Source organism: Hippichthys cyanospilos, chromosome 15 (genome assembly GCF_059441005.1).
Source record: "Hippichthys cyanospilos isolate Australia breed blue-spotted pipefish chromosome 15, RoL_Hcya_1.0, whole genome shotgun sequence".
Classification (NCBI taxonomy): Eukaryota; Metazoa; Chordata; class Actinopteri; order Syngnathiformes; family Syngnathidae; genus Hippichthys; species Hippichthys cyanospilos.
Window position 1 is genome coordinate 10421230 of NC_142383.1, and position 144179 is coordinate 10565408.

Here is a 144179-nt window from a genome sequence, read left to right on the forward strand (position 1 = left end):
ACAAAGGTAAATAAATCCCTTCTATTTTTTTTATTTATGCTGTTTTCTGATTGTATACATGTATATTATATATAAGTAGCACTTACTATACTATTTTCCTTGGAAATAGGTATGTTTTAACACATGAGTTTGTTTTTAATGAGTTTGCTGATCAAAAACGATTTACTCCATAATGGCATCGTCACGATTTACAATAACATACAACACAGTAATCCAACAATGCAATAAACAGCTTTGCGGTACAAATGTACAAAGCTAGCTTCTCTATACTGTGGTGCATATTGGCATGCATAGATCATCACTTCCCTCAACTTGAAGTCTTTTGCGATTGAAAATGTTTGAGAAACTTTCTCAACATTTTCAATGGGCTGGGGAGATGAACTTCTATGAAAGCGTGAAAAGTTCTACATTTTCACTTAAGATTCCCATATTATTTGCTGCGGGTCATTTCTGAACTTCGTGTATTTTTGCTTCATTGTCCATGGGATTTGACATGATCAACATCTGAGATCATTCATTTGTTTTATCTCTTTTAATTGAGAGAACAATGGAATTTGAGACTTTCCCGTAGTTTGCCTCTGAGATAAGCAGGAAACTGTTTATACCCTGGAGCAGGTTTGTTTTTGAGGGAAAGGATAGAGGTAGAAGGGTGTGTGCTGGGGGTTGTAGACAGAGAGGAAGAGGGTTAATCACATTTGCAACAGGACAGGCTTCCCCTTGAAGTAGGAGACAGTGGTAGGAAACGTCCAGATTTATGACGCTTAGTAGTCAGCTATTGTATCCGCCTTCACCATGGCAGTTGACCAGCAGACAGACAGAGGGGGAGAGTGTGAGAAGGACTGTAAATCACATTGAGAGTGTGGCTGAGACACACACAAACACGTCCAGCCTTATGCTTGCAGTTCATGTGTGAAGGAAGGGCGGTTTACCAGCGGGATGGTGATTAGAAAGAACTGAAAGTTTGGAATTGTCATAAGTAGGTTTCTTTGTTCGACTAAGATTCGACAGCTTTATAATATGAAAAGGATAAAACAATTATTATTATTATTAGGTTTTTATCACTGAGAGACACCGTCATTTCTAACTCAAAGGTTCTAAGAGGTACCCCAGGAGGGTACATGAAGGCAGTTCAGGGGGTGAAGTAAAATATTTGCAGGGTTTCTGCAGGTATCAGCAGTGACAGGAAAAGTTCATTTTCTTTTCTAAATAAGAGCAAACCTATTGGAAAATGGGTGACTGTTATAGTTATGGTGATTGTGAAAAATGTCTCACAAAGGGTACATCATTGAAAAAAAAGGTTGAGAAACACTGCCCTAAATTGTGACTATAAATGCCAATGAACAACGAAAAAGATGAATACTAGCATAGCACTTCTGTATAGTCTCCTAAACAGAACAAATTATTCCGTTGGCAATAGATTCCGCTCATTCATACATTATTTATCCCGCCTAAAAAGAGAGAAATTTGACTTGTGCGTATTGGTCTCTTTGTGTCTCTTGGGTTAGTTTGGACTTGGATGCACTGTTATCTGAAAAGGCCTCCACTGTGAACAATGAGTAGCAAACAAATGTTTTTTTTTAATCTTTTTCTTTATCAATGCAGTCTTTGGGGTATGCAACTGTCACTCCTAGTTCTAATGTAAGAAAACCATAAAAATGTGTCATCTGACCTCTTCACTCTAATGTTCCTCTTAGTGAAAATGACTCTCTCTGTCTCTTTCAAGCACCATTAAGTCCATTTCCTTCACAGGTAATCAAGAGATCACCTAACCTGATGCCTGCTCATGTCTGCGCGAGCATGACTGCGCATATGAAAGTGGAGGTGAGCATCGTGGAAGCGCCACATCCTCTACTTCACTCATGATAAAGTGTTTGCCATATTTTATGGTTTCTCCAGATGGGGTGGTCACCTGTCACACTCGGACGGGTGCGCCCACTTGGACTCTGGCCCGGTTAGACCACGCACGCATCCTTTTTGCGGCTATGAGAGCCCCCTTGCTGAATGTGTACAGTTCCCTGTGTGTACACAAGTTCTCTGGCCTCAGTGGGGAATGTTTACCCAGCTGAAGTCCAACAGTGTTGCACACCCTCACTGATTTACTGTATGTGACAGGAAATTATGTCAGTTATAGGAGCCTACATCACATATGAAGAAGTATTAGGTGATAAATCTTGAAATAAAGTATGGCATTTACAGTTTAACTTAAGCACGTGGCAAGGGTTTGGGTTTAGTTGCTTTTTGTTGCTTGAGTACCGTCGCAACTTATTGTCACAAGATTTTAAGAAGATTTTGAAGGAAAAAAGTTTATGGAATCTTCACTATTGGTGAAGAAATGTATTTCTCATTACCCTCTTTCAGATTCTACCCATGCACTATAATGAATACAAAAGTGTGCAATATATGGTCTACCTAATTCATGGAAAGAGCTGGCAAACCACTTCAACTGTTCATCCTTGGAATTGTTCACGATTTTGCAAAAAATGAAATGTGTATTTTCAACACAAACTATTCAAAACAAATGTAATCGCTTCTCAATTTTGTGACTGGTAGTTGTTACAATTTTAGCTATCTTAGGCGACAAGTTAACAGCACTAAACAAGTCAATTCATTATCCACCATTACCCAATCCTGATGGCTGACTTTGCAGTCCCTGCCCCTGCAACTCGAGTTTACATACGGCTATTCTGATTGGTTTGGTTTGCAGTCCCACCTTGAAAAGGTGCCACCAAAAATGCTCGGATTGCTTCTTTTAGACATGACATGGCAGCAGGAACTAGTTCAAGTCTGGGTATGCCATCAACCAAAAAAATTGACTTGATGACAGGACGTCGGGACGCACTATTTGTAAAAGTGGGACATGAAATTCAAAGTGGCAAAATCCGTTACAACTCGGTACACAAAGCGCAAAACCAGGACCGTCCCAGTTAAACCGAATAAGTTCATGGTTTTAAATACATTTCTTGAGTAACCTTAGCAGACAATTAGCTTTAACATGGAAATTTTTGATGGATTTGAAATTGAGAGGACATTCCAAAGGGAACGCTTTTGTTGTTGTTTGAATTATTAAAACATTGTCTCCTTTTGTTATTTCAACTCAAATTAGTTCAATAGTGTATATTTGAAAATACTGAGATTTAGCATCTTCAAGTTCTATGTGTCGAGCTGATAATAAGATTTTCTATTACGCTTCATCCCTCATTCAACACCACGTAAAAAACGCATGTTTGACAACACTTTCAACCCTTTCAACACAAATAATTCACCATCCTAGTATGTTGGCATCAGCAATTCTATCATGATGCAATAATGCTGGACTCACTTGTAAGTAAAAATATGCTCCATTGGGATGGTGATTCTCCCCTTTGCTATAAAACCAGCTTCTGCCAAGTCCTGATCAGATTTATTACACTGTCTCTTTGAATGTAGCCAATTTCCCTTTAATATGATATTAAAGGATGATGCATGGCTATGCTTTTAGATGTTCCCATTGAGGGAGCCTCGCCTGTCAATGACGCCGCTCAAAAGCCAGCATGCGTGCCTGATACCGTTGATGTAATATTCAATATTGATAGGGACCCACAGCAACATGGGCTCTGATCATTTAGGAAAAACACAGTGCTTTAAAAAAAAATGAAGAAAATTGCCTTTCGCCTGCATTTTTTGGTTGGACCAATTTGAGGGGTAGTGATAAAACAAAGCTCTTATCGTCACCAGCAAAATCAATAACCATCAACCTGTGACGAATCAAACGAGTGAGTTGAAAATAAATCAATTATCGGTAAACAAAAAAATCGAAAAATGTTGGTTGAGGCCATTTGGTTGCTAGACGTTCACTTGTACTGGTATTGTCACAAAGAATATAAATGTTGCATTGAACTTTTTTTTCATGTTCACATGATCTTTAGGATGTGTAACAAAATACAGTTTTCAACTTTTTTGTTCTTCTATCTTTGTGGTCTGAATGTCGGGAACAAGTTTTGCTTTGATGTAGCTTTTGCTAGCTTTTATCAGAGGGGGAAATTCTAAATATTTTGTGCGACGATGTGTTAAAGTGGCTTTGGTTCATGATTGCATTGTCACATGCTGGGTTTGTGTTGTTTTTTGTTTTTTTGAGTTGGATCATTCTGGCTTGGATCACGTCTAGTAGCTGGTATCGTCCTGATCGCTTCAAATGTCGTCCTAGCTTGTAAGTGTTCCTCCCAGTGTTTAGTGTTTCGCTTTTGTTGTATTGTTTGTTATACTGAATTTTGCCATCTAGTAATTTTGTAATCTAGAAATTTGTTATTCCAACTTTCTTGTTTCCATTTGTCATTTGTTTGATTAAAAGTAATATTTCGATTCAGACCTGCACTGTCTTGCTTTCCTGCGTTTGGCTCCTTAAACCCCACGTCCTTCCAAATTTTAACAACTTATTGGGTGTATAAAATAAATTTTGCATTTTATGCCTCACAACACAGAGGAAGATGTGTACCAGTTTTTTTTATATTTTGTTTTGTTTTTTTGAGTTAGTTAAGCTCAGGGAGGCATTACTTATCTGCTTTGTAATAGACACTGCCAATAGGTTCAGAATGTTTCTCCTCCATTTGAGATAACGACTTCCTGGAATACAGGTAATATTTAATCATTGCTGAGGAACATCTAACAAGTATTCTAAATTTAAGCCATCAAGTTTTGCTTTAAACTGCAACACATGTGCTTCTGTTTGTGCCGTCATGGTGCCTCTTCCTGCCTCTGTGTGCGTCTCCAGTGTCCAGTGTGTCAGCTCTTGTTGATTTCCGCAGGGGAAGTTGCCTCAGTGCTATCCTCAGACAAAGCCCTGACCCAGGGGTTAAGGAATGTGAACCCAGCGCTGTGGTGATGAAGACTTTCCCTCGGGGTGGACAATGCTGAACACCTCAACAAACACCCTAATGATCTCACAGGCTCATATGGTCCTCATTTGACATTTTAATTCAGCACTGTAATATAGCTCACAAGACACGATTAAAATGAAATCAGGAATAAACAGTAAGTAATCTTGAAGTATCTATCAACTTTGTGAGGGACTAACAGTGAACATTTGCTCTTTAAAATCCACCTGTTTTCATCCATCTCTAGTGGCAGGCATTTTTTGTTGACTGATAATGACATGGCGTTTGCTGAGGGCTGGGTAACCACCAATCACGGCTTACCGTTTTTCTGAGTGTGTTCATTTGATGTTTACAAGGTGAAGCATGACTGGGATGCCAGGGCTGCGCAAAGATAATGACAGCCGCTATAGGCATGTCCATGTCCATTGGGCACTGGTTGCTATGAGACTAAATAGGAAGTAGCCTGGTGTCTTTGTTGGCTGGTTTGGAAGGTAAGTAGAAATGGCGCAAATCCTTGTCTTTGCTTGTAGGGGGAGATGTTCGACAAATGAAGCATGTGTGGTGATGAAGTTTTGGATATTAAGGTAACTTTTTTTTAATGCTAAAGTCGCACATTTCGAAAACCTTCAGCCACTCTGGTATATCCAACGTAGTGTACTGTCGGTCTCTGTGCATTGCTGTGGCTTCTTTCTCCATCCATAGCATATCTTTGTTTGTCCCAGCACTGAGTACACGAGAACACGGATTTTTTTTTTCCCAACATGCCAACGTCAAATGACCAAACTGAGCAACTGTGATGTCAATTTCATCCAACAGCAAGTGGCAAAATGGCCGCCGCCTGAGATGGATAAAAAGGTGTGGATTTTGCTGCTTAACTCATAGCCATGCATGCTGTATATATCAGATTGCTGTGTTTTAGACTAGTGGGAGCACATAGAACATATTATTGTAAGGAAATTATTTAACTTGACTTTTAGACCCTCTTGAACAAGGACTCAGACAAGTTCCTTTTTTGTGCATGCCGCAATGAATCTACGGCAAAAAAAGAAAAAATAATCCAATATTTGTTTGGCCTGGAAAGACTACTAAAGCGTACTCATCACTAACGAGTCCCGCTTGTTTTGATTACCTTTAATTCCATCGAGCTTGATGAAAATAGGGCAAGAATATTGAGGACGATGTTTTTGTTTTTGTGAGGGTTTGAGATGGGTGTTGTTTAATTACGTTGTCTAAATGTCTAGCATTCACAAACTAAGCCATTTGGGCATGCCCCCAATACCAGATTTTTATTATTACGACTTCCCAAAAGCAAAAACTTTAGACTGATAATCAAGACGTTAGTTGTAGCCTTTAAAGTCTCTTGTGTGTTTTGCTGTACATTCCTCCGGATTGGAAACCATTGTCATTGCCACCAAAACGGCCATAATCACTTTTACGGATGAGCGTGTCGTGAATGGTCAAAGTACAAAGGAGACCAAAAGGCCCTTGTCTCATTTATCACCCACTTTAAGAGAAGGAGAAAGAGGAGGAGGAGGCTGTCAAAGCAACCATAGCAGAGTTAACCGTAACAGTGGTGGTCTCTCATCCCCTGAGGCCCAAACCCATTGCTTTTAGTAGAGAAATAAGACAGCAAAGGAGAGGAAGAGAGGAAACAGCGCAATGAAGAAAATGTAATAAGAGTTAAATGTGGACAGGAGACCATGGTTAAAAGAGGTGCGGGCTATTGAAGAGAGCCAAAACAGCCTCCAGAGAATTTATGGATAGGGGTTAAGGGTCAGGGCACTATTAATCATCATGCATGATGAGGATTAAATAGCTCGGTCTAACAGACAGATGAGAGAACCTGCGGCCTGAGCGAGATTTGAAAAAGATTGTTCTGTCTGTCTTCTATTACGGAGTGGAAAGGCCTGAGGCTACACAGCCCCCTGAACTCAGGACAAATTCGGCTCTTGCCCACTCCCAACCTACTCTAATGAGCATTTGTGTCACTTAACATCACATTGCAAACATTGCAACACTTTTGTGATTATTCATTCTAAAGATGATTATGTTCACACAAAGCCAAGAGTCATATTAGCATCATAAAAAATACTCCCATCGTAACCTTGAATAAATGCCAGATTTAAATGTTCCTGTTTTTTATTTTGTTTTATTTTTTAATAACAACCTCCTTTTGATCTTTGATGTGCCATGTGCATTAATTATGTATCATGCCTCAGCGCAAACATGGCGAACACCTTTGAATGCTTAGCAGCAGCACGCTCGTCATAAGGAATTGGTGGATAGCTGTATCATGCAGACGTATGCCCTATATTGCTTCTGCATGCATATCACAGGCTGTTTTATAGTGGGAAGAGTGTGGATTTTCCAAATTGTGAGTAAAATAAGGGACATTTTTCTATTCTGTGAGCAGACTGGAGAGTTAAAAGGACAGGATGAGTTGGCAAGATGGATGGTGTTTGAATGAGGAAGAAAACTGTCATGGTCTGAACATATAGACCAGCCAGAACAATGAGAGTGAAGTGGTTGAGAGTTAACAGTGTCTTAATGCAGCAAGATTTATGCAAACCCAACTTGCTGCTGCTTGTTGAGGGATTAGCCGAGGGGAGAGGGGTTGTGTGCAAACTTTTTTTTTTCATTTAGAATAATTTCATAGATATTTTGCCTTGTTAGCAGATCAGTGAGTTAATGAAGCAATCATTAGTGAATGCACAGACTGGATTTCCTCAAGGTAAAAAAAAAAAAAAACCACGAATAGCCTGATTAAGTATAACCAGACCGACAATTTTGAATACTCAGAAAGGAATATTGACAAAAAAAGGCACATCACCATCATGCATGACTCCAAGCAAGACCTCATATCTCACAAGACTACACTCTACAATTCCACTATTGGATTAAAGTCTCAGAGAACCACCCACAGGACTCCCTCAGGTCCATGGCAAAACTCTTTAAAGTCTACAAAGCAGTTACAGAGCGAACCGTCCGCTCCATAATGGTTCAGCCATTCGAAAATGTTCCCAAATTCCTGATGGCAAAAACGCCGAATAGACTCTTTCTTCAGCAGTGACCATATTGAGAGGGGGAAAAAAAATAACGTAATTGATGTGCAGCTCCAAAATGGGGCATCAAATTAAACAAGCAGAGATAATACCAGAAAATTCTCAAATGTAAATCCATTAAATCTCAACCTGGATGGCCTGTTTATTTATTTATTTAATGTGCCGGTAGCTTCTCCACAGAGATAAGCTAATTGCTGAAACATCTAAACGTCCACGCAGTGAGTCCACAACTTTAGTTCAACAGATGTGACCTGGTTAAAATAACAGCAGATAGGCAGTGAGAAGAATAAGTAGCTGCTTGAGTGCTGGAAAGGGCTCTTCATTGTTTGGGAGACTTACAAGGATACTTATTTAGCCATTTTCGGCATTAAAAAATAGAGTTGTGTGATATTTTAGATTTTGGTATCAACTTACAGTTTTGTTGTACTATACCTGCTATACAATGACACCAAAGGCATTACAAGCTATACAATGACAATAATTATAGGTTAAAACAATTTTGGAATTGTAAATCATTTGTGGGCAGGTTTGTGGTGGCGCAGTGAATAGCATGTCCGCCTCACAGTTCAGGGACCTGAGTTCAAATCCACCTTGCTCCTGCCTTCCTTCCTTTGGAGTTTGCATGTTCTCCCCTAGCCTGCATGGGTTCTCTCCGGGCACTCTGGCTTCCTCTCATACTCCAAAAACATGCATGGAAGATGTATTGGAGATACCGAATCGTCCTTAGGTGTCGTTGAGTGCGTGAATGGTTGTTCGCCTTTTTGTACCCTGCAATTGGCTGGCAACCAGTTCAGGGTGTCCCCCCGTCTACTGCTCAAAATATGTAAAAATCAATAAACTGTGGTGAAAATTGTATTGAACTATACTGAAAATACAAAAAAATTGTAGTATGGCGGACCGACAGGTGTGTCCCATGTGCATGCACTAAAAATGGACTGTGTGAATAAAATAAAATCAATGCAAACGTAAAGCAATGATACTAACTCGTTGGTATTAATAGAATACTTATATTGAATTTAGCATCAATTCTATTGAAACTTGGATTGATCTGCACAGCCCTGGTAAAAAGTTATTTTTGCTACAAATCATTTAATAACGAAATTCTTTTTTATGCAAAAAAGGTGACATCACATGTAGCCAGGGCTCAGGTAACAACCAATCACAGCTCAGCTTGCGCACACCACATGACCAAACATTGTAAACTGGTTAGCCGTGATTGAGCTCATTACCTGAAGCTTGACCACGTGTGATGTTATTTTAAGTTGACAGCTAGTGCAAAAATGTTTATAACGGTATTAATTATATGCTGAAATAATTGCGTTTCATGCAAATATTCACTTTTTATTGCTGAAAACTGACAAACAATTAAGGTAACACTTTAAACTGCGATGGAATCTGTTAACTATGGAAAATAAAATGCGATTCCCCCTATACAGTCCCTCTCTCGCGTTTTCACTCTCTCTTTTCCCGGTATTGTTGATATAAGGGTTCATGCAAAGGCTTCGATGCATGGCGTCGCTGCGGTGTTATGCGGGGCTGTAGGAGTACCCCCTGCGTGGGTCCCTTTGCAGTGCAGATCCAGTAGTTGGACTTGTGTCTAGAGCACGCGAGGGAGAGGAGAGGAGTAACAGCAGCTGAGTGAGCAAGTAGAGGTAGAAAGAAACACACTGTCTTGCGAGACTAGTACACATCGATCTGTCACTTTTAACCGCTCTAAAGGCTACTCGAAGAGGACCACGGAGAACAGCAGCAGCAAGAAACACCTGGTCTGGTGTCCTCGAGCCACCAGTGAAAAACTCCCCAACGCGATCGTCTCAGCTGGCATGAGCTAACAACCTACCCCCGCCAGTCAGATATGGAAACCAAACCATTCTTGTCATTGGGTGAGTTTGTTCATTCCACATGACTGTTTTTTATTCTGCAAAATGCACGGCGGGCTCGCTTGCAGCGTCCTCGCGATCGTCCCATTTTTTTTCCTCACTGTTTTTGACAGCGAGTTGCCAAACGCTTCCACACGACTTGAACTAGAGCGTGACCGTTGTATTTTGCTTTTGGAATTGTAAATTGTGTCTTAGGTGGGTCTGAAAAGACACACGGAGTCGATCTCCAATGCTGATGATATTCCGATTTGAGTGACAGACTCTCTCCGGATAAACTGTGCGCGCTCCTCTCGTGCGCTTCTTGTTTTAAGTTGAGCCGACAACAGCTTCATATCGGCACATTTTATTAATTAAAGGGATACACTCAAGGCTTTTGCTTTTTGTTTGTTTGTTTGCTTTTTTGCTGACTACTTGGAGTCAGACGTTCAGAGTCTCAACTCAACGGAACTCAATGGAGGCGGAGTACTCTTATTTAATTTCGAGTTGTCTTACGTAACACTACACTTAGTTTGGTGCGGCACTTGTGTTAGTGTTTTTTTTTTCTTCTAATAAATCAGATCATGTAGTGCATTTGCTTGAAAGACCGGTTTAAAAATCTTTGTTAGAAACGCATGACCATTTAAACTTTATTTATTTATAGTGCGACTCCGAGATGATTCACTCGGGAGCAAAGATTGTATGTATGTTATTTGAAATTGGAAGGAAAAACAAATGGTTGTCAATAGGCCTATATATTTTCATTTTGTAATTTCAAACAAACTGGCCTCAAAAATGCTAGATTTAATCTTATAAAAGTATCCATTAAAACAGATTTCTAAATGATTTCGGCAGAGGTTTATAGTCACTAAGGACAGTGTTAAACTTTCAGAGGAAAAAATAAGCCCACTTATGAACTTGAATTTATATAAAGTATTGCTTGCGTATGCTTTAAGGATTCTTTGTTTCCACGTCAGTCACACTCACATGCATTGCACTGTAAATCATTAAAGTGTTATGCTACTGTATGCTTGTCAAAGTGACCCTTGCCCCCTGTAGAGGTGATGCAGCATAACGCTGTCTTGGGCCAGCCCTGTTATTTTGTCTGCTGCCCTTTCATGAGAGCATCATATTACACTCCGACACGTATCATCAACCGCCTGTACGCATCGTGGACATTCACGGGACTTGTGGGACTTGGGGCAGCCTTCTTCGGTTACAGTTTGCTGAAACAGGCCCCCCCCCTACTTTATTTTGCATGCAAACCTATGTTCTGTATCGTGTCCACATTGAACGGGGAAGGACTTTTAATTTATCAAAGTAGTCCATCTGTATGCCTGTCAGCATATATGAGTGCAGTATAAGGTTGATGTAAAGCTCAATGTACAGCGCAATTATTAAACCGATGGTTCTGATCTTTTCCCTCAAGATCCATCACATGCTGTATCAGCAGCTTCCTGGCGCTAATCTACCACTCCTTAATATCGCCATTTCTATTTAAACTTGGTCCATCAAGAGTCCACTTGGTGGGTCCGATTTGTTAATTGGCCACTTCAAGGACGCTTCTATCTTTTGAGTCCTTGGGAGTATTGATTCGCCACTCATTCAGTGTTATTATCTATCTCATTTTAGCGATTCTGACACGCAGCTGTTTGAAATGGCAATTTCACAAATATAGATCAGTTGTTAGCGTGACAGAAACATATCCCCAGAGCTATTTGTGCTACGCTTTTTTTATGCCAATTGTTCGCTTGATCCCGCTATCTCTCACGTGCGCTTCATAAATTTAACTTTAAGCTATAAAGCCATAATCAGCGAATGTGAACTTTGTGATGTCCTCATTTCATTTCCATATTCTGTTATTATAGTGGACCATTTATTTCAATAATATTGCACAAACATTACATCTTTAAGAAAAAAATTGTTGTGAAGTAAAACCCAAGAATTTTCTCTCATTTGTGTCATAATGCACACTCACAAATACAATTAAGTAATTAATCAACAAAACAATAGTTATTGAATAAATCGATAAATTGGGTTGGATCATTTTTTTAAAGTTAAACATAAGGTTTAACATTTTTTTCCTTTTTTCAACTTATGAGCACTTCATCAATTGTTTTTTTTTAGGCTATAAGTTTAAAAGATATTCTAGGTTTCAATTAATGGTTGGAAAGTGGAAACTAAAACATAATTTTAAAAATCTAATTCATCAATTAATAGAAAAGAGCAATGATGATCAAAACAATCATTAGTTGCAGCCCTACAATACAATATTGCATTTTAACTTTATGAGTAGCAATAATGCATTCTTACCTTACACTGTTTAGTGTTGTTTATGGAAAAATCCAACTTGATTTTTTTTAATCATTTTTTGCCATGAGATTAAAACTTCACAGAAAGAGTGAAACCTGCTTTTACTATTGTATTAGGAAAACATGGGTGAGTTTGGTATCAGGTTGATACCTCACCCTTTTCAAGATATTCATACTTGCAATGGCAGCCAATACGTATCACAATCACAAAAAAAACAGTAGAAAATTGCATTAACTCATACAGTGACAGCCATTTTCCGACCCTCCATTCCCCTAACTCGAGATTGCTTCCTAACTAGCTAGCTAGCTTGCTTGTATGATGCATTTGGGATTGAATTAATTAAATGGTTGAACATTTTGTGAAAAATACCATAAGTGGAATCAACAGGTCTTTCTTTGATATGTTCATAGTTTTTAGGGGTGGAAATTTTGTGTATCAAAGGTATGAGTAGGATTAGTGACCACTCAGGATTTGACTGCCCATACAGGTATCAGTCAGAAAAAAGTGGTATTGAAAATGCCTAATATTAGGTTCGTATTTGTGTATTTTCCCAATGCACTTGCAAGTTACTCCGTGTTGCTAACCAAAGCACGATACACAGAATTAAGTGGCTAAAAAATGCTCAAGGTCACCTCCACTGTCACTATAACTGAGTCAAGCAGCCTTGTCCTCTGTGAGTACAAAACAAAACACTTTCTGACAAAATGACAGTTGAACCAGTAGCATTGGCCTATTCCCGCTTCCCCATAAACTTCTTTTATCACCTGCTAATGACGGCTTAAGCCTGTAATCAAATTTCCTACTGCAGTATTAGTTATATGCTGCTTTTTATTTGGGATTGACGGGGTGTGTTGTACGATAGAATATTCACCCGCGTACACAAACACATCGTCAGACCCCCATGACCCCCTCCCAAAACCAATGAAGTTCATAGTCTTTGATGAGAAAGTGGGATTTGTGTATGTGTGAGAGAGAGCCACATTCCTTTTCTGGCTGTAACTCAGGAACAAAGGTAATACTGGGAGAGGGTGTCTGTCTTCCGGGAGGGGTGTGTGCACATGTTTGTGTGTGTGTGTGTACATGTGGCGCTGGAAGAGGGCTCATGGAATTACACCGCCAAAAGCATTTGGCCAAGTTTGTCTTTTATTGCCGTCCAGTTTTGTGTTCCTGATGTGATGCCTTTGCTCCCCCCCTTTTGAGAGAACAGGGCTGCAGCTGTCATTTTTATTGGGGGGAGTTTTATAGCAAGACTTAATGGCTTAAAGTGACAGCTCTCTCCCGAACCCCTGCGTCTGAATTTCACCCATGAGGCCTTCTATTCCCCTCAAAAAAAAAAAAGTCACTCTCCACTCTTTATTTAACATCTAAATGAAATATAGAAGAGAAGTTGATGAAAAGCTTTTTCAAGCATCATTTACGATCATAGCTAAAGTTGTTTTATTATTACACTTAATTGTCAGTGTGTTTGTTTTGTTTGTGGTTGCTAGCGAGTTAACCAGTGTAAAACACTGGTTAGAATTAGATGTCATAACAGCTTGGTTGCAGTGCATATTTTATCACAAAGCTCTGTCTGTACTCCTGATACCGAAATCACAGAGAGACTCAGACTCGTTAATTATTTGTGCAAAAAGCTCAAAACTCACAGGAGGTCTTTATTGATAATGGTTGCAGTGAACTTTGCACCTCAAACCTTGACCTTTGCTCCCCATCTGTTCTATCATTTCAGGAATTTGCCTTTGGCGTGTGGCTTGTTGTTTAACGTGTTTTAAGACTGTAACTTCTAGAATTTTTCTAATGTCTTTTTATTTATTTTGTTTGGATTTGTGAGCAAAGCTCAGAGCTAAACACACCATGCTGTCCCTGGTTGGCAATTAAAGATGACAATCAACCAGATGAGTCATTTATGATGTATTTATTGCTGTTTTGGGAGTTTACCCTATGATAACTTCATAAGTGAAAACTCGTGCTTGCGTGTTTTTACTCAAGTGAACTTCACGTGTTTATTCACAGTTTGTACACACGTGGACAAAATTGTTGGTACTGTTCCGTCCCCCCAAAAAAAAAAAAATCCACAATGGTCTCTGCAATAACATGAGTTTGACAAGACTGGAATTTTCCAAAACGCATACACTATATAGACAAGCCACAACGTTTCTGGGAGAAAGTCCAGATGTGACAAAACTAAAGCCTTTTGGCAAGTTGCTTTAGCTCCGTGAAGAGACACAAAAATGAAGCATAGAAAGAAAAGAACTCTGCACCAACTGGAATCCCTCCCCATCTCATGGTTCAATTCCATTAAGCTTCATTTTGCTACTTTTCTATGAATGATTTTCAATACATATTAAATCAGTTCAAAAATCTTGCTCTAAAGTATATCCAAACAAAAGGGAATACAAGTATAAATCATAGTGGGAGCGGAACTAATGTTGAAGAATTGCATTGCTGACAAACAATCCTGAAACATTGAATACATATCAATTATTAAATAATGGACAGGATGTATTCTGCATGCAGTGTGAGTAAAGAAAAGGGCTGTACCATATCAGTCCATAGTAATGCTGTTTTATTTTTCTATACACAACAAATAGTTAATGTGTCTGAGACCAAAAAAATTCATAATGTATACTGAAAAGGAGAGCAACTCTATTGCCACTGTAGCTGTTAGCATTTTAACAACTCATTATGTTTAGTTCAAGGCCAAATGTGAAATCATTCTCAAATTTGTCTTGATCTTATTACCTACATGTTGCTCTAAGTTAGTAGCAATATCATGAGTGACTGCCATATTTATGGAATTTAAAAAAAATACTGGTAATATACATGTTATATAATATGAAAACTTCAAATGATTTCAAAATACTCCATAATAAAAAAAAAGCTAACTATTGATTGCTTTCGTGCATCACCTAATTTGTTCCATACGTGATAGTTATGTTGATATTTTGTTGGTCATGTGTTGGCGTTTGAAACATGATTCTAATTTTGACCTGTTGACCACACAAAATTTTTGTCCCGCCTGAAAAATTGGTGGATATTTTGAATGTAAACTTGTCAGTCATCCAGTGAACAGGGTTTCCTGATATGAGTACAATAGAAGGCAATATTGTGATGAATCAGAAATAATTACATTATATTGGTTTACTCTAATTTGAAGATGATTTTGACCAGATTTTCCAAAGATGATTATCACATGAAAACATTCCTCTAATAAACAATTTTCCATCTGCACAAAGAGCTCCAGAACATGTCATTGGGTTTTCAAAATGATTTCTGTGTTGATCTTGTCTTATTCTGTTACATTGCTAATATTAAGTCCTCATTACATTGAGCCAATTTGGAGATGAGAGGATTCTGCTCAACATCAGTGATTTCTTCATTTGTCAGTTTTGGAAATATTAGTGACGCTTGTGGTTTTTTTTTTTTTCTTTTATGGAAGGCTACCACTAATTCCAGCTATGTGTGCATTGTGTTGTGTCAATGTTTCCTTTTCACTAGTCATCTGATCACAATGAGTTTAGGGGTTTATTTCTGGTCCTCTTAAGTGTCTGAAAGTCTCTTCTTTGCACTGTCAGTATTCAGGGTGCATACAGCCACTCTTTTGAAGTGGAAGCGTAGTCTCTGTGGGAATTTGACCAGATCACACCCGTAATTCGCATTGAGAGGAAGGTCGTCTTGCCCTGCTCTTGAGCCAGTGCTCTCCTCTCTTGTTACGCTTGTGCCATGAGCAAGATACGGAAAGATGAGCAAAACTGACAAGAGACGTAAACAACATACGTGAGGAAGAAGTGTAAAGAAGGAATGCACAACATGATATAGTTGTGTTGTGACATTCAGATACTGCCAAGAAGCTATAAAATCAGTAGCTGTCAGAGGCGGAAACCCCTCCTCTCTTCCACTCCTCCACATTCCTCATCTTGGCACATCTTCCATAATAAAAACAACTGTCTAATCGTCCTCTCTGATTGCTGTTTCTAGGCTATGTTATGTTTTGTAATCAAATTATGTGCTTATCACTTAATGCCAAATCAATTGGGTTAATATGCTATGGCTATTTTAGTAGTTCTTAGTGGTAGACCGCCCCGCACTTATACCGATGGTGATGTGTCCATTCCATGTCCCACATGCATGAGACGTGCTACGGTAATGGTCTAATAGCGCATTTCTGAATAGATTAGGATATTGAGGTGAGACAAGGAAGAAAAGAGCATTTGGTTTGTTGGATAAAGTAGCATGAATTCGAGTTAGCATCATGTCGCTAGCTTCGACTAGCATGATGCCAAATGACTTCAGAACCGTGTAATTTCATTCACTTTAAAGGAAAATTAATTTCACAGAAACACACCAAAAACAAGCACACACTAGAAACTGTACAATGCTGTACATACTGTACAGTATAACGTTGGCCTTGATTTAAAGTCATTTTAAAATTTCCTTTTAACACAAAGTACAGACTTGCTTCAATACTATGCCAACTACTTGGCTTTTTATTGGTTTGAATAGGGATAGGCTAATTACCAGTTTTTATAGAAACACACCATCAATGTCCAAGCACTGGAAAGAGTACTCTGTATAAACTCTACTGTATATCTTTGTGCTGTGGCGAGGCGAAGAAACCACACGTTGCTGTGCTAGTGGAGATCTTTACTCTTCGCATGCCATCACAAAACTGAACAAAGTCCAAAACAGCAAAGACAAAGCCAACAGGTTCAAAGCATCAAAGGATCATAGAGACATGCCTACTGGGTGAGAGACATGGTCCTAGTGTCCGCCACACAGCTCCCCCCCGAACACCCAGAAAGGCATAACGGAAAACCCCACAGGGTATTCACCAGTCTGGCACCCTGAGACTCAGTCCGGTCCTGGGCGGTGTATGTGACACCAGGGCCCCAGGTGCGACGGGAGTAAGGGTGAGACGCTCAGCGTGAAAACCATGAGGTAGCGTTGGCAAAGGGATGTTCTGAAGTTCCGCAGGAGCCGGAGTGGCAGTGCTGACCCGCATGCTGGCAGGCACAGTGGCTTCCGAGGGACGGCCGGTCACGGCTGCGTCCCAGTCTGTGCCTGGGCATGAACCTGCTGCGGCACCAACACCAGCTGACCCGCTCCGATGTATACTCGGACCATACCTGCGGGCATGGTGAATCGGAGGGGCGGCTGAACGATGGTGGCTGGAGGTCTACTGCTGAGGCCGGACGGACATCGGTAGTAGATGAGGCCGCCCAGCTGGAAGATCCCGGTCGACGGCCAGGGACTCCGAAATTGGACTGCACAGCCGTTCTCACCAGCGCCCGTACCAGCCTGTTGTTGGCTGGCTCGATCCCTGGTGCGCCAAGGGACTGGGCGACGGGCGAGGGGACCCTTGTCGGGGTGCTGGCTGGCTGACGTGGTACCAGCTTGCTGCATTACCTGACGTATAGTAGGCTGGTGGAGGAATGTCACGATGTGGGACGTCTGCGGTGATTCCTCGCTGAAACATTCTGACGTCCTGGGTCACCCATGTGGCGAGACTACATCTCCAACAGCCTGACTAAACTTTCTAACGTCTGGGATAATAATATGGCAAGATGACCCATCCGGGGTCACCCATTCTAACGTCGGGGTCACCAATGTGGCGAGGCGAAGAAACCACACGTTGCTGTGCTAGTGGAGATCTTTACTCTTCGCATGCCATCACAAAACTGAACAAAGTCCAAAACAGCAAAGACAAAGCCAACAGGTTCAAAGCATCAAAGGATCATAGAGACATGCCTACTGGGTGAGAGACATGGTCCTAGTGTCCGCCACAGTGCTTTAATTGAACTCTCTTTTGAATTTGGTTTTGATGTCAAGTACAAAACTGCTTTGATATTTATATTAAGCACTTGCCTTTTTATTGTTTTAAATTGCTATAGACTGTGATGAGGCTGGCAGATTATCAGCGCTGATATTTAGCATTTTGATAAATATCTGCCTGATGGCTGATAAATGATCATTTTTCAGTTGTGTAAATGTCTGGGAAAAATTCATTTAAATGTATCCCTGGCTTTATGGGAGATTCTGCTTACTCTGGGAACACTGTGCCTTTTATGTTTGTTTGTTTAAAATTAAAACAAAGATGTGTGGAATTTTAACATACAGTATATGCAATTTTCTAATTTTAAAGAAATGTATTTTCTGTAGAAACTACAGGGAGATAATTACTTGTTTAGGTTTTCATTTAACTTTTTAGGATGTGCCAATGACCCTGGGAAGTCACATTACAATTATTTTTATTATTATTTTTCTATTATTAAACAACAAAATTGTATGTTGTAGGTTTAGCCTTGACAAGAACAACATAACACAGCAAACTTAAAAAGCTTTTTTATAAACATATACTTAAAGACAGTTCAACAAAGTTAAGAGTTTGTTGCTAGTTAAAGTTAAGAGTTTTTTTGTTGTGAATATTTCACCGCTTACTGAAATTAATATTGGTTCCAACGGCTATCGATCTTGTGAAAAATCTCGTCTACCTGTCTTTTGGAAGCACAACATTTTTTGTTATGTTTTTATAAAGGGGTTTTTACATTCAACCTTTGCTAACACCCGCTTAAAAATAAATCAATTTCCAGCAATTAGAGCAACACCAACAGCTGAAATGGATCACATTGCTTTTGTATGTTTTGAGTGTAAATCACCTGGGTTCTTGTTTCTTATGCGGTGCTCAGTGTTGTGTTCAACAAAAAATGTTTCAAGACATCTTTCGTCATAGAGATCACATTTCCACATCAGTGCCTTTTCTGTTGTACAGACCACCGAGTATCTCATTTCAGCTAGATTTTTACTGTACGTATAGAATATGAGCCGGTTGTGAATGTTGTCGCCTGCTGTTTTCTGTGAAGTCTTTCTTGGAATTCATGGTCATTTTGTTTTGTAGGTTTCCCCTTCCCTTTGTGGCTGCCCAGTGGCAATTGGTGAAAGTTGAAGCGGTTCTCTAATGGCTTTTTTTTCCATATCCTATTATGGCTCAGATTTAATGACTTTAGTGCATTACAAAGTGTTCTTCAACTTCTCACAATAACGTGATGGGACAACACCCAAGTCTTTGGGATTATAGGCTATGACTGCAATTATGATAAACAGCAGATCCATTAGAAGGGCAACTAAACTCTGTAAAGTACTGATGAGATTGATACCCAGGGACATGGAATAAAGTACTACTGACATGCCGGTTATCACTAAAACAAAACGTATTTGTTGAAAAAGTTTATTTTACAAATTACCAAGAAAAAAAAAACTACAATATGTGAGATAAAGTTTCCTCTGTGGTCTTTTTCATTGGCAAACACTGATTAACTGTCGACGCCTGCAGGTCTAACATGTTAGCACATCCGCCCAGAGTGTGCCATTATAGACTGAACACACACCTGTATATGTACACACACATACATAGACACATACTCTAAGCAGGAGTCTGGAGGATTTGTCACCTATAGTTAGACACCTTGCCAAGGACGTCTGGTTTTAGGAATGTTCTCAACAGCAGGAAGGTGCAAGGGTGCGAAGACTGGAAGGGGAAGGGCAAGAAAAACATAACTACCATTGCAACTGGGTTTTGTGCATTAAATAGACTACAAACCTTTCATTCTAAGTGAAACCACTTTCCAGAAAAGTTCTGTTATTTTTGTTTGTTTTAATCTTTTCTCCATAGACTTGTGTGTGTGTGTGATATATATATATATATATATATATATATATATATATATATATATATATATATATAATAGGTTGGGTAAATAAACACAAATCCTAGTAACCCTGAATAACCTTATTTGAAAAGGTAATGCTTTTTGTTCATGTTTGTGCTACTCCTCCCAAAAATGAGTAAGCAGGTGCACAACAGATATGAGCTGGCACCCAAAACACTAGCAGTTGTCTTATTTCTCGGCGAATTGCATACCAAGGTGCTGACTGTCGCCCGTGCAAATGGCTCAGACAAACTCTAGTGTGACTTTTAGCATTCTTTTTCTTTATTATATTGTTAATCAATTGTAATCAAAGTAACAAGCCCAACAGACCTTTATTTATATATTTAAAGGTTTGATCTTTTACTTTATTATATATTAATCCAGTATTAAAAGGTTCACACAACAGTAATGATGCGTTTACTATGCTGGTTTTAGATCCGTTTTAATGTAAACAACACTCTCAGCTCGAGCATAACTTGCTTAAATGAAATAATTTGGTTGTTAGTAACTATTGTAAACATGTATTGTAGACTGCTCATCCAGCATTGTGCCAGTGCAAAATCTCAATTTCAAGTTGCTGCTAATTTTTAAAGCATTTATCGTATTAAAAAACAACAACATTATTAATCATATTGATTTATTGGACTAACCACAAGTAAAGATTTGTAAAGAATGATGGAATTTACAAAAAATGACTTTCGAAGTCAGAGTCTTTTGAGTAACCCGGTAGAAAATGCAAATTGGAAGTTCTATTTTTTTTAAGGATTCTTTCTTGAAACAAAAAAGAGTGGACTCTGCATACTCATGGTAGACAAAAATCAATCAGTCATTTTTCTGCCTGTTTTTAAATAGGTTTATTTCTTTCAATTTCATATATATCAATTTCATATATATATATATATCAATTTCATATATATATATATAGACACAGTAAATATGGATGCCACCTGCTTGATAAGTGCTGGAGCTTGTATGTAGTTAGGTTGTGCTTGTGTATGTGGAACAGCTGAGAATCTTGTGTGCTGTCTGGAAGAGGCAAGGTCAGGAGGTTGTGGCTGGGTCACACTCTGTGGGAGAGGAGCAACCATGACAGCAAAAAGACAAAGGAGGATTGCAAACGGAAGTCAGAAGCATGCTGCCCCCCCCCCCCCCCCCCCCTCCTCCCTCTGTGCTTAATTGTCTCACCACAAATAATATTACATCCAAGATAATCGTTAATTGCTCTAAAAGCAATATGCATAATAAACTGTACATACAAGCACACACACACACACACACGTATTATGTTGTGAATAAGAGTGGCTATTAATTAGAGGATGCTTGTGAATGCTAAGTTTCTATGGGGGCTATTAAAATCTTGAATCAAAATCCGTGAAGACTGATTTGAAAAAAAAGATTTTTTGTTGAAAGAAAAGAATGAAAGGAAACAAAGGATTTGGAAGAACAAGCAGAAGGAGTGAATAAATGGGATGCACATCTGGATTTCCTCAGCACAATATTTGTGAAGCATCTGGAACAATTCCCTGGAATTTTAAAGGTCCACTCCTTTCATTTCAGTTATGTTTTCTCCCCCCCACACCCCCACCCCACCCCACGCCCCCGTGTTCTACATCTTCAAAGTCTTGCACCTTGATTCAGCAGGCACGTAAATATTCACATTGAAATGCATGTTGAGCCAGACTTTATGGTGGCTCAAAATGGACCCATGTGACCATCTCTTCTCAGTGCAGGTCCCAGTTAATTAAGTGGCACTAGGCTGTGAATTTAGACCTTTTCCAGACCTAGGCCAAGCACAAGCCCTCATAAAAATGGAGCAGGGGGAAGTTGCAGAATTCCCCACCTTCCACAGACAGTAAACTTTAAACCATTGCATGAAAAATAAAGTCTGGGTGTAATTCCACCGAGACATGAAGAAGGAAACATTTGATGTTTTGCTAATGCTTATCAAAGAACGCAGATGTTATTTACACAACAATCAGATAAACATGAAGAAAAATGAATACCACATAAAGAGCATGGTGAAAAAAAAAAACCTTACCACACACCACCACCTCTGCAATCATTAGTAAATAGTCTCAATAAAATTTGTTGAAGTGATTTCTCTGAGTGAGAGACTACGATCTTTGTAAGGCGCTAATTGTTTGAGAAATTTAAAAGTCTTCCCCACATATGTTTGTACTTACGCTCGTCTGGTGTAATTCCAAAATCAAATCTCCTTTTATACGTATTTTTGGGTAAAAATAACTTTAAAATTATGTCAAACTGATGATTGTAATTTCAAGCTATTACAATTCTTAACTACAGTATAACCATTTTTTGCACTTTTTGGTTTTTCACTATTCGCGGCATGAAGTAGTTCCAATGACGCTGCTGGTTGTATCAGGTCTTAGATAAAACAAAAGTATGTTTAATTTTTGGTTGCTGTGTGTGAAAGTGTAGAACTGCCAATATCTTGCAAACAGTTTTGCATTTAAACGTTTTTCGAAACATGTTCGAGTGTATTGTTTTTAAATATTTTTGCAAGTTGCTTAAACATATTTGCAATTATGTTTAAACATAGTATATTGAGGCATATTTGCCAATACTTGTTTGCAATGTTTGCAAACATGTTCAAACATATTGGTAGGCTAAATGCTGAAAATGTTGCATTTTTTTCACACTATGCCATGGGGTATGGGCAAGTTGAATACTATGTGGTGATTTTCACTGGCAAATACACTAAGTTTAAACCTTCCTTTATTCCTTCCTTTAAACCTTCCCGTATTCCTTTACAAATACATTTGAATGTACTCGCAAATACTTTCAAGTATACTTCCAAATGCGCTGTAACATATTTGAACCTATTCACACACATTTGGCATGTGTGATCATAGTTGCTAATATCCGGAGATGTATTTGCCAGCAAAAATGTTGTCTCCACTTTTGCAATTCCATGCCTCCGTAGCTGTAAGTTTAAAAAAATACAACCTTCAATTCATGCGAGCCATGAAACTGTTTATCAGAGTGTTAGCAAACTTATACTTGCACATGTTTTGATCCTGGCCCTTTTTCACCATTTAGATGTTGACCAGGTTGTTTTCAAAAACGTTGAAATTCTCAGGCTCAACCGCACATTTGACATATAAACAACTATCCCCAGCGAGCCTTGAAAACATTCATTCTTTTGTTTTCTATACTGTTAAGCGTCCTGGGTGACTCTGAGCCTTTCCCGGATTTTGGTCAGACACCCTGGACTGATTGGCAGTCAGTTGCAAGGTACAGAGCAGCCATTCACACGTACATTCACACCACTGGAATGCACAGACTGTCTTAGTTGCCCTAATATTATTCTGAAGTGGTGAAGGAAACCAGAGGAAACACAGAACATGCAAAGTCTATATAGAAAGGTTTGATCTGAGATGCAACCCAACATGTGAAAATGGTGAAACAAGTGAAAATGTCAATGTAAAAATGGTCCTTTGATTTTGTGAATCATGCTCAGTTTGTATGAAAGAAAAGGGATGTGTCATGAAGGTTCTAGAGATCCTCAGTTCAGTATTAACGCCCAAGAGGAACAAAAAGGCCTTTGGACTAAATCATCACTTTATTTGACTGAGGTGATAGTGCTGCCTACTACCTCAGAGAGGCACAGAAGAGCTTGAGTCTTTTTTCAGCTGTGAGATCACAAGAGTACATCTCTCGCCTCTCGCCGCGTGCTCATTAGTGATGAAGATTTCGACAAGCTCCAAGCACCTCCTGTCTTACCTGGGTGAAGCCCCTCAGGAGCTCCTGGGGTTGCTGATGGGCAAGAAGCTTTGACTGAAAGGGAAAATAGGAGAGCGCTGAGATACATGTTAATGTTGTGAGTTTGCTGATCAAAAGGAGACGTCTCATGGTCTCCACTGATCTGACATTTACTGACGATGAGGCCCAGTGAGAGCTGCAATGCCCACTGGTAGGTAGAGGGCAATGATCACATGCAAGAGAGCGAGGGGAGGAGATAGAAATGCATAGTGGGTTTAGAGGTTTGCGGCGTACTCCAGCAGGATTAATTTCTGAAGTACTAGGAAAAAGGAATTGGACCAAACGCATTAGTCCGCTGTCCATAACCAATAAACAAAAAAATCGTACTTTTACAATCAATGCGTGACTAATTGCCACAGAATTAGCATCTCGCGTTGATGTGCTACTGCTCAGCACGGGTAAAATTGCTCGAAGAGATTCACAAAGAACGCCTGTTGCCATTACCAGACTTTTTTCTTTGGTCTGTGTTATAAACTATCAGTCTGGTAATTTAAAAAAAAGAAAAAAAAAAATATATTTATTTATTTATTTATTTTTTATGCAGTCCTGCACCAAAGTACAATACTATCCTTATGCCTTCAGTTTTATTTTGTGTGCCTCTCGCTTAGGCAAAGTGACCTCACTCATGCTCATCCACTTGACCAGCTTAGTGTATCTGATCCAAATTAGGTTTGTTGTTTTGGACCTTATATTTTGAGTGCCGTACCATGGTGGAGCTCTAAACCGATCTGACAGTTTGTCTCTCTTGGTCAGTAATTGTTATTTGAGTTAAGAGTTTCTACCCCTCCAGGCAGCCTTTGTATTTTTAGAGATGGCCTATGATGCTACAATGGCTCAGTGCTTCTTGCAACATTTGCAGGTAAATGCACACTGATGTCATCAGTGACATTTCAATGGAAGACGTCAACACAGTATGACCTCAAAAAAGGACTAACCTCTCGACCTGAGCCACCACAGTGAAATGATTGCAATGAAGTTGAATCTGATTCGAGTTTATACGGAAGCATTTTTGCTACATTACAGATGCACATTGTGTCCAATAATTGACCTACTGCATAGCTTTGCCTACTTTACTGTTTACTACTTTACTACTGTGTTCTGAATTTTATATTATTGAGCCTACTAACTGTTGTTTTTGAATGTGTAAACCTAAAATATAAATCCTACCGTTTTTTTTCCTCCATCTGTGCGGAGAGTGTGAGTCACTAGTATTTCCTCATAATAATTTGCTGGTAGGGTCTGTTTGCACACTGACTGACTGTCCTACGGCTATATATGTTTTAATATATCATTAACGCATTCAATCCTAAAAACATAATTATATGTGCTCACAGAGTCTAGACATTCAATCCCATGGATTTATTTGCAGTCTTTTATTTTCAAATATTAGGGTAAAGGAGTATCTGAAAATAGCTGGCACATTCAATCATAATGATATTGTATGTCTTTTCAGCCCAGTCATTCAATTCCATGTATTTATATACAGTTTTTTTTTCCATGTATTGGGTTAAAGAAGTGTCTGAAAATAGCTGGCACGGAATGCGTTAATTGGTGGGGAAAAAAAAAAAATCTAAATCAACAATAGTGAACAATCAAAACAATAGTCACAGTGATAATGGGTGATATGCATAGATTTTTGCATTTGATGTGTCAAGCACAGATTGTGTTGCTTGGCAACTCGTTGAACTTTCAGTTTCCACATCTCCTAAGCATTCATTAAAGCATTTATGAGCCTGGAATCCTGTTTAAATTACCTGCATTGGATTTATTAAAAAGTGAATACAAAGTGCATTATTTTAAAGTACCTGAGACGTCGTGTCAATGAACAGGTGTGTTCTTTGTTATTTCCATATATAATCTGTATAGGGGGCACTTGGTTGTAAAGTGTGCTGACTATACTTTAAGATTTGAATGAATAGACACCAAGTTCAGACATATCCTGCGGTTCTGCCAGCGGATACAGGGCCTTGTTTTAAGTACCGTGTTTTTCTCATTATAAGGATTATAAAGCACAGTCTCAATGAACAGTTCTATTATGGGTAATTTCCATATATCGATTGCACTGGGTTATAGGTGGACTGGATTACAATGTACAGCGCATTAAAGCACAGGAAATGAATCAGTTCCGCAAATGCGTCAAACTTTATTCAACTTCAATCCGACATCCGAGTTTAAGTGTGCCTTGTGTTCCCAAAAATACAGTTATATAACTTTGGGACCCAAAGTCATATTGCGTATTTTTCTAATTAAATTCCTCACATTCAAAATAATATTCTCTATGACTCATTCTCATCAATTCAACGGGAGATTAAAGAATGCCTCCTGCAGATTGCTTTCACATGCTCTTAAGGCATCTTAATATATTCTTAAATATGTGTTTGCCCCATGTTGCTTGGCTAACTACTTGTTGAAGAGTGGTTGATTAGATGTGGAGCAGAAATTAGAGTTTTACAATAATATATCAAAGATTTTGTGGAATAAAGCCATTTTAATGAATGACCCTACGTATATGAACTTTGACCGCCTGTGAATGAATCCCTGAAACATCAAATGGCATTGATTTTTTTTTTTTTTTTTTTTCCCTTTTTAACATTTCAGCATCCTCTGCCTTCACATAAAATAATGGCCAGTGTATGTTCCGGTTGTTATAGCCTGCCATTATGAGGCTGTCTCACACTGGAACTATGTTCACTCCTGTTATGATCATTTTCATGCTATCTAAGGCTTTTGCTTTGTTTCTTGTCTCAGAGGGAACGGCTCACTCGTCTTTAATACTCCGTTTTTGTGCTCAGTGAAAAGCCTCGCTTCCCACCAGAATACAGTAAAGCATCACACTCGTTATGCTGAGCCTCATCCCCCGTGGAAGAGAAATAATTTATAAAATGAAATCTACATTTGTTGTGTAAATGACCACATGCTGTAGGATATTTAATCCCGCCTGCAGTCGATCCCAGTCATGTGACTTGACCTAGTTTTGTTTGCCTCCCTCTGCCTGTCTCTCCTCTTTTTCCCTTTCATTCTCAACCTGGCCCTTTCACTTTTTCAAACTGTCTCAATGAGTTGTTTTACGCCCCTTCTCTTCTTTTTGCCTTGATGTCCAGCCTCGCGCCGTCAACTGTGCGCATGTACTTTACTGATTCAAAATGTTTTTTTCTCACCGAGTTCCAGTGCAGCACTCCATCCTTGGACTGCATACGGGTTCAAAATTCATAAATCTGTCATGCCTGGGAATGTCTCTCAAATGATAGCCATCTGACAGTACGGGATGAATTTGACTTATGTCATCATACCCACGTTTTTTTTTTTTAAATAGTCAGCCAAAAAGTCCCCCGTAAATCGGAATAATCTTTGTTTTGCATGAGGTAACTACAATTTTTTTCCATACCAAACTCCCTATACTGTGTCTAGTTTTCTGCGGAATTTCAAAACTTACACTTCTATACTATACACTATATACTATACTATACTATACTATACACTTCTACTCTTTTACTTGAAAATAATTTGGAAAAAATTACAAGTACCTAGGACTGCATGCCTGGACTCATAAATCTGTAAAATTACATGTTTGGAATTGAATGAGTTAATGTGATGAGTACATTATATCTCATGTACAATTTATACTTACTATACTTATTTGTACTTTTTACTTTTTTTCACTAAATTTGTCATTTTAAGACTAGTGTGAGACACTTTGAATAGGGAGTGTCACTGAAGAAGGTGGAAGATTTTAAAGTTTTCATTTTTGAATTTTACATTGTTTAAGTCTTTCACTGTCTGATAAAAAAAGAAAACAGTTGATTCTAAACTATAGACAGAAGGATTGTTCAAATACATTTTTCACTTTTCTAATGAAAATGACATCACATGCTAAAGGCTCAGGTAAATGATCATTCAATCACGGATTGTCCTATGAACATCACATGACCAATAAGTGAGCTGTGATTGGTTGTCAATGAGCTTTGACCACAAGAGGTGTTGTCTTGTTCAGTCGAGAGCAAATAGTGTTTTTAAAGATGCAATCCGCACATGAAAAATAATTATCAACTGAATTATACACTTTATTTAAAAAAAAAAGACGGCCACTTTAAGCAAGTTATGCACAAGTTATGAATGTTAAGTTTGTGTTTGCATTGATTATAAATCAGTATTCATTGCTTGAATCTTTTCCTCAGGATTTTTATTTTTTCAATCAAACCTTTAAATACATTTATGTTGGGTCTATGTCTTCCATAAAAAAGAAAATTGAGTTTGTTTTTCGATTTGGTTTAATTTTTTGTCATGCTCTTCCCTTGACCTACAGATCAATTCCTCAATCAACCTACCAAATAAAGTTATCGCGAATGTGGTACATTCATATGAACTTTTTCATTGGCGTAATTTAATATTCCTCATTTTGTTTGCATGAATAACAATGTACTGTACAGTAACTTAAAATGCATCTTTTTGGCCAGATTCTTTAGCAAAAGCAGCTGTGAAGCCGGTTAGTTGACGTGTTGACCCAGTGGAATGTGCGACATTATTTCATTCTTGACGCGCATGCATTTTTTTGGAGTTTTAGAATCCTACTAAAACCTTAACTGTCTTCCTTCTGAAGTCAAAACAATACATACCACATGCCAGTAACGTCGTACATTTTATGACTATAGCTCTCCAGGCTATCTTTTTGGGATTGTTGGATTTTTGTCAATTGCAGGCCACTTTTATTCTGGACGCCAAATCTCAACTAAGCAGCCAAGTTGGAGTCTAGATATATTTATTTTACTGTGACATTAAAACACCTTCATGTCTATTCATTGATCTTTAAGGTGTGACACCCTCAACAACATGATTACACAATTTTTCTCCACTGAAGCCAAGTCCCAAATGGAGCTTTACACATTTGAATCCAATGTGTCAATGTCCTATTCATAGGTAATGTGTCCATATCAAAGGCATTTGTAGCAGTAGAGCGCACTTATCTACTTTATCTAATCTGGCCGGTAATTTTACTCTGACTCAATTTTTGGGTATTAAATTGTCTTTGCTTTCAGCGCACGTTGATGCGAAACAGGTGCAGCTCCAGATGTGTTGTTTCATGCTTTAAATTATGTACCACTTCTACGACAGGTTTCTTATTCCTGTGACGTGTGTCACTTGTTTAACTATGTTGCTTTTTGCAGATGCATATAATTTGTGAAAGCAGACGGACCGGATTTTCTCATTTTTCAAATTTCAAAGTGCAAGGCAAATTTTTGCGTGTCTGCTACAAATCTTAAGTGTGAAGGAAAATGAACACGCACTTGAACAAACCAATTTGTTGCAGTCAACACTTGATTTGAATATTTCAATTAAGACTTGCAGAAAGAGGCGACGATATTGTGCGTCTTGATTTCGGCAGGCATCCAACTGGCTTGTCGAATCTGGGTCAGACTTATAGAACATATTGTTCGTAGAGAAGAATGAATAATGTGGGAAACAGCACAGGTTCTTCGTTGTGTTTTGTCCTCGGGTCTTTCGATATGTTTACATTCTCGGTGTGTTATTTTGAGATGTACTGTGCTAAAGTAGCAGCGGGGGGTTGCGATAATGACCAGAAGAATATGTTCTCCAGTAGAGACGCTAACATGGGTGTGTGGAGTTAATTTAGTGGCCTAACAGGAAGCATGCTCCTGAACCTTCTGGTGGGAGTGAGGCAGATGAGTGGGGCACAGGTCGCAAAGCAAACCCACACGGCTTTTTTTGCCTTGGAGCACCTCTACGCTGATGTGTTACATTTCACTCTGCATGCATCTCAACCCTCACTGTGAAGTGGAGCTTTATTTCAAGATTAGTTGCTGGAGGTGATTCTCTTTGATCACTCTATAACATCAGCTATGATCAAGGAAAATGAAGGCCAAAACTAATTGCGATGCATATTTAAGGGAAAAATATGACTTTTGATGCAGGTTTGAATCCCTTTGAGTACAGGGTGATTATAAAAAAATATTGGATGGATAGCTAATGGCCATCCATTAGACTAGGACTTGACAAATTTCTACCAGAAGTTTTAAGGCTGTTGATCTGCTGGTGAATTTTTAGTTAAAAATAAAAATTAAAAATTAAAAAAAAAAGAGGGGGGGGGGGGGGGGGGGGATCCAACTTAATGTCGGAAAAAGGAGCAGCTCTTATTTTTTATGTTCTAGTCTATGTCCATTCATGACTAAAAGCAGCCTCTTTGTGCTCGTGCAGCTTTTTCTGGAGTCCAATCACATAAATTTGATTAGTGTTGTTTGCCTGAGCGCTGCTGGGCTCGCAGTGTGGCCCTTGTTCCCTTATTTGCCCCCGAGAAAGGGTTTGACGTACAGAAGCAGACTTTGAACTGACCCCTTTTGTTTCTTCTCCTCTAACCTCATTTACTGCACTGTTTTAGTTTCTCTTCCGCTTATTGAAACCCATGCCACTTCTGCACCCCTGTCTGACAGTGTTTTTTTCTCTTGCCTTCATAACTTAATGTCACATTCTCATGTATTCCAATGTTGCTGCTTTATTATTTTTACACGTAAAAAATGCGCTATTAATTAGCAAAGCTTGATTCACCATCTTGTCAGATAAAATTTAGTATTTCACACAACATAGTTACTCCTTACTTGCGTTCTATAGAAATGACTGACACCAATAAAATTTGCCTCTGCTAGCTATTAGCCATTGTGATTAGCATAAGGATGCTCGCGATTATATTTAAGGCCAACAAACACTTCTATTTACTTTGCAAATACTTGTTATATGTATATGACATATGTATTAATGTCCTTAAAGTCACTTAATACTTGATTTGGAACTTCCTGTCACCTACAACGAGGTCAGTAACTTCCTGTTAGTATTGATTTTCTTCTTCTTGACAAGCAGACTTAGCACAGGCTTTTTTTTTCTTTAACGTTACAGGTAATGCTCATGATTTTCGGTAGGCATGTGCTGCTCAGGCATAACAGTCGTCTACCTGCGGTTTAATAAGCGGTGTTCGGTCATAACTTTTCCATACAAGGCTTGCTGTCACTTTCATTACTTTGTACTTTTGAATGTATAGACCCCATATTGTTGCAGAAAGGTGCACTTGTTCATTTCAAAAGTGCCTTAATAGGTGATTCAAGAAATCTCAATGATGCAGTTTAGGTTTTCATTGCCAGATCAAACCACAACAGCTATTGTGTGTGGGACATTTCGAAAAAAAATCTTCAGATAATAATGTTGGTTCTTGTGGTAAGGTATTCACTTGTTTTGTCTCAATCTGACAATTGTGTCTTCAGACCAAGGTCTGGTCATTTGCTTTTGTTATGTCTATTTTTTTTTATCTTTGAAGGGTTAAAAAATAGCAGCAATAACAACCTAGTTTAAAACAAAGAACGTTGTTTTATGTCTTAATAAAAGTTTCCAATTTGAAATATCTCAAATTCACCATCTCAAGGAAATTGACTTCAAGTTGTACACCTCTTTTCATCACAAGTCACATTCCTTCCTGTTCACACTTAAGCTTCTGTAAAACATTCACACAACTTTACACTGATGGCAACCAAAGCTTCAGTATTTAAAAGTATTACACAATACTTTTGGTCAGTTGTGTTTAGATTATTGGAACTTTATTTGCTTTCTGGGTAATGTTTGATTATTCATTTCACTCACATTACCAATTATTTTCCAAGTGACCCTGTTTTGGTTTGATTAGAGTGGCTGCAAAGAAATCCTCAATGTTTCTCATTCCAGGTAGAGAAAAATGACAAATACTCTCATTATATGTGTATAATTTCCTAGCATTTTGGTCATGATGACATATATACCAACCACAGGAGAGCTCTGAAAACAGGTCTGACTGGACCTGAGCCATGAGCTGCTGTGATGTAATTTTCAGGCAAGAGCGAGTAGGATGACCACCTTCTGAGAAGGATATTTGATTTGTCTATTTAATTTCTAATTCCTCAAGCTCAGTATTAATTGGAATGCAAAATATTATTGGAGAATATTTTTGGGTTGAAGTCGCCTAAGTCTTCGAAATCTTAAGAGTAAATTGTGTTGCTAGCAGGAGTGGTTACATCTTAAGTACAACAGAATTTTCAGTAGTCAAAATACACTCAGGTCATAAACCACTGCACAATTGCATAAAAAAACATGCCTTTTTTATGTGTGTGTGTGTGTGTGTGTGTTTTTATATATTTAAAACATTTTATTTCATTTAACTGACCTTGCTGGGATTATGCCAAAGTAAAAATATACCTATATTGGATGAGTGTAGAAGAACTCTTAAGTGAGTCTCCAGGACTTTTGTGCTGGACAAAAGAAAGGAAGGACAAGCTTGTTCTTTCACAGGTTGTCCCATCACAAAAAGGCTTTCAGGATTGCTGTGGAATTGTGCCCATGTTGAATGACATTCAAGTTGAAAACTGTGGCAATTGATGGCTCCTCTGCTGACTTGTCCTTCTGAGGCCGAACGGGATATTTTACCCTGGAGTCCTATATTGGAAAGGCTTTTTTTTTATTGCACCTCAGAGATACATTGAGGGCCCGGTGAACTTTGACCTTGGGCTTGGTCCCCCTGGCAACACAGGACAGGAACAATAATTAAGAGAGCTGGGCTGCAATGACTTAAACTCTCATAAATGTGTCAGTAAAATTCATTCACCGAAGAAGTTTGTGGAGTCTTATAAAATCTGAAAGCACTTTCACGAATGTGTTGGTAATAAACGAGTAACGACAGTTCATGTAAATGATTTTATTCTGCCGTCAAAATAACCCCTTTTTTAATTTTAATTTTGTATTTCTATACCTATTAATGATTAAAACCCTAGTCTTGCTTCCCTGAGTTCACCGATAAAAATAATGCAGATAATTGAGCTCATCCCTGGAAGACTGTCATGCAGTTTTTAACGCTAACAGGATCTTCTCGGCTTAGAAGTGAAAAGCAGAAAAAAAGATCAAGCTTTTCTGCAATCAAGGTCCTGCTGATGTGGGCAAACATACTGTATAACGATCCGGTGTTATAGAGTAGTGTTAATGATGGGACACGTACCAACCATACCAATGATGACAGCTATGTAATTTACGAACATTTACTCAACCGCTGTAGTGATACCATTGATGACAGAGCTGTGATTTAGATCAGATTTAATGCAGAGTGGTGAAGCAGCTCAACCAAAGATGACAGCAGGTGCTGAACCTGCACATACTTGTTTCAGCCAGTTAAAGTCTTTTATCATTTACTTCAAGGCTTGGAAAGTAATGCCCCGTGCTCTTGTGTGATTCACGACAACAACAGGACAGTGCATTTCTTTGTTTTCGTTTTTTTTTTTTTTTCCCCCAAGTAAATGAACTATTTAAACATATGATTGAAGGATTTGAAAGAGATTATAGGGAGAGACAAGCATAATGCCAGTTACTGGCATTTATTTCCCTCGTGATTGTTCTTGTTGATCCACCCGTGCTTTTGCTTTCCCATCAATATTAATTAAAATTATAAACACACTCACTTCCATAATACTAAATACACATTCGGAGTAACACACATTTGCAGGGCTGCTGCTATCACGTATTTTTGGTGTTCACATATAAAGAAAAATTATAATTGAGTATCAAGTATTCTCGTAAATAAATGTTTATTTTGCTTGGTGAAAACCAATGACAATCACAGAAGATCAAATAACACCTTTCCATTTAATTATGAATCAGCAACTTTTAAACATTTATGATGGTCAACAATTTTTTTTTTAACTCAAATTTAACCTGTGCTTATCTGCACTCAACCGCTGCTAGCTAGTTGCTAATTTATGATAGATACAGCTATGACTGAGTACGAGTATGTCAAAGTCAGTGTAATTAAGTCTCTTGTTATTGGATTTAATTGACGATTGAAGGTGACTTCTTAACAACATCCGTCGTTTGTATCGGGAGCAACAGTTGCAGTAGTTAATGCTGTTACCCTGCGACACGCTTCTTTTTTTTACTGGAGCCATTCAAATTAAACAGAGGACTCAATTCAGCCCTACACATTTGCAATGATTTCAAGTACTACTTTTCAGACTCTCAGGTCTTCCATCATGGGCAATAAGTTGCCTGTTTAAAATGTCACTGCAGTATTAAAAACAAAGTCATACCTCAGCATCATATTATTTTCAGTTTCGATATTTTTTTAAATAACTTTAGATTATTTTCTGGCATGCTTTGCAATTACTTTAGCGATATAATTGCTCACATACCTTCTTAATCTGTAGGGTTCAATATGACTTTGGAATACCTTTTTGCAGATATAACAGGTTCAACTCATATGGGAAAGTTTTCGGCAAGGCTAAGGAGTGTGTTTATGGGGATTTTTTTTTTTTTTTTTAAACCAGAGGCACCTTCGTAAAGTCACACACTAGTGTAGAATGAGAAGACTTGGCTGTCAGTCTCCACTTTGATTCATGCCAATGATGTTCTGTCAGGCTGAGGTCAGGACTTTGTGTAGGCCAGTAGAGTTCATCCACACCAAACTCTCTCATCCATGTCTTTATGGACCTTTCTTTGTGCACTGACCAGGTTGTAACAGGTTTGGGCCACAATAGTGCGGTATATATGTATTACAAAGCAAGCCTCCTTTGTATGTCCGAGCCAGGTGAATTTCTATTTCGTCAACAAAACTGGAAAGCTTAGGGAAAAGTTATGTAAGTTGGGGAAATTGCAACCTCAATTTTGTCATTTCAAACATCACATTTTCTCTTTTCACTTCACTGATCCGAGTAGTAGTAGGGCTCTCATATATATATATATATATATATATATATATATATATATATATATATATATATATATATATAATATATATAATTTATTTATTTTTTTATTTTATTTTTTTTTTAATTGATTATTCCAACAAGTTTGGTGAATCACTTGGTCAATCAGTGCCGTCGGGAATTTACTGCGCTCAGTTACCAACGCTGATGCGGTACTATGTCCTGTCATTTTTCTCATATTTTTTTAATCCATACTATGTTGAGCAAAAACAAGAAAGTGGTTCAATAAATAAGTACAACATGGATTCACATGTATGACGGAAAATAATGTAATAAATGCCAACAACAATTGAATTGTCACATTTAGCTGCTGTGAAAATTGAACTTAAGGGATGAATCTATCTATCCATCCACCCGCTTTCTTTATCTATTGATTCACACACAAACATCAATTTCACAGAGGGATTAGACAATGACTGTATCTTATCTGCCACATCCTTTTAGCCAATTGTTCAGATTTTAGATGGTAACAGCACTGTTGTAACTATAGCTAATTTCAATGTAGTTTCCTCATTTTTCACAATAGCACTTTGCTGATAGCAGTAGACATGAGTTCTGAGCTGAAGTTTTGCCACTGGCGATGAGGTTAGAGGCCAATTGGACAGCTTTAAATGTGAAAGGTTGATCGGGTCAAACTGGAGCATTGTGCCGGCACTATCATGATCCTCAGACAAAGGGCCCAGTAAACCACATATGGCACGCTTTTTCATGTCAGCTCACACAGAGCGCTATACTGCTTGTTGCCCTTTTCCATTCTATGCTTGCCCAGTTATTTGTAAATAAGCTTGCACTACTCTCAAATATATACATTTTCATAGTCATAATCATTCTTATAATTTGTTTCGACAGGGTTCCTGAAGCCCCAGTGCTCGATAGCTCCTCCGATGCAGCGAGGCCGCTCGAACGAAGCCTGCTCCTGTTTCAGTGGCATGTGTTCCCTCCATCAGCGTCGGCTATCCTCAGGTAATGATGTTCTATTTGTTTGCTCGTTAGTTCTAGGAGAAAAATGACAGTGAAATCATAGGTAAGTAATTAACAAACATTGTGTTTGGTTATATGAAAAAAAAATGGTTGATATTTAAGTGGTGAGCAGAACATTTGAAAGTAGAAAACAGCAGGAGCCTGCAGTCTAAAATTGCACGATAACTTTATCTTACATGAGTTTTTTTTAATATCCAAACTGAGGTTTTATGTAGTAGAAGTCATAAAATTTTTCAGGGAAATTTAACAATAGGATTGTTATGTGAAATGATCAACAAGTATCACTTTTTAAATCGGTTGTCATTTTCATACTAGTAAGGCAATAACCTCAACTTTTAAATGAATGTAGTAGATAAGTGTTGCGTGTCTCACACACAATTGACTTAAAGGGCCTTGGGGCCTTTTTGGAGACACCACCATTGGTTATATGATTTATGGTGTGTTTACATGAGGAGCCTCGATGATTGACATTGTAGCAGGGGTGCTTTGAGAATGGTCTCATCCTGAATACACTGCATTCTTCAGCACGAGCAAGCTAGGTCTGACATCATCATAACAGAATTGTCTGTTATGCATCTAATCATTGAGGACGTTCCAGCTCCGAACATTGACTAACACATTTATCACTCTATGGTGAAGGCTCACGTGTGAAGTAATGCAATGTCCTGTGACTCACCGAGAGGGTCATGTGGGGAGGGCATATGACATTGATGAATACCCCCATCGGTATAAGCAACTCAAAATGGAATTTCCATCCAACACCATATACATCACGCCTCATCTGTAGAATTTGATTCAGGATGACGTGCTCACCAGATGAAAAATGAAATGTTGAGCATACATAATAGGCAAAGTCTAATCCTGGAAGTATTGAGACATGTGTCCATATGTACCAGGATATATTTCAAATCTCGCTCCCAGAAATCCATCAAATTCATATGAATTTTTAAAGAGATTTAAATACGTCGAGTAATAATCAAGTGGTGACAGAATGGTTAGCACGTCCACCTTACAGTTCGGAAAATACATTAACTAACATTTTCAATCCAATTAAAGACCAGTTGGAGTAAAAAACGTCACTTTGAATAAAATGATAGTCTAAATCATGTTCACAGCAGTAAAAAAAAAAAAAAGTGTTTCCATTCAAAAAGTGGTGAGATTGCCCTCCTTGCGCAGTGTGAACGCAGCTATTAGAAGTCTGGTGTATGGCAAACAAACCAAGACCGCTTGAAGAGGTGGGCTTCAGCCCACTTTAGTGAACTCTAGTGCGGTTTGGTTCACTAGAGTTCAAACGTGATCTCTGCATGTACCGAACACACAGATCAGTGTTGAAAATCGCAGCACTGAGCAGAACATAAAGCACACGTGCATCATGGCACTGCATTTTCCCCACCTGTGTGGATAGATTTGTGTTGTTATAAACCATTTTTAATGCTTTCATTGACACCTCAGCTAACATAAGATGTGAAACTTTTCAACCCAGCCGACAGCTTTGCTCATTTGGAAAAAAAGTGCTTTTTGCCATGCCTTTATACAAGCTTTTTCCTGAGCAATGATGGTCCATGGTGAAAATGTAAATGTGAACCCTGAGCGAACCAGACCACACGCACACACCATATATCTTTTTTACTTTGATCTGGACCAGACTACTGAATTACAAGTGTGAACACAGCCTAAAAGACTTGGTAATATTTTACTTTGCAAAATGTCCCACCACGTCTCTTTTTCACTGGAGCTGCTGGCTACTTAACAAGTCTGAGCACGATCAGTGAGGTGTACATCTCATGGCTTGCCTTAGTCCCATTTCTGTTTTCTGTTGAACTATCTGAGTGATTGAAACTTTTTTTTCACTGCCACAGCATATAGTAAAATTTGGGATGTTTCCTGCACAATTGCAAGCATATGGATGGGAAGTACATTCACAGAAGTCAAATTGTGTTTGTATTGTGGTCATTAAAAGCTGCTCCATGTAGGAGATTGAATTTCAAATTGTTATTGCTACCTGTGGTGTGGGCAAAAAATGAAACAGCACACTGCCTTCTTCATGTGCATGCTGCTTTATTTTTAATATATGACTGAAGATTCACCACAGTGGTGGGAATCGTTCTAACCAATTAGCTATGTTTACAGAGGTTAAAAAAGGTTTTATACGATTATTTGAGAAGCTGTAGGTCTACAACGTATTTGACAAGGAGAACAAATAGGAATATTGACTTTTTAATGTAATACTGATGTGATTGGCATCATAGTATTTGCATTATACTAGCACACACTATCTAAAATTGGCTATCGTCACCACAAAAAATAAGGTGACACAAATTAAATTTCATACGATCTTGACGTTCCTTTAATGGTAAATGTTCCCACCCACTTCATGTTTAGCTTTGATTACACCCCAAAATTGGGCGAGCTTGAGGTAACTGCTAATTAAAAACAATACAACACTTTTACCATTGCCACTTTTTACTGTTGGAGTAGAAAGAAATTGATGTGCTTGTCATTTTTCAAGCCCAAGGTAGTTGTCATCGCTTGCTAACGCTCAAATGCGAAACCTATGTTTACTCTAGTTCTTGCCTGGTGTCAGTCACTATCAAGTTTCAATTTTTTTCTAGCACTTGTCATGGTTTTTCTTTTTTTAGCCGTCCGCAGAGTTATTGTGGGTGTCTAAAGCCTGCTGGACGGTGATCTCTTCTGAGCAAGTTTAGAAACCGTCACAGCAAAATTGTAGCTCTTGGTCACGACTCTGTGAGACAATGTGCTAACATGCAAACGCACATTACATCATATCCGCAAACACAGTGTTGCAAATTCTAACCCGAATCCAGCCTGAAAACTATTGGTCAGAGGCTTGCAGGAGTACCCACTGTGAACAGCTCAAATGCTAAGAGTCATAAATAATCAAAAAAAATGCTATTGTTGAGATATTTTGGGGAAAAAAAATCCTAAATGGAGCAGCTATAAGGCCAATCGTCCACAGAGTTATTATTTTTTTTTTTTTTGCAGCCTTAAACCCCAAAGCCGAAATTAGAGGTGTAAATGGTCTGATTGCAACATTTTTTTATGTATAGACATTTTAGTTGGTGATGGCCTGTTATTTGATGTGCTGGATGCTCAATGAGAAACGGAGAATGCTCGTAAAGAAACGGAGGTAACTGAATTCAAGCAAAAGGGGGTAGACAACCTCTCTGGAGTCCAAACTTTATCGACTCTGTAATAATCGCGGGTCTAATTATGGAAAGTGTTTCTATAAATCCTAGTCTGAGTGATTGTCCTCCAATCTCAACATTTCAGTGGCCCGATTTCAACCACAATGACAAGCTGCTGCGAGAGGCGTGTAGCGGTGACCGAGCAGAAGGTTTCTGGGAAGGATTGCAAGCCTCGCCCCAGGAGCGGGATTCAGCAACGATATGCTGAACTCGGTGCCGCACACTGATGTGGCCGGGCTCTGGTTTCAGAGGTTTTGCATTATGATGCCGCTTCGAAAACTAACTTACTGGAAAGGAGCCGTGAGAAACAAGACCGTTTTGGATTTTGCTTGAAACCAAATCATCTGCAAAAAAAATAAAAATAAAAAGTCATTCAATAGCTTATTGTTTTTTGGGGGGGAAGAAAAATGAATCACTTTCTTTCTGGAATTGTGTTGAATGAGGTGAGCAAGAAGGATCACGTAAAAGAGACGACAATAAAAATAGTGCTTCTTGAAAGTGCTCACAATGCAGGCCTTGTACTCTGATTTGGTCTGTCCTCATCGAGCTGAGTGGAGGAATGGAAAAGATTATCCGCAGGAATGTCTGGGGTGCCCTCAAACAGAGCGGGCCGCATGACTAGCCAATAGGAAAGAGGCCTGCAGAGCGGCAGGCTAATTTTTTCCTGATGAACTCAGCCGCCTGCTCCACAATGCAGTCTGATTGCCAGGGCTGAATTCACATATGGTCCCTGTTTGGAGGGTCCGACTGACAGAATCAATTCTGCCTGTAGAGAAAAGGGGGTGGGATGTTGGGTGTACATGATTATTACTGGCTCCCTTTTTTTGCTTTCATTAGCCTTGGATGTGAACTGTCCATGGAAATGCTTCAACACGCTCTTAACTGTCCCACTGTTTAGCACTTCTTTTTTTTATTCTTCTTCTTTGTTTTTGAGTAATTCTGCAGTGTATTCGTGTTCAGCATCTCATCTTCCCAATTAATTTGGCTCTTACATCTACTTTAATCTTTACCAAGCCAGAATCAACTTGGAGCGGCTCACAGCCAGTGTTGTATAAGCTAACTTCGTACATTCATTGCTCATTGTTTTTTTTTTGGTTGGTTTTTTTGGAATGGGGGGGTGTTGAAAACAGTGTATATCCATGTGGAGGGCCTCTGTAAGTAGGCAGCATGTGTTTGCAGACCTTGTGGTCTCACAGCAGGGTTTGAGACCAGCGTTTGGGGAAGAAGGGTGGGCTTGGGGGAAGGATTGCATGAAGTTAAAGTGGCTCCCATCTCCTCATATTTCCCATCGCGGGGTCCTGCAGAGGTGAGGCGGGTCACCGAAAGGGGCCTCGTTAGCCTCAGTGTGCTCCGTGTATCCTGTGCTCTAATTGGCTGGCCGGAGTCAATGCTCCCTGGTCACTTCCTGCTATAGGTCAGGAGCCAGAGGAGCCAGAGAATGCTTGGCTGCAGATTATGGGCTCGAGCTCCAATCATCAGTTTTAATACATAGCCTCCAACAATCATATGTTTTCCTTTTCAAAGAGTGGGAGCTTACTTCAGATGAGAGGACTGAGGTTTGTCATTACTTGAACAACAGCTGCATAATGTTTTGATTAGCAGTGTATATACTGTATTATAGTCATATTACTTAGCAGACATTTTTATGGTTTTAGTTGGTCCTCCATTTCTGTTTACATTGCTGCTTTCACATATACAGGCAAAAATATGTTTTGGAGAGATCTTTATGAAGAGCATTGTGTGCCTATATTGATGTTCATTTCTTTCTTCTTTTTTTTTTTTTTAACTGTGGCAGTTTGCAATAGTTTATAGCCATCTACTTGATTCCCAGCCTATTGATGTGAGTCTACTGTTTTGTCCATTTTGCCTCAGTAAGACAGCAAAATGTTGCATCCCACCATAACACACGGGACATCTTTGAAGGAGCCATGTCCTCTATTGAGCACAAGCTGGACCTGGTATTGTAGCTCAACTGAGTCAAATGAAAGACCAAAAACAAATAAACAACATTATGATTGTATTCTAATTTAGGTATATATATATATATATATATATATATATATATATATATATATATATATATATACTGTATATATGGCGTTTTTTGTCCCCCCACTTACGCACAAACCTTTCGGCTTACGAACATTCTGACATGCCGCCGGTAAATGTGTTCGCACAATTATTTTCGCTTTGCTGCACAAAATTAATTGTTCACGCTTGTCACAGTCACGCTGAACGCTATTGCTCTTACAATATCACAGTCACTGTCTCAGTCACGGAGATGCCGATATGCTATTGGTCGATTAAGGTCACAGTCCCGGTCTCACTCACGGAGATGCGGATATGCTATTGGCCGGCGTCACGTCAATCACAGAAATGCCGATATGCATGGCCGAACGCCTTCATCTAGCTCAGTGTCACACTTTAAAGAGAAGGAAATCGCCGGTGATATGTTCTAGTTTGAGAAAAGTTCCCGTTTAAGAAAATAAATAAATAAATTCTGCGGGTTGGTCTCTGCTCCCCTCCACCTCCACCCAGCTCAAATCACATCGCCCCAAAGGTAAATGTCATTTTTCCTTTGTATATGTTATTCAATTTAACTGTACAGAAGATTGTTACTCATTTTTAATATGTGTATAAAGTTGTGATGTTTTTACCTAAGGTTTTTGCACGCGTTGCACGCATTCACTAATTAACATAGGTTTGGATTGCCCGTCATACGAGCAGTTCGAGTTACGAGCGTAGCCGCTGAACTCTCTCTCTCTCTCTCTCTCTCTCTCTCTCTCTCTCTCTCTCTATATATATATATATATATATATATATATATATATATATATATATATATATATATATATATATATATATATAATGTGTGTGTGTGTGTGTGTGTGTGAATGTATTTTAGTTTTTTGCCCAGCCCTAATTTGAAGTAACCTTAAAATAAGTAAAAGGGAGAAAACTCATCCTCATTGGCGGTTTGCCAGCTAGTTCTATTTTATTCAATTGTTGAGTGAACTATTGCTGAAAAAGACAAAGGTCCATTGTTGCCTCATTAAATGAAAAGCTCAAAAGATGGTAGCACAGTCATCTAACAAGCCACGCATTTTTCCTGGTCCTTCCTTTGAGCTATCCAATTGGGATTGACGGAATCTTCATAACCTTTGGCGATCTTGTCTGCCAGTGAGATTTTCCCCGTTTGACGCGCGGGTCCCAGTGGCCATGACTTCCCCTGTTGTAACAGCTTGGGTGCATCGGCAGAGGTGAAGGTCTCCCTGCAAGCACAGAGTGATGGCAGTCGTCCACGGTGGGTCACCAGAAATCATAGAGACTAAGCCTTTGATAACTCCCTGAGCCTATAATCCCCCTGCAGCACCATCACAGTGAAATGCTATCTCATTGTTGCAGCTCAAATCCAGAGCAGGGTGAGGGCAGTCGACTGCTATGGACACAGGGGACAGACAGACAACTGTCTTAACACCACTTTCATGCATCCGCTTAATTTATTTTTTTTGAACTTTTTACGCAGCTGTAATTCTCTGTGCCACTTAACCTCACAAGGGTCACAGGCTTGCTGATGCCTAGCGCAGCTGACTTCGGGCAGTGGACAGCCTGAACCGGTTGCCAGCCAGTTGCAGGGCACACTGGGACCAACAACCATTCACACACCCAATCACACCTAAGGACAATTTATCGTGTCAAATACACCTGCCATGTATGTTTTTGGAGTGTGGGGGGAAGCTGGAGTGCCCGGGGAGAACACACATGGGCTTGGGGAGAACAAGCAAACTCCACACAGGAACGCTGGAGACAGCTGGAATTGAAGTCTGGTCACTAAATTGTGAGGCAGATATTCTAACCACTGCTCCACCGAGCCACCATTAAAAGAACATTTACAATGGAAATATCACAATGTCAAACCACCAAGAGTATTGTATAAGTGAACTCCTCCCTTTCATAATAAGTCTGCATCATTCTAACCCAAAACCATAATTTTGGTGTCACGCTTGTATTTAATCATATGTAGCTCATTTCTAATATATTCTCTCAGAGGCAATTTATGAAAATGAGGAGAAAATCTTGAAACAGATTCCAGCTCATCTTTAAGTTGAACCTGACCCCTTTAGAGAGTTTTACAGTGAAGCATGTGATGCTTACATCTGGAATGGGGGAGAAAGAAACTGCATTTTTTATTCACATGAATTAAAAATGAATAAGCAAGTTCTTATTCTTCAAGCCCCATGTTGCCTCTCACAGAACAATATGTTAATCACTGCGAAGTGTGTTATGCTCCTGAAATATATGAACTAATTAGGTGAAGATGCTGCTGATGTCTGGATAATGTCACTGTCACTGACAGTTGATAGAACAATTACCGTCGCATGCTGTGGTCGTAGTCTTGGTTTCATGACCGCTTAAACTTGAACGCAAGTGCCGTGTTTATATCCGTGACACTGACTAAGTGTTGAAGGGCAGAGGCCTCCTCTAACCACTGATAAACATTGGAGGATTTGTATATGAAAAAAGAACATAAGCCTATCACTGTTGGAAAAGAGCAGTTAACTTAGCTTCATTGCATTTTACTGTCAATAGTGGATAAAATAAAGTCTGCACACCCCTGTCAAGCCCAAAATATGATGCTCTCAACCACCATGCTTGACTGTTGGTATAATCTTTTATTTTCTTCATGTTAATGGCCAAACCTCGGTTTCCTCATTTGCAAAAACCCAGACTAAATCTCCCAACTGCATGGTGGAAAATGCGTCATGGTTCAGTGACAAATTTTGGGTCATAAATCCAAATTGTATGCTTGGCACAAACACGTTAGTGCTCATCACCAAAAGAACAACATACTTATACTGAAGCACGGTGATGACAGCATCATGGTTTGAAGCTGTGTTTTTTCAGCTGGACCTGGGGCCTTAGTCCAGGTGTGCAGAGAGAATCCTGAAAGGTTCCAGATAGCATTCATAGCATGCATAACCATTATTTAAAAAAGAATAATAAAAGAAAGAAAGAAAAAAAAAACTTCCAATTGTGGATTTTCTAAATACTATATATGTTTTTCTTCCAATTGTTTTTTTTTTTTTTTTATGTTTTTGTGCCTTTGTCTCAGATTATTTATGTTCTGTTATTAAAAGATATATGTTGAAAGGGGGAACAAATGTATTACAAAAAACAGGACAAAATAAATCATTCCGCAAAGCAAAAATGAAAAACATTTTGTGTATATATATTTTTTAAAGTTTCATGTTTAACAATAATGATTCTGAAAATGGAGTTGATTGTATTTATTTTTCTTTCTTAGTATTTTTAGGGCAGAAAAAAAAAATCCCCAAAACAGGGAAAATCGATCACAAATACATTTTAAAAACTTAAACAAATCTGAAATACGTACAATAAAACACTAATATCCAGTGGAAAGAAAATGCCTCAATCAAAATATATGTGGTTGTACAACCTCATGGATTAGAGTGAGGTGCAAAGAAAATTCAGCAAAATAAAATTGTGCTGTATTTTCTTCATTTTAGAAGTTGAAAACTCACGAGACATGATGCTTTGTCAAGTACAGAAGTGCTGTGTGCTAACTGCTGAGTTGTTATTAAAGTAAATTAAAAACAATACAAGGCTGACTGTCTATAATACAACATGGACTAAAGCTCTTTGGGGCAATTGAAAAAAGTTCTATGCACTGAGCAGTAGCACGACGAAGCTAGATGCTAATGCCAACTTGAACGCTAGTGTATAAGTTTCAATTCTCATCTGAGCTTTTAAAAGCTCGTAAAGGTAAGAAGTTTTGTCTCTTGTTTATGCACAGCGGACTAATGGGTTCGGTCCATTTTTTCCTAACGCTTCACAAAATCATCTCGCGGGCCGATTGAACCTGCATGTCGAATCCATCCCATGCGTTGTATGTTTAACACCCCTGCTCTAACTTTTGCCCCACTCAATATGGCTGTTGCTTCAGTAGTCATCAATATGAACCTGTTGGCATGTACAGATCACTGGACCCTATGCATCTCCCTGTCCCAGAGGAGACTGTCAAAGATGTTGGAGCGACAGAAGTGTGTGTGGGGGGGTGGTCTGTCTGTATTTTGACACTAAAGTGATCTGACATGCTTGGCCTTATAGCTGACTTGGCAGCAGGGGCAGGATGATGAAGCACAACAGAACGGTTGATCAGAATGTCACAGATGATGTTCTCAACAGGAAGTCAGGAACCTAGCAGCAGATATCCTGGCTTCCAGGGGCCACAAAAGGCCAAACAAGGAATTTGTGCATTCAAGGTTGTGCAGTGATCTTAAAATGTGTGTGTGATATATTGTTGCCAAGAGTCAGGATGACAGAGTACCAACCCTGTGTCACATGTCCCTGCTGCACAGCAACAGGCCCACCCGAGTGTGTTAATGCAGCTCAGCACGCACCATAGAAATGACTGAAGTGTTTGCATCCCCCACTTGGTTTTCCACAGAGAGCAGCTAGTGGAGGTGCACACTAGAATACAGTGGTAACGTAGCGACTAATGGAAATATCTTGTTGTAACTCTGTGGAGGAGCCTCAGGCTGGTGTAGGGACTCAAGTTAAAACCTCTGTTTCCCAAAACATGACGGAGATGCATGTAGCATTAACACCTTGATTATTATTATTATTTTTTTAATGATTGTTCTAGATTAGCTGTGGCCAGGATTACAATAATGGTGAAGCGTGCCAAGTAAACAAGCAAGGTCTCAGCAAGGCTGTGTCACTAAATAGTCGTCCATTACTTTGTTTGTGTTACTAACCAACACGCTTTTTTTAATCTGTTCTATCTAGATGTGGTGCATTGAAGCAGTGTTCAACCGTATACATTTTTGAAGTCTTGCAGTGAAACGGAATGATGTATTAACTAGGTCATACTCATTGCAAGAATACCTGAGGCACCGGTATGGGAATTGTTGCAAGGAGTTGACCTTTTAAGTAAAAGCTAAGTCAATGGGAATATGTGATGGTGTAAAGGCTGTGTAAAAAGCCGCACAGGCGCCACAGGGGCATCGCGCCATAACTCAATTACCGTCATTGACATTGAGCTAATTGACTCATGTCGTTGTACGCCAATGGTGGCATGACTTCGAAATGAGGTTAGGGATGGGATGAGTGATGGAGAAAGGGCGGGGTGAATACGATGACAAATGACTGTGAACGGGGACAAAGTCAATATTAAAAGTGATGCTTTGAATTGGCTCTGTCTTTCATCTCTATTTAACCAAAGTTAATGGTGTGGGTCAGTTCCTTCAACATTCATGTATTCACAAAAATGGCAAATATACATGTGTGTGTGTGTGTGTGTGTATGTATATATATATATATATATATATATATATATATATATATATATATATATATATATATATATATATATAGTTTGAGTTGTTTAAGTGTATTGATCACCTTTATCTTGAAGCTAGGCTCTCTACCAGGGAATAGTTAATGATTAAGAGTTGCACAAAATATTATGAAACCATATGTGGGACATTTTGTTCCCATCTAGGATGTTGGATACAGAAGCAAATAAGTCCAATTTTTGATAAATTTAAATTAAGTAGATTTTAAATATATATTAAATATATTTTCTTCTTTGTTTATTGCAAAGGAGCAAAGGGGGGGAAAAAAACACTTTTCTTTCGCCTTACTCCTTGCTAATCACTTTGGCAAAGTGGTTGCGGCTTGAAAGCTCTTACTTTGGATCCATTGTTTTGTATGAGTGATTCCCCAATGACTGTATTCACACAAAATGCTGCCTTTTTTGTAAACTTGCTCCCATTTCCACAGCTGTGTTGATAGTGCAAAGATCACACATCGGTCGGTGTCATTTAAATCTACAGAACCCACTAAAACAATTCGATTTAAAAATAATAATAATAAAATGTCCTGACAAACAACCTACAATTACTCAATAAAATCAAATACCAAGTTTGATATCATTTTGGCTTTGGCAGGAACCAAAAGTGAGTATTGATTTGCGCCGCTGTTGGCAATGAATTTTCCAAAGGGGCCATGTGTGAAACTGGAACACTTGGTAGTTATTGAGGGCCATGCACACATGCTAACCTCAGTTGTGTCCCATATTAAGTTAGCAGCTACTTGTGAAGATGCTGTTGTTATTAATAAATAAAAATGGTAAAATTGTAAGCAGCATCTACAGCAGGCATCAATATTTTATTCTTTTTAAAGTGAGCTGAGCAGCAACCACTGAGAGTTTACTGAACTGAAGCAAAAATCCACTAAAGTGATTGATAAAACTACATGAAAATGCAAAGCTTGTCTTAAAACATGCACATCTCGAAATGTAGATTGGATATCTTTTTTATGGTGGAAACTCCTTAAATGATTATCACGGTAACTCCTGATATCGACTTCATAAAAATTGTGAGGACAGGATGTGGCCAGCTGGTCATGTTTTTCCTAGATCTGGATAAGAGTTTCTGCATTATTGAAACCCTCCTTCCAATGACTTGTTTAGATTTTATTTGATGTTGTTTGTTTGGCATCGGCCAGTGAGGATAAGCGGTTATAGCAAATGGATTGATGTATGGATTCATGTCATAGACAAAAATGAGCAGTGACTTGCCTGTAACTTAAGTTCATAATGAGAATGCATTTGTGATTATTTAACAACCCATCCTGCCATCTGTTCCATGTATTGTGATACACAAACAGGGCACGTGTGTATGAGCCTGATGATTACACAACAGCCCGGTTACTTTTGTGATGGCAGCCTCACTGCAGACACTGATGCGCCGCCAATTCCATTATTCAAACTCCGCTTTTTGGTTGAGCTCATGAACTGAAACAGACATTATCAGACAGCATCAAGTTCACATGTATAAATTGTAGACAATCGCAGGTATGCTCTGTTTACTGTTTTGTCTAGTCACATGGGTCAAATAGATTGTTCATAATTGTGGTGACAGAAAACAGCACACGTAATAGTGTCACTTACCGATGATGCTTCAAAAATATTCCATGATTAAACTTGCGCGTGGAGCTGCATGTTAGCTGCTACGAGATCAACAATGTTTTATGGTTATTATCTTTCTTCTCCTTGTTCTTCCTTGTCTTCATTTTCCACTTAATCTTTGTCGTCCTCTTCTTGAACAGACTGGGCACATTTCATGCTTTACTGCCCCCACTAGTTAAAATTTGAACACCTAAATCTGAGCCACTATACAAAACGTCAAGAGTTGCTGCTCTTTGCATACGTACTGTAAATGCACTGTGACATACCCAAGTACAGTTCCTCTTTGAAAACATTGAAAATTACTCCATTTCTCTCTTTTGACTCTTGTTTTAAAATGGAAATAAACTTCTGACATCCTCTTTTTTGGGAGATAGTCTTGCCATCATAGACTGTGGGTGTGTCTGCAAGTCTAGAAAACACTAGTGCAAACATGGTTCCATTGTTCGATAATTCGTCGACCTTTTTAGAGTATACACGTTTGCTCTCGAACAACTTAAAAGGCTTCATTATCAGACTGCATGTTATCGTTTATATGGCTCACATTATCTGAGAAAGTTTGACTTTGTTCATTTTGAATGGGTTGTAAACTGTCAGGTAACTTCATATTTATTAGTGTATGACCTCATGTGTTATATCAGCAGGTACTCTTTACTGAACTGTTGTCAAACTGTGTGTGTACGATACATTTAAAAAAATGTTGCTTTTCTGCTTTGCTGATAAAGCAATGCAACCTCAACAATATCACATAATGTACATTGTTTTCAAATGTACAGTAGATGACTACATTATGAATATCAAATGGTTGTATGTAATTGTTTTTAAGGAGGTTTGTTCATGAAGATGAAAAAGGAAAGTTATGATGACAGAATTGCAGTGAAACCTGAAAAAAAGATACAAAGGAAAACATTGATTCACTACAGTATGCCACCATGTTATTTTTCCCAAAATAAAGGTCCAAATATAGGATGTGTCCTATAAACGGTAACTTAAAAATTTGTTTTTTTTTTTCTTTTTTTTTTTTTTTTTTAATTTGACATTTGATGTTCGAGGAAGATTGATCTGTCACCCACATAAGTGGCCGACTTTTGACGCACAGATTTTTTTTTATCGGCCCTATTCGTACTTACGAAAATTACTGTAACGGCAGACGTCAGCTGGTTGTTAGCAGAAAGTGCATGCAGCCGAGTGCTCTGGTTAGAGGAAATTGAAATTTATTTTCATTTTACTGATTTATTAACAGTGGTCTTTAAGCATTTACACACAATTATAAACTTGGTGAAACACGGGTGCTGCGCAAACTTCGGGTCTTTATGGTAAAATGAATTCAAGCTGCATCGCGAGGAAAAAGAAAAACAACTGTTTTCAGCTCATTAATCGTTACACTGGTGAGGCATTCACTGACTGCTCTCAGTGTAGGAAATCTTACACAATCTTAAGGTAATGTGCAACAAATATGTAATTTACAAATATGAACACAAGAAAATATGAGGTTTGGAAGTTTAGCTATTTTTCTGTTTTGCTATATTTTTGACATTGTTGCCAAAATATTGATGCGTCTTAAACATGGTAACATAGCAAAATTAAGTGTATACCTACAGTATACATAATTGTGTCTTTTATTTGGGGAATTACTGTGAATTGGATTAATTTACTTAAGTCAAAACAAACACCAGGTTTTTTGTTGTGGGGCTGTTTGATAGTACAAAAGGGGATAGATTTGAGGTATTTGTATTGGAAGTGGGTGATTGGTGATTGTTAATCCAATCAGAAAAAAAGTCGGCAGAAAAGTAAACAATAGGCTTAGCAGCATTATCCTCTGCAGGAGTTTCGTCATTATTTGCAACGTTTACATGTTGCAATTGAAGCTGTGTAAATGTATTAATAATGTTAAATTTACCATTCACTTTAATGAAGTAAGGAAAACCCAGTTAATTAGTAATATTGATTTAGGTCTACACATTTTTTTCTTTTCGCAATAAAAACGGCCAGACGGCACATGATTGCCATAAACTTGAAAAGCAATTTCGCAGACGTTAAGATGCACAAATCTCTGGACCACATGATAACCACTTGAGTGACATTGAAACGGTGACCCAAAAAAAAAGCTGATGTCACAATCAACAAATGTAAAAACACTTATACTATGACAAAACATAGGCATTACTATTATTCAATGCTACTGAACAAATGTGGAAAACCATTCACTTTCATGTTTGACAACAGTTCCGGCTTTGCATAAGAGAATGGGAGCGCCTTCCTCTAATTGGAGTATTTATAGAAAATATCCTTGAAAGAGGATCTAAAATTGGAGCTGTGGCTTCAGGCTGGGTGTAACACGTCTCTTATTTTATCTTTAATAGGGGCATTAGTTGACACTGATACATTTTTCAAACGTTCCCTTTATTCCGCACATCAGACCGCACAGATATTTGGATGGTTGGTGCAACTCACATTTGAAGTATGTTGATCTGACCATTTTTATTGATCAAAGCATGCAAGGATTTACATAATTTTTATTTACATAATTCTAATTATCTTTCTTTTGTATAGCATTCGTCTCAGTTGTGGCTGTAGGCTTTCCTGTAATTGCAGATGCAGTTAAAATTGAAGGTATTTTTAAATGTGACATGCAGACAAATTTTCAGCTGCTTCCCTTTGTAAAACCACAAAAGTGTGTTTCATAGTACGAGATTCAACATTTGATCATACATATGTTGTGGCTTCAGCAGGAAACTGTGATATTGCAGTTCCTTATCACAAGTCACAATACTGTATACATCAAAAACTCAAAGGCGCACGCAGCCTTTCCTGTTTATTTTCTGATCGAAAACAAGATACATGCCCAACAAAGTGATAGCAACCAAATTCACTTTCAAATACAAGCTGCCACTGACAAATGACAAGAAACCTTTTTACCGAATGCTTTGACTCAAAGCCTTACCAGAATGCTTTCCCAGCTCCCGATGTCATTTCTGTGAGGGCTGCTTAATGTGACAGACCATTTCCTTCCCTCATTACATTTTCAATTGCAGAGCAATTTCTTAGTCAAACGCATGAGTCGCTAATGATCTGTCAAAGAATCAACCATCACACATGCTTCACACCTCTGGCCTTTTTTTCCAGCCCCAGTCAGTTTTTCTACCTTCAGTGTTTGTGTTGTGTTTTTAGTTGTATTGATGTCAGTGAAACAATGTGTCTTTTTTTTTTTTTCACTGTTCCATCGTCCACGTGAGTCGTCTTAATGTACACCTAAGCCAATGATTTCAGTGAATATGGTCACCATGATTGATCTTTCATCCCATCTTGTTTACACAGTGTTCACCTAGCATTACCCAATAGAGACATTGACCTTTCACACCCAGGGCAGCATAGCCTTTCTACCTCACATCAGCGTGCAGCTGACGACTCAATTGGAGCCAATCATGTGGGAAATTTTGTTGACGGTAGCAGAGAAAAACACTCACGTCTGTGTGAGTGGCAATGATGAGAGAAAACGTGATGTTTCCCTCTGATGTTCACGTCCATATAGTTTCATCGCCCCTGGCCAAGAGCTTATTTATTGAGGGGTCCGTGTGTGGAAGACAGAGACGGCCTTGTGTAGTCGCCATCTCATGAATCAACTGCTTCACTGATCCTGTGACCTGCTGGTACCTCTACTCAATAGTGAGTTCAAAGGTCGACCCTGAAGCTTTCTCCAAATATGCTGTTGCACAGCGAAGCGTATGGGTGTAAACTGGTCTTTTATGAGAGGAATCACATGAAAATCAGCTTAAATCAAGGCCACCCAACTGGGCAAACTATGATTCGCTAATACAGCTCAGCACCAAGTGTGACTAGAATGCACACAAGTTGGCATTACCAGTATTAGCTTAGAAAATGCCTCCAAAAGGTCATCCAGCGACAACAGCACAAGCCCATAACAAACCATAACATTTCGATTTAATCATTTAGTATACGGGAAGAGCGACGTAAACATCTTAGCGAGAATGAATCGCAGAAGCACGACATCGTGACAATGCCGCACACCTACTGCCCAAAGTCGTCTGTGATAGACACCAGCAAGCCTCTGATCCTTGTGAGGATAGGCGGCTCTCGAAAATGGAAAGATAGATAGATGGATGATTTGGTGCCATCTTTTGTAATCAATGCCAATGTTTTTTTTTTTTTAGTGCCAGCAATATTATAATGATTTCTGAGGGTTAAGGGTTTCTTTCTAGACAAATATATCCCCATGGATTTTTGTGGAAGAGAATAAATTGACTTCTGAACCACAGTAGTTATTTTGGCTTAAACAGCACATTTAAGAAAGCCTAGCTTGTTCAAAAGTGATCAGCAGGAAAGGCAACTGTGTCAGGCTGTCAGCGTGGAAGTGCAAACCAGAATTATTTATGTCTATTAAGCAGCCTTTGAAAACTAAATCCGACGGCTCTCGCCTGGGGCAATTGAGTGCTGCTAGCAGCTAACGTTCTAATCGCTAACGCTGGAGCGGCTGCATAACACCTGCTTCAGGTGCAATATATTACAATATAAGCCTAATTAAGGCATTTTAGCATCGTTAAATAGCGATTTAACTTCATTCCAGTATGACGTGTTGCTGATGTCGGTGAATAGTGAACTGTAAGAAAACATTTTTTTTTCCATATAAGTTGCATTTCTTACATACATTTGTAACAGGACATTCAATATGTTGGAATTAAAGTGAAATAAAACTTTTATAAATCCCTTTTTTTTAGGAAAATAGTGTATTACTCATGGAATTGTTTCAGTACATGATTCACTGCAAGCCCAGTTTAAATGGATTATTGACTTGTATAACTGTCCATGGCAGTATATGAGTTAACTTATTTACTGTTAGGCTAGTAAAAATGGATCTTTGATGTCTCTAGCAGTTAATGGCATTGAGTTAATGAAAGTCCATCTATTTTGTTGCAGCCCTAACTGAGAATATCATCTAAAATGTCTGATTTTTCCCTCAGTTAATTCCTCCAGTAAATCAAATAAGTGATTCATTTCATGATTTCTGTCAGAATATCGCGATAATTGAAGTCAATCTTAAAATGATGCATTCACTGCATACCAAAAAGAGAAGGGTTAATCTCCTTTACCATGTGATTCCTCTTTTTCGATTATCTCCAATCATTGCAGATGACAACCATTTGACCCATGCGACCCCTGCCAGCGTATGCTATTCACCAGCGGAAGAAATTGTGCCCCCACCCCATGCACTTTTACGCTTGACTTTCAAAGCCCATAATGACGACTTTGGATCTAATTTCTTGCTAAGCTGTCAAGCAACATGAACATAAAAAAAGGCTGACCTTCCTCAAGTGGGCTGTCCATCAGGTCATGTGTTCAAGTATTCCTCATTCTCCTCTCCCGCTTGTCAGGTTTTCTCATAGCGCTATCCCCGAGGTATGGAGGAAAGTGAAGAAGGGAGTGGACCAAAAAAAAGAAAAAAAGCTGAGATATTCCACAGGGGATTGTGGGAACCCACTGATAAAGGCTTGCATCTTAATCCATCCTTAGGCCTGTCTTACTGTGTACTATGAGCTTTTATGTGATCATTAAGGGTGTGTGTGCTCACATGAACATACACACTTTAGGTAAAAGTGTGCTTGTGGCTTTGTATATTTGATATGTTAATGTATTTTTTCTGCAATCGCTAATGCAGTAGTTCAGCTCTTTGAATCTTGGAATTCAAGGCTCCTTTCAAGGGTCTTCAAATATCTTGAATAATACGCATCGCTCAACCAACAAGGCACTGTTCCTTCAATGTCAACTCATTATGACTTGTTTAATGGTTCATGAGTGTATTAAAAGGACTAATTAATGGAATCAGTTCTCTAATGCAGTACGCTAGGTAGGGCTCCCACTCCAGGCTTATGCCTTCAGCTCGATTGCTCCTCCTCTGGCTTTAGTGGAATTTGGCTGATGTGCGCCAAGGGGAGGATAGGAGGGAGACTCTCATCTTGTTTCAGTGCTTTATGAGTCTGACGTGTATGTCGGTAATTGTGGTTATAGGTGATTAAACTCGCCATGCCCTTCAGGAACCATAGGCAGCTATCAGTCAGCGTCAAGTCTAGGCGCAACAGAAGCTCTCTGAGCTCAGGCAGGTTCATCTGAGCTCCTGATTTGGAGGCAGCTGCTTCATGTAACTCTGGGCCTTATTCCATAAATTGCGAAATATTTTCCAATTTAGCTGTGAATATATACAAACGGTTGCCTTATTCACATATGCCACAGTCAAATGTAATGCAAAGTCCATTCGTAAAATGGATTTAATACATTGTGATTTGCTGGTGAGCGGTCCAGGGTCCCGCAAACTTAATGATGATTGATTTAATCCTGTTTAAAATTCTTGAAATGTACATTTGTGATGCCTTTTCAGAAAATTAGGTTTATGTCTCTGAAAATGAAAATATTGATGTATTCTAATACTACGTTTATTTCCCTTTAAAAAAGTGCTCTCAATTTTGTCAAGCCCTCCCTAGGAAAAAGAAAACCTTTCGCGCCCCCCCCATCCCCGAACTGTATCCTTTTTAACAAAAGAAAAAAGCAATACAAATCAACTTTCAACAACTTTTAATTATTTTTACAGTGTTTATATGGGTTACAGCATAGTCTCAGACTGAAAAAAAAGTAACTATGTGCCTCAACGTGCCTGAAACAACAACAACAACAACAAAATGTTATTTTATTGCACTTCACTGAATATACTGTATATTTTTAGGACAGAAAGAAGATAGAAATAGTTAACGGGAGGCTGATTAATGTTGATTCCATGCCAACCAAAATTTCTGCCCAGAAAACAGATATGTCATGTAATTACGTTTCCAGCAGCAAAAGCTTCTTTTGTCTGTAATTAATTTGATAACTAAATTATTATTCAGATGCAACCTTGAAAAACACATTTTACAACTTGCCGTCAACTGAAAACGGAATAACAATGAAACAACGAATCGCAGCTTGTGTATGTCACATGACAAAACCCAGAAAGCAGCTGAGCCCTGATTGCTTGTTATCCGCGCCATGAGCACCTGATGTCATTTTCAGTCGAAAGCAATTGGCAACATGAATGCCTGACCAGTGGTTGCTTTCATGATGAAATGTTAGCATCTGTATATTTCTGTATCGTTTTTACTGTTGTCTACCCTTCCTGGTCCTGTTCCAGTTCTCTTCCAGAGGCAAATTGTGTTTATTATCCAAGTCTAAAAATGTGCGTGTTGTGCGTGGGTGGAAAAAAGTACTTGCTGGATTGTAGAATCATTTGATCATTGCATCCTATATGAATGTTTATGCATACATGCCTGTGCGTGGTGGGCTTTTGTGCATACATTTACCGGATGTGCTTGCATGTATGTGTTCTATTTTTGCCTTAAAAAATAGGCCTTTGGGCTTGTTGCTTTCTGGCCTAATTGGCGTGTTAATCATGTTTTTGTGGGTGGGATCTCAATGTGTGTTTGTAAAAGATCCATGACTTATCTCCAGAGGCAACATGTGACCGTGGGAGTCACGCTACTCACAGGCCTGAACTGACACTCCCTTAGCGCAAAGAGTTTTACTCAGCTGAGAAGAGACAGACGGCCAGGCATCAGCCCATTACATGAATCTGAGCTCCAAATCAAATATTTCTCCTTGTGTGGCAATGAGGAGCTGCATTTTTGGGACTTAAATGCCACTGACCTCCCATTACTTTGTAACGTGGCTTATCCTGGTGTTGTTTGGATGTTTAGAGTATAATAGAGTGAGATTCCAACGTCCGTCTTCCCTTCAGGGAGTTTTTTAGTTGGTCAAGACAGACGAGTCTCTTAGAGTCACAAGATCAGGCGGGTTCATTCAGAAAACAGAAATGAATGCCTCTTCAATAAGAAATAATTAAGAAAAAGAGAATCATTCTTTAATTATAAATAGATGAGTCCTTTTCCAAGTCAGTTCAAGGTCTGATAGCTCTCAATATCAATGCATTGTCCGTGATTTATATGCGTAATGTTCCTACGGTATTTTTGGACAACACGGCACATTTTCTAGCTCAGTCTGCCTAATAACCTAGTGAACCTTCCATACGTGAACTTTTTAAAAATAGATCTCTTCATTTGTACTGCGCCTTAGACTCCAGTTTGCCTTACGTTCCAAAAATATGATACTTAACCATCAATAGCAAAGACTTGTATTTCATTTTTTCATTTGAATTTGCAATGGTAACAGACATAATTTACTGGAAAAATCCAAATAGATATTCCTTTTGAAAGGCTTATTGGAAAGCCTGTATTTGTTGGATAGGCGCCAGTGCAAATGCAACAGATGGGAAGTCAGCAGACTGATCGTCTTCTGTGGAGTGCCTTTAAGATTGACCCTGTCACGTCGGCTGTTGAGGCAGTAGTGTGTGCTTTGCCATGCGCTTCAACCTCCCTTCCTCCCTGAAGCTTTTTTTTTTTTTTTTTAAACTCTAGGCCAGCCAAGCGTCGGGCATCAATAGCTTACGCTCACTGCTGGAGTCTTCCTTCCAAAGCCATGGGTAAACTTGTGTGAACCAATGAACAACGCTTGAGTCTTTCGAGCATGGCTGTCCATGCCAGTCATAACTCCCTCTTTATTTGGTTACTGTCGTGTAGCCAATTCCAACACATAATTCACTGACATCCAGCCCATGGGAGGCAAAGCTAAAAAAAAAAAATATGGATTTTATCGTTGCTAAATGGACCTTCCAGAAAATGACTTTCCCAGCACAACTGTCAAAGCAAATGCAAGTTGCATCATCGGAAAAATGTTCTTCACCCTTTGACAGCACTGAGGGAGCTTTGTTCAACATTCAAATGCTGGAAAAAAAAATGGTTTTGTTGCCTTGTAGTACAAAGTGACAACGGTTTCATGTTGGGATTGAATTTTAAATAGGATTGCATCTGTGAGTACTTTTTTTTTATTTTGACTTAACACATCTTGTGTTATTGTGCTATGTGGTAATAGTGACATTTTTAAGGTTTCATCATTATTGCTGTCAAGTGTTGCTGTTTTTAAGTCATGTTTGTCTAGTTATGTTACTGTATGTTTCCTTTTGTGGTGAGTTCATTCCTCGTTTCTTTGTTGCCTTATTCCTTTGATTTTTTTTGATGGGACTTTGAGTAGTTTTAAGTTTTCCAGGTGCCTTCTTTGTACTTTCTCTAAATACATCACTTTCTTGAGATTCCACCTCTTTTTCTCCACACCAACAGCTTAGATGCCTAACGTATTTTGTTCAACCATTCTATGCACTGGCTTATATGAAGCATGACTGCACATTAAGGGAAACAAACCAGTACAACAACAAAAATCTAACTTTTTCAAATTCTCTTCTGGATAGTAGTTTTGCTACTCTGTAATTATTTGGAGACGGATCAAAAGTGCCATATTTTCATACAATAAGTGAAAAATAAAGAGGGAGAATTTTGAATTACAGTATTTTCCATACCATAAGGTGCAAATAAAAGCCTTTAATTTTCTCAAAAGTTGACAGTATGCCCGACAATCCGGTTTGCCTTGTGCGTGTCCCAAATCTATAAAAGTGTTATTATGCGACTTTGGTAAGCCCATCTTCGCTGGCTTTCGGACCATTTCCTGCTGAAACAGGGATGTAAGGGAAGGAACACACACAGTACTTATGCTAGCAGCAATAAAACAGTCAGAGAAAATTATGTATTGCGTACCATTCAGAGAACTTGCACATTTTAAGATGGTGTGCCCGACATATGGATTAAGTATGGAACTTGACACCATAATCAAGATTGTAGTTTATACTGAAATATGGTGTGCCATATCGTGCGCAAAATAAGGTCAAACAAATGGAAAATCTGACATCCATATATATGAGTGCCACATTTAATAAGGCACAGTTGTTGTTGTTTTTTATGTATTTATTTGTTTAATTTATTTATTTAGAAAATGAATACATTTTAGGTCTGTACTATAGTCCGAAAAATACGGTACATGTGACATGGTTGCTGTTGTAAAACCTTCATTAACTGCATTTTTTTTTTTCAAGGAAAATTTTGATATTCTCAACTGTTTCATCTATCTCATCTTCAGATCCAACATCTTTGCTCAGCAACACAATAATTTCAACATGAGTGAAAACACTTGGGTCACAATTTGCCCATAGTAGTTTGTTGAAGTTGTATTACATTCTCCAGTAACCTTCTCTTTCAGGTGTGCACATCCAGAGCAGCACTAAGTGCTTCTCTTAAACATTGAGAGGCATCCATTTATGTGGTGTTTCTATTGTCGTGGTGCGGTCTAAACACGAGCATGCTATATTAGTCATGTCTGCTGCAGAACTGATTGTTCTGTAATGAAAAAGAACATGAACATAAACAAGAACAGAGTGGAGGGGTGGTGGGCGTGAACGTAGACGGAGCAAGGCCAGGTACCTGATCTAGAGTCGCCACTGCTCTCGCAACAACATGAAAGACTCATGCTTCGACTGGAATTATTCCCACCTCCTGGGAATTCCTCCGATAAACAGTGAAGGCAACTGTAAGGATGTGGTAATAAATGGAGATAGAAATAGGAAAAGATGAGAATGAGGGAATGGGAAAATGAAATGCAGAATCATGAGCGCCAGAGAGATGAAAGACATACGGTACAAGCGGCTCAGACTCCGCTCTCTTCTTCATGAACGGCAAGTCCTTGCAGAGGCCTACTCATGCTTATAATTCTTTGTTGACCACCTTCATGCTTGACTCATTTTTTGTATGTACTCTTTTATTTTCAAAACAACCCTCAAGCCCCCTGAGGACCTCCTTTTCAATTGTATTCATGCCGTGTCCCTGTTTGATCTCACACCTGATTAAAAATCAAACACTTAAAAAAAAAAAAAAACGATAAGAACTATACATTGAAGGAAGTGTGATCTGACTTCATTTTGTCTTAAAATGTTTAATTATTTTGTTTATCTAGCAAATTTGCTTTCATCTTTTTTAATTTTTCTATTGCAGGGGTCCCCAACATTTTTCAAAATATTCTACCTTCTTTGATTCTCATTATTGTGGAGGATTTCACTTAAGATATACACTTCTGAAATGACACATTTTCTTCAAATGCCTTTCATTTTTGACTAGCAATGTATGCAAAGATGCAGGAAAGAAAAATATTAACATGCAACATTTTATTGCTTTAAAGTCCCATCACTGATAGGCTTTTTTAAGAACAGGTCCATGATCCTACTCATTTGGTCTTTGGGACCATTATAAGAGTATTATATATAGTATACTGTATCTTCAGTTATGAGTTGAAGTGGTTAGTCTTAAGTGGCTGGAAGCCATATTCCCATTTTATTCACTGACCTTAAAACACTTAGCCAACACAGTTAAAGAAATTTGGAGTTTTCTTGTTTGGAGCACTATGAGACTGACTATGTAACCTGTTTGTTTATGATTGGCCAATAGTTCGTATATTTCGTGTGTGCTGGACAGAGTGTCTTAACTGGAATCAACAGAGATGTGTTTGCTTGCTGTGGGTCAATGCACCAATCCAAAGTACACTCAAAACACATAACATACTGTACTTATGCATACACATAGATATGAGCAACCCCCATATACAATATTCCAGGCCCAGGAGACCTTTTCTTGCAGCACGTAGACACACATCTTTCCCTTGGCTATCAAACCCCACCATTAACCTCCACTCCAATAAGCCCCCAAGGGTTTCAAAATGTGTCTTAGGCTGCTTTTTCTTCTTCCAGCTTTATAGTTTGATCTCACTTTTCTCGATATACAGCTAACATACACCCTTTTCTATCGATTCAAGCTTTCATTGCTATTTTCTCCGTTTTTTTTTTCACTTCCACAATAGTATTTTTCAGAAGGTAGAAGGGAGGTAAAAAAGAGAATGTCCCACTTTAGGTCCTGTAACTCAGAAAAAAAAATGGAAATGAAAACAAAGATTTTGGCTGTGTAGCTGGAAGACAAAGAGCCCTATAAAACAGTCATTAAAGGAATTCGATGTAAACTCTTGATACACATGTCCCATTTTTAATGGACCGTGATACTTAGCCCTCAAGTTCCAGGTAGAGCTTCAATATCTTCGTGAGACCCAGCCTCGTCATGTGTTTTGTGCATTCGCCATTTTGTCTCATTAAGACAGCAAAGTTAATTCCATCACACCAAATCACATGAGATATCACTTGAAAGGCCACGATGCTCGCTAATGAGCACACCTACAGTATTACATTAAAGATACATAGATAGTAGTGGCAAAAACATTCACTAAATCCAAGGTTCATTCAGTGTCTTGGTTTTGTGGTTATGAGTTGTGGTTTGGTTTGGTACACTTGGGCTTTCATTCGATAAAACGTGAAAGAACAAACACGTGTTATTCAGTAAAAAGTGAAAGAAGGAACACGGGAGTCCGCAGAATCCAGATGATCGAATGTTCTTTAATGTTCATTGGGATGAAATAAGTACCTATATTTATCTTTAAAAAATAAATGAACACATGAAGAACATTATCTAAAATGTAAACAATCTAACAGTATGAAATACATGTGTGCATATATTATTCAGATGTATACATGCACTTTTTAATGATGTTTACATGCTGCCAATGCACCTAACACTGCTACTGTCATGATAAATATTGGCATATGTCTCACTGCATAATCATTACTCTTAAATAAAACCTCAAGTTCAAAAAGTATGAGCATGTTGATTGGCACCTTTTTATTACCATAGCGATTCCCGGCGAGGTCTAACATCCCCTATGTATGAGTTCTGATGCATAAAACAGACAAATAATCTATTTATGCAAATACGCTGCTCTTGTTTTTGTCCATTCTGTGTGTTAAATTAGCAATACATCACACATTGGTTGCCAAGAGTAGTAGCACTTTTATTCTGTTGTTTTGTCAAGTCTATATTATTAACTGTAAATCTTAAAAAAAATGTTGATCTATGAAAGTGTTTATCCCTCTGCTCTTATTGACACATTCTTCTCAACTCAGTGTGTAGAAATCACGGTGTACATGTAGCCCATGTTCCAAATATCTGCTCAGAAACTTTACTGTGATTCCAGGTTAAATAAAGAACCAGCAATCAGGTTTAAAGACTCTTGACACCTTAATAATCCTGGAAATGTAAACTCCCAATTAATCAGAAAATTCATGGAATGCACATCTGGGTGGAAACACACCATCTGCAGAAGACCAATCGCCTCATTTATGGGAAAATCAGTCAACCCAAATGCACACAAAGGAGTGTTCAAAACTTCGACTGGTTCTGTAAGTTCAGCCACGTGCTGTAGATGTGTACTCTGCCAATACACCCTCATTTCCCATTTGCAGTTGTGTCTTTTGATAATTGTACAGAAGTGCAATCCAGCTGCAACTTGACGCTCGCGTTGAGGCACATTATCATCTTGTGTTTGGTTTCATCAAATCAAACTGTCAAACATTTGATAGGAAAGCTGACAAAAATGTGAAAGTAAAATCAGATTTTGCTGCTGTTGCCGCCATGTTATCTCCTTGTGTTTGAGCTATGTATATAAATGACCGAAAGCTTTCGAGTGTGTTTTGGCAGCGGGTGAGCTAGATAAGGGGCCTGGGTGGTGATTTTCATCTCAGAGGAAGCTTGATGAATCATAGCTTCCTGACAGCCTTGCACTACCATGGTGACCAGGCTTCATACAGTGCCATTCATAACTATATTTGATCTGAAAATTATGGATACATTTGAATTAATTCTGTTGGTAGTTGTACAGAGTCGTGCTGTTGACATAAAATGAATCCTGAAAAAGAGCGGAAGGACATCTGTTGTAAATGTAATCCCCTGATGCTTGCTCCACAGGCCGCAGAGACAATTATTCCTCTATGCCTTGTCCTTGATTAAAAAACTATTGTCGATTTGATGTTCCTGTTATAAGCTCCTGACCAAAGAACAGCCAGTGAGGCTCATTCAGTGATCTGGCTGTTTTTCATTTGTGTATCGCCTCTTTTTTCTCAGTAGTATCTATGTTTCTACTTTCTTCGGGTCCTGTTTCTCCATTGGATTTTCTTTTTAAGTATAATAGGTGTACTTGGTCTTTTCAGTGACACATATCGGAAGTCCAAATTAGACGCAGTATGTGATCCGGTAAAGACAAATCTGCTGCGCCTAGGCCATTTCAGGCTGAGGGTCCACATTATTTTTCTTCCAATTTATTCTTACCTTCAGTTCTGAAACCTTCTTTTAGATAGCTACTGGATTAATGTTTAATATTGTTGCATAACCGCTTCGAATTCATTCATACATGGGGGGCCAGTCGATTAACCTCATGTCGGGTTTGAAGTGGTTCAGTTGTCTGAATGCATTGCGCAATATTTTATATGGATATGAGTGAATACTTTTTTTCAGTTTTTTTTTTTTTTTTTCAGAATCTAGTTGGTCTAACGCCACAATTTTCATAGGAATACTTTAGGCTCGCATAGGTACAGTATTTCAAGCTGCTATTATCGGCAGCATTTGTTCTAACTTGTCTTGTACATTGCTCCTCACAGCACTCTTGCACTGAGCTCCCAGCCAGAGACGATATAACACTTCAGAGCTGAAGAGAACAATTAGGCCATATCAGCAGACTGGAGGGCTGGCAGTCGTAGAACTGTTTGCAATAGCTTCGGTAATCTGTAGCTGTAGTTGGCATCCGGCCATGGTCAGCCGCGCAGCCTCCTCAGGCACCCAAAAGTCACAGAGGGCAAGAGCATGCATGCCTGAAGAGCCTGTGTATTTATCCACATCATATTTGGGCAATATATGAAAATTGCAGGAAAATAAAGTCAGCTGGGAAACAGAAAACATTAATAATGAGAGTGAGGAAAAAAATGTAAGTCTTTAATGAGGGCAGTACGGGGTTATATCAACACTGTGTATCAAATAATTATGGCCCACCTACTGTAAAATATGGGTGGCCTGTTTTGTTTCTTCTTTTGTTCTCTCAGTCCACAGTAAAACCAGTTAGTGTTCTTTTTTCTTCTTTTTAGTCTGCAAGTTGGATCATGGATATCAGCAGATAGGGGCGTTAAAAGCAGCCAAAAGATGGATTGAAACTTTTGATTTGAGCTTCCAAGGCTCAGCTGTAGTTTTAGTGAATCTGTGTGATCACAACGTGTCTTGACAGGCACCTTAAACAAGCTTCCCAATGTACCGTGAATGTAGGAATGTGAAGTTCAAAAGACACTTTTTTCATGTTACGTGTCTTTAATTGGACAGACATTATAATAGTGTTATCTTGTTTTTCACGATTAATGGGGGCTGGAAAACTCCCGCCATAGATAAATTCAGGCAAAGTATGACTTGCCAATACACCAGCATTGTCATACATGAATGAAGTGTATGAAATGTGTTTAATAAAACCTTGCCTACCTTTTTTACCCAGTGATCTCTAAATTTTAAGCAAGCGTGTGTCCCTTTTTGGGCACAAACTAGTTTTAAGCAAAAAATGCTTTCATTTGTGACTGAAAAAACGAGTATTAACAGGCTGTCAGACGGCTTCAGACTACACGTTAGGACCAAGCGTGGGAGTTTTATTGCAGTACATCGAGTAGGCGCTGCTGTGAAGTCTTAAGAAAAAAAATAAACGCAAATCCCTGAAGCCGCACAATGGGAAGTAACAACGTTGTCCTGTCGTTTTCCTGTTTGCCAGTATTATTTTGAATCATCCATCAAAGCCTCGGCAGTTCTTTAAACATGTCAATGTATGTTAATTTTGTAGAAAGGTGCCATCATAATAAAAAAATAAGTCAGTGATCACAGCTTTATAAATAGGTAGATTTACTTATTACATAGTATTTCATATCACCCACAATGAGTTAATTCATTTTTAAAATGTCGGTTTACTGTAATTAAAAAAAAACTATCCCACACCTAAAAAATATATTTATGAACTGATGATTTTTGATCAACATTTCCTTCCAGCTTTAATTTGACTCATTAGAGTTTTCTGAATTGAACTCTGCAGGTTCTGTCTGTTTATATTTTTCTGTTTAAGGTACCATGAGACTGAGTGAGCACACAGCTCACCACACAGCTTCATGGAATACTGAATGAAATATCAGTTTGTTGTCATGGTAATATAGATATCAGCATAAAGACTCCAAAAATGAAGTTGTTATACTGACTTCTGTGTTATTTTGGGATCTGGGTTTTTTGCAACCGTCTCACTCGCTTGGGATTTTTGTTGAATTTCTCTCCTCTTTCCTTTCCACTTACTCTGAAGACTTCTGGAGAAATGCTAATGACGAGCGTCTCATCCCGACTCAGCTGTGGAGCTCTGTGCATTTCAAAACTGACTCACCTGCCTCTCCTAAAAGTCCCTGTGAAAAATGTGGAAAATATACTTTGCACCTAGAGTCAAGAGTAAAAACAAACAAACTGTTTTTGGACCAGTCTCCTCACCACAGTCTGCTCATATATACAATTGTAGGCATACGTGACTCATGGCTGTTATTTACTCCGTAGTCAACCCATGAATCTTATTTTTATTATTCCATAATGATTGACTTTCACCAGCATTGGCCCATCCCAATGCCAAGAATAGCTATTTCAGAGATTTAATTTATGTGAATTAAGCTTTTATTAAAATGTTGTTTGCTCAGGAGTTTGATGGTGGGATTTTAGAATTGAAGAGGAAATAATTCTACTTATTATGAACAACCCAAAATATTACACATTTTAAGTACAGTGGGCCCCCGGTTTACGAGATTAATCCGTTCCGCGGTTGGTATCTAACGCGATGGTGGGTAATCCAAACCTATGTTATTAGCTAATGCGTGTAAAACTCCGGGTAAAAACATAAAGCTATAAAATTGGTATCAAAATAGTATAGTAAGTGCTATTTATATATTATATACATGCATACAATTAAATAACCATGAATAAAAGATATATAAAGGATTTATTTACCTTTGAATGACGCTTGTTATGGCCATATTCCCTAGTATGTGTAGCCTAGGCTAGGCTAGCTTAGCTTTCTTCATATTTTTTGATTATCTCCAGTTTCATTTCCATATAAATCAACTTCTTACTTCTCTCTTTAACATCACTAGCAATCTTGGGACTCATGGATAACCAATACATGTTTGATTTCAGCTCTAAAATGCATAATAAATGAGATATTGCAAGCACTCTCAAACAAGATCAAGTCTTTAGGCAGCCATCTTTGTGACCCCTTGCGCCGACCAATAGCAGACCAGCATCTTCGTCATCATTCTGACCAATAGTACACCAGTATCTTAGGCAGTCGAGACGCCGACCAATAGCAGACCAGCATTGTAGTCACACGTTGCAGCGGAGGTAGTTTGAAGCCAACAGAAAATAAGAGCAATTACCTGAGAACGCCTCAAAACAAAACAACAAACACAACCAACCCCACAGGTCATGACAGTTGTTGATGTTAATCATAAAGCGGGATAACTGCCTAAAAGAGGGGACGAAAAAACTCAGTATTCCACATCGTAACGTGAAAAAAACGTAAACCAGCAACGCCGTAAATCGGGGGTCCACTGTATTACTGGGCCATTTTAGTTTATTATTTCTGTTAGTGGTAATGAATGAATCAATATAGAAATGATATTAAGGCCACAGTAACACTAGTTGGCAAACTAATCACCCACACCAAAATTTAGGTTACCCTAGTTTTTCGTTCTTGCCAAAACACAACAAAACACTGCACAATCATCATGGTGTACAAATGAAGAGGGCTTATTTTGGAGAAAATTGTCATTATTGGCATCCACTGTAAAAGCCCACGTCACACAAAACAACTGTGTTGCGAATGTTTCATCAAATAGCACGCGCTGTAATTTTGTAGGCTGCTTTTATCACTCGCTGTATCGCTCAATCATCCATTCACACAAAACATCCAAGACTGCAAAAGTAGTGCACAAATTGGCAAATTTCCTCTGCGTATTCATACCAAACAACTGCAGATAAGAGCGATGGGTAGAGGGAGCATTGTTTAGAAATAAGATACGCTTGTATTGAGAATGGAGGCGGAAAACAGCGAAACCTGCTATTGGCTTTAAGAGAGATGGGTTCTAATTTGTTTATTTCAAATTGCCAGTGGTACATTTACGTCTGTTGACAGGCCCAGGCTGCATTGAACAACAGAAATGCAGTCTTGTCCCCCATTGAATAAGTGTGTTTGTGTAAATTGGCGTGCGTGGAACATGGATTATGACCTCACTTGTCTTGGATGCTGCAGCAACTTTCAGAATTCTAATTTCAGGATCTTTCCAACCTTTTTCTTTGACCTTTCATCCTCAAGTGTGAAGGCAGGAAATGAAGAGAACACTTTTCCCTCATGCTTTAATCTCACTCCGGCAGGCAAGAATTAACAAGCAAACACTGACGTGCATTTGTTTTACTGTGAGATATTTTGTTGCAGCGCTTTGCTTCGTGTTGATCTGAAAGATGACTATCTGAGAGGATGTTGTCATTTTATTTGTCTGAATGTTCTGCTTTCATCCAAGTGAAATGGAATGGAGGGAATAGTAGAGAATGAATGGGGCCAAACAAAATCCACCTTCCAGTCCGTTATCCCTCTAGAAGTGGAAACTGGCTGGGAATCTGTCAGATGAGTGCCTCCCCAAAGCCCCCCCCACACCCCCTGCTGAGACCTACAATGGCAGATTGGCAACTCTAATACCACAGCTCTTTTTATCTGCCTGAATTAAAGCCCAATTGGAAAGGGGTTGTGGGAATTGCTGGCTCATAGAGAGCTCTTTATTTATTTGTTTATTTTGCTGGAATTATGTGTGTGGGCGCATTTTAGGGAAAAAATGTAATTGGAGGGATAGAAGCTCGAGGGGTATCAGTCAAAGGATTAAACACTGAACTAATACAGCCTGATGCAGAGCTGTTGTTTGGCCTTTATTAAGAAGGATGTGTGTTTGTTTTCAAAAGGATGAGGTCTGTGTGTGTCTATATGCTCACAGGAAGTGCTCATGAGGCAAGCAGGATGTGAAGGAAAATGTTTGGCTGAGTTGAGTTGGCAGCAAGCTTGCCGCGCTGATAAATGCACAACACAATGACGCAAAGATTCATCCTCTGATATGCCCTTTTAAAAAAAGCAAACTTGCTTATTATAATATAATTAAAATAGGCTCTATAACAGTTTAACAAGAAAGGGAAAGTTTCTGTCAAATTAAAGTGCAGTGACGTTTTTAATGAAACACAATATGCTTGTTGTTTGATAGAACAGGAAATATTCTAGGGACACTTTTTTTTTTTACCATCATGAAACCTTCATTAGATGCATAGACAATGTTTAGTTAACATTTTACTTTATTAAATGTTTGTGTTTCGAAACGGGTTAGACACAGTGTACCTTTGCAGGTGAATGCCGACTTGTAAAAAGAAATGTAAAAAGGGGGGTTGCACCGCTGTGGGAATTGTCACCCTAACTTAAATCATGGCCAATCAAAGTTTCTACTTTCATTCCTTGTAAATGCATCTTGCATTTCGCGCACTAGTTTCAACAAGTTTCTGTATTTTGTTCTTCTAATTGTCATGCTTCCTTTTTCACCCTCTTTCTGAGGGTCTCTGCAAAAAAAAAAAAAAAACGAGAAGTAACCCTGGCCCGGCTGATATGGATTGTTTTGAGGTCGATGCTGACCATTTTGTTTTCTGATTTATTTCCTCCCAATGCATGTCAATAGGTGTCAATCATATGCATATTTTCATTACTGACAGGCTGACCTGGTACCTGTTATCTGTGAAAAGCAAGGATTCAACAATAAATATATACTTTACTTTTCGGTTCACAGAATGCATTGTGTGGAGCAATTAAGTTATATCAACATTATTTTTTGTTAGTTTTTATTATTAGCAGTTGAATGTTGTAGTTGTCTGTAAAGTAGTGACATCCAGGTCAATTCTTAGAAGATTTGATATTTTGAATGAATGACAGGTCCAGAGAATGTGTTTATCAGCAAACATTATGATACATATTTAAGGATACATGGCTATAGTATGGATTTATGTGTACGGTAGTAAATAATGACAGGTTGCTTTCACATAACTGATGTACTTTAAATGTCTGAAGTCCATGAAGGTAACATAGTTAGAGCACCTGGCAAATATTAGCCATTTGGCTGATTTGTTTTTGGCCTTAATCCGGAGGCCGATCAATCACTAGTTCGTAGAAATAAGATTTGCCGGACTTTTTAATTGTACAAACTTGTTTGACTTTCAGGCTCGGACTCCACTTGAGAGAAAACAAATGGTTCAGCACACTTCAGCTCATAAAGTGAGCAAAAATACAAGGACAGCTAGCTAGTCATGGCTCATGCTGGAAAAAAAGGAAAACTGAGTTAAACGTAGTGATGAAAGATGACACAGGCAAGGCAATGTCATTATCAGTGCACGTACAACCCTGTCACCAAAGTCTTGCCTCTTGCCTGTCCCATATCGTGTGTGTTGACAGCTGATGGGATGATGGTTGATGGAAGGTTCCCATTCAAGGTTAAGAGTAGCACATTTTTATAAGGAAGAACAAGATAGGACAGAATAGATTTAATACATGACCTCATCAATTTATTTGCAATCTTGTTGCATTTACCTTCCACTTGGGTACAAGGTCTTTTTTTTCTTTTGTCAGGAACATCCCTTCCACTCATCAGTTTATTACAGGTATTCTCTCCTCACAGAGCCTTCTGTTGGTGAAAAAAAGTTTACAGGTGTTTTACTATTGTCATGAGTTCTTTCAAATACTCAATTTTTTCACCCTCTATTTACTGGCCTGTTTATGGCAGATAGTTTTGAGGGTGCTGCTCTGTCTCTTGAAAATCTGAAGAGCATGTTTTCATGTTTTAGTCACCAGAAGTACTCTAGTTTTGTGTTGGATTGAAATATGGGTTCAAGCAGATAGATGGATGGAACACTCAAAAATGATTCTTTCTTTCTAACAGACTCATCAGGTCAGATGGGCTCCTCACCCCTGGGCTCACCTACCTCCCATCGAGGAATGCACCCCTCTTTGCTCAGTCCGACGACCATGGGGCCCTCCGGGTCGCTTCACTCTCCCATCAGCACGTTGAGCTCGCCCATGAACGGCCTGGCCTCGCCCTTCTCCGTCATCAGCTCGCCCATGGGACCTCATTCCATGACCTCGCCCGGGATGGGCTACGGCCCCAGTGTCAGCCCCCAGGTGAGGCCAGTAACAGACACTGACACCTTTGTACGTGCGCCCTTATCTACCAATGTAACCTTGAAAGCGGAGTTCATGGATTTACATCGGAGAAAATGACAAACTTTCTTAATTTTCTCAATAAATTACTGTATTTTTCAATGAGTTGTTATTCTAATAAGTTTGTTATTTTCATAGTGTTGCACTGGAAAAAAAAATGAAACTACAGCTGTCCTATTAATTTATCATGTCTTCCAAATTGTATTGACGTGCCTCAGAAGTGCAAATTACGCATGCTGACTGTGGCACGTACTTAATTCTCCTAAGTCGGCCCCAGCAGACCGAGGCTCTGCTTTGACCCCATGCCACAGTTAATCAAGGCCTATTCAACTTGGATTCCATAGTAGTTTAGCTCTGTCACTCTTCCGCTATATAAGAGCCGCATTTGTCACTGTCTCACACCACACATTGCCTCTATCCCTTCAATCTTCTTCAGTTCTCTCTGTGGTAGTCCTTTCCCCCTTCATCTTTTTTGCATCATCTTTCCCATTCTGTCATTTTTTTTTCATCAATGTGTGCCACTAGTTTCTTTGGAGTTAAAACTCACACATACATATACGAGGACACGCTCACTCATACACACACAATTAAGACATCAAAGTCTGCAGTGGCCCCATTTCTGCCTTGAGCCATATCTCAAATTGAAAGTTTCTTTTAAAATGCAGTTGCTGCCCTTTTTGCGGTTGCTAATGATTGTGCAACGTGAAACTATTTGGATGGACTATTCAATACAATTGCAGGACTTAACACTCCCTTCTGAGCTAAAGCTAGTGCGGACTATGGTTACTTGTGAAAGGACTTTTTTTTTTTTTTAATTGCTAGAGGCATATCAAGACTTTCAAATATTTGCTTAGAACAATTTGTTATAGTTTGGATTAATTGGCAATTTGCAAAGAGTTTAAAACATTCACATTTACATTGTAATGTAGATTGATTGTATAGGTAGTTATTGTCTGTTTTTTTCTTGTAACTGGTTTTAGCCCTAGTAAATACACAAGCGCTGAAACAAATATAAGATTTTGCACTTAGCATCAATATGAGACTATTGTCATCAATGCACATCCGTATCAACACAAACAACACATTGTGTATGTAAACTCATGAAAAATATTACAAATTGACCAATAAATATGGTCTAAATCAATTAATTTTCAAAACAATTTCTGATATGAGCAACTGGAATATTGACAAGTTCACCCTAATTTAAAATCAATATAGACTAACCATATGATGTTTAATATTTCTATTTTATTCGTATTATTCACTTCCATGTTATGACTGTGTTGAAATGTTATGGTGCAATGGCATAATCAATAAACAGGCACATGTAAACGTAGCCTTAGCCTAATAATTCGACGTATGCCAGAAATTAGGGTACCAGCAGTGTAGGGGGGAAAAAAAAAAGTGTGATTAAATGTGTTGTTTGTAAATGTGCTATTTTTTTCCGTAAATTATATTTCAAAATGAATGCATTTAGGTACCGGTTTTATTATTGCACAAGGACTCTTGCGTTTTCCACCATGCATTGTGCATTCAAATTGGGCAAAGTCTGACATAATGTGTGATGTCAAATGTTTGATGATTTGAGCCTTTAATCCGTGAATGTTTGCATATCTTAGACTCCAGGGGCTGTTCGCTGTTGCGTTTTTAGGGTGGGGAACATCAGTTTGATGTGGGAATGTCACTCTGAGGGCTGAGATGCCACCATATCTTTGGTCATGAAGTGCCATGCTACATGGGACAGTGACTTTCATCAGGCGATTGTTGCTATTTGATCAAAACACTTGCCTGACGACTGTTCTGCGAGTTAACTGAAACAAAGTCACTGTTAAGTTTCTGCATTCTTCCAAAACCACTATAGCAAAGTCCTATGCACCTGCTGGCAAATCCTAACCACATACAGCCAATTCTCATGGGAAGTTGAATGAGGTTAGCGAAAGAAAAGTAAAGGCACTGTAATTTATAGCGGCGGGGGTTGGATAAAATAACAATCGCAATATTGTATTGGGATCTCACATGTTTTGTAACGAGATTTGCTTTTGATGAATAAATGTAAAGAATGTGTGTAATTCCCAATCCCTTTCTGCTTATGAATACAGTAGTCAGCCTACCACTAACAATTATTTTAATCATTGATTATACTGCCTATTAAATGATGGGCATGTTTTAATTTCCATCAATATAGAGCAAAAATAAAACATTTTGTAATGATTTTGGTACTGTCATAAAATACCGTACATGTCATAAAATCGGCAAAAATTTCACTTTATTGGGGGGGGTTAAGGCAGATGCTTGTAAATATCTTACTTTGATTCAACAATATTAGTCTTATTCAATCTTGGAAATGTTTAATGTTAGGAGGTTGGATTTATGAGGTTTCTGAAAATTTTGGGTCTCGTTGTTGATTCTTAGAATAATCTATTTATATAATCTATTATCTGTAGATTAATATATTAACCATTTCACCCATACAATAAAGTGCTTACTTCTATGCCCAATTCCCTACATAATATTTATAAAAGCAAATGGCACTAAATTCATTGAGACAAAAGAACATTTTACAAACAGAATGTTCTTAATTATTCTTGTTTTAATCGATATGCTTCAAAGGTCTTTATGTTCGAATGCTGTAAATGTGCAATTTCATAAGCTTTAAAGAGCCTTTCCTACAAAGATAGGCAGCAACGACAAAATGATGAAAGCAGGGGAAAGGATGACTAAACTCTCATTATGACTAGATTCTTGTGTTTTCTCAAAGCCCGAACCACATGTTGAGAGAACAATTATCCTGCCAGTTAACTGCCAGTTCTTACGTCAACTCAAAGAAAATGCTTTTCTTTTAAGGTATGTCCAAATGTACTTTGATTTTGCATTTGTGTTTCTTTTTTGTCAGGGAAGGGGGGTAGAATTTCAGCTCATGTTTGTTTGGCAATGTGTTTTAGACCTGGTCAAAAGGGACTGTAATCGGTATTGTTCAGCACAACATAAAGAGGTCCCCCATTCTGCAAACTTTTTTTTTTTTTTACACAAGATGAAAAAGATGCATGAGGGTACATCAGGGGACATGTGAGGGTTTCTGCAGCAATCAGAAAATATAATTTTATGGATTTTAATGCAGTGGGGAACAGAATGGTTTTCTTTTTAAATTAAAAGCTAATCAAGTGGAATGTGAAACAACTTATATTGACTCCTCTGCAACATACATACATATATATATATATATATATATATATATATATATATATATATATATATATATATATATATATATATATATATATATATATAATAGTCGATTTCATGTAATGCACTTAATAATCTTTATCAAAAAAGCATGTCTATTGTAAATGCTAATCTTTTTCTGTACTACAATTGCATTTTTAACCTACTATACTGCCACACAACTGTGATGTACATCAGTACAAAATTCAAAAATCTTAAGGACCGATTTTAGCAATAATACAAACGAATCAGTGGCCTCACCACATCAACTTATCCAACTTGCTGCATGAAATATGGACTGCACCTCTTAAACAGAAATTTAACTGAATTTACCTACATACATTATAGGTGCAATCAATTAACACATGCCAAAGTGTATGAAAAAAAAGATTACACCTTATATGATGTAACATTTTCTGATACCATGAATTTCAAACGACAACCACATACGGGGGGGGGACTTTCATTTTCAAATCACTTGACTGGCACATAAATCAAAGTCAACAATTTGCGTGTGTGGCACACATAAGACTGGCTTGCTTGTTCACACAACAGGTGAGACACTCAAATTAGCCGCACACTCATATACACACACTTCGGTGGCAGTGTGTTACTTTTTATCTAACCTTACGAGTCAAAAAAGAGCAAACGTTCATAATATTTCTCAAGATCTTATGAGAGACAATTCACCAGAAATTACACGCAGGCTGTATTTACAGCTGCAGCGTCTATGCCTGCTTACCCCTAACCACTCCTCCCTTTTCATATTCACTCTCTGCTGCACATCCATTTGAATGGCAGCCTTTGCAATTAGGATATCAAGTTTTATCACATCGTGATTATATTACAAATGCAATTAATCATTAAGCCCTAGTCATTGCAGTTGCAGTTTTGCGGCAGACTAGCCAGAAATGATGTTGTACGATCTATCATCTGGAATTGCTGAATGAAGTATACCTAGAGATACCACTAAAATATAGTTTCAAAGTTTAATAAATCAGACAGGGATGGCACAGCACTCTGTTTTAGGTTGCTGGCCTTGGTTGGGATGTACTCGGCTGAAAAATTATTTCACAGGGGGTAGGAACATCCCTGAAAAAAAGGTTGAGAACCATTGCTCCAACTAATATCAAGCCATGTGGGGACTTTAGAGTGCCTTTAAAAAAAATCACCTAAAAAGTGGAGTCAAACCGAAGGGACACTCATTTGTTAAAGGTATAAATGTTTTAGAAGAAATAGCGCTTGGGCCCAATGAGTTATAAATGAGAAGCGACGGTGATGTCATGCACCACTTTTGAATATGTCATGTTTTCGCAGGGGTCGCTTGGCAACTAAAACACAACATGTCTAAAAGAAAGAGTTAAGTGACAGCGAAGGAGAGAGCGTTAAGAGACAGCAAATGACAGAGAGGGCAGTGGAGAGAGAGAGAGAGCGAGAGAGAGAGAGAGCGAGAGAGAGAGAGAGAGAGCTTCCTGTGTGGGAGTCATAAAGGTCCATTCCCTGTCTTTGATGGGCCTTGCTGCAGTCACTCTGCATGACATCATGGTGGCGGGGCTCTATTGGCTGCACAAAGGGGCTCTGTGTTGGCTCCCAGGAGAACAGTTAAGACTCTCTAATGTCAATCAACCCCCAAATGGATGGGCGACAAGAGTTTTCACAGCCAAAGTTGTTTCCAGGTGGCAATTAGAAGCAGCTTGCACCCCACCCCCACTAATGCTAGTTTAACAAAGTACAACTTACCAGAAATGTAGTAAAACTATTTTTGAGTTGTATTTAGAGCATACTTGCATATTTTATAGAATTGGAATCTTTTTTTTCTCTGCTCTGCTCCCATTTTCTCATGTTTACTGCAGCTGTTTTCTGCTAGTACAAACTCAAAGCTTAAAACAACTCCGACTTGGAAGGCATCCATGCAGAGGCTTTTGTAAGGAGGTGTTGCTTTGATTAACAGAAGCCTAATACATGAAAGACCCGAAAAGTAGATTCGGGGAATCACAACACACAGAGCTATTGGACTAAAAATCTCAGAGAACTGATTAAGATGTGTTTGGGGTGTATTCATTTTACCAATTCAGGGATGTCGTCGACATCCACTTTGTGTGTACTCTTGGAACGGTTGTGTGTCTTTTTAGCTTGTTCAGGATATTGATCTAACTGCTTTAGGTAACAAAGTTTAAGGTACAAAGCTCTTATTTGGAAAATGCGGTGTATTTTAGATGTATATTAGAGATTCAGATATTTCAGGACTGAAATCCTTTTTCTAAGATCATTACTGGCATTTCGTGGCATGTAATGACATTTGGTTTCAATCAAGTATCCAGCATTTTAGTTGAGGGATGCAACTATCATTTTTTTTTGTTTTTTTTAGTATTGATTATCACTCATATCGCTGATTAATCAAATAATTGGATACAATTGTATTTTACATACAATGTTTTCCTTGAGTACTGTTTATTACCCAACTATTGTTTATTGGTTTAGTTTAGTAATAAAAACAAAAGTTAAGCAATAGCCCAAGAAGAACTGATGTTACTCAACCATTTTAAATGTTTTGTTACTGTTTTGCTGATTGTTTTAGAACAGTAAAAAGCAGATGTTTGCACAAAAAAGTTCATCAGAATAATTGTCATAGAGAAGCTGAAACTAGAGAATTTAGACCATAAGTCAAAGCAAATAAATCTTTTGATTTCTCGTAAATGTTGCATTTATCATCCTTATCATATATATACTTTTTTTTTTTTTAAACTTCAGTGGGAGCTGTTTGAATGATCTCTCATTTATTTTGCCAAAACTTGCATATTTACCCTTGCATTACTAATAGCCTTGCTTCTTCTCATTTTTGTATTTCATTTTTGGGAAACAAAATCGAGCGAAAAGCTCATTTTGCCAGCGGTGCGTGTGAGGAACCGAGTTATTTGAGTGTGGCCCAGTATGGGGTAAATGTGGAAAACCTCTGAGCTGTCTAGTCTGCTTCAGCTAAATACGATCCATTGGCAGTGTGTAGAGGGAGTCTTTTATTTATTCAAACTGGGTCAAAACGTTTCCTTAAAATGAACTCACAGTGGCTCAGGGCTCTCGTAATGACCAATCGTGGCTAAATTGTCCTTAGGTGTGATTGGGCGCGTGAATGTTTGTTCGATATCCATCTGCACCTCAGTACTACGTAGATCTCCCGTCTTTACACATTTTTTGCAAAAATAATGAATTTATTCTCTGAATTCAATTTACAGGATCTTAGCTCTCATCCATTTTGAATAGTTTTGCTAAAAAAGAAAAAAGTTTTCTGTTCAGTATTTTGTTGTTATATTACCGGCATTTGCAGATGTTCCTCAAAGTCTATCAGCACACATATTGTACATAGTGTCTGGGAGCCATTCAATATACGGTGTACATGCTTTCACGTGTCGCTCGATTTGTTCTTACTTGTGAAACATTCATTGTTCAAACAGGTGTTCCTCAAACATTTATCAGTGTAACTGATCCTAAAGGTTGTCTTATTGTGAATATTTCACCCTGAAGGCCACAGAAGCGCAAGCCCATTAACACCAGCCTGTGTGAAATCCAATCCTCCATTACTGCTGGTTTGTGTTCAGATAGGATTCACACAAATGCACGCACACACTAATTAGGGATAAGAAGAAAGTTTTTAGCCAGCCCACCAGTACTTCGGAGGATGGTGAAGATAAGTTGCTTTTCGGAGGAAGTAGTCCTTATGTGGTTTGAGGGTTGAAAGGTGACGGGGTTATCTTTAAGTTACATCATGACCTCATCGCTGTCCTCACCTCTGTGAAGGCAGCTGGTTAGGTGTTGACTCCTGTCAACGGGAGATTTGAGATTCTACCCACTTCCTCATGACAGTCTTCCTCACATTGCATAGAATTTCTTACCTTGATTTGGCATTGTAAATTGGGATCTTTCTGTCCATGGTTTGTGACAAAAGAAAAAAAAAAGTTTGACTAAATTCACATCTTTTTTTTTCAAGCGGTTGCACAAAGAAAACATTCTGAATCCAGATTAGGAATGGGAAAAAAAGTCAACCAAGTTGGGTCAATCAACTTTAAAAATAGGCTGACTAAAAATTTACGCCTCAAAGCTATGCCAGAAGTTTGCCAGATATATTTTTAAGTAGACAATACTTAATATTTACAAAGTGCATTCATTAAGTGGATGTCTGTGTGAACAGTTTTAACAACACTATCTTTCTGTAAAGTTTTCACAAATCAAAAGAAAAACTTTCTTCTTTTTGCTCAGCGTTGTTGATCATCGTAGTACCCTAATACTGAGGAGATAACTTTCTGTAAGTTGAAAAAAGGTGCCCTTGAACTGGAAAGCAACTGGAGTTCCACAAGAGAGTTACGTATTGAAGAGTGGTACGCTCGGATTTGATGTTTGCTTTTGAAGTGTCTTTCTGAGCAAAGTCTGTGCTCTGAATCAAACTAAGCCCCTCTTAAGCAGAGGCCTCAACTGTCTCCACTCTTTTCCCTTTTCTCCTCTGCTTACTCCAGGGACGGCTCTTTTCAATTTTTTTTTTCCAGCAACGTGTTTTCCATGGCATACTAATTGTTTATAGGACCGACTCAGCCAAGATTATTGCTCATCATAGGAATTACCATAATGTTGCTACTTTTTGTTTGCATACTTTTTGTTTGCATACGTTCTGTTTGCGTTGACCTATACCAGTACAAGTATTAAACTCTTGAGTGTCACTAATACTGATACCAAATACCGATGCCAATACAACTTTGAATACAAAATTGACCTAATTTTGAAGAAAGATCTACCGTATTTCTCCAAGAACAAGTCGACCGCTTAAAAGTCGACCCCGCCCCCTTTTTTAACATCAATTTGGGTGAAATTTACAAAAACGCAAGTATAAGTCTATACCTAACTTTAGTTGTTACATAGATAATTGCTGTCTAACTAAAACACATGGTGTGTGTTATTGTAATGTAATGCTCATTATTATTGTTATTTATTATTTATTATTATTATTATTGTTATTGCTATGTAATGCTCAAATTACAATATTTTTAGAGGCATTTCTACATCGTACAGTATATCGAGTAACATACAGTTGCAGTTATAGTGGGACGGTGTGGGTTGGAAATGAGACAAGACTGCGAGGCAATGTTGAAACTAATCCTGCAACAATAAAATGATTTAAACTTTCAATTCTTTCTTTTAATGAATATTAAGTTGTCTAAAATCCCTATAATTCATTGTCACTATCTGACACGTTGATTTAAGCCTCAAAAATTACATCGTGTTACATACTCATTTTGCGTTTTACATTCTGTTATTCAAACATAGATATGTGAAAAATAATGGTCTGTTATGATTTATGTGGTTATAAGTCGACCCTCCCCTTAATATGGGAATTCAAAATGCGGAAAAAAAAAAAAAAAGACTTGCATTCAGACAAATACGGTACCTATTACATTGCAGAAATGTTTATACAATCCATGAGATCAGTGGCAATTTTCTTGTCGAATTTGTAATTTTCATTTTGTAATCACAAAACTGCCGACAGTATCTGCTTCCGTTGAGAGACCCATTACTTTTGCCAGGTATCAGCACAATACCGATACTGTGTTCCCTCATTTTTTGTGATAAATGGGCACAAAAACCTCCCCCCTGCTCCCAATCCTGACAAATATTGTACGTGCATAAAATTTACACCTCCCCCTCGCTCATTCTCCTCTGTGCAATTTTTCTTAAAGGGCCAGGCTAAGCTTGTGTTGTCATTCCTTCATGCATCGACCCACATCCCATCCATGCTCACTCTCAGCTACAAGTGCACCGACTAGAAGAGTCATGAAGTCAAAGCACTCTTATATAATACCATGACTCGTTGATGTAGAATGATGAGCAGTGGTATGGTTTTAAGCAAAAGTGCCTTCATTTATGGCCAAATAAGACTGAGTATTAACAGGTTGTTAGGCTGCTTCAGAGTCCATGTTAGGACTGAGCATGAGAGGCATCGCAGTACAATGGGTAATAGCCGCTGTAAAGTGATGGTATTTTTAAAAAACTATGAAGCGTGAATTGGTGAGGGGACACAACATGGTATTGGTATTTGCCCATCTGTAGAAGTTACCGTGTTTTGAAATCGAATTTATGTAAATGAATTAGGTTTCGTTAGCAATATTCGCCTTTCTTTTCTTGGGGTTTTCTTGCATTGCATTTTAGCCACTGACAGTTAGAATTATGAATACATTGTATAATATGTCTTCTTCACAGAACAGCTAGTTTTGTTTTGAATGAATTCATTTTTTTTCTTTTTTTTTTTTCTTTCTATCGATGAGCAAAATAATCATTAACTGCAGCCCCATCCGATATCAGTGAGTGGTATGCTCAGGATTTTAATCTCCATGCAAAAAAAATAATTTTTAACATATCCAAAATGTATCAGTCGTCAGGATTTCATCCCATACTACAGCTGGGCTGAATGGTTCAGCAATATAGCCAATCCAGCTGGTAGCACAGATAAGTATATTGTCACATGCATCAGTCAATGAGTGTTACACCTACAAGTAGACACAGACTGCCAATGTACTGGATGTACCAGCCAAATGTTCTCCTCATCATATTACGTAACACATCCCGCACATGAAACGTATTCATCTGGGGTATTACATCCACTCATGTTGCACATTGTACTGCAGGGAGTCCCATGTCCTACATTTCTAGTCCTTGAGATTAAATGCCCCTAATTTGTTTATCTCACTAAGTCTGTAAAAGTTTTAAACTAAGCGTTCCACTTCTACTTATAAAAAAAAAAAAAAAAAAGCTGCTGCATATAATATGTAAAACGGCTTCCTCAACGGATTTCCTAAAATGATAATACTGTACACACAGCTGGCATACCATTCTGTGCAGGGTCACATGTGTGTGTTCAGGGAGCATGTATTCTATTTCCAGTACCGGCCCTGAGCTACTTTAATCCCCCAGACTTGTCTCCATCACCATGGATAGAAAAGGGGGAGAAAGGGTTCCCAGCCAGCCCACCCCACAGCAGCAAGCAGCACTGCTGAGATTGAGTTGCAAGTTTACTGAAAATAGATTGTGAATGGAAGAGTCTTTTCTGTCAGGCAGCAGAAGGTTTGATAGAAACCATCCCAGCTGAGGAAACAGCTCTGTTAGGGCTGTGCTGCAGGGCAAAAGACTAGACACAAGCGTTCAAGTGAGGTAAGACAATGTGTGTGTGTTAGAGTGTGCGGGCGTGCAACTCGGAGTATGTTGAGATGTGACTGGGAGTGCACTTGCTTCCTGAATTGGTACCAAACAGTTCATGCAGCTGTGTTGATGACAACAAAGCATCTTTGGCCAGCCACTGAGTAATGTGACCTAATGCAACTGTCATGCAGTGTGTGCGGTTCTGCAACCATTAGCTAGTACTGCAATTTAAAATTTTAACAGCGAATGAATAGCATCAAAAGATTGCTAAGCGTGCATACAAAATACAAAAAAATAAATTGCAGAAAAAAAAAAAAAACATTTGTAAACCACAACAGTAGAGATTTTGCTTGACAATAATATTTATCTTTTTTTTTTATTTGATGTGTACCTGGGGCTAAAAAGCAAAATGTGAAGAGATACGCTCTCTGAAATGCACAAGTGCAATCAAATAAAAGGGGGTGTCAATTTAAGATTAATTATGATTAATTAATTAGTTATAATTTAAAAAAATAATTGCACTCATTCTAAACTCTAAATGTTTGCTTTCTGATCAATATATAGGCTTCTTATGCTTAATGTTTGAAGTTGAAAAACAAAGGTCAATCACATCCTGGACTGAATAATGATTGTGTCAATGTGTTTGAAATAACCTGACAGGCTCCTATTGTGGATGGTGAGGGGGGGTTCGGACCCAAAAAGAAGACGTGAAAATGAAAGAACATGTAAATTACATTAAGAAAAAAAAGGCTCCGACGACACCTTTGATGAAGGCAGAGTGATATGCATTTTTGTAAAAAGAGCTTGCTTACCACAGAAACAGCGCAAGTTTAGATTACCACGTAAATGCAAAGCACCCAACTGTAACTGAAGCCATAGCTACAGATACCAACAAAGACGGCAATGCAAACCATATCAAAGATCTTTGCCAAACTAAACTGGGGTTTGAGCAAGTCTGCTACCGACAGGATGGACAATGTTTTATTTTCATTTCTAATTATTTGGCAATTGGCAAGAAAACTGCACCATTCCTCCTGATGGTTGAAAGTAAAGATTGTAGCAAGCACTTGGGACTAGTCTCAAATACAATAGAAGGTAAATGGTAATAACTGCATTTAAAAAAGAAAAAAAAACACACAAATGACTGAAGCCCCTTTTTGTTGTTGTATAATAATCTTTTGAGCCACCACAATATCAAATTATATCTAGTAGATGTTAATCTACATTTAAAAAAAAAAAAAACAACTGTGGTTGGAAGTAATTTTTAAGGGATTTTTTAGGAGGTAATAAAATAAGATTACCTCAATAAGTAAATTACAGATATTATTGAATTAACCTCAAATGTTTTAATCTCTTGACCACATTAATTACCAATTGCTTCTCAATTACCCACACTTTTCTTTCTCCCTCACCACATTTCTCCCTTTGTATTATTACAATATAACTACCGTTTTAAACATAATTATTTCTCGACACACAGCAGTATAAATGGTGTTTCTAAAAGTTGTCTACCCACAAGAACACCATTGTTGTCAGTTGTTTTCGTTGAGCAGACGGGAGTTGCCGACTGTAATTGGTTTGTGATTGGTTTATTTCAGTTGTCCTCAGTCTTGTGGCTCATTTAAGATGCTGTATTCAAATGTGTCCTGTTCTCTAGAAAACAATAAACAATACATTGTTATAATTGTAGTTTACCTACATTGCATAAATTGAATTTTTTGACAGACCATTTTTCATGCCCTCATGCATGATGACTCACACACAGCTAGCAACAAGGAGAGGTTAGCCAAGCATTTATATTCTTAGTATTTTTTATTTTATGTATTTATTTTTTTTGTTTCAATGTCTAACCTTGCTGATTTTCGACGGGCTGGATGTCACAGCTTATATAAATCGAACTGATTTCCCATTGGCCCATTTATGCACAACAATATAGACTGACAAAATGTCTTCGGTTCCTCATATTAGCCGGAGGACAGACGTTAAGTAACTTGGACTCTTTGACATCAGTGCAGTTGTGCTTTTGCATTAATTCCTGGCAACGTGCAGCTTTGCCTTTCGGCAGGAAAAAAAAAAAAAAAAAAAGTCTTATGATGTCTTTGTTTGGTATGCAATGGCAACTCATGTTGTCACAAGCACTAATGCCACACAAGATCAGTGGATGACACATTTTATCTTTTGAAATTATTAATGAAAGAGTGTGTTATAAATGGAATTTAATCTCAATGGGGTGATGAACTATTTGCGTAAATGTCTGAACGTGTGCGCGTCTGTGTGTTTGTGCAATATGTGTCAGTGTGTTTTAAGTGTTTGGGGGGCGGTTTAAACTTTTCAACCGGCTGAACCAGCCAAATATTGAAACCCACATGAGCTTTTGATTTTCTAGTCTAGGTCCAGCTCAGGTTCCCATGACACCACATGTCATGCTGAATTCTGTGAAAATGAATATAAAAAGTTGCAGAAGTCCTCTGGAATTTTCCATTTGAACGGAAGGTAAAGCATCTGGCTTGGAATATGTAAATCTACGAAGACACGGTATTATCGCTTCGAGGAAAAATGTACATTGAAATGTGATGCCTGAGCAAGTCTTGTGTGTCTGGACCTGGGCCTGGACATACACCTTCAGATTTTATTATCTACCCGTACATCCTTTATTATGTACGTGTATATCCATGTATTTCAAATAAAGGTGAATTCTCACATTATAACTAGTATATGAGAACTATACACATTTACCTATTACGGTTTCTCTAACAGAAACGCTATATAACAAGTGTGTAAACCTTTGACTTTTGTGTGTTTATAATTAACATAAAAGTCCTACAAAGTATTTATCATAGTCCAATAGTTAGTTATTTACTTAGCATATCAGGTCAATTTTTTTGCCAATAATATACTTTTTCTTGACTATTCAGTGTGAGAAGCATTGTTGTCAATACAATGTTACATATAATCTTTATATTCATTTATAGCTGATTGTTGTTGTATGTTTTACATGTACAGAAACTGTAAAACATAACTGTTTAACCATAACACTTCTCTATAGAGTTGTTTGACTAGTCAATAGACTAGTGCTTTTATTTTCTTCCCCCTGTGATGTATTTAATGGAGGGCTCTATTAGCTGCTGCTCCAAACTGTACGTTTAGTATTTTAGGATTATTTCTTGGCTCCCCTAACTTTTATTTCTCCTGAAATAGCACATAGCTGGTTAAAATAATTAGCCAGGCTTGCTTCACACTTAGCATAAGGCAAAGAGGGGCCACCTTCAGAAGAATTTTATCAAAGCTCAACATCAGGGAGAACGTGGTCAAATTTAAAGTAAGATTTAGGCTTGGAGATTTACTTCTGCAAAAACTTTTTTTTTTAAATCACTGATGAAACATTTTTGAACCGGTGGGGGCATGATAGGAGGATGAAGAACGTAGTTCCAGTGGTGGAATTGTGTGAGATCTGGCTTTTCAATTTTAAATCTGAAACAGAATGAATTCAACCTGCAGCTCTACTCATTCATTCAAAAAGCTTTCTTGCAAAGCTTTCTTCTTTGACTGCCATGACACTGCAAAACTCAGCTTACTGCACAGTAACCTTTGGTGGCTAGCCCACTGCCCCTCTTTTGAGAAATGCAAGGTTCAAAAAAAGCAATTTCACAATGCTGTTTGCCGTGTGAAGTTTGGAATTGGTGCCTCATATAAACACATGGACTCGCTAAACTGTGAATCAAGCAACGGTTCCAAATGGTTTTGGAAAAATGGTTCATTTGTGTTCAAGAGTGCCAGGTTTTTTAATACATATTCAGTGATTTGTACAGAACAATCTTCATGGGTCAACAACAACAATTTTGCATAGGCAAATTTCATTTTAAACTCTCCAAATAATACATGGACGTCAATTCATAGCTTAATCAGGCTTTTATTTAGAAGTTTTTCCTTGTTGTACTGGTTGCCTTCCATATAACTCGGCACGTCCAAGTCTCCTCAAGTTGCTGCTGACGTGAGGACAAGATGCATTCAAATGCATTTTGACAATGCAGTTGGACATTTCAAACCTATACAGGATGGGAGAGGGTGTCCGAGAATAATGTGGAAGAATAGGAGTAGTCATGTTAAGCACTACAGCAACGTAACGTAACGCTCCACCAAATTGCTGCATTCAAATGCATTCAAACATTTCAAACTCATACAGAATAAAAGACTGTGTATGCTTTAACTAATCCTAATAGAACTAGTAATTGTAGTAACAATAATAATATTTTTTTCATTAAAACAATAAATTAAAATAATGTACAAAGTGCTGGAATGACCCCTGCAAAAAAATCCTCCATAAAATTAGAAATTTGGATACTTACTGTAGATCGTTTGTGAACGTTAGCAAATAAGTTAGCATGAGCATTATCATGCAGGACGATGCCGGCTATGCTTCAAAGATTACACACCAAATTGCATAACTTGTAAGTTGGTCAAACTCAAAGCTACAACTGTATGCTCCTTCAGCTAATCTTCACCATCAGCTAATCATCAGACCAGTGTAATGTAAAGCGTGTATTGATATCGGTTTTATGTTCAGCGGGACTACTTTAGTGACCTGCTGCTGTGTGTTTTTGTGTATGTTGATGTTCCAGCTGAACTCGCCGATGAACTCGGTCAGCAGCACGGAGGACATTAAGCCCCCGCTGGGCCTCAACGGCGTGATGAAAGTGCCCGCTCAACCCTCTGGCACGGCCTTGTCGCTCACCAAACACATCTGTGCCATCTGTGGGGACCGCTCCTCAGGTAAGTTGCTGTAAGGATGACAGCCTTGATATATATTATTATGCACTTGGAAAATTACATGCAAAAAAAAACCCCAAGGCCTGCTGTTCGATTCCAAAATAATAGATGCTAAATTGCTTCTTCACTTAACTCTTAAACATTCCATGCGCTGTTAGCAACAGGTGTAAATATGGGGGGACTGCTGCACTTGAGGTAACTTTCACGGCAAATATGGAAGAGCATCTCATGAGCAAAGTAAAGTTCAGAGCGGTGGAATTGGAAGTGTTAGTGGAAAACCAACACTTACAGGAAAGAAATTTATAGCTCCCAAATCTTGGGCTAGCAAGCATGAAAGTCATTCTTTGTTGCAGCGCTCGCAAATTGAATGCGTCTACCCATCCTACTTAACTTTGTGGTTGGGACAGCACACCTGAACAAACTTCTGCGAGAACAAGCTTGTGTGGATTCTTTCTGGGCTCTACGGCTTCCTTCCACACTCAAAAAACATAAATGTATTATATATATATATATATATATATATATATATATATATATATATATATATATATATATATATATATATATATACATAAATACACATGCTCACACACACATAGTTGCTAATTGCATTCAACTGAGTTTAAATAATTCTTTGGGCTTAAACAATACCAAAAGTGATATAAACCAAAGGGAACAATTAAATCCCTAATATCAAGTCATGCTTCATTTAACTGTGCTTGAAGGCACTCTTTATTATCTTTGCTATCTGACCAGAAGAAGACGAACAAAGAGTCAGACTGAGCTGAACAATTTATTCAGTTGATCTACCATAAATAGCAGGAAAGGCGATGTTGAGAATAGTGAAAAAAACGTTCTGTTTCTTTCCAAAACACAACACAAATCTGTGGGAGCTCTTGTATTTTTTTTCGACTGCCAACTCTTGCTAAATTTTTTTTTCAGTTTTTTTTTTTTTTTTTTTTCCCCATAGGTGGGCATTTTACACATTTTTGTTAGGTTGTTTCGCATAATTCGTCGACGCCCTGGAACCCCCTCTCTTACCGTCAGTCCGCCATTTTTTCAAGCCGAACCAAATTGTGATCCATCGGCCTGTCATTTTATGGTCGTTATTGCATTACTTTTGGTGTTGTTTGGGCTCCTTATGTCTCAGTAAACTTTCCGTACTTTTGACAAACCACAACTTTTGTTTCTGACTTTCCTCAGGTAAACACTATGGTGTATATAGCTGCGAAGGCTGCAAAGGTTTCTTCAAAAGGACTGTACGTAAAGACCTCACCTACACGTGTCGGGACAACAAGGACTGCGTCATTGACAAACGCCAGAGGAACCGGTGCCAATACTGCCGCTACCAAAAGTGTTTAGCAATGGGAATGAAGAGAGAAGGTACAGCACATACCTTTGAGGATAGTCACCTATATTCTATCTTCTATCTCTATACTTTTTGCTTTAAGTTCCACTTCCCAAAGCGATTAATATTAATGTCAAACTCAAAGCTTCTGCAATTCAACACAACTGCTACTAGGTACAGTAGTTTGCATACATTGTTTGCACTTCTTGTAATGGTGCACTATTGACTACATGAATGACTCAATTCCAGCAGGCCTAATAATCAGGCATACAATCCATAAATAGCAATGGCAAATGCACAAATGTTTGTCCTGGGAATGAATGCAAGATAAAAGGCAGATATTTTACTTTTTTTTCAACAATTGTGAACATGCATGCCATTTGGCCTTATTAAGTAAATTTATAACCGTGAAAACAAAGTTATATAATATTCCTATTTCTTACAGAACTTATAAATGGTAAAGACTTTTATCTCATTAGCCACAATACGCTGAACATGATGGTTGTACTATAAAATGTTCTGCTTTAGGCAATTCTTTTGGGAAAATATTGATTCCTGCTTTTGCATCTCAAAGAAGCCCATCTTTGCTGGATATGGAAACTCTGTATGAAGTTATGAGAATAGACTGTCCTGAGGGAGAGATGTTATGTTGATTGGAGATATGAAAACAGAAAAGGAGGCGTGTGAACCTCTCCATGTATCACATCCTCTGGCTTTTTGCAGTCATAGCTCTACTGATTCTTAGAAACGCGGGAATTGTTTGGAACAACTACCCTTTTAGTACAAATAAGGTTTTCACAGTTACAACAATTTTTTGTGTTTGATTGCGTTATGAAACAGAAAATAGTCAACAATGATTGTGTGATGTGCTTCATTTGTGATGCGCATTAAATTTGTTCTGTTGAAGTGCTGCTGTCAAAAGCCTGAAAGGACAGACTTGGTACGTAGGACTTGAATTGTTACATAGTGCACGCAAGGGGACTGATATAAAAAGGAAAGTGTTTGAAGTTGGAAGAGGATTCTTGTAAACAATTGATGTTTGTTAAGTTTTTTTTTTTTTTTTTTACCACATACAGTATATTTAATAATCTTTGTCTCACAATACAATTTGATTCAGATTTTTGCATCCACATATCATTTCATAATCAATTTTCGATTCAAAATTATTTATCGATGGTGATTTCTGCTTCAGTCTATAGGTCTTCAGTCTATATTATACTAGAGATTTGTTAGTATCCTTAACTCTCAGTGCCACGGATGAGAATTCTCCTCTTAGTATTTTTTATAGTAATTTATAGTAATTTATTATAGTAATAAAAATAATAAATCATAAAATTCTAGTCTAATATTTTATTTTTAATGGAGGGTAGCTGACAGCCTTGACTAATGCTTACCTAATATAAGACAAATGAGCACTGTAGTGATAACTTTGACCATTGGATGACAGTGTTTCCACACTTACAATACAGATATTACCTAAATGATAATAAAGTAAAGAATGGAAATCAATCTTTCGTATGATACCACCCATATATATATATATATATATATATATATATATATATATATATATATATATATATATCGGCTTTAAAAAAAGGAGTGAAAATGCTAAATATACTGGTCGTCTAGCGGTGTCCTCTGATAATGCTTGACACTAAAAGTTAATGAGCGATTTAATAAGATTTTTTTTTAATGGCAGTATTTTGATGCTAGTACTGGTAGAGACGTGATATGATGGCAGTAAAACAGAGCTGCAAGGAGAAGAAAGCTGACTTAGCCTTTGCAGAATGCAGTTACCATGTAATGTGATGTTGTTGTTTCTTCCTTGGTAGTGTGCATGTGGTGAAGTTACATGGAAGCAGGTCATAAGTGGATTTGTTTTTTTAATTTATGATCTCCTAATTTTGGGACATTTTAAAATCAATTCTGAATCATAGTAAATGAGAATCATGATTGATTTTTTATGGGGACGCAAACCTCTAGTGTCTTCGTAACCTGACTTTGGAAATTGCAAACCGTAACTAGATTACCTGATATGAAAGATTCCAGTAAATATAAAACCATGGAGACTTGGGGTGTGCTCACAGACATGAAGGTGTGAATTTTAACACCTCGCGTGAGTGTTAAAAGTATTACCGCTCTGGGCAGTGCTGTTCAGAACTGTTTCGCACATTCAAAGCATCAATCACTTCTTCAATTATGGTCACTACTGTTACCAAATACACATATATGCAGAGTGAGTAACACATATGGGCAGCAGGCATTAATTAAAGATGTTGAAGGGTGTTAACCAAGAGCATATGTGCGCGTACCCAAGAGCGTGACTTCAATGTTGAAAACACTTTCTATACACGGCCAGTTTGTCCTGACCTTTACTTGGCCTCTCCTCCACTAGTGAAGGACTCTTTCAAGGATATTATCATTTACTGTGACGTGCCTCACTCATAGCGTTGCCTCAGCCGACTACTACACCCCGAGGATAGTAGTTGGAGAACAAAGCAGTAGTAGCCCAAAAGGCTAAGTGAATCCACAGAAATAGGAACAGGATTATATAAATTTATACTCTTGCAGTCAGGAGAGAGGAGGAGGAAGGCGGAGAGTAAAGTTAACATGATTTCAGCCCTCTTCACCTCTCTCTGACTCCGACGAAGTATTTTACCCTTGGGCTGACCTCCACTGCCAGACAGCAGATCCTCTAAAGTGGGGCCCCTTTCCTTCTCCTCCTCGAACAACCACTTGCTTGCTGCCCCCTCGTTGTGACCGCAGAAACATGAAAACAGATCATTCTGCAATCTCGCTATGTTATGTTTGTGCGGCAGGTCACTTTTCCAGGTGCGCGTGGAAGCGTGCATATCGATTGAAATTGCCGAAAGTCACCATTTATGCAACACGTTTTTGCCTCATTTTTTTTTAACCCATGCAGAATAAACTTTAAAATAGTCACAAGTTGTTGTTTTTTTGTACGTGGTATTTTGATTCTAGTTAATTATACTCTGAAAAAAACATGCATACACTCTTGCATCTTTTCCTCTCTCTACTCAAGGGTGGAGGTGCGGTTTTTCTTGCCTTACCCACAGTGAGTCTCGCTGTCTGCTGAGCACACAAACCATTTCCTGTGTCTCTTCGCCAAGCCAATCAGATGACAGAACCACTACAGTTATGCTCTAACTAGTTAGTGTGTGCGACGTGTAAAGAAAAAAAAAAGGATGTTCAAAACAAAGTCCTCATTGATTTGTGTTGTACTGAAGCTGAGACTGTTTGGCGACCACACGTCAGTGACAGACTGTACATTGTTTATGTGTTTAGAAATGATTTGTGAATAAAAGGCACCAGCTGTTTATTATGGAAGACTGCATGCAAAACACATGGCTTTGAGAGGAAAGAGATAAGTCCATGAGCATTCCCACATTGCTGTGTGTATGTGTAATGTAGATCTGAAGTGTTGTAAGCAATTATTTATGACTGAACTTTCTTGGATGTGTTTACTTGCATTGTGGGTTCAGGAATACTGTGTATGCGCAAGGCCTTTTGCAGATGTGATATATCCTGTCTAGGAAGCTGTAAAAAGGTTTGAAACAATTGTTTAAAGCTTGAATTACAAGTAGAATCTCACAATCCAGTTGCACTTTTCCCTACCGATATTTCCTGAGCTCTTAAGCGAGCTCTGCAGGACCTTCATAATCATCTGATCGTTTGCATCAGGTGTGTTGCAAAGAAAAACATGGAAAACATCCAGGACGCGGGCCATCGTGGACTAGAGTTTTACGCTTCAAGATAAGAGAGTTAAACTAAATGTTTTTGTCTCCAAGCAATGTAGATAAGTGTTGCACTCCGTCCGAGACACTTTTGTTGTAACACAAGGCACATTTACTGATGAGCTAAGACTGAGGCTGCACTGCAGAGATGGCTGCATTTATTACTCATTAGTCTCAACTCAAGCTGCATTTTTTTGTTCTCAGTTGTCCGTCCTACAGCAGCACATGGCCGTTAATTGCTGTGCTTGGTGTTTCTCTCTCTCTCTCGCTTTCTCTCTCTCTCTCTTTCTCTCTCTCTCTCGCTCTCTCTCTCTCTCTCTCTCTCTCTCTCTCTCTCTCTCTCTCTCTCATTTCATTGGTCCACTGTGATAAATTTGATTCAATTGGTCAGTCGCAACACAATTGGTCACTATTGAAAGCTCTACATAAATTAAAAAAGCAAGTCATCAATAAACCACATTACATTTAACGGCTCAAGGTTCAAAACGTAGTGGCTTAAAGTCCGGAATTTACGACACTATTTATCGATGTTATAAAAAAGAGATATTGATGGAATTATGATTTCTAACTATATTCTTCAACATAGACCAATTTTGCCTAATAACAGCTCTGCACACTGTCGCCGTCTTGATATGGATAGTATTTTAATAGCTGATTTTTTTTTTTCTCTTAATATGTTTGGACCACTTCAACTTGAAGAAGTTTCCAAACTTAAATACGACAATCAGAAGTTCATCATCACTGTGAAATAGTGTTCTCATAAAAGTGAGCAAATTAAACTTCTGGTTTTTGACATCTTTTCAACCAGGCAGCATATTTGTGCTTTTAACTAATGATGAAATAATAAACAGCAGTTGACCGGAACCAGTGTTATTACATGCAGCCGTTCAGGAGGAGCGCCAGCGAGCCAAGGAAAAGAGTGAGAATGAGGTGGAGTCGACCAGCTGCGCCAATGAGGACATGCCCGTGGAGAAGATCCTTGAAGCTGAGCAGGCAGTGGAACCCAAAACCGAAACCTACATCGACACCAACCTCGGAGTCCCGTCCAATTCAGTGAGTTTATTTTTATTTGTGGTGGTATGTGTAGTAAATCATCACTATTCTTTATGCCACATATCTAATGACCCTACCAATATCATCTGCTCTCATAACTGGTGGAGTTTCACAAAAGAAGGCAGCAGGTGTTCTCAAATGTAAATCTGGCTTATGATTGGCAACCTATATACAGTCAAAGAAAGACTTGCTATTCTGATGTAACGTTTTCTTAAAATTTTATGTAATGAATAGCAAATTTCTATGTATTTCTAACTGGTGATCGTATTGATATTAGTACCTTAAAAGAAGGCCAAAGTATTGGCCTAATACTGAAACTATTGGTATTTGCCTACCCTTATGTAGAGCATAAAATCATACACATTTCCCCCTCCTATGTAGCCTGTCAGTTACAATTATGCAGTTGTGTTTTTGTAGACCGCCATTCATCAATGAATGTACTGGGGTAGTTATTTTTGGAATGCACATCAGGGAATTGGAATTCCTTCCAATTACTGTCTAGTGCCAAGTCTACTTCTCTTCTTGCATATTTTCTTGGCTGAGGATTTTTTGAAGTTACTATTGAGAATTTCTCTGTAGAATGCAAAATAATTAAGGAATGTGGTTGTTTTCGTTGGGTTAGCTCTTAAGCTCACATTCCGATGTTTCTGTGAAAGATGTTGATATGTCCTTTGGTCTGAGTAGGTCCTTTCTGCGTAGAGTCCCTTTGACAAGGAGTGCTTGTGATCAGGAGCGTTCTCCTTGCTCACCTTGTACACGCTTCCCTGGTTGGCAGTCTCCCTGTATCCCCTCTGCAACAGCTGGCCATGTGAGCTGTCTTTGACACATTGGAGACGAAAAGTGATGAATAATACAACAGGCAGACTGTTCTTGAAAGCATCCCCGCATAGTCTCCGCTTTCTTAGGAATTCTGCTGGAGCATGAGAAACATCGGAGTTGTGCAGCAGCCTAAGGAGGGCGAGAGTGAAGGAGGGAGGGAAGGTGATGCCGAAGAAGAAGAAGGTGGGGGAGAGTGCGAGAGCGGTGGGCTTCTTCTGGGATTCGTCTGCTTCAGGGGAGGGAAATGTCCTGTGAAGTGAAAGTGGAGATGTGAAGGCTGTTATGTGAGTAAATGGAGCTATTTTAGGATGCTGGATAGACATGTGGGAGATGAGCGTTGACATTAGGGTGTCAGCTCTGACACTCTGACTCACTCATTCACTTAGTGTGTTTTGGCTTTTTTTTCCAGAAACATTAGAGGTACATTGGGTTACTGTGGCATGTTGTTGTTTTGCCTTTATAGAGAAACTGATCAACCGATGTATATATGTACAGTATGTATGCATGCATGAATGTATTTCAGGTCAATTAGAAGAAACTGCTCCACAGTTAAAACATAAGTGACTGTAAACAACATTATAAAACGATCCAATAACGTTGTCTAAACTACCCCAATGCACCCCCATGATCATATGTGGGACGTGTGCCATATGATATAGTCATGTTATTCGACAGCAAAAAGTCTTTAAAAGTATTAATTGCACATGCTAATAATATTACTGTTTTCAATTTTTACAGTTGAAAATGACTAAATAGGTTCAGTTTCCTTTTAACAATATACAGTATTGGCTTGTTGGCAAAATTCTGCTGTGTACATATTGTAGATATCACATTTAGAGTGTTCCAATTGCTCTTGTTCATGCTACATTGGACCGAGTACATACAGTATCGTGAAACCTCACTATAGCATCATAAAATGTTTATTATTCAGCACTTGCTTTTTAAAAAAACATTTTACTATTCTTAATGGTCAAACAAAAAAGTAAACAGTAAAATTCTAAATGTAATATAATGCTCTAACTTACCAAAGTATTTTGTGCAACTGGAGTCTTAAACACTGTAATTATGAGTTACTATGAGTTACATTTTGTAACTTTTTGTTCTTTTAATTTAAATACCTTGTTGCGGTGCCTCTTTCTACTAGAATTTATCTATGTGGGGTGGCAGAAAAAAAAAGTGTGCCGATTAGGCTAAATTCCTAATAGTATGGCCTCAGGGCCATTCAGATTTTGAGGATCCATTGTACTTTATTGTAGCGTGAATAATTCCTAAAAAGAATTTGTACATTGCTTTCTGTGCTCAGTGACATGACAGCAGTGGGAAGACAAAGAAAAACCCTTTGAGGCTGTGCTGTACCTTAAAACGCATGGTTAGTTAGCCACCAATTTTGGATAACAGTCCACTTAAGCAAACTGAGACTTGGGACCTTAGCAAAATAACTGCCTTGCAGGCTGTCTTGACCACAAGGACTCCTCTTCACTCAAGTCACATTCCCTGCCTCCCGACCCCCCTTCCCCTCAGCAAGCTCTCTATTGAGAAGCACTGCCCCGTGCTGTAATTAATCACAGAGCCCGGGCCATGAGTGCACAACCATGAATGGGCCACCACCACCGTGTAAGGGCTGGGGTCTGGCCAAGCTGAATAAAGTGTGTTTATCTCATGGTGACCTAGAACAGAAGTTAAACATGCGTTAGTAATGTTTGTCCAGTCAGATAAGGAGAGGCCTCTTCTTAAGATGGAGAGGAGACTTTAGTACCTAAATCTGCAGGTGCTTTGTTACTGTTGTTTAATTCTGCATAGATATTCTCAAATGTGAATGTCACGTCAGGAGCGGCTGTTGTATCAAGAAGTAGACAGGAAAAGTGGAAATGTAGAAAGTCTCTGTATACAAAAATCAAACATAACCACTGCAAGCATGGGAAACTAGACTCAGAAATTAAACTTGTAAAGGAACTATGAAGACATCTGACGTGGCAGCTTGTAGGTTTGAATTGATGGTTTATTTATCACTTATATAGAGCTTAAATATTGTCAGACATCAATTTTATTTTGGATGATTCAGCAATCAAGGAACATACCAGTTACAGTAGCAAGTACAGGACCCTATATGCCGAAGGTTGTCACCAAAGTGAAATAAATGTGTTTATAATAATAAAAAAAAAAAAAATCAAAGAAAGAAATCCCTGTAAAACTAGACCAGAAAAATAGACCTGGAAGGAAATAAGGAAAACACCTTTAAATTACCTGAAGCTTTAATACAGACATAAAACATATATCCTCCTGAGACGCAGCCTATTCATTTGTGTTCACTGTTCTTTTTGTCTCAGCAAGACAGAAAGGTTAATTGCATCCCACCAAACACATGAGACATCATTGAAAAGGCTAGGATTGCCTATACTGAGCGCACAAGGACTTTGCAGGGTAGATCAAATAAATCAAAAGTTATACGCTAAAAACAAATGTCCTCTACAGTGGACACAAATAAATAGGCTAACTCAAGAACCACAGCAATACATGGAAAGTAATCAAGGAACAAACCAGTCAAGAGAGTACATGCTGGACCCTATCTAAAAATGACCAAAAGTGACATAAAATCGGAGAGGTAAAAATCGTTCTGTAGAAAACCGAAGAAAAAAAAAAACCCTGGAAAACTAGACCTGCAACATTAGACTGGGAAAATTCGACCTGGAAGGAAATTAGGCTGGCATCTTGATATGACGTTTTCACTTGATGTTCTAACATGTCACTGGGAATCTAAAAATTAAATACTGTCATACATTAATCATACAAATATGTAACTATAGCAACTGATATCACAACGGCGTAGGTTCACATTTCTGTAAAATCTACTGCTCACATAAATATAGGCAGGAAGTATGCTATTTTAATGATAATTAACTGATGATTCATCCCTACTCCTGATGTGTGAGTCAACCCCCCCCCTCCCCCCTCAAAAAAATTGGGGCACTTGAGTAATTCATTTCCATGCTGATGTGTGAGCATCCAATTTTCTCACTGTTATCACGCTCTCATTGGCGGGTTCAAGCAGAATAATGAAAAACTGAAAGGAAAATCTTTTTCCTCAAGCGATGCAAATTTCATAGGAGAACGTGCATGGCTGGCATTTTTGCCCTAACTGATGAGCAACCTTACTAGTTAGTAGTTCCGTTAAAGACCTCTCCCGTTAATTAAAACTTGACATCTCTTTGTCACTCGCAATGGCGGGACTTTCTCAATTGTAGTGAAATTAAGACTTCTTGGAGGTTTTCCGCTCACATTTCACAATGGGGCCCTTCCATTGTGACCAGATGACATCCTAAATGCTGCTTGGAGATTTGACGACTGTAATATGATGCCTGAGGATTGCTGCGGGAAAACTCCCCTGTCATCTCCACAAACAGAGGCAAAGAAAGCGGGTCAGTGTAAACACTGCTAAGATAGTCATGCAACATTCATGAGGCTTGCCGTGTTTAACGAGAACTGCGGAACTTGTGTAAGGTGAAGTTCAATTGTGTTACACAGTTAAGACACATTGTGCTCGCCTTTTGTTTCGACAGGCTCTGCCCTTTTACAATGAATTAGCTGATGTGTTTATGTGCTTTTGAGAAAAAGAGCGTCTCACGATATCCGTCATGCCCAACTACACCGTCCACATCTCCCAAGGAGATCACATGCTGCAATATTCATGAGTTGCCAGTATTCACTCCATCGCCGAAGAATACGACACTACTTTTATTTTCCAAGAGTGTCGTCTCTGTGTCTGCTTGAACTTTTTTTCGTGTTTTCACTGCATCTCTGTGATACTGAGCAGTCGGTGTGAGTTTCACACCGAAGGGAGGGAATACGGAGGACAGACAGAGATGTCTCTGGTCTGTGTGTTACAAAAGGAGGACGCGAGTGGAAGGACGCTTTCTCCTTCATCCTGAACTAATCTCCTCTTGAGAGGTGCAGTTGATAGTTTGGATCCTTCAAGCTTTTAGAATCGATCAACAGGCTTTGGAGGAAGAAACCGGGGAGGTTCTGCCGATTATGTTTGGATGTGGGTTCACACGGGGATACTTAGAACTTAAGCATACTTGCCCCATTTAAATTATACACAAAAGCATGTGCTCAGTCTTTGTTTACCAGAGGTTCATATCAAGTGTTTGTATTCCTAGGATGGCAGCAGATTACTCATTAGAGATTGGCAAAGGAGTTTGGGATCGTCAATCGCCTGCTCGAGTGGATTTACATAATAGTTAGCTGGGCATGCTGGGTCTGTGTTGCATTACAACCTCAGCACTGTATAATACGTTCCCTCTGGGTTGGAAAACAAAGCATCGGAATATCGGGTTTAGTACTCTTTTGTGCATACGGTTCTGGTCTCGGTTTTAAAAGTTCAGTTGCTTTCAGGTAATGCTCAAGTGATAATGATCAAAAATCCCCAACATAATGCATTCCATCCCAAATCGATGAAAAGCCAAATTGATCAAAAAATCAATACATTAAAATACCTGACTGATCATCTGGAATTCTTGTTGGATTCTCTTTGCAACAGTATTTCATTTCTGAGATATAACGGTTCAAATTAAGAAAGTGATGCTTGTTTTTGCTAAAAATGTCAACATTCAGCGAACCATGGACTCCAAACGGCCACTTTGACTGAATTGAAATTTAGTTAGTGTTTATTGTTGAACTATCAACTATCACTACACCAAGTTTCAAAACCCAAATCGTCTTGGTTAAACCCATTGAATGATTTGGTTTTGGCTGACCCATGGACATGGGCAAAATTAGAAGCAGTCATTACATACCTTTATTTTCCTAATTTGTTTTCCAAACATTCTATGACTGCAGTCCCGGTAACACATTAGACAATTGACGTTGTCCCTTAATTTGATCTGTGCTGTACATCAGTCAATTCTTACGACCTAGCATGATGGGTGATGTGGTGGAAGGTTGCGGACCAAGATGCAAAAAATAACAATTAATGTAAAAAAAGCAAAGAAAGTTGGCGTCTTTTACATGAACGGGATTTCATCATCAAACTCCCCAAGTGAAGAAAGGCTTTATAAAAGCCTCCTCAGTGTCCTACAAAGCTTACTTAAAAAATAATAGCTATGTTCATCTGCGTTATCCTTTCTCCAAGCTTTTATGCTCATCTCCCCTCATAGCTTGAGTAACTCTAATGAACTAAAATCAATAGATAGCTTTTCCTGCTTGATTCATGTGTGCATTTTTTGCATGGAAACTAGCCAAGGGCTCCTATTTTGCCAAATAAACGGACAAGGCAATACGTGACCTTTATACGCCCCACTTTCAAGAACCGCCTGGTTTGATCTTTGGTCTATATCTAATTTCTGACCTATAAAACGATGACATTAACAATATGTAGAGGATGTATCCAAACAATAGGAGGCATGACCAATTTGGAGATCAAATCACAATAAAGCTCCTCAGCCCTGTTGTGAAACGTCAGCTGGGGACTCATGAGCTCCTCTAAGGGTCCAAACAGCTGATTTGTATCTGCTTAAAGAGTCACCAAAAAAAAAAAGGTCTACTTTGTGAGAGGTTTTTTTTTTTTGTTTTATTTTGCCCTGCAATGTTCATCTCGAAATACTGCTCAACAAGTTTATTAGACCACTACCCACTGAAAGCATAATGCCACTGCAGCCTAAAGATTTGTCAGCAAAATAAATATCTAACTTAGTCTGCCTTTCTTTCCTTGCAGCCCAACGACCCGGTGACAAATATCTGTCAAGCTGCAGACAAACAGCTTTTTACGTTGGTCGAGTGGGCCAAGAGGATTCCCCACTTCTCTGAGCTGCCACTGGACGACCAGGTCATCCTTCTACGAGCAGGTCTGTTCAAAATCCACTCAAATGAGCCAGCTAAATAAGTCATAATGGCAATTATGATGAGTTAAAAATAGATCATATGTTTTATAATTCAAATGCATATGAAAAATGATGTCTTGGGACACATCTATTTCATCAATGAGAGCCCAGCTTGAATTTTCAGTATATGGTTGTTTTTGACCACAGAAAACTTCCACAGGAAGTCGAAGACGGAATCTGAATTCTCGAGAAAAATATGTGTTTCGATCATGGAAACTACCGTGTTATATATCTACTCAGAAATGAAAAAAAAAGGAGGGGGGGGGGGTGCTTTCTAAAGTTCCAGGAACTTTATAAACAAGTTCATGAGAGGGGAATATAACTGATTAGAGGACGTCTTGCCACATTTTGTTTCATCTGCCATGTTTTAATGGCTACAGCTGGATGCGTTTGTCCGGGGAAACGTAACTCTCCCACAAACCGCAACCCTCAGCTGGAAACGATCACTGCCCCCCCCCTAATACACACACACACACACACACACACACACACTCTCTCTCTCTCCAACCTCAATTCTAGATGAGTGGAAAAGCAATACAGATATATGTTTAATCTTTTAGAACGCCTTCCAACAGCATCTAACTTTTTTTTGTACCATTTCAATACCAGTTAGTTTAAAGGGATACTACATGTATTTAGCCATTTTCAGCAGTAAGAAGTTAATATGGAACAAATGATTTTATTTGCTGTTAATGGACAGTGGCTTTGTACTCAGGGCTCAGGCAACAGCCAATCACGGCTCACCTTGCAAACATCGACTGACAAAACCCAAAGAATAAGTGGGACGGGATAATTTGCCGAGTGATCATTGATTGTTTTTGTATATTATTTGTTGCATGAATGTATCTGCTGTAGCCTCAGATCCTTATTTGCAGTATTTATTTTGTGGTGTAATTTAATTCAGATTCATTCATTTATACCACTAGTTGTTTTTGTTTTGCCAGACTCAACTTTTATCTGGCCAGTTCTTGAATGGTTTTATTTTATAAAAATTACCGATATCTAGATTACTTTCCAAACAGTATATAATTATATGCAGTAAATAAACATTATTTAAATCGACACCCTTGTGATTGAATTGGGGATTGATTGCTTTTGAACTGGCTAATAGGCAATCATGAGTGGTCTATAAAATCCTTGTTAAAATGTATTAACTGTAGACAAAATATCAATTTTCACTGTTTAGTCTAGTCTCAAAGCAAGCCAAATGTAATACACAGTTTTAAAAATGTTATTTATTATTGTAAGTTGATATGTAATCGAATTCCCTTTTAAATGTATTCTCATTTCAAGGCAGCAACCTTTTAAACAGGTCAAAATTTGATGTTTCTGACTGCATATTTGGGATGAGCTGGTTGAGATTTGTGATATGCCATGTCTCAGGGCATATTAAAAGAATCCACATATCCTCCTGAGAACCACCCTATTCATTTGTGTCCACTGATGTGTCAATTTTGTCTCAGAAGGACAGCATATTTAATTACATTCCACCCAAACACATCAAACATGGAAAAGGTTAGAATGCCCTCTACTAAGCACGAGGACGTTGTAAGGTTGCTCAAATGAGTCAGAAGATATAGCCCCACCCCACCCCCCCAAAAAAAATGTCTGCTACAATGGACACAAAAAAGGCAGTGTCCAAGGAGATGTTTTAAAGTTTTTCGTTCAAATTTACAGCAATGCATCTGATGTTATTAAACTTTAAGCCTGTTTTGTTTCAATACCGTGACCGTGTTGTAAATGTCACCATGAATTGTTTCCACCAGTTGTAGTGCTTGAAATTTGAAGAATTAGCAGTTTTTTCCAAGTTCTCAAATTGATGACAGCCACGTGTTGCTCTCAGTGTTCTACGACGAAGACAAGAGACGAACACCATTGTCTTTCTGATATTTGTGAAGACGCTCACTATCATACAAGTAGGGATTTAACAGTGTGACTTGTCTGTCACTTCTCCATTCAGCGACATCACACGCAGGAGGGTGTTTCAGGGTCTCCCAACACATTGCCCCTGTTGGCTGCCTGTCGCTCCAAATTACACCATTATATCCTTAATCCACCTTGAGGAAAAGAAATGCTGTTACACACCCCCTGAAATTAAAAAAAAAAAAAAAACATCTTCCCATCAGTCTTTCTACTGCGCTCACACAAGTGATGGAGAGACTTCAGCCAAGCAGGGAGAGCGAGAGAGACATTATTCCAGAGAGCTCGTCTCCTCTCAGCTCTCAGGTTTTCTATAAATAACCACTTTAGTTCTGCTGTATCACAGATAAAAGAAACCCGGCTCCTCTCGTAGCAAACTCAACTCTGGGGAGAAGAGGCGAGTGTTGCCAGGCAGAACTGTTAAAGGAGCCCTGTCACTCAAAGATCAGCGTCTTGTGTCTTCGGTGCTCTCGGTGTCAAGCCCCTGCTTTGGCACATCAAGCCTGTTGTCTTTATCGTGTTGGCAGCCACAGTTCATCCCTTTTACACGCCTGTCTCTTCAGAAAGTATGAATCCAATGTCTTAGTAATAACCCGATGCCGGTGCTTGAGAACCCTGAGCGCTTTTCACCATGCCGTTTAATTGAATCATTGCAGTTCTACCCCCATTCCCGCCCTTTGTTGTCACTTTCATTTAGCCTGAAAGCAATGTGAACTTTTGTACCAAGATTTGCTTGTTTTCTCCCCCCTACTTCAGTCCCTCTCATCGTGTCTGCTGCAGGTTGGAACGAACTCCTCATTGCGTCATTTTCACATCGTTCGATAGCCGTCAAAGACGGGATCCTGTTGGCGACCGGGCTGCACGTCCACCGCAACAGCGCCCACAGTGCCGGAGTGGGAGCCATCTTTGACAGGTGTGTGGGAGCTTTGCCTTGTATGAATGAAACCATATATCACCTGCCTGATTATGCCGTGCGGCGCGAATTTGCATGTTTTGAATTAAGGATTAAAAAATCTCAAAGAAACTGTCAAAGCCTCCTGATGCTTGGCACAACTAGTACTCAGCTCCAATTGGACCAGCTGAGTCATGCAGATGACTTATGAAAACTTGCAACAAGTACATTCTGGACTCCAGAATGTACTTTTTGGCTCCATATTAAAATTACTTGCAAACGTTTTGCAAATGGCATACACTGAAAAACAAAATACATCGTGACACAGATGAAACACAGAATAAATCAGTGGGGTGAGTGGGATGACAAATAGACAAACTAAAATATTTCAAATTCACTTAATTTTTCTCTCAAACACATCAAGAAAATCGAGTTATTAACTCTAGGAAAGAACGCGTTTCAGATCATAACGGATCATCTGCATCATAAAGCTGGCCATATCCCAAGATGTGCAAAGCAAATGTTTCCTACATTGAAGATATTATAAAATGTTCTGTTTTGGTTCAAAATGTTATGTTTACCATAGATTTCAATGAATAGGGTTGAATAGGACTGAATTTGAATGTGTTTCCATTTGGAATGGTGCTGGTACTGAAATAGGTTGCGACAGTTGCGAGAGCCAATCCGATCAGGAGGTGGCGACAGTAAGGCCTGCTAGAAGGCCTCATGAAACGGGCCATGACCGCCCTGTGATTGGATGGATTAGATGGGAGGCAGCACAATGCAGATCAAGCAAGCTGCACTGTGTAGCTTGCTTGATCTGCATTATCGGTGTACGTAGAGTACACTCGAACCATGCCCAGGGACCTTTACCAGAAAAATCAAATATACTGTATCTACTCGCTTTTTTAACCCACAATGGCTGAAGGAGAGGAAAATATTACCAAGTCAGTGTAGTCTTCTTGAGGAAAGAAAGAAGAATGGATTTTGTGTTGAAATAAGTGTTTTGGGGAACAGCCGTTTTGATGAGTGCAACCATATATTGTTTTTTTCATTTTTAATATATATTTCATTTTCATATATATATATATATATATATATATATATATATATATATATATATATATATATATATATATATATATATATATATATATATATATATATATTTATAATAAATAATACAGATTTCACTTTTAGCTGGTGGTTTTCAGCCCCCATTAACCATGAAAAACAAGTGAACACTGTGTGTCTATTATTACGGTTATTGTAAAAAAAAAATAACATTTGCATGGAAACGTATTGAAGTTACTTTTTAGAACATCCATCCATCCATCCATTTTCGATAGCCGCTTCTACACACTATTGTTTGTATTGTTTTACTTTAAAATGTCCTCTATTTTTTTCATGGGGGGGTGGACTGTATGTTTTTGATTATAGTGTTGTTTGAAATACTTTATTTACTGTAGCTCCTCAAAATGTCTTAATCTAATGAACAAAACACTGAAAACTCTTTCTAGTTCCCAGTGCGTTAGAAGAATTAATTATACCCAACTGAAGGTGTTGGGAGAGTGTGTGTGTGAGGGGGTGTAGGAGTGAGTGTGTGTGTGTGTGTGTGTGGGGGGGGGGGGGGGGGGGGGGGGGGGGCATGTCGGTAGAGGAACCTCCCCTGTGACTGCTGTTGATGTTTTAGGTCAACAAACTGTCACAGGCTAATATCTCACAGGCTTGCTGCAGCATCTGTTGAACAGCAGTGTTTTTCAATGATTTATGCTGAAAAAGTATTTGCATCCTGTGGTTTTCTATGGTGACATGCTGCTTTAATCTCTATCACAATATTAGGTGCCCTTGCACAATATAAAACGATCCAATAATAAAATCTGAGTAAAAGTACCATAATTCTGCTCAGTGTTTTGCTCTGCCGTAATTCCAGTTGTAGTTTTGCAATGGCACCCTGCGTTCAATTTTTCAAATCTCACTCAGAGAGAAATAAAATACTGAACATATCAACGCGGATCATAATTTGTTAACCGATTATTTGTTGCACGGCTTGTGTTGAAATTTGGTTTTATGAGTGTGTCCAATGAAATGGCCCGTGAGTGTTTTGCCGTTTGTATCATCCTTGAATAAGCGATAAAACTGGCAGTCAGATTAATAGCAATGTTGGAGTCATCTGTCAATATCTTGTCCAGGCCCTTTACAATCTGCAGTCACAGCCTCGGGATATATTACAATTCTCTAATAAGTGTGGCGTGCTTTAAGATACACAGAGCTGATAATGTTTATTTATCTAAAGCACTCTCGCTAGCGCTCTCTGTCTTCCTCATTTAAATGAGACTGATTATCATAAATACCTCGGTCTTTTTTTTCTGATTTGTTCCTTGTAGCAAATTGAATTACAATGAGCTCAGAGAAACAATTGACTCCAGTCAAAAAAGAGAGAGGGGGTGGCGAAGCAGCAAAATCAAGAGGGTGTGACTTTGCCGGAGAAGGGCGAGGAGTACCGGCGAATGGATGTGCTGACACTCCCTCTAGTGATGTCAGACGCTAGCACACACAAAGATACACGAGGCTGCTGGTTTTATATTGCACACAGTTGGCTGTTAAATTCCCATTATGAAACAGCTGCATGAAATCATTTCTTTGAACATCTGAGGATCTGAGGGAGCTGTGACAATTAGCATGCTTTTGTACCTGCATTGACTTGAGCCTAATGAGAGGAAATGAGATGTTTTATGTTGGACTTATTTTCGCCTATCATACATACATCTCTGTCTCCACCTTTTTGTGTCTTTCATGCAGGGTGCTCACAGAGCTGGTGTCTAAGATGCGGGATATGCAGATGGATAAGACAGAACTGGGGTGCCTTCGAGCTATAGTCCTTTTCAACCCAGGTAACTATGAGTGAGCTCTTGAGCGGCTCTTTCTACAAGTCATACATAATGTTCTTGCTCAATGATGGCATTGCAAATAATGTTGTCTTTATATCCTCCTGAGACCCAGCCTCTTCGTTTTTGTCGATTGTTGTGTCCATTTTGGATGACAGCAAAGTTAATTTTATCACACCCAGACACATTAGAACTAATTGGAAAGGCGATGACGTCCTCCACTGAGAACACAAGTAGGAATGAGTCAAAGGATAAAGACCAAATAAACACACTATCAGAAACAGACCTACATTAACTACTTATATGACATGGTAATCTTTTTTCGTTTCATTAGTTTTTTTTTTGTTTGTTTTGTTTTCTTTGGGGGTTCAATCAGTTTTCAGCTTGTTGTGTTGCCATCAATATCTCCCTCGCAGGTGTTGACCACACACATGCCCATTAAACCAACGAGCCTTTTCGCCAATCAGATTTTAGGTTCTCCTCTCACCAGCATTTCAAATCCCAATAACCTCTCATTGGTTCAGATACGAATAGCTTCTGAGTGGTTGAGCTCTGTGCTGGCAAAATGATCTGGAGCATAGGTGCCAAACTCAAGGCCCAGGGGCCAAATCCGGCTTGCCACAATATTTTATGTGGCCTGCAGCAAATCACATCAATTTCCATGACCCTTGCTGAGCTCATTTCTAAAATGTTAACTTATTGTGTATAATAAGAATGTTGATATTTTGCAATGATTTTAATTTGTTCAGTTAATTTAATTAATATAACAAACATATCCTTTACTTCTGATTTCAAAACTTCGAAGCCATCACTTTGTTGTGTACAGTAATAACACTAACAGGTGATTTAAAATTTACTTGGTTTCCTATCGGCCCAACGAATGAAGTTGTAGCTACAAATTCGACAAAAATTAGTTTGACACCCTTGGTCTATAGGTTACTTACTTAAACAGGACAATAAAGGAAGAATCCAAACATATACTGAATAAAGTTCTTTTAACCATGTACTGATTGTGAACCGAAAGATTTTCCAAAGAACGATCTGTTGTAGCCTTCACTAGCGCTACAACAGCCCCCACATACTAATACAAAGTTGTTGTTGTTTTTTTTTCCTTTTCCCAGAATGTCCTTGTACATGCCTAGGCTGAATATACTTCATTTTCACAGGCAAATGCTTCGAGTACTTGGCCTGGAGTGATCACAGTGTCATTTAAAAAAAGAAATATCCATTTTGAGACTCCACATCCAATAACATTTTTTTTTTAGTTAAAAATGATGCTGTGTAAATTCCGTAATTTTTATTTATTATTTATTTATTTATTTTTATTATTTTGTTTTGACTTTGGTCTAGTTGTAATCTGTTTTTGGAGCAGATTTGTTCATTTTTATGTATTTAGTTGTTTTTTTATTGCTTTGTTTTTGTTTAGTTTTTATTAGTTTTAGTAGTATTTTTTTTATTTTTTTTATACGCTAATAGGCAAAAGTTTGGAAATTGGACCCTCCAATTCTATGTTTTAGCGTTTCTTCAATTATTCAAACAAAACAAAAATCTGTAGATTAATACTAAATCATCAACTTTAGGAAAAAATGTTGATGTAATTATTTGAGATGAAATGACTTTAGCTAATGGCAGAATTAGATTACCATTTCTACACTTCCATATCTTATACCTTTGAAAAGAAATGTGTGATAACATCTGTAACCCGGATTGAGATGTCAGGTACTGGTTAAAACAAGTGAAATTGAACACATTTTAATTCACTTCAATCTGTGTTTTAAACAAAATGACATCTTCAAAATGGCTTAGAGAAACGAAGACTGCCACGATAACTTCTCTGACCTGCGCTCCATGTTTTGCACTGTTACAAACGAAACACACGCCGCCTCGCCAAAGTAACCCATTAAACCAAACCACCAACATGACCCATTGTGGGATTCTCCATCCCTCTGAGACCAATGTGGATCAGACCACACCAGACAACACACTGATCCTCTGTGTTCCACTTTTGTTTTGGTTCTCCGACGGGCCTGCTGGCCCCACTTCACTCCCTTGCCTGGGTCCTTGTTAATTAGAGTTCACCAGATTGTTGTGACAGGAAAAAAAAGAGACCGCTTCATTCTCACTGTGTGTCATCTTGAGTTCAGCCATTAGTGGTAAATGTTTTTTTGTTCATCTCCAATGTTAATCAGCAACGTCATTAAAGAGGAGTGCTAATTGCACTGAATGCAAGGTGCACAAGGCCCTCAAAGGCCCACAGAGGTCAAAGCTCAACTTGTTATCTTTCACAAACTCCTGCCCTTCATCTTTGTTTCACAAGCCCGCAGCTTTATAGCTGAGAAATTGTCACCTTAATAGCTGTAGTCTTCCTTCCGTCCAAAATAATAAATGGTAACCCCTCAAGTAGAAATCCGTTTATTTTAGCGTCGTCTCTGAGTTACAACTGTCATTGGTGTCTCTCTCTTCTCAGACTCCAAAGGTTTGTCAAACCCAAGTGAGGTAGAAGCTCTCAGAGAGAAAGTCTACGCGTCTTTAGAGGCCTACTGCAAACACAAGTACCCTGAGCAGCCTGGCAGGTATGACAACACTTACATATTAAAGTCAAAGTGACCTTGCTGAGTTTCTAACCGATTACTTTTTGCTGTGGATTAAAAAAAGAAAAAGAAACCTTGCCTTCAGTCGTCAAAGAATCCTCATGCAAGTAAACGCACCATGCATACTACGAGTAACGATATTGTGGTAATATTGTGTTTGTGGAATATTTGCCAATAGCCAAAATTGCCACATGACCAAACCCGAAAAGCAGGTATAACAATAACTTGCATAAATAAGTTGTTTGAACTCAAACTTGCTAAGGTGTTGCAGAAAGCATCATACTATACACATTTTGCTAATTTTCACAATACACAGGCAGTCTGCTAACCTGTTTTCCGAGTTGTTCAAGCGATATCCCGCATATAGCAATCACAATAATTGTGATGTTAATTTGGGTCAAGAGAAAATGGTGATATATCCCAGCATGGCGGCCCGCTGGTATTGATTAGTTATTCTGTTTAATTTATTTCACAAACACAATAGCTGTTCAGCAACATTGTTCTAACAAGCCCTAGAATGTACGTACAACACATTATTGTGAAGAAAAATATTGGCTTAAATTCCATTTAATAACAAAACTGTTGCTGAAGCTAAACAGCATACATAGTAGAATTAGCAGTAGCTCTGAAAGGCAAATAGAATAATGCTAAATGATAGAAACTATCCACAAAGTCAAATGCCATTGATTTCATAGACATTTTAGGGAACTGCTATCTTGGAAAAGTTAGGTCTTTCTCGAAATAATCTGAATGAATCAAATGTGGTATCATATCGGTGACTTATCAAGAGTTGAGGACCTCAAGATTTGAGAGTTTTATTATCATATGCATAATAATAACACACAATGACATTCTTATTCTGTTCACTTCCCCAAGCAGACTACATTCCATAATCAAGCAAATAATAAGGTAGGCAAAAAAAAAAAAAAACAGCAATAGAGCAATAAGGGCAGTACTTGTAGTCATATCGAACTGAATAAATGTTAGCAAAATGCATATTGAACGCCTCTCTCCTTCCGTCCTCTTGCTAATTTAATCGCTTGGCTGTGTGACAGATTCGCCAAGTTGCTGCTGAGGCTACCAGCACTGCGCTCCATTGGCCTCAAGTGTCTGGAACACTTGTTCTTCTTCAAACTTATAGGGGACACGCCCATCGACACCTTCCTCATGGAAATGCTAGAAGCGCCGCATCAAATGACATAATAGCAGAGAGGATGGAGCCTTTTCTGTCTCCTCTTCTTTTCCCAGCAGGGTCTTTTTTTTTTTTTTTAATGTCCCATAATGGTGATCAATTTGCTCTTTCACCATTAATGCCCCCAGAAACAAAAAACTCATAATGGGTGTGTTTTTATACCTTGTAAAGTACTATCAATAAGAACTATATATATATATATATATATAAATATATATATCTCACAACATCATGCGGTGGAGAGAAGACAAAAGCAATGTACTGAGCCATTATTAGCATTTTTCCACCATCTGGACAGGATGATTCAACATCCTCATACTCAACACTTGCAGGGTGTACGCAAAACATGGTGTGGACATCATGTTGAGACCTTCTGCCTTGTGAGTAGGACAATCTTAAAGATACTTGGACCATCTGGGCCTCCTGCTTTTCATCAAGACTGACTCAAAAGAAACTCGAGGTCCTTGCCCAACTGGACTCAACAGGTCTTGCACTAGTTGTTTATAAAAAAAAAAAGGTGTCAGCTTTCTGGGATGTTGAACTTACTTAACAGGTGTGCTACAAAGACTGCAAGTGTTAAAGAACCTCAGGTGTCTGGCCCAGTTCAAAACAAATCCAACCATGTCTTACTGTATCAACACTGTGCAACAACATCGGTGAGGGCGAGTTTACGAATCAGCCTAATCAGGAAAATGTTGCGATCCACCTCCAGATGCTGGTCGGGGGGGGTCGGGGAGGGGGGCATGTTATGTATGTACAATCTGCACAGTTCTTAGTGCACACAGGAAGAAGCCAGGCAGTTGTCAGTTGACACGACACGTGAGCGGCAACTGGCATTTGAACATTCTATTCCTTTATTTTTTTATCTTTGCAAAACAAAAGGTATGGTGTGTGAACTCTGAATGAGGCGTTTTAAGGTAACAGCGTCACCTTTACTCATTTCAGTAGTCGCTCGCCCAACCTACGGAAGTGTGGAACTCCCAATATGGAGGAAACATGTTTGACTGGCAAACACGTTTGAATATATATGCAGATACATTTGAATGTGTTTGCGAGTACATTTAAACATAATCACAAGTAGATTTGAACATATACAACCTAATAGCACAGGGGATAATATTATTACTGTAGTATAAAAAGGTGCATACCATACATGGCATTTGTGGAAAAAAATCCTAATATATATCATGCGCTGCAGGCATAGTATTGTACTCATAAATGTACTTTGTTTTTTTACTTGCAGATTGCAAGTCAACACCATGTGGCATTATAGGGAAAAATACTGTTTTGAACATTTAGCCTACAAGTATGCATGAGTATATTTGTAAATACGTTTGAATGCACTTGCAGCTATGTTTGGTGTCTTGCATATACATTCAAATGTACAAGCATTATATATTTGCAAAAATAGAAGTACAGTTTTCAAATATGTTCAAACATACTTGTACGTAGTTTCAAACATTTATTCAAATATAGTATATTCAAACCTACTTGAAAATACTTATGAATGCACAGTCCAAGCTGTTTTATTTACCCCCCAATCTAGTTGGATAAGATATTGGTTTTATTATCTGATAGATTGGTCAGATTTTGACTGGTCCAAACGTATTTGCAAAAATTGTTCGAACATATTTGCAAATACAGTTAAAAACATTTGCAAACATGCTTGAACATACAGTATTTGCAAGTACACTTGAACATACTTTCAAATATGTTTGAACATTCCTGCAATCATGTTCAAACATTTGCAAATGTTTGAACGTCTAAAAAACTTTTGACCATAAATGTTCCAAAATGGTTGACCCCTATTCTAAATGCCCATATCTCGGAAAACTACTCGATGGATCGTAATGAAATTGAATACACTTTATGTGAAGATCATAAGTTTTATTGGTTAAATTTACAAAGAAAAGTACAAATATTTGTAGATTCTATGAAAGATTTTCATAAATGTTCAATATGAGCGCCGCCTGTGACTCTGCACACGTTGATGGCCGTCCTGTGATTTAAGTGTGCATAAGCATCCCTTTTCTTGAAATTTATGGTCCCAACTCCTCATTTGTTTTGTAGTTGGTGCCGTCTTTGCAAAATTTGTGAAGGCTCCCTGCACATTCGGTGACTAAGTCTGAGCATACTCTAAAACGCAAAATTCCTTTTCTTTTGAATTGAACGGCATTTCTTACTCTGAAAAAATAGAACTGCCAAACGCTACACACAAAAACATGAAACGTTTCCACACAAGCTGTAAAAATTTGAGATCATTCTAGCAAAAAGTGTCAAAATTATCGGCCTACGAAATGGGTCAAACATTTTGGAACAGCCTGCATATGCAAGTACATTTAAACATATCTGCAAATATGATGGATGGGTGTTTGAATATTCTTACTATGCTTGAACATACTTGCAAATGCATTTGGATGCACACTAAAAACAAATCTGTTCGGAAAAAAAAATCGGTTGAGTTGATGTTGGTCATATTAACAGATTGGTCAGATTACCAATTTTCTTGGTTAAAAAACATAAACAACATATATATATATATATATATATATATATATATATATATATATATATATATATATATATATATATATATATATATATATATATATATATATATATATATATATATATATATATATATACACACACACACACACAAATGCAGTATTTATAACAAGGGGGAGTACTTTCTGCAGATAATTTTAAATGAACTTGCAAATACATACCATCAAATTCAAAACTGTCAAAACTGTTTACGTGCAGTTCCATGCTTCCGTACCTTGCGCCCCTCTCACTGACGTGAATTCCAACCTCCCCCTTTTCAACCGCTCAACACTGCAGGTGTTAGCTTTTCAAGATCACCTCATCTCTTTCTACGCAGGAAGTTACAACCATAAACAGTATTGACGTGTTTTGTTTATTTGTTCCATTTCAGAGCAGCACTGCACTATTACCTCAGTTTGTTGACTCTCCTCATTTGGGCTTGCCCCATCGACAGTATACATAAAAAATAGAAGCGCTTGCCATTGCAGCTGAGCAGTTGTTTGTTTATTTGTGACTTTGCACTTAACCTCATGACAGAGATGATGTCAACGTAATTGACCTCCGAGGTGGGAATTTTGGCCCCTGTTATTTTCCTCCTCAGCAGGATCAAACACTTGCTGTCTCTGCAACCGTTCGTCGATGATGACATATGAAATTGTTTCGACAAATACACTCATTCTGCTGTTCCATTCTGAAATGGCGGCATTCGATTGCCCACCGTTTGGGTCGACAGAACCTAACTCACTTCGTGCACGTTGCTCTCCTCACATCCCAACTCATTATTGGCTTGACATAGGAAGCAAACGGCTTTTTTTGTCTTTAATTATGTATATACAGTATATATAGATTATCGAACAACGGCGTTCAAGGGGACATGTTGAATAACTATATGAGAGGAAAAAAAGAACACTAAAAAGATTATAATTTCATGGATTTTCTTTTGATCTGCATGTTCTTTCTTTCATAAGCACTTTGAAGAAGTCAGGACCTCAGCACTGTGTTTTATTCATACTAAGGAGGTGTAACAGAGTCAGGGCTGTGCCATTTGTCAGTTTCATTACAAGTCATTATTATTTTTGAGGCCATTTTACTTTGATAATTAAAAGAGGATATTGAAGATTTCAATTAACGTTCTGTTCTGATTTGCTTTACTTGATCAGAATTTTTAATCGGGGCAATAAGGCTACATGAAAACTAATGATGAAAAAAATATCAATCACACAACAGTATGGTTAAACCATGTAAATCGTATTACCTGAATTTGAGTATTTTTAAGGATAACAAAGTCGTACTACGTGCATAGTTGTATCAATTGCATGGGATGAAAAGAAACTTTTGGGCAGGGTAAACACATTTTTATCACATTGACCTGACTTCTAACCTAACGACGTTCTTCCTTCTGAGACCCAGCGTGTTCGTTTGTGTCCACTGTAGTGGATATTTGTTGTTGCTCTATACCTTTTGACTCATTGGAGTGACCTGTCTATAAATCCTAGTGTGCTCTGTAAAGGACGTATTGGTCTTTCCAATGATTTCTAATGTCCTTAGGTGGGATGCAATTAAATGCTGTATTGCTGAGAGAAAATTCAGACGTCAGTGGACACAAAAAAATAAGCTGGATCTCAGGAGCATATGCCTATGATGTCAAATTATCATTAAGTATTTTTTCTTGTAATGTTATGACTTGATTGTTTTATTGTCATGAGGTTCATCAACATCATAAGTAATGTCCCTTCATTCTAAAATCCGCTTATTCTCTCAGTCGGCACAATTGAGTTGCTGCCTATCCCAAAGCCAAAACTTAGATTGTTGTTGTCATATTTTTATTTCAGTATGGCCCAAATGCTTAGTCTACTTTTTCTAGTGGCAGCCTGGTGACTCTGCTACCCTCTAAACAAGACACCAATGACACCAAGGCCAATCTAGGGTAGGTTAGAGACTTTGTTTATCCCGATGGAAATTCCAGACACGTGTATGTAATTATCTTCTCATTTAAGTTCTATTTTACAGAAGGTCTTCTGCAGGGGGAAGTGGTGAGACAAAAAAAAAATCTGGAGGTCTTATTACACCTCTCCAGAGAGTAAGGCTCCTAAATTCCAAGGCAAAGTGTTTGTTAAACCTAGGGATGAGCTTATAGCCTCCTCTAGCGGAGGAGAGTCTGAACTGCATCCACGAGTTTTCGATTTGATTTTTATTTTTCTCTGCATGTGCTTCATCTTGACAAGAGGCGGCACTTTCTCACAGGGTTCTAATGTGGCACAGTCTCTGTGCTTGCTATTGCCAAAAAGAGGGAGAGCGAGAGAAATAAAAAGGAGCAATAACTATTCATGACTTATTGGCACGTCTCTGAAAGCAAGGTGGCCTGTGTTTTTTATAAATATGATCTATCCAGGTTACCTATTGACTGCCAGTGATAGCTCAGTTTACAGTACAGTATTTATATATTAAATGAATGCATACAAAACGGTTAATCTGTATGTCGGAAGAAATACTTTTTGGATGAGTGTTGCAGCTTTTTTGTCAGAATTTTTAGCTAGGAGTATCCCCAAAAGAACTAAAAAAAATATCAAAACTGCTCATTGAAGACTGTGAATGGTTACACAGATCTTTTAAGCCATAAAATGTGGATTTGTAAGCTGCCCCCCAAAAAGAAATAAAACATAACGTAAAAGGATCACCTTCATAAACGCTTCATAATGTAAAAGCTATATTTTGTTAATATGTATATGTGTATATATTTATAAATAAATATATCAGCAGATCTGTTCCTTGAGTATTTCCAGCATCGGAAGAGAGTGAGTAGTCGTTCTGACCAAAATGATTCCATGCCAGTTATCTGGTGTTTTTATTATCAAGGAGGGCAAAGTCATGCATTGCAGCCTTTCCAAAAGAACAACTACAACCAGCAAAATCCCAGTAGCCCAAAATGTGTACAATATAACTAAAAACCAGCTCCTCAGGAGACAAATGAGACCTCAAAACTAAATAAAAAAGAAGAGGTTAAGGTTTGAGGACATTAACCTCGACGCAATTGTATATTTTGCTTGGCAAATGTTTGTTCAAAAATGTAATCAGGAAAAAAATAAGCTCATCTTGTGACACAATCACTGCTTTGTTTGATGCAGACGGTAAACTATTCGATAAAATTCAAAAGTTAAAAAAAAAAAAAACCTTGAGTGAAAAAAAAGATCTATTTTTCTAGAAAAGTAAATTTTATCCCTTGCTTATGTACCCGTTTTTGTCCCGTTCTTCTCGTGGGCTGATGTTGACGCGGACAATAATGTTGAGGAGCCAGCACCTTGCTAATAAACTGTGGCTTTTTACTTTGCTGTGTTCGACTTATCGCCGCCAAGTGGCAAAATGTCCCGTCATACTTTTGTGTCGAATTTTAAGAAGATGAAATTTTTGTCATCTGTTCTTTGTGTGTTGTCCACTGATGTTTCATGGACAGAGAAAAAAAATACATTAAAAAAACAACTTCAAAGTGATGATGGCTGCTGTCTGCTTGTGTAACGGTGGGAAAAAACACAGGATTTTTTGTTGAAGCATAAACTGGGGCGTGGAGCCTCATCTTTGTCTCTACACTGTACAAGGGTGTCCAAACATTTAAATTTCAGGATGGAAGGATACAAGGGCCACTTTAAAGTTGTTTGGGCAAGCAATAAGCAGTATGGTTGCCACTATTGAATATTTGTAGTCAATTATTCTTTCAAATATTTCACAGATTAATCAGATCATCTGATCACTTTGTTTCATTATAGCAACAACAATTTTCACAATTAGTTCAATTCATCTATTGTTGTTTATTTATTATTGTTTTTTACTTATTAAAAATACTAAACAATTAGGATGCTTTTTTCACCAAAAATGTGTCATTTAAACACGGGTGTGTTGACTTTTTAATACCAGTTTAAGCATGGTAAGCATACATTTGGGGCCAGTGGGGCCTGGCCCCACCAGGTGGTGCTAGTGGAGCACTACAGCCTCAAAATTATTGTCTTCTCTTTTCCTACTCTCTCTCTCTCTCTCTCTCTCTCTCTCTCTCTCTCTCTCTCTCTCTATATATATATATATATATATATATATATATATATATATATATATATATATATATATATATATATATATATATATATATATATATATATATATATATATATATATATATATATATATATATATATATATATATATATATATATATATATACCGCGTTTTTGTATTTTTTTGTCCCTCCTGACGACCGGTGTCTGTTGAGGTATTCGCACATGCGCTGTGGTCGACACCGCAATAAGCAGCACGTTTTCCGCTTTTTCTCGCAGCTCCTTCATAGCAACTGTGTACTATTGAGCCAATTCGCTTTTCCCCGATCGCCAACGCCTAAATACGTCCACATTTTCTAACAAGTGTTTTAGGAGAAGAACCAAGCAGACGCAAGCACTGAGTTAAATCCTCGTGAGTATCGATTGATGCACGACGCCTCATTGTGTGCAATGAGGGCCGCTCCATAGTAGCTAACTCCGTTCTGTAAACATCATCAATGCATGCGGAGCAATCGCCTCCATGACCATCGAAGCTTGTAGTGCTAGTTTTTAATTGCAAATTCAATTGCAACATTGTTGTTTATTTGCCAAACTCCGAGTAAAATAATAGAGGATTTTTAGCGTTAGCATAGCGCGCTAGCTTGATTTTCAGAGCTGCATGTCAGGGATGAATATTGGATGTTGCTTCCGTTTCCGTCCATGGTTTTAGTACCAACAAACCTAATTCTTTGGTTGTTAAGTGAAAATTAATTTCAGTCAAACGTTGACGCGAGCTGACGCTTCCATTGGTATCCACCTTATACCTGGAGGCTCGGATGTAGAAACGAATATGGGCGAAACTTTCTGTGAGACGCCGGTAGTAGTAATTAGCAATGTATTACGTTATGTTTTGATGAAGCGGGTTATTTGAAAACGCAACCTGGACAAATAATATTGTTGCCATTTTTTTTTTCGTTTTCGAGTTTCTCAGTTTCCACGCATGACAATGTAACTCAAAGTTCTCTTTTTCGCCAACAAGGATCAACACGTCTGCAAACATCAAAACATAAACTTCCACTTGTGCATAAGTACCTCACTCATTATATCCTGCAATCATAACAGTGCACAGTTGATGGTCACTCCATTACCATGGCAACAGAAGACAAGAAGCCAGAGACTGACACAAAACCTCCAGTTGCAACGACAGGATCTTCTGCTCAGAACAAGGTTTGACAAATTGCATTATCAATCAAGAATAATTACTAGATTGAATTCTGTTCTTTTTATTTCCCATTTATCTGTTTTACCGTCATTTTCAGAATGCTCCTGCCAAGCCCAACTACGGACTGAAGTTTACACTAGCAGGCCACACTAAAGCCATCTCCTCTGTCAAGTTCAGTCCCAGTGGAGAGTGGCTCGCCAGCTCCTGTAAGTTCTTCAGCCATTTTATCTGCTTACTGTTTGCATGAGGAATGGACCGATATGAAATTCAGATGATATAACCTTGAGCAAAAAGATCACAGTGTCACTGTATTAAATATACAGTTGTTTTTTTTTTTTTCCCATTTAACACAATTTGTTCCATTGGTATACAAAATATTGAGTATTTGGTACATTGAAAAATATGTACCTTGTGTACTATAAATGAATAAATATTAAATGTTCTTAGCAAGACACACTATTTTTTTCGACAAAGACTTCCCCTTTATTCTCAATATCTGTCTCAATGTCTGCCAATAAGTTAAATATCAAAGAAAAACAGTGATTAATAATTTTCAGAGGCATGTTGTTTAGTCAACGCTGGAAGCGCTAATGAAACCACTGAACCAGATCATATGATTAAAAGTATGTAGGTTAATTTCAGTCTTGAGATTAATTGAAAATGGTTCATTTCACATCAGCATACAAATGTAAAATAACAGCTCATGGAGGTGACATGCGGCACTCATCGGCAGACCATTTCTGTAATGCCTTGGGGTGGTTGGCTTGATTTCGTCTTTTCAAGTGGAGACTGGCCTGACTGCATAATTTATTGCATTGTGTTGGGAATATCCCTCCTGGAAATGCTGTGATGTGTGCAGAAGTTTCCTCACACACATTGAAGAACATCCTCACTGCACACCTAATTGTAATAAATTGGTTACAGCGTCCGTATGTAAGAAATTTAAAGCAACTATTTCTCTTATTAAATTTCTAGAGGGTTCAAGGCACACCATCTCGCTCAACCTGCTCAAATTAGCACTACGGCTAAGCATTTTGGGTTAACATGCATTGGATTCTTCAAGTTTATCTGGGAAAGCAAATTAAAAACAACACAAAATCTAACTTCTTTGTAGTACTTAACGTAAAACCGCCTTTATATTTTAAACCAACTACAATTTGGTTTACATTCCAAAATCAGAAATCGAAGGAATGCAATGTACACAGACCATCTGCAAGCAGCCAGTCATGTTCATCTCTTTTGTAATGCTTCCTTTGTTAGATTAAGTAAAAAAAAATAAGGTACCTATTACGGTTATAGACAGTATTAGGGGTTATTGAAACCACAACTTTTGTAAACCGTCAACTCTGTTATCGGCCCGTGCTGTATTTGCTCTTACCTAAAACAACCTATGGAGACTCCTTTCCTTTCCCTTTGCAGCTGCTGATAAACTCATCAAGATCTGGGGAGCTTACGACGGAAAGTTTGAGAAAACCATATCAGGACACAAACTTGTAAGTTTAATGTCATATTTACAAACAGGGGTCATTCGGTAATCCAATTTTGTCCAGAAGTCAGAACGAGGCATAGTCTTATCACGTACCTTGATTAATGTGGAAATAAAATCATAAAACACCAAAACAAGGTATAATATTTTGATACATCCTGACCAAAACTATTGGACGCCATTTAGCCCTTGCGATAATTCGAGAAAGACATAATTTGACATTTATTCTGATTGTGGTTTTCACCTGCCTCCCTCTCTCTCTCCCCCCTATCTATCTATCTATCTATCTATCTATCTATCTATCTATCTATCTATCTATCTATCTATCTATCTATCTATCTATCTATCTATCTATCTATCTATCTGTCTGTCTGTCTGTCTGTCTGTCTGTCTGTCTGTCTGTCTGTCTGTCTGTCTGTCTGTCTGTCTGTCTGTCTGTCTGTCTGTCTGTCTGTGTCAGTCAGTCAGTCACACACTTACGCTACAAGTCTGCAAAAGTTCACTGATTTGCAACTGATAGCACATTTCATGTGAATCCACAGGGCATATCGGATGTGGCCTGGTCGTCCGACTCCAACCTGCTGGTGTCTGCGTCCGATGACAAGACCTTGAAGATCTGGGACGTTAGCTCGGTAAAATTGCACATCTGTTGGCTCATCTTTTCATAAAGTCACCCAGGTTCAGACAACACAGTGACTTGTTTTTCTACTATTACACTTCATTTGTTAATTTTTTTTTTTGTAATCGGAACAAATCCGAGGTCAGCCAGTATTTGGGAATGTGTGGAGTGTGTAACTTCCAATTTTCTAGTGTACTTAATGTCCTGTCACTTCGTCATTTCAGATTTTGGCTAAACATGAGCGTGACACATTAAGATGAACAACCTCTGTGAATGTTCCAGCATACTATATGCTATTATGAACTTCCACTCGCCATGATTTACTGGCCTGCTCACGTTCAGGCTCACAATGATTGCTTTATTAGTTTGTGCGTGTCAAGACAGTTTTACTGGCGGAGTTGGATATCTGCTGAATCAGCAGTGCGATGTTGGATAGACCCATTTTTATTTACTGTCTTGGATCTGTGTGTGTGTGCATTTGCAGGGGGGGGCGGGGCAGTCATTATATTGTAGGGCCAGTAATAATATTGTCTTTCTTTGTCCACAGGGAAAATGTTTAAAGACCCTGAAAGGTCACAGCAACTATGTGTTCTGCTGCAACTTCAACCCGCAATCCAATCTTATTGTGTCAGGATCAGTGAGTTCACAAGCTTTTTTTTTTTTTTTTTTTTTTTTTTTTTTAAGGTTATAAGACGTAGAGAAATTTGTGCTGAACAAATGTTTTTGATTTTCTTCCAGTTTGACGAGAGTGTGCGAATATGGGACGTGAAAACAGGGAAATGTTTGAAAACATTGCCCGCTCATTCGGACCCCGTTTCTGCTGTAAGAACGTTTTACAGTTGTTATTGTTGACTTCAGAACATGAAATGGAATGACATTTTTATGAATCACTACCGAAAATATCTCTATCTTTTCTTTTAGGTCCATTTCAACAGAGACGGCTCCCTGATTGTGTCCAGCAGCTACGACGGACTTTGGTGAGAATGAAATGGGCTTTGAAAGCAACGCATTCGTGTCTAGTCAACATTTTAGAAACTCTTTTAATTAGAACATTCTCTAACATACGGTGGTAAAAAAAAAATCCCTGTAATTAACTCTTGGAATTACAAAAACTGTAAACAGAGTGCCAATCCTGTCATAAAGCATCATCCACATAAAGCTGATAGAAAATAAGATGTGCATATTTTATTTGGGCAAAAGGTGCCTAGATTAAAAGATCTTTATTCTGAAACAAATTCTTGAAATATATTTTGTTTACCCAATATGTCAATCAGTATTTTTTACAATGCAGATGACATTCTTAATGCACAATTCAATACATACATTTTTTAAATCATGAAAAATGTTTGTGTTTCAAACTTTTGACTCTTCGTCTATATAATAAGAATAGTAGTAATGATATATATTTTTTTCTTTTGTCTCAAGCCGAATTTGGGATACAGCATCAGGGCAGTGCTTAAAAACTCTAATAGGTAAAGTGACACAATAGTTTCTATGTCTTTAAATTGAATAAAGCAGTTGTGGCACAATAGCTGTAGATATTGATATGTGTTTTGTATGTTAGATGACGACAACCCTCCCGTGTCCTTTGTCAAGTTTTCTCCCAACGGAAAATACATCCTTGCTGCAACACTGGATAAGTGAGTACACAAACTACTCAACGCTTTTTGCGGTATGTGTCCGGACTCTGCGCTCTTCAAAATGTTTTTAAAAACACACTTGGCGCACATCTTCGGGTACATTTCAGCAAAGAACATCACGGCCAATGCCAAGTATCATATCAGCTCGGGCTCAGTTGTAACTGCGTCTAGCATCAATTAGGCACAGGAGTGCTCCGGTGCTCCATATAAATTGGGATGTGATTCATGTAAATGCACACTTTGCTGACTAACTGGGGATTTGACCATCACAGATCTGCTGATTGTAACTGATATTGCTTCCGATATGCTCGCAGGTACACAGACTGGCATGTGTTTCATGCTTTGCCTATATTCTCAACTTTGTTGCTCACTTGAACAAGTTTTTTTCATGTCAACCTATTGAGAAATACATATTTTTGTCATTTGGGTAAGAGCTGTTCATATATTACGTTAAAAATAAATATTTTATTATTGATGCACTTTCTTTTTCCATCATATTTTGTACAATAAAAGCTATACAATTTAGAGCTAGCTTCAAAAAGTAGCTGTTTTGTCCGCATGCCGTTTTTGTGGTAAAGAGAATGTTGCTTACCAATAGCAATGTAATAAAAGATTGGTCAAATATTGGCAGACTGTAAATAAAGTCCCACAGTGGCTGCATTCATTTTTTATATTTCATATTCATCTTTTATATTTCCACACTGTAGTCTGCTCAGTGTCAGTTTCAGTATTTAGCCATGATTTTATTTAACTTTTTTTTTTTCTTTCTCTCGTTCTTGTGGCCACAATCTTGTAAGACTTCTCATGTAATATTTGTCTCTTCCCATCCCTAGTAATGTGATTTTCCTTTTAGGAGTGAGGTGGTACCAATACCAGTATCGGCATTGGGGAGTTATATTCCTTTTTATTGAACTGTTTTTTGTATTTTGCCCTTAGCACACTGAAGTTGTGGGACTACAGCAAAGGAAAGGTGAGACTCTTAAGTGTCAAAAGAAATAATTCAGTCGACCGTCTTTTAGCCTTCCGACACGGCAGCGCTTAATTGTTCATCCTTGTTGCTTCAATTTTGCAGTGTTTGAAGACGTACACGGGCCATAGAAATGAAAAGTACTGCGTATTTGCCAACTTCTCCGTCACAGGTGGAAAGGTAAAAAAAAAAAAAAAAAAAAGCCAGGCCTTTTTTTTTTGTTACTCTTTCTTGTTGCATAAGACTAAATGTGCTCTCTCAGTGGATCGTGTCGGGCTCTGAGGACAACATGGTGTACATTTGGAACCTGCAGACGAAGGAGATTGTGCAGAAACTGCAGGGCCACACAGGTACTGCCAACAAAGGGGCTCGCCCTTTTTAAGGATTTCAAAATGCATTGTCATAATGTAATATGCAGGTTGGTGAAAATTCAGTTGTCGCTTTCTTTTGTGGGAAAATCGTAGTGAAAAATGGCGAGGCAAACGAAGGGGGGGCAATGTTCTGACAAAATAATTTTACATTCCTCTGAGTCACAGTGGAAATAGCTGTGCGTTAATAAAAAGCATTTTTTTTCCCTCTTTCAAAACTCCAGATGTGATCATTTCGACTGCCTGCCACCCAACAGAGAACATCATCGCTTCCGCCGCACTTGAAAACGACAAAACCATCAAGCTTTGGAAAAGTGATTGCTAAAGCCCGAGCATTCGTAATTTCTTCGTTTTTTTTTTTTTTTCTATTTTTTATATAAAAGAAAAGACTTTTTCTTTCCACTTGGCCAGCTTGTTCTGAATGCAGAGCTTGCCCTGGAATGAGCGTTTGCATTTATGCGACAAATGAATCCCCTCGATAGAGGGGAAAAAAAATACGGTAGTCTCATGACACCTATTGCATTCTTTCCATGTGGTTTTATGTCTTGACACCTCCATATACACAAATACAGTCGTCATGCAAAATAGATGACTTGTTTAACAAACTTTAATACACCATTTCTAGTGCTTCAGTATTATTGGACAGAACTTTTAACCTCAATTGGAACATGGTTCATGACAATTTACTTATGGTCTGTGCAAAGAAAAAATAAAAGGTTTGCCTTTTATGTATGTGTTATATGATGTCGAGTTTGGTTTTCTAAGAAATACCCATGAATTTCATTGTTCTACAGTAGTATTTTGAGTAATACTGTAAAAAGGTTATACAGAAACTAATTATCATTATTAAAGAGTCTGATGGTTTTGGCTGTGCAAAATTCCAAATTCAACTTTTGTTTTAGGTTTACAATTTTTCATTTAGTATTAGTGACAATACTAGCCTTTCATTTAGCATGATAGTGGCAATAATACGCCCACCCACCTACAAACATCAAGGCTTGCTAGTATTTTGTATGTATGCATATGACATCTAATGTCAATCTAACTAATCAGTGGCGATCACGTTACACCCATTTCATTTAGTTACTGTACATACAAATCATGCAAAACGTTTTCTGTTAGAAAAGAATTGTGTAATTTGAAACGCTACTATTTTACTGTTCACAGGACAAAGTGTGCGTGATGGGAGGCATGTAAATTTCCTTTTTGTGTACAGTATACTGAATAGTTTTCATTTGTTTTTTGAACAGGACACTCACTCACTTACCTTCCCTTTATCTAGAATGCTATTTACGTCTCAATTTTACAACTGTACTTGTCGGGAGATGTGCACACAGCTCAATGTGCTGTCATTGTCATCAGGCATTTTAACAGTAAAATATGAAAAAAACAGGACCCATTATTCACACTTTTTTAGCTTTTTGTTTATTCGTTGTGCCGTTGAATGTCAGTCATGACTCATCAGTGTTGCACAAACAGTGATTCAGGACAACAATTCACAAACATCCCATTTAGCTACTAATTACTTTGTTTTACATGAACATTGTAAAGATGCACATGTTGCTAAGACACCAAGACCAGTATTAGCTTGACAAAATTGCTAATGTTAAGACTGTTTTGATGCAATTAATTTCATTCACTTTGTGAATATCAGGCATCCCACAGGGATACATTGCTTTGTCTTGTTTTTGGGGTGTGTGCTTAACCTCGTTTTTATTTGGATAATCTTCACACCTTTCCATCTTTAAGTTTTGGAATTTGTGTGAATATCCACAGGATGTGGATTGAGTAAATTATTATTCTTATTGATGTTCTAACTTAAAAACAATGCAGTAAAATACGAAAACATATTTCAATTTTTTAACACATTATGTATATACATGGACGCAGTTAATAGGAAAAGGCTGCCTGCGCCACCCGCAACTATTAAGTTGTCTAGGCATATCCAATCATATGTAAGACTTTGTCCGCAATACGCCTTTTTTCAGACTCGTCACTGACTTGAGGAGTGGGAGTTTCTTCTGGAGATTCGGGCTCTGGAAGTTAAAAAACGGAACGGCATCATTATACTTTGCATCAACAGGTAGCCTTTTAATACTAAAAAATATGTAAGCTAATCGTGATTCAAAAGGATATACGGTCTCAATGTCACACCTGCAATACTGGCAGCCGTCGAGACACTGCGCCGCCGCCTCTTGTTGCCCTATAAACAAAAACCATGACTTTTCTATTACTCGTTTAATACAATTTGTAGGGAGAGATAAAGGACTCACATAGTTGTCACTGCTGGACCACTCTGGATACATCTGAGAATGGAGTTTTTTCTCTGCATCAGCAATCTTATAGTACTTAGCCTGTCCCTCGTCTGTCATCAACTTCCACTATGGACGTTCAAAAGAAAATAGTCCAAATCGTGCTTAAAAATCAATGCAATTTAGATAACAGCCAGCACTCACCATATGCCCCAAGACAGTATTGACAGAAGCACTGTCTTTTAAATTCATCTGTGCTTTTACATTTTGTCTCTGCTCCTTCAGAAAACACATGAACGCGTTTGGTGGTTTCTTGACATACGGCTGGTCTGCATCTCGTATGCGTCTGCGTCTTCGTTTTCTTCTGATGTGCAGAAAAAAAACCAGGTGCAGAAAAATAAATACAGAAATCTGGTTACCTTATGGAAATGACATGTTTGGTACAGACAGAATGGATCTGAGAATTCAAATTTTTAAACATCCAGTCAGTTCAACAGGAAATCCAGTTGCTTTTCGGCATGACTTTGATTAACTGGAATTCAAAATTAGACACCAGAATGAGATGTGACACTTGAGTTGAGATTTGCAAGAGGTTTTAAAGGGTAACGAAACACAGCTGTTCATATATTCTTATTTGACTTAAATCTACTATAGTATAGTAGTTGCCCGGAACTAAAAATCGGTTGAACAAAAAATTGTGCAAAAGCATATGCCCATGCTGGCATATACAATGTAATTTTGCAAGAAAATATTGTTTGGTTTAGTTCCCTTTAACGTGTGACCTTTTGCATCACAATCCAAAGTGCTTACAGTATGAGCAGCCGCCGCTGCCATAAATCACCTGGAAGAAAACTAAATCAACTCACTGCACTGTAAGTTGCAATGTTCACAACTTTTTTTTTTTACCCACTATTCATTAGACCTGCACTTAAAGTAAGTCTTACTTTGTGCATGTTATTGGGGGAGCAGCAAAGACAGGGGGACCAGCAATGTGATAGACCACCCCTCCATTCCTATATGGATAAAGGAGACAAAATTGGATAAAGTGAAAACATTTCAAATTGCTTTGATGTGTTTGTCCTTTAAAAGTCGGCAGATAGTGAAAATGATTCTTACTTTGAGGCGCTACTCAATGGAGCAGCGTATACAGAAGGGCCTGTCATCTGGAACATCTCTCCTCCATTCCTGTAATGATTTATGTGGAAATAAAAAATAAAGAAAGAAAGGTTGCAATATGTTGATCATCCCTTTCTTTGTACATTACTTACAGCATCCCAGGAGGACACCAGTTGGCACTTTCGGGAAGTGACCGTGCAGGTACAGAGATATTCTGGATGTGCAAATACACAATCATTAGTCATCAAATGTCAACAAAGGTGATGGGACATTCCCTTCCGAAACAATTGTTTTCCCCATTTTAAAACATTTTTTTCCATTTTTAATTTTTTTTTGAAACCATCCAAAGGATAAAAATGACAAACCCTTCATTATTTGTTGCAAGACCCTTTCCATCTAACTACACAGGGGTTACTTTCTATTATGCACTTACCTGAGAGGTACCTGCCTGACTTTTGATGTCAAATCCGTGCATGCCATACGGATTTGAATGCGGTCCTGCCATCATCTGACCTGGCTGCACAAAAGCTGAACTGGGTGGGACGCACCCACCGTAGCCCCTGTTGTGACCAGTAACCAACTGACAGTGTGTGTCAAACCTGAGCCACGAAGGCACAGGAGGTGGACAGCTTGCTGTGGTACACACCATACCGCTGACCACCTCCAGGAGAGTGGAAACAACTTCCTCCCACTTGAGTTCTGCTACCACTTTCTCAAATTCTGCCCTGAGCTGCTCCATACTGTCAGATCTAGCACCTTCTGACCCTATTTCTTCGCCTCTCTCCTGAAGAACAACAACAGCAGAAGACTATTAGGCCCCTGTGACAAACATCCATGGAAAGCTGCTTTTCAGACACTTTTGAGGCTCACATCAAAGATTACAAATAATCGTGTGCATGCTCTAGGCAAAGACAACGGAATATTAGGCAGATGATCTTGATTTGAAGTCTTGAATTGAAAAAAAAAAACGGATTTAAGACACAAGTCAGATGCTATATCAGTAATGAAGAGAGAATGGCTTGCCCATTAGAAAGCAAGGAACTACATTTGGTAATAGACAAAATGGAAACTCATAAGCCAACAATGGAATTGGCCTGGTATTACACATTATGATTATTTTTCTCACGTATCCAGTTGCATTTGTTTGTGCTGTTTTTATTTCATTTTAGGACAGCTTGGTTGTGATTCATCCCAATTTAAATTACTGTATTTAATGTAAGGGAAAGGTGATCCATCCTACATTAGTTAAATTAACAAAGATACAGTACGGTTGGGTTCAAAATAATAGTGGCGTCTTTAAAATGTTGAGTAAATGTCAAAATTCCTTTTAAAAAAAAAAAAGTACTTTCGTGAACAAAAATGCACGTTGTTCTATCCAGGAGGATCGTCAAGTTCAATGTTGTCATGACCATGCTTCCAGGAGGAACTTCAAAATAAAAGTGTGCCAAGCTCGTGGTACAGTTTATTTTGAAGCAACGGCCGTCCTCACAATGTTTGTCTCTTTTACTATAATGGTGAAGAACAGCAGGCAGCACTTCCCGACCTTGTATTTCATTGGACTTCTGGCCCTTCCCTTTTAGTAACTGCCCGATGAATGTGTCCTTCTTGCCTCTCCCACGTTACCCTTTGTGAAGTGATATCAGTTTAAAAAAAAAAAAAAAACAAGCCTCTATTAATTTGTTCTATTGGTGCTGAGCTGTGTTGGTCGCCCACCGTAGGTTATTCAGTTATCGTTGGTTATTATAACCGATGAATTCTTTGCATTTACTTGTAGGTTGTTTCTTTTATCCATTTCTTCATTTAAAAAGACATCAGAACAGTGCCTTGAACGGTCAATTTTACTTGGTTATCAGCACAAATGCACAGCCAGCATATGCAATGTCAGTTGCCTTGATCCTTAAATAAGGAGCCGTTAAGACTTTGTATTCACCCGTTAAGACTTTTTATTCAAAGAAACGCACCACTTCTATTTTTTGAACACATCACCTGCTCATTCAGTTTCACTGAATCAGCATGCACGGCAGACCTGCTGGTTTTCTATACCTTTACGGTACTCTTCTGTTGCGGGCTTGCTGCGAGAGAGAACGGGGGCACTGCACCCGTGTCCCCCAATTACGATAAATATTAACAATTTTCTTGCTGAGTAGAGTTTGCAATATTAATAAAATAAGTAATTTATCTCGTTGCTGTTTAGGCACTGCTATTTTGACCATGACTGTGTGTGCCAGGTTCCAGTAAGTGACGTGACATCAAAGCAACGTATAGCGAAGAGAACTTTCCAGAAATACCAGAAATTACGCTGAAATTAATGTCCGTAGAAAAAAATATATGGTGGTAAATTATACTAAATACTAAATGTTATTGGCACAGGGGATATACTCTGTCAAATATGAAATCGCGAATGAGTGTTACTTTGTGGTCATGTGAGAACTTCAAAGACGTGTAAAATAAATCGTTACTTACCGTTGCGCTCAACCACGCATCATTTCTACCAACTTCAAGTTGTCCCCAATGAATCTCAGTTGGTCTTCATGAGAGAATTTAATATTTCGGCACACAGCTGTCTGTTAAGTAAAGGGATGCTCAAATGAGACTCCAGACAGGGAAAAAAAAATGTCCAATGAAAGCCTCCAACGGCTCACATAGAAATATGCGTTGCGGGGCAACCACTCACAACGAGCGTTTCCGCTTCCTGTTTTTACAAATATACATAATTATTTGAACTCCACATTGAGTTAAATGCATTATTACAACGGACTGTCCTTTTCGAGATCGATGTGTTTATTGTGTTATTGTTGACTTGCAAGAGTTGATGACAAAATTAACGCGGAACCAAATGACCAAGTGTCGATTGCTTTTTTGTGATCCAAACTTTTTAAAATGGACAGAAATAGTCTCAGATTGCCTAAATTAAAGTTGTTGTGTTAAAAGAGATGGGATAAAAAGAAGGAAAATGAGATAAAGAGAAGGAAAATGACTTGTAGTTGTTTCTCCCAAACAAAAGAGGGCGCTAATTCAGCGTTCGATATGTAACACAACGGTGCTTAATAAGAATAAGAAGCAAGCAACTTCTTGTTGATTTGGAAAATAACTTCAGGCACTCGGTACTGTTGATTCAAACAAACAGGGCATATTTCACCCATCGTGGCGGTTGTTTCAGCAAACAAATGCTCCTTCATCCTGCCTCCGAGGTAATGTTAAATGAAAGAAATATACGCTAAAAATGAAATAAAAACGTAGCTTTCCGGTCCAAGTGTATCTCATCGTGCTCCACAGACACGCACACTCAATAGCAAATCATAGATGAGCATTTTATATGGTTAGGATTTTCAGTAAACTTCTGTTGGATTTTATTTTACAGTGTACTACGTAGGTGATGACAATTGTCTTACACAGACATGTCAATAATTGTACAAATGACTTCATTGATTTTTGTAGTTAGCCTTATTTCACTCACTCCTCCACATTGTCCTCAAGATTTTTCATTTTCCAACAGGTTCTGGTGTGTGGTCTGAAGAAGAACAATGCGAAAATTGGCTACAGTTTTCATCTGCCACACAGAAGAGAGCAGCTGTGCAATTCCTAGAAGATAGTATAATTCGGCCGGCACCTTTTTTTATTTTTATTTTTTTATCTTGCATGAACAATGATGCCATCAGATTCGAACCCGCTCACACCTCAAACTCAGAATCCCCCACCGCCTGAGGTCACAAATGTCAACAAGTTAGGTCGAAAGACCAACCAGCTTCAATTTTTGCGGAGTGTCGTGGTCAAGGCTGTATGGAAACACCAATTTGCTTGGCCTTTTTACCATCCTGTCGATGCTGTAGCCCTTAATTTACCAGTGAGTACTGAGAACAAGCAGTAAAATGATGAATAAATGGGTACTTCCTGTTAGTTCCTGTTATAGGTTTGTTAGCGTCACGTTAACTATGCTGAATGTGCCACATGTAGCTCTCTGTAATCAGTCTCGCCCACTTGAATAGTGTAATTATCAAATATTTTAAATATTATTAAAGTCCCAAGTCATAGAATGGAGGTTCAAATCAAGCAAAGTTTAGCAAAACGTCTAGAAAGCATAACCTCTAATCACATAAGAAACATATAGTTTGATTATGCATTCTTCAGATTCGTGTGTCATTTTTATGCAAAGCCAGGTTACAGTCTGAACATAATACAAATTGTGTTTGTGTGTAATCTTAAAACAAAAGCTACACTACTTGTACACATTGTTTTCATAGGATTATCACACCATAATAACAAACCCAATGGACCTGGGAACCATCAAACAAAGGCTTGAAAACAACTACTACTGGAGCGCCAGTGAATGTGTGCAGGACTTCAACACCATGTTCACCAACTGCTACATTTACAACAAGGTCAGAAAGACTCATCTTGTTACTTTTTTTTCCCCTCTCTGAGGTGAGCTGCTTACTCCAACCTCTCCTCTAGCCAACAGATGATATTGTGCTCATGGCTCTCGCCTTGGAAAAGGTTTATTTGCAAAAAGTTGCTCAAATGCCTCAGAAAGAAGTGGAGCTGTTGCCTAATGCAGCCAAAGGGAAAAGCAAGAAGAAGAGTATAGGTAATTGATGCTCTTACATCAGCACGATGAGGCGAGGTTTTCCTTAAGGCTTGAATATGCAGCAACAAACATTCACAAATATTTACACACACACACACACACACACACACAAATAAGATATGGGCAATAATTTTGTTTTAATGTCATACGGAGCCTAAAAGGTGCAATACATGTTTTTCCCAAGTTTAACCGGAATGGAATAGTGAACTTAGTTTTACTGTTAAAAATGCTGGCCAATGATTCTCGAAAGTGGGAATGCACGATATTAACATGTTTTCTGCAGGTATCATATTCTATGATTCACAAACACATATAGAAACTTTTATAATTAAAAGCAAATGATTTGGAACTTGATATGACTAATTGCTTAATTGTGTTATATATAGCAAGTCCTTTGCAATTTTTGCTTTATGCCTTTATACTGTGGAGTTTACACAGTTGTGCATTGTCTTTAGTGACACAATTTCCCAGAGGATTAGTCAGCAATAAAAATTATCTTCTGGCGTTGCAGAATAAAATATGAGGGTTGCTTTCCTGCATGCTTTTGAGGGTTTGTCCTCCCTACACACCTGATTCAAATGCTCAGCTCATCAGCAAGCTCAGCGGACAAAATATGCTGGATAGCATTTTATTCAAATAAATTGCATGATTATTAAGGACAGAAACAGTTTTGCGGGCAGAAGATTAAAGTTGGGTCAGAGTTGACAAAATTGTGTTCATCTATGCATGCAGGTTGGCAGAATGCAACTGCGTTTTTTCCGGGTGGGTCCCCACAGACGCAGCACACTGGCTTCTATTCACCTTCAAATCCCACAGAGGCACCACAGGCCAACCCTGTAGGTTTTCATGTTCCCGCAGCATATGATCGATTGTTTGCTTCAAAAATAATTTACTGTATGATCTAACTTTATGAATAAAGATGAAATATCCAAAGAAGAGGGGCTTTTTAGCCATTGACGCAACCTTGCTGGATGAGTCGCCAGAGAGCAAGAGAAGATGGGAAATCCCAGACCAATGCGTCCTCCTTTCTGCCAGCGACGTCAGCAAAAAAGAGTCGGCCCTTGAAAAGGGTGAGACGATCCAGCTGAGCAAACAACTCCGATGCTGCGAGGAAATCCTGAAGGAAATGCTCTCCAAGAAGCATGCGGCATACGCCTGGCCTTTCTACAAGCCCGTGGATGCTGAAGCTTTGCAGCTGCATGACTATCATGACATCATCAAATATCCAATGGATCTTAGTACCGTCAAGGTATTAAGTCACATATTTATTTTGCTTTTAAACAAATGGTGCCATTGATTTCTGTAAAGGCTGTCATCAATAATGACTTCCTCACCAGGCAAAAATGAACAGAAGAGAGTACCAAGACGCTCAAACATTTGCCGCGGATGTCAGGTTAATATTCTCCAACTGCTACAAATACAACCCACTGCACCATGAAGTGGTCGCTCAGGCTAAGAAACTTCAGGTATCACCAGCGGTTCAACACTCAAGTTCTCATCATGTTTGAATTCTTTCATTCACTCAATACTGTCTGCTTCAGGGCGTCTTTGAGAGGAGATTTGCTCTGGTTCCAGACGAGCCCGTCAGGAGGACTTCACAGCTGACCCACGGTCCGCTTCCTTGTGGGCTGAGCAATACATTCCCTTCCGCTTTGGATGAATCTGATCAACAAGCCACACAATTGTCAGAAACGCAACAACAAGTAAGTGAAGTTTCCGTATCTCCTAAAGTCAGGGGCAGGCTCCTCTGATGATGGTTAGTGTCTTGAATTTCATAGAATAGAATAGAATAGAATGCCTTGATTGTCAATACCTGCACATATGCCTGCTATAAATTGACAGTAAAGGCATTCTCTTTATATAAATATGGACAATATGCTAAAATCACATTACATCATCCATTTTATTTCAGGCTTGTTGGAATTAAAATTGACACTGTAAGATTTAGACCGTTTTCATTAAAAATTAATACTTATAAATGATTTATATATTATACATTTCAAAAACTTGCAAATAAATGTGTTCTTAATATGTTTTAAATATAATTGTAGGTCTAAATTATAATACATGGGGTGTGGCACTCCTCTGGAGGTCGTCATGTCTGTTATAGCTACGGACAGCAGGAGGAGTGGTAATTGCCGTATTTACTTGCATTTATGTTCTTTAACAGCTAACTGAGCTATCCAAAGTCTCAAGTAAGAAGATTGACAGGAGAAAGAGTGATGACACCAATGACTCTAGGTAAGAAGGCCAATATGTGTATCGTCAGTTTCACCAAAAATGGACCGAGATCAAATGGATGCCGTCTTTCAGTGAGTCAAAGAAGGAAGTTGACAACGTTGATGAAGAATCTCTGCAAATGACGTACATCGAGAAGCATCAATTGAGCCTCGACATAAACAGACTATCCGGTATCAAGCTGGGCCAGGTGGTGCGCATCATTCAGACTCGAGAGCCGTCAGTATGTGGCGCCGACCCAGAAGAGCTGGAGATCGACTTTGAGATACTGAAACCGTCAACGCTGCGTGTACTGCAGCAGTATGTCCGTTGTTGTCTATACAAGAAGTTCAAGAGATTTCAAAGTAAGTGAATGTTTATGTCAAGTTTGTTGTTTTTAACACTAACCATTAAGTGTTGCAACGTATGACTAATTTTTATTTTGGTTAACACAGAAAAGAAGCGCCAAGTTGGGTCTGATCAAATAGAAAGCAGCAGCTCCTCAGATTCCGATAGCAGCAATTCTTTGGACTCCAGCTCAGAAAATGCTGACCTGTGAACACACTTCTTTTTTTATTGTTTGTGTGTTCATTTGTTTTCTCTATATTGTACAGTGTATATTGCCATTTTTTTAAATCATTTCAATTAAGACACATTTTCTACTGTAGATTTACTTTTGTCACACTGTGAATCTAATGAGCTATTAAGTCCTAAGACCAAGTCCTTGCTTTCCAGTCTAGTTAGAGAGTGTGCATCAGGACATTTTCAAATAATCAACCCTTTTTTCAGATATCAGCAAATACATTATATTGGGTTACACCATTATAACTCAACTGAAAAATGTCTTTTTGAGAGGTCAAATGCGTTTGCAACATTCGCAACATGCTCATTCACTTTAAGGCGCTTTTAATTTGCTGCTTTTTTATGTAATTATTAAAATATATTTTTAAAAGGACCAGTTTATCGTTCATTTTGCTTTCTGAGCCAAACTCAAATGTATGGAAGGCGATTGTGTGTCGTGGTCGAGTTGAACTGTAGTACTGGAATTAGCCACAGGGTGGCATTCGTGCACTGTTTATCATAAATAAAAGAAAAATACACCTGAAACGTAAATGTAGAGATGTGTATAGTCTCAGTTTTCTAAATGGATTTGGGGATGCAGCTTGTTCAAATTTCAAAACATTAAAGCATTCCAGTCTCAAGCTTGAGTTATAGTAGCACGGTAATGCCTTGCACTGCTGTGTGTAATCTAAGTGTGACCAAGAGAGAAATATTTTTATTGGATTAAAATAATGCTTATATTTGCCCACCACTGGTAAATAAATCACTGACCATTATGTCTCTGATCTTTATACAGCTATTGCGTCATGTAACGCTTCATGAAAATGTTCAAAGCCAAGCTAGTCGTTAAGTGACAGCTATTAGGGATCAAAAGCCAGAACTCGGACTGTATACACGGGCATTCATCATTGACTCCTTTGCAGTCAGCCTGTGAGCGGCATTTTCTCCATGCGGCAGCAGCAGGAGCCGCAGCCACCCACACAAACACAACCCTGAGGGCATGATTGATCAGTGCTACAACCCCAATGACAAATCCCCATTACGGTACCTGAAGCCATCAGTCAGAGGCCATGAATCTAATGCTAATAAGACCACACATGCAACGTCACACTTTTCATGTGATTTTTTTTTTTTGCTGCCTCATTCTGTAACCGGTTTAGGGGAGAAGGAAATGCAAATTCAGTTAATGTGGTTTCCAAGTTTTTATTCAAATTTGAACTGGTGTTGGAAGTGTTTTCCTGCATGTTTCTTTCAACGGGTGATTTTCGTAAAGCATCACTTTTTAAACGTTTCCGTCATCAACGTACCCTTAAAAAAACACAACCGGTTTACCTCCCTGCATTTTAGTGCTTAGGTGCAACCAAAGAATAGATGATCCACAAAGTTTAAACATTTTAAGCTAAAGTTAAAAAATCGTCTTTAGAATTAAGTGTTTATGTATTTGTGTGTTTTTTGCCTTTTAAATATGATTTACATAAAGAAATTGCTTGGTGATAGATGACCATTCTGAAATGCGTTTGCGCCGAGGTGACTCGTTCGAGTAACCAACGGGTGCACAGCAAATAGACACGCGCCCTCTGATCGGCCCTTGGAAAGGAAAAGCAATGTTTTAAGTTACCAAACTAAAAGATTCATTAAATAACAAGCTGAGCAATACATTGTATTTTTACTAGATTAGATGAGACAAATATGTCAAATCTTAAAGGAAAGATGACCTGTAGTTGTTGGTCAAGCGGAGTTTAATTACAAATTGAACCTTATGAATTTGATAGTCATGTGAAGCAATTACAGCGACTCCCAGTGGACATCACTTTGAATTCAAATCGTGGCCGTGTGCTCTGAATGTCCGTGGTGGGCTGTTGGCAAGTTCGCTGGGATAACTGATCTTGCCCCGTTAAACTTCATCTAAGCATGTATAAGAAAATTGATACTTTGTAATTGGTCCCTGGGGATTTTATTGTCTGTGCATTCTTTCTGAGTCTTGGTTTCATGAGCTAAAATGCATACAGTACATAATATTGCTCAGCAAAATTGTTGAGGAAACTGAAAGCTAAAAGTCATGTTTTGAATGAAGTGTAAAGCGACCTGTTGCGTTATTTTGCTTTTTAGATATGATCTACATAAATACATTGCTTGCCATAAACATTCTGAGATGCCTTTCTATGGGAAAGCAGTGAAGTTCATTCCAGTGACCAATGGGCACATTCTAAAGTAACAAGCTCACTCTGATTGGATCTTCACAAGGAAATACAAGATAGAGGTTTATAAATTCCCTAATGAAAAACCTTATTTGGTAAATCTAAGATCAGCAATACCTTGCTTTTTACTTGTGTGTGAGGTAGTCATAAATAAGAATGGACAACTGGAGTTGGATTATCGTGTGATCCATAATAGTGCCCCCTGTGGACACGGGCCTCAATTGCAGTTCAATCCCAATTGCATACACTAAAATGCAACTCTGCCAATATGAAAGTTTATTACAGGCTAATGTCAAGGGCTTTAATTTAATATGTGTTTTAAGTGCAGAGCAAAAACAAACAAAAACAAACAAAAAAAACATCTGTTTTGGGTGGGTATTTCCAAAAGTTATTGAGGGTTACGACGGAAGTGACAGGAGTTGACAGTGTGTGTGTGTGTGTGTGTGTGTGTGTGTAGGGGGGGGGGGGGGGGGGCATAAGTGAACCATGAGGGTGGGGGGTTGACGCTGGAAAATGGTGACAGACCAGCTGTTGTCTGACGGAGCAAAGGTTAAAATTTTCAACGTGAAAAAAATGGCAAGACGCTGATGACTATCAGGCCAGCAAAAAAATATAACTTGCCCACCTCTGCAGGTTATATTTTTTTCTATATCTTACACAAGTAAGGAAGACTGCAAACAGCACTCTCAGAGGGTTCCTAAAATGATATGCCAAGTTTCAGATGGATGTCACATCACCAAAATGTCTTAAAAGGTTGAGTGATCCCATAGCTCCATCAGCATGTCTCAAAGACCATTTGCACATTAGATTGCATTATGCACTCTGCATCCATTGTCAGCCACTCTTCACACTCTTTCCCATTTTTCACGTGCTCTTTTATTATTTTATGATATAGCCCTGGGTTTGATTTGGTTTTAAACCACAGCCTGCGGATGGGTAATATAAAATAATACTGTATATACATCCATCCAATTATTCATTTTCTGTCATCACTTATCCTCACTAGGGTCGCTGGCTTGACGGTGCCTATCCCAGTTGTCCACAGGCTGTAGGCGGGGGGGCACCCAAAACTGGTTACCAGTCAACTGCAGGGCACACCCAGTCACATCTAAGGACAATTTTGTATGCCCAATACACCCACCATGCAAGTTTTTCAAATGTGGGAGAAAACGTGAGTGCCCGGAGAGAACCCACGCAGGCATGGGGAGAACATACAAACCCCACACAGGCAGGCCAGAGCCAGGATTGAACCCAGGAGCTGTGAGGCACACCACTTTCGCACCGTACCACCCCCAATATCAGTCAAAATGCTTAATATTTGTGCCAATAATCCTTTTTCCCCTAGTAGCTGAAAGGAGACACACTTTGATAAGATCAACTGACACCTGGCATAGCTATGCAATCAGGGACAACGACTTACGAAAACAAGGATCGCCAACCTGAAACATACTACATACATAAACATACTGACTATGGCAGTAGACGTTAGACTGCCTCTGGCTCATGACAGTCCTGTCCATCATGTGAACAGATGTGCGCACGGTGCTCCAGGATAAGGGACCTCCTCTGTCCGTCGACATTCCCCAACCATTGCTCATGAATCATTGTTGATCAACAAGGGGTTTTCCTCACAATCTCTTAATACAAGCCTTCCAGCTATGTGGAAGGCAATAATTTATTTGACCATGAATGAAGCACTGTCCCACTAAAATGTGTTAGTTAAAGACTCATGACCTGAAGCATCCAGGGAGATGAGGTGACACTATCTTAAAACTTTGCCTTATCAATAATCGGATGGACCGCTTTTATGAAAAAGGAAAGAAATATGCTGCTTTGAAGAATAACAATAAAAATGTACTATGATGTTGATGTTTTATGCCATGGGACAAGGATTTGCATCTGCATTCCACAAATATACATAGAATCCGTGAAATAATGAGGCCATAATCATTTTTAAGAGGACCTTCAAGGTTTTTTAAATAAAGCAATAAAAATCATCGTGCACATTTCAAGGCAGAAAGTCCCAAATGTAATGTTTTGAATTAGAAAAAATCTTTCATGTGTCTCATTTGCCATTGGCCATATCTTTATTGAAGAAAATTTGCATAAAACTTAAAGGGATGATAATAAATGTGTCCTTGGTTGTCTATGTTGGTCGAACAGGTCAGTTCACGTGTGACTCCAGTGAGGATAAGCGCTATACAAGATGGATACCAGAGCAGATGCACCACTCAATGCTCCCTTTGGACAAGTTGCAACACGCTTGAACCTAGCACCTGCAAAATATTTGTCAGTCAGACATACGGTAAACAGCAAAAGGAATGTAAACAGCTTATTTCCAAACCTGCAATTGTTCAGATTTTTTTAAGAAGAACACCGTGATACAATAGTAACATCTGTACTTAGTTGCAGAGGGGTAGACAAAATTTTCCGTGTGAGGTGTCCAGGGCGACACAATACAGGACCAACAACAGTGAGTGGTTAAACACATGGTAAATACAGTATGTACTTAAAAAAATGCATGAAAATAGTGGAGAAAAGTCCTTAATATATTAATCTAAAAGCAAAAAAAGAAACAACAACAACAACAAAACCCTTAATGACTCTCATGTGCACAGATGGTGTGGGAGCATGCACCAGGAGCAAGGAATCACACCCCAAATGAAAACAAAGATGTTAAGTTCCTTTTTTTGGGACTCCAGGAGCCAGATCGTGTAACATCAGTTTTTTTTTTTCCTAGTTAATAAGATGAAAAATTGTATCCCTGATAATACACATCCATATGGATTTACCAAAAATAGACACAAAGTTTTGCAAAGAAGGCACTATAACACAATTCAGCAATAACTTATTTCATGTTACAATTGATTAAGTCTCTATTTAAAAATAATAATGTCCTTTTTCTTTCACAGCATTAAAACACAATATATCAGATGTGGTGATATGTCACAAACCCAGTTAAAATCTCACTTAACCCCTGAAGTGATTTCATCTGCCCCCAGGAAGTACTCATACACCCATTTGAGAACCAAAGTAATACATTATATAGCCTAGAAAAGCAATCATGTTTTATCCATGTTCCAAATAATTTACTCTTAATTTGTCCTTTTCCTGTCACATCATTAAATTAAATTTGCTGACACCTGAAGAAACCCTGCTAAAATATATAATAAAATAAGGGCGGTATGGCACTACAACCGTTTTAGCATGGTAGAAGAAGAAAGCAGCAAATCACATGACACGTTGGACTTGAGATCATCAAGCAGTTTTTCAAAATAATTTGTAGAGCAATGTTATGTCCTCTCGATTGTTCATGCTTTTATAAAATAGTTAGCCTTACTTGTATTTCTCACTCTACCTTGTGCAACCATGTTATGCATATAATAATAATGCTTTTTTTTTTCTTTTTTCTTTACATATCGGGTTGTCCTCTTGGCCAGCATTAACAGTTAACTAAAGAGAAAGCTACCATTAGTGCGGATTTGCAACCCTGTTACTGTGATTAGAGTAAACTTATTTATTCATTAAATATTCATTTAATATTATTAAATGCTGTAAAATACGCAATTGCTCTGCAGGCCGACATATAAAGTATTTAATGAACGTATTTAACTTTTTTTCTCTCCAAAATGTTTTAATACCACTAATTTAAAATTACATTGGATTTGATGACCAAATTCTGCCTCGATCGCCATTTAACCCTGCCCTTGCAGTATTACAACTTGACCACTAGAGGACGTGCCATGAACCGCACTCCCGAAAATAAATAAATAAATGAAAGCATAGGCAGAATTCGCGGCGGGTTGACTGTGGAGGTTCTCTAACAAAGTGTCAACACCGAACTGACGTTTGACCGAGCCGCCGAGCACGCACGGGCTCCTTGGACCTTCGGGTCACGAGCGCACGCTTTGTCCGAACATTTGTGGCTCTCTGCTATGGAGTTTTGGGACTTGATCATCGCTTAGTTCGCCGGAGCGAAACCAGGAGACTCGAACAGAGGCGGCTTGAAATCACAGCAAAGCGAAAAGGAAGTGCTCTCCGAGCGTTTGTCCTGCAGCGAATGCTTGCAAGCGCCGAACATAGTAACGTAAACCGGATAAAGTCATTGTTCCCCTCCCGCCTGGATGCTTCCGCTGGAGCCCAGCGTGGCTTGGACTGGGCTTTTCAAACAGGATGATCACGCGGTCCAAGTATGTCTTATGTCTTAACGTGTTCCCTCCCCAAGTGATCTGGGGTTCTTTGAGCGAGGACGGGTCGGTTACCTCGCTTTGACCCAGCAACTAAACAAGACGTGTTATTTATTTATTTTTATTTTTTTGCGCGCAGTGTGACGCTGTGCAAGTTAAACCATCTGTTTTATTTGACAACACTTTCACTGTTAATGGTGACGTTTTAATGTGCGCATTTGGCTGGAAAACTTTTTAAGGATGAAGAGGAGAAAAATCCCTTTTTCGAGTGACACCGCCGCCGTGTAGTGAAGTGGACCCACGGGAAAGGGTGGTGGTGTTATTCCAGCTTTTATTTTCAGTGCTTTGCATCTCCACTCGGACTGGATCAGATGGCTGACATGCGCCGGACACAAAAAAAGTTATGAATTTGTAACAAGGGAGCAACTGTGCGGAGGGAATCACTTGGTGGACTCATCTTCTTTTGCTTTGCTTTGGTGAGATTTTGAGCGTATTCGCATCGGAGTAAAAAGCCCAAGACATGGAGGAGTGGAGGCAATGCGGACGCTGGCTGATAGACTGCAAGGTTCTGCCCCAGAACCACCGGGTCGTGTGGCCCTCAGCTGCCGTGTTCGACCTCGCGCAAGCCTTGCGCGATGGGGTGCTCCTATGCCAGATGTTGCACAATCTCTCCCCTGGATCCGTGGACCTGAAGGAGATCAATTTCAGACCTCAGATGTCACAGGTGAGTCTGCAAGCCCCCAACACCAGGTGATGTCAGTATGCGATTCACACAAGACAAACTGATTCACTTTGGACTTTTGAATGTATTTTCTCCGTCATGTCACACACCCACCTCTTTCTGGCCGCAGCCCAAATGATAGAGCTGCACTCCAAACTGTAGTTCCTCGCTTAAAATACACGCAGGGTCCATGCAAGTCATGCATTGAAAAGAGAAAGGGTTCCCACCCTTGCACGCTTTTGCTGTTTTGGTCCAATCTGCATGCGTATTTGGAAGACATCTGAACCCCAACCGTTTTTTTTTTTTTGTTTTTTTTTTTGAATTAACTACTTCATGGAGCAGATGGGTGTGGCGTGTGAGATTCAACACTAGGGAAGATGCGGTAAAGAGCTGCATTGTGTGCTTTAATTATGAGGCATTTGCCAAACAGTACAAGTTGTAGTTTTAAGGGTGTGTTAAGATGACAACAACATTGTCAAATTCAAGTTAGTTTATTTTTAAAATGTTAAAAGTTTGACATGGATATCTCAATATCATCCCATTTCACACGAATCAGCAAAACACAATGAATATGCCCCAAGGCATGCCAATGTAGTAGTTGGCCATGCCATTTTGCAAAGAACCACTATCAAAACCAGTACCGGTCAAAAGTTTGGAAACACCTTGACATTTTCTTGAAACCTAAATAAAAGTTTGCCGCTTTTTATTTATAATCTCTCGAAAATGCACTGCTGTGAACTGATAAAAAAAGATCAATACACAATTCAAATGTGTCTTCAAACTTTTCTCAGGTACTGTATATGGCTGTCACAATTTAATCTCATTGAAATCGATTATGCTCCAGGCACCCCCCCCCCCCCCTCAAAATATGTATTTATTTATGTATGTATGTATGTATGTATGTATGTATGTATGTATGTATGTATGTATGTATGTATGTATGTATGTATGTATGTATTTTTAAATTTCTTAAATAACTTACTATAATAACTTGAACTTGTGTTTAAGTGAATGGCTATTTATTATTATTATTATTATCATTATTATTTTCATTATTATTATTCTCGACACAATTATTATGTGCGTGTGTGGTTAGCCAACGTGATTAGCTTTACCTTGCTAGCGATTATTTGACACTGACATTTAGTTCACACCTACATAATATATGTATGTTGCAAGTGTAATACTTTCTTTAAAGTTACTTCAGGATGGTATTTCAGCAGTATTCCATGATTGATTTTAAGATTAGAGCCGTCTGTTAGCTGCAATGAGGTTAATGACTTCCTGTTAGTATTCTTCTTCCTCTTCTTGACAAGGAAACTGGGCACATTTCGTGCTTGACTGTTCCTTTTAATTTGAACCCCTAAAACCGAACCATTATAGATTGTTTGCAGTGCAGTTGTATCGTCAGATTTTATTCTTGGATAATACATACCTAGTGGCTTTTGTGACGTTCACAACTTTCCTTCCTTTTTTCGGAAGCTCCATGTGCTAATATTACTTTTACATGCCTACCTAATCAAAGATATGCTTTTACGCACACAAATAGCATCAGGTATTCGGCCACTAGGTAGTGCACCAACCACATGACTAGACGATCTTTGCATACAGGTGTTTTTCTGTTTTAACTGCGACAGCAGTCAAAGTACTGTTGTGGTATGCTAGGTCCACTTAAAGTTAATTTGAATATTACTTAATCTGGATCACTCTTTATTTATTTTAGAAATTATCCTAAGATACCCTGTTTTTCTGGGGGCTCGATCTCTATGGCCGCCACTGTCATACTGAGTGTATCTGTAAGGAATATTCATGTGGAAAATTACGCAAATGTGATTCCAGCAGAGCTTTATGTGGATATATTTTGTTGACTTATTTCTAAAGTGGACTTTACCCGAGTTGGTCAACTTTTCCCCCCAGCTCTTGTATGTCCCACCAAGTCTTGACCCTCCTCAGAGTTTATGTGAGTTTGTGTTTGCATTGAAATTCTAAAAATGACCTTTTAAAAGATTATACTTTGTCACCAGTTCAAATATTGGTGCTGTTATATTAACAAATCATCCAAAATGCCATCCTTGGTATGGTTATCCCTTGTGCAGAATTTTGTCCATTCCTTTGAAAGAATCCTTTGATTTTTACATCAAAGGAAAGCAATGAGAGAAAACAGTAGGGATCTGAAATTTCACCCAGATGGCGACTACGTGTCAAAGTTCAACATGGCACTACCACATACTTATCACACTACCAGGAGTCTGCCGTCCTTTGGCTAAAATACAGCGAGAATGATGTCGAAGAAAATGACAAAAAACAATCAATATACTGCACAAGGGTTAAATAGATAAAGAAATCCATGCTTGAATGTGATCAAAACGAATCATTGACTTCTATTGATTCTATGGAGAAGAGCTGAAATCATCCAGTCATCATGCCGTCGTGCTCCCATTTCTATATTGGTCCCTCTCTGCTTCAGCTGGACTACGTTTCCACAGCCAGCGCAAGGACGCATCGGCTCAGAGGAAGTTCATTTGACCACAGTGGTAGAATGAGAATGGCAGGCATTTCTATTACTTCTTGTTCACCCTGAAGTCTGGAATAGCAGAAAAGCAGTCGGTACGTTATAGTCCATTTTTGTCCCATTTGCTGCAAACCTTTCTACGTGATAGTGACAATTATTGGACTCATGGGATTTGGTGTCATGAGCTAATCTTTTTTACACAGGTTCTTCAATCATATAAGCAAAGGCCAAAGAATCGTCACATTGCAGTGATTGCAACACAGTCTCATATATTTGAACGCGTGACTTGCACCACTGAAACATTCACAATAGTCAAATTGTCCATTATTCGGAAGAAGTTTGTTTTAAAAATAAAAAAAAAAGTATCTTTTTGTTTCTTGTAGCTTATATCTTTTCCTATTTCTCTGGGTAGCCACCATTAGCCTCAACTTATCTGTTCCACAAAGCTTTGGACTCCTTTAATTACAAGGCGAGAGAGAGGTCGAACTGGAACACTTTGATCCTCCCTCTAATCCCACGATGAGTATCTGCAGCTAGGAGGGTGGGGTTGGGGGTGCATGGGGGGGTTCAGTGACAAATTGGTTCAACCAAAAGCTGGCAGCTGAACAGAAGCACATCATGATTTATCATAAGGAAAAGGTCAAAGTGTATACTTTAACACAATCTGCAGCTTAGTTAAATGAAGAGGTCAAGCGCAGCTTTTGCGTTATTTCGTCACCACAAAACTTCTTTTAACGGCTACATGAGCTTGGTGATTGATAGTTTCTGACGCTGATTCTTGAATGTGAGTATGCCTTGCAGTTAATTAAGTCATAGTGACCTCAAGTATGCTTGGCCTGCTTTGACTTAGTGTAGTGGACTCTGCTTGAATGTACCGCAGTCAGAAAAAAAGGAAAGTGTTTTCCAATAAGCCATTTGCTGCTGTTAATAGAACCTACTGACCAAAAGGCTCAAATGTTTGGCTGTGATCCCAGTTAGCGATTCACACACAGTGAGTCTAGACCAAGACGGCAGACATTCTGTCTTAGTATGTCCACAAAACAGCTTCCTGGAAGAGTAATTTGCTGAAATTCTTACTGGATCGCCACCTCTGAAAATGTTATGGTCAGGGCCTTAAACCTTGGGTTCCATCGTGAATGCTATTGCGTTTACAGGATATTAGATCCATCCATCCATCCATCCATCCATCCATCCATCCATCCATCCATCCATCCATCCATCCATCCATCCAGATTCAGATTGTGACATTTATCAATATTAGCCTAATTCAAAGTCAAACAAAATTGTAATTTTGTGCACAAAAAGTGGTACTGTTTTGCGTAATAGAAGACTATATTTTCTGTGAGAACCAGGACATAGCGTCATGAGGGGTTGACCTCCAGTTTCCTGCATTCAAACATATTTACCTGTTTCCAGTGACTGTGTAAAGGATGAATAAGGATGAAGTACTCAATCAAATTGTGTCCAAAGAGTTTCTTACTTTTGAGTTATTTGGCTGATGCGGTCAGTGTGGACTGTGGAACTGCAAACTATCAAGCTGATTGCTATTTAATGCTACTGCAAATTTCTGATAGCTAACATGAGCCTTCTAATTTGGTTTGAGCAGCTACTGACAAGTTCACCTAGAACAGAAACAGATCAGCGTCAGTGGGAAATCCCTCCTCGTCTTTGTCCTCACTTAGCGATTGGAATTCGGGCCAGTGTTGATCCTTGACTGTCTGGGTAGCCTCCCTTTTTCTTCTTGTCTCCTCAGACAAACATTTTGATTATGTGGTTATTTCTGCAGCCTTTTCCATGATAGCAGTGGTTGTGTTGACGTTCGAATCGACCACCATCTTTGTACGAAATTGGAAGAGGGCATGCGGTATTTTACTTTTTTTAAAATCTGTTTTTACGTCTGTCTGCTTCGCTAAATCCTCATTTTCTATCTTCGTTTTCGCATGTGAGACTACTGAGGCATTATGTACAAAAGCCTGAGGATTTTACTTGCTCCAATGACCATATAAATAGTTTTCTTAAATTGTGGTAAAACACAGAAATCCACAGCATTGGATTGGAAAGAGAAGTCTTGATTCCTGCATCCTTCTGCAGCGAAGGACCATTGTGGTATTCATGAGGTTAATCGTGAGCAGTGAGCTGCAAACATATTAACGTGTCTGAAATCCAGAGCGACTGAAGGGATGTATTGCATACAGCAATTTCGGTTTGTAATAATGCTAGCAAATTCAATAACTCACCTATCGAAATGGCTCTCAGTCCACAATAAAAGCCTGTTTGAAAAAGCACCTCAGGCAACCAAGTAGCCAAGTTGACCTTTTTAGGGGGTCAGATAAATACATGCTTGTATTTTTCAAGGCAGCTGTATTAAAGGTAGAAAAACATTAATCTTAACCTCAAGGTTTTAAGTGGATTCCTAATGAGCTCTGATGTTTGGTGCTGCATTAGAGCTTCAAGTAGGTATACATATTGTGAATCCAGCGCCTCAGGCTGACTGGAAGACCTTGCCCACTGAGGCCTTTTTTTTATGTTCTGCTTTTTCTTTTTCATCCTTTTTTCTCTCTTAGGTAGCTAGTTATGAATACCTTTGGGATGACTCAGGTTTATGTGTGTGCGCGCACACACATCGCTGCCTTTGTTTCTGCATGTGCACATGTGCTTACGTGAAGGTGTTCTCATCATGCCGCGAGGCTCCAAATTTTACACAGGGCCTGTCTCTTCCCCTCACAGTAATTGACACGTACAGCTTCCACCAAAATACTTGTTGTGGTAGTTTACAAGTCAGGGTGAGAATCATTTTATTAATTTTAAGATACTTCGTTCGAGGTAGGCGCTAAACAAACACTGGATTTGATTAAAAAAAACACTCCTGAAATGGCTGAAATCAGCCCTTGAATGATAATAGGACTAACTCGGTTCAAAAAAAGTTTAGCAATTAAAAAATTCTCATGTCTTTATGCAGCTGCCAGAAACTGTTTCTCCCAATATGAAAAAATACAACGTTGTTATGAAATCACATTCAATTGCCAATCAAGGACGCAAAATAACAAATGAAATATGCTGACATTGTATTGTATGGCACAAGTTCCCAGCATTTATCATTTATTTAGCATTTATCAGTGATTCTAGAAGTGTTATAGAAGGTTACAGAAGCATCTAGCATAAACTAGCTGCTAGCATAGCTAAGTACCTCATACTGTATAGGATGACAAGAGCAGTTGGATAAATTTTCAAAAGGCTAGATGTAAATGACTGACATGATGACATGATGAGCATGTACCGATACCAAGTATCACTATCGGGCCGATATTTTACCTCATTTCAAGGAATCTGAACTCAAAATAAAATTGCCACTCATTTAAATGAAGTTTTAGGAAATATTCAAATTGCTTGGAATATGGAAGTCTTCAAATTGATAATGTGGATTTTTTTTTTTAACTAAAGTTATAGTGGTATCAGTCCTTGGTATTGGTAACCAACTGCTAACTACCCCTCAATTGAGGACTCAAACCACCATCAATCTGGAAAAAAGTGGTTTCAAACATCCACATTCTATCTCTGATGCTGATGGCAGGACACATATGCTCTTCCTACTGATCACTTTTTCACAAGCCAGGCTGATTCAAATGTGCAATTTAAGATAGCAAACTCACCCTTGTGATACTGAAATCACTTTGCCTCATAGACCAAAATCTATGGAGAGAGATGTGTTAAAAATCTCACTAATGGTTCCTGCTAAGCAGTTTAAATTTAAGTCAAATATATTGTAAAATTAATAAAAGAATAAGTAAATAAATAATAAAAGACGGTCATTCACAATTACATGGAAATGTATCATTGGTCTTCTGAGTTTATACTTGTTTTTCTGCAAGCAAAAATCTATAACTACAGTAGCATGTGTCTTCATTAGACTTTGAATGGTGAGTTCATGCAGCTGTGTAGTTGCTGGGTGAATGCTCGACTCTGCTTTTTTACAGTCAATGCAATTGCCTAATCAATTGCAACCACTGTGAGCAAGTTGACTTTTTGCAAGAATGATTCACATATGTTAGATTTTTCTTTTGAATTTGTTAGAATGCCATATTTTCGAAACCTGTCACTCTGAAGTGATGTGGCAAAGTAAAGTAGGTTTTGTTGCTTCTGCCTTTAAATTAAAATCACTATCTCATAGATCTCTGCCATTCCTTTCTCAAATCTCTACTTGGGAATGGGTAGGCCCATACTATAGACAACCCCCCTCCCAAAGGTGTAATTTAATCTAAGCCTTTGGTCGACTTGACCACTTGACCCCAGTGCTGGCCGGATGCAGGTAATACTGCTAATGGACCTTGTTAGGGACACATCCTGTGTTGAACAGCTGGGACAGTGTCACCAGAGGCTAATGGGATTGACAAGAAGAGAACAATGCCCACCTCAGGTTTCCGAAACCTTTTGTGTGAGGCAATTCTCCTGAGGGCATCGGAATCTTTTTTAACCGAACATTCTTAGATGTATGGGCTGCCCTTTTCATTCCTGACAAAAATGGATGTCACATGGGAGCTAATTCACGGTACCATTAGGTAGTTAGAATAAAACAATTTTACTTTGAAAAGACAATTTATCGCAAGCGAATAACAGAACTGTATCATTAACTGGAAGTGTCTCATTTGGTATTATTTTTGAAGGGGTTCTTGTAGCATCGCTGAGTTTCACCTTTGTCAAGTTTAACAGCATTGTTGACTTCCACTTGACCTAGAAATAAAACCAA

The 144179-nt window shown here is 38.5% G+C and overlaps 5 protein-coding genes across 13 annotated transcripts in view; 4 read left to right on the forward strand and 1 right to left on the reverse strand.

Moving 5' to 3' along the window:
* The first annotated feature begins 9518 nt into the window (after positions 1 to 9518).
* rxraa (retinoid X receptor, alpha a) lies at positions 9519 to 108768 on the forward strand. Of its 2 annotated transcripts, none has more exons than XM_088435065.1 (11): positions 9519 to 9795; positions 35192 to 35305; positions 68436 to 68674; positions 83731 to 83881; positions 85082 to 85261; positions 89853 to 90037; positions 96567 to 96696; positions 99433 to 99565; positions 102347 to 102438; positions 104900 to 105005; positions 106079 to 108768. In XM_088435065.1, exons 1-11 carry the CDS (start codon positions 9768 to 9770, stop codon positions 106224 to 106226), a joined length of 1506 nt encoding a protein of 501 aa, XP_088291191.1. In that variant the 5' UTR covers positions 9519 to 9767; the 3' UTR covers positions 106227 to 108768. The 2 variants fall into 2 exon arrangements, with proteins under 2 accessions (XP_088291191.1, XP_088291192.1); XM_088435066.1 differs by having other exon boundaries at positions 89868 to 90037.
* A 4264-nt stretch (positions 108769 to 113032) lies between these two features.
* wdr5 (WD repeat domain 5) lies at positions 113033 to 119825 on the forward strand. Its single transcript, XM_088435678.1, has 14 exons — positions 113033 to 113217; positions 113907 to 114011; positions 114104 to 114212; positions 115426 to 115499; positions 116035 to 116124; positions 116659 to 116748; positions 116850 to 116933; positions 117033 to 117088; positions 117537 to 117583; positions 117676 to 117751; positions 118688 to 118721; positions 118824 to 118898; positions 118981 to 119068; positions 119311 to 119825. The coding sequence occupies exons 2-14, from the start codon at positions 113934 to 113936 to the stop codon at positions 119409 to 119411; spliced, it is 1002 nt and encodes a 333-aa protein (XP_088291804.1). The 5' UTR covers positions 113033 to 113217; positions 113907 to 113933; the 3' UTR covers positions 119412 to 119825.
* A 666-nt stretch (positions 119826 to 120491) lies between these two features.
* Positions 120492 to 125119, reverse strand: LOC148411674 (uncharacterized). Its single transcript, XM_088435679.1, has 9 exons — positions 124918 to 125119; positions 122888 to 123238; positions 122607 to 122668; positions 122455 to 122523; positions 122283 to 122351; positions 121543 to 121702; positions 121360 to 121467; positions 121241 to 121289; positions 120492 to 121122 (listed from the first exon to the last, which is right to left on the reverse strand). The coding sequence occupies exons 2-9, from the start codon at positions 123191 to 123193 to the stop codon at positions 121022 to 121024; spliced, it is 924 nt and encodes a 307-aa protein (XP_088291805.1). The 5' UTR covers positions 123194 to 123238; positions 124918 to 125119; the 3' UTR covers positions 120492 to 121021.
* Positions 125120 to 125511: 392 nt separating this feature from the next.
* On the forward strand, positions 125512 to 130211 carry LOC148411675 (bromodomain-containing protein 3-like). The gene is made up of 11 exons (XM_088435080.1): positions 125512 to 125645; positions 125951 to 126298; positions 126696 to 126833; positions 126907 to 127039; positions 127772 to 127875; positions 127959 to 128288; positions 128377 to 128505; positions 128581 to 128742; positions 129210 to 129280; positions 129353 to 129621; positions 129712 to 130211. Exons 2-11 carry the CDS (start codon positions 126101 to 126103, stop codon positions 129813 to 129815), a joined length of 1638 nt encoding a protein of 545 aa, XP_088291206.1. The 5' UTR covers positions 125512 to 125645; positions 125951 to 126100; the 3' UTR covers positions 129816 to 130211.
* A 5595-nt stretch (positions 130212 to 135806) lies between these two features.
* The window catches only part of vav2 (vav guanine nucleotide exchange factor 2), a 154073-nt gene continuing 145700 nt past the window's right edge, over positions 135807 to 144179 (forward strand). For all 8 annotated transcript variants that reach the window (XM_088435350.1, XM_088435356.1, XM_088435353.1 and 5 more), the window contains exon 1: positions 135807 to 136926. In XM_088435350.1, coding sequence (XP_088291476.1) covers positions 136723 to 136926 — 204 coding nt within the window. In that variant the 5' untranslated portion in view covers positions 135807 to 136722. The remainder of the gene's footprint in view (positions 136927 to 144179) is intronic.

What these genes read in the sequence shown, in the direction of transcription:
- LOC148411674 (XM_088435679.1), bottom strand. Translation starts at nt 123,193, where the DNA reads ATGGAGCAGCTCAGGGCAGAATTTGAGAAAGTGGTAGCAGAACTCAAG. An exon ending in CCATTGAGTAGCGCCTCAAA is followed by an intron (nt 122,352 to 122,454) that starts GTAAGAATCATT and finishes TTATCCATATAG; the next exon opens with GAATGGAGGGGTGGTCTATC. An exon ending in GACGGCTGCCAGTATTGCAG is followed by an intron (nt 121,123 to 121,240) that starts GTGTGACATTGA and finishes TTTAACTTCCAG; the next exon opens with AGCCCGAATCTCCAGAAGAA.
- rxraa (XM_088435065.1), top strand. Translation starts at nt 9,768, where the DNA reads ATGGAAACCAAACCATTCTTGTCATTGG. An exon ending in GCCCCAGTGTCAGCCCCCAG is followed by an intron (nt 68,675 to 83,730) that starts GTGAGGCCAGTA and finishes TTGATGTTCCAG; the next exon opens with CTGAACTCGCCGATGAACTC. An exon ending in CTGTGGGGACCGCTCCTCAG is followed by an intron (nt 83,882 to 85,081) that starts GTAAGTTGCTGT and finishes GACTTTCCTCAG; the next exon opens with GTAAACACTATGGTGTATAT.
- wdr5 (XM_088435678.1), top strand. Translation starts at nt 113,934, where the DNA reads ATGGCAACAGAAGACAAGAAGCCAGAGACTGACACAAAACCTCCAGTT. An exon ending in CCATATCAGGACACAAACTT is followed by an intron (nt 115,500 to 116,034) that starts GTAAGTTTAATG and finishes GTGAATCCACAG; the next exon opens with GGCATATCGGATGTGGCCTG. An exon ending in GGGACTACAGCAAAGGAAAG is followed by an intron (nt 118,722 to 118,823) that starts GTGAGACTCTTA and finishes TCAATTTTGCAG; the next exon opens with TGTTTGAAGACGTACACGGG.
- LOC148411675 (XM_088435080.1), top strand. Translation starts at nt 126,101, where the DNA reads ATGATGCCATCAGATTCGAACCCGCTCACACCTCAAACTCAGAATCCC. An exon ending in CTCAGGCTAAGAAACTTCAG is followed by an intron (nt 128,506 to 128,580) that starts GTATCACCAGCG and finishes TGTCTGCTTCAG; the next exon opens with GGCGTCTTTGAGAGGAGATT. An exon ending in TGTCAGAAACGCAACAACAA is followed by an intron (nt 128,743 to 129,209) that starts GTAAGTGAAGTT and finishes GTTCTTTAACAG; the next exon opens with CTAACTGAGCTATCCAAAGT.